Consider the following 144,179-nt stretch of genomic DNA (forward strand, 5'->3'; position numbering starts at 1 on the left):
AGGATATAAGCTTGGGTAAATCTGTTGGTCCATAAAATTATTAAGTTATAAAGAAAGATCACACATTGGGGTTCTGGATTCGCTACGAGGCCCGTTTTCATTTATTCCGTTTGATTTAAGGAGAAACGCGCATAATCTATTCAGATTGTCCAAGTTCCTCATAAAAAGGTTCGTTTTTTACTTAATTAATCCAAAAATATGATTTTTGATCACTCTTGGTGTTCTGATATTCCCTCAGGTTCGTTAATCACGAACTTGCCAGTTTTTATCAGAATTGAATTTGTTTAATTTTCAAATTAGCATAATTAATTAACCGTTATTCATTAAATTATGAAATTTAACAACTTATCAAATAAAATATGCATATTTTTATAAAAATATTTCTAGAATTATTTACTGGTTTATTAATTTATAAAAATTCATTTTACCTGCTATATTTAGCCTGAAAATCATCTGTTTATCCCAAACGATTTCCAAAAATTCCACAAAAATTCCTGGATGCCCAAATTATATCCCTAAACCATCTGTATCAATTCCAGAATGAAACAACCTTGTTCAATCTTCTTTTCGGGCCAAATTCGACTATAAAAACTCATATGAATGCAATTACACAAAACATACTTAGGCTTTTACAAATGTTTCCAAATTTCATATGTGATCAAAATATCCAAAATCTGAGTTCTCCACAAAATTTCATACTTGTTCAAGCATTTTAACTATTTTTCCTAATTAAACGTCCCAATTCGGTAATAAATTCGCCAAATATTCTCGGATGGTCAAAAAATTACCAAATTTGGACAGGGACTCAATGATATGGTCCATGATGTCCCTGAAAAATTTCAAGATATAACAATATGCACATCACAACCTTAACATAAACAACCCGTAAACGAGTGATTCGGCATTACCTTAGCGGTTTTGGTTCGTTTTCGCCTTTCTAATCAAGGTTTCAGGATCTTGTGCTCCTAAGCAGGCTAGATACAAGTCCTAGATCACAAAACAAGAATGTTCCATCAATATGGCAGCCTTGGAACTTAGGGTTTCGGCTATGGTATTAAACCGAACTTTTGAACCGTAAAAACATTGTTTAAACCCTCTAATCTGTGTTTATGGCCAAAAAAACTATCAAACTAGGTTCCTAACCATGTGTCTGATCAAAACATGTTTTTGGACCATTTTTAGGATTTTTACATAGTTAGGAATGATTTTTGGTAATCAAACTATGTTTTTACATAATCAAACATGATTAAACATGGTAAAATTGATTAAATGATATGCTTACTTAGGGTTAGGGTGGAAGAGAAGCAGCTATTTGATGAAGTACTTCTGGAAAATGAGTTCCAGAATATCCTAACTTGTTTATTTTATAAAGGAAACAAAGTAATAAATAATTATATTAAAGGTTTTCTTTTTTTTTTTTCAACTTTGGCGGGCTGGACTTTTTGGGCCCCCTTTTGGGCCCATTTGGCACATTTTTCTTGATTTACGTGACCAAACATGAAATTCCGAGTCCAAATTTATTTCGGGTTTGGTTTTTGGCGCGAACAATATATCGGGTACGACAAACAGTGTGAAAACGAGCGTTTTTTTGGCCATTTTTGTGTAAATTTATAAAAACATACCATTTGTTTGTAAAAATCAAAAATATTTTCAATGATCGCTTAAAACATCCCAAATAAGTGTTTTGTAAGTCTTTTTCGGCTTAACGGATGATACAATGCTTGTTTTGTAACTACCTTTCACTTTTAACGTCATAGCGGGTGGTTAAACGAGTATGTTTTTGTTTAACTGGTTTGCTATCGTACTATGGCCATAATACTAAATGTTGGCTTATATTCAATGTATATCACTTATAGATGTCCCCCCCCCCCCCGAGGTATCTGGGTCATAACCAGACCCGTTTGAGTATCCGTTCGTTCGATACGCAATAAGCGTTTAATCGTTAAATAGGTAACTATATATTAGGTGTACCTGGTTTTTGGCTCAAATGTCACATAATAATTGATAAATTGAGATAGCAAGTTTATAAGGATAACTTCATCATTGATATTCTTGACCTGAATAATTGGATTTTGGAAGGGAAAGCTAAGAGGGATGAAATATTTCATGAGCTGAGGAAACTTTTAGAATCTGATGTTCGTGATATTTCAGCATTTCTTTGTTTTGATTATGGAGTAGCTAATCTTGAGCTGATCAAGGCCATTACCAATGCAAGGCATTTAATGCAATCCTTTCGGGATTTTAAGACGGATTTCATAAAATCATTTGTAGAAAAATTATTTTATGTTTTCTTATACAAAGATCTGTCACACCATTGACTTGGGTGGCATATCTTGGTGCTAACTTATTAGATACAAAGATTTGTCACTTGACTGAATTCGGGAGGCACGCAAATCTATGTAATCCACCCTAATTGAGGTGGTATGCAGATATTTGTATCTTATGTATCTACCAGTTTATGCCATGCGTATGTAAAGGTTATCTACTAATTTATGGAATGCTTGTAATGGTTATCTACTAGTTTATGCAATGTTGTCATTAACTACCAATGTTTGTAATGTATAGCCATATTTATGTTATTTATGCATGTTTGTTTGTTTGTTGATTCAATCTAATGGCTCATTTGTCAACTACTAGCTAGCAATAACAACTAATAAATGTGTTAGTTGAGCTATAAGCAAAATAGCAATATGAATGTGATCCAATATTTCCACGTCCAAAATCATAACCATATACGTCATATTAATTCCAAAACCACCTGACGATTTATTTTTGAACTTTAAACATGTAGTACACTACTTGATCTGTTAGGCTAAAATCAATGTTTATTTAAAAAAAAGATCAATAAGCAATGGTGACTTAACCGGTGTTTTAACTTTTTTTTTTTTATATTTTAACTGTTGTTATAAAGATTGTTGTGATTTTCATTTTAACCGTTGTTTTAGTTTGTCAGTCATTTAGACCAACGGCTTATTTTTCGCCGGTGTATTTACTAATCTACACCAGTTATTTTCCTATTTTACAATGGTTTACACAGATAAAAAAAAGCCTATTTCACATTAGGCACGTATATTGTACAACAAAAATTATTTTGAATAAGCTCATTTCATAGCGACTTGAAAACGGTGCATCATTAATATCTAGATTGATAAACGGCGCACCATTGTTCTCATTAATAAGTAATTGAAGTAGTCTCATTTACTTCTTTGCGTCAGAAAGATATACCCATTTAATTTCTACATTTATTAGAGGATCTATTACAGATTTGATAAATTTATATGATTAGCAAAACATTGTTTTATTCGTTCATTTAGGATATAGATCGTTATCGTTAATATATTAGATTGAGTGATCTGATACAGATTGGATAAAATGTTGTTTAATTACGTAATCAAAAAGTCTTGTAATTTTCTTATCGATTACATATGGATTATTTGGATAAGGATCGTTATCGTTCAATGTTTGAAGTTGGGCTTCTTCATCCGGCCTTTATAAGTGTCATGAATAGTTTTATTAGGGTTTCTGAAGAGCGTCGAGTAAAAAATTCAAAGGAAACAATTACATGTCCTTGTATGAAATACAAAAATGTCAATGAATTAAATGAAAAACATGTCTGGTATCATTTGTTGTCAAAGGGTTATATGTTTAATTACACTTGTTGGTCAAGACATTGTGAATCATTTCCAAATCAAAGACCAACATCGACAAATATTACAGATGATGATAGCGATGACAACAATTTTACATTTCCTAATAATTTAAATCAAATGTTCAATGATATTGAAAATGCTATTGATGTCAATAATGATATTATTGGTGACAAATACCAAGAAAAACTAAAGCAAGTTTTTGTTGATTCGGAGAAACCGTTATCCGTTGGGTGTGTGAAATATTCTAAGCTTAGTGTTGCGTGGAAATTGTTTAACTTAAAGGCGAACTTCGAATGGAATGATAAGAGCTTTACAAGTCTATTAGTGTTTTTACATGATGCGCTCCCGAAAGTCAATTAGCTGTCGCCTGCCTGTAACAATATACCAAGCTAAAAAATTGACGTGTCTGATGGGATTGAAAGTCGAACGAATACATGTATATTAGAATAATTGTATTTGGTTTAGAAAGGAGTATGAAATATTCATAAATGTGTCATATGAGGTGCATCAATTCACAAGCGAGGAAATGAAACCAATGATGAATATGATGACAATGTAAAGAAAAATGGCCCATTGGCTAAATTAGTGTGGTATTTTCTCATAATACCAAGACTGAGACGTTTATTTTGCAACCCTGAAGAAGCAAAACTGATGCGTTAGCATTCCGAAGAGCGTAAAGAAGATGGAAAGTTAAGACATTTGGCCGACTCGCCTCAATTGAGAAATATTGATTACAAGTATAAAGATTTTAGTAAAGAGATTAGGAAGGTGCGATGTGGTCTATGTTCATATGGTATCAATCATTTTGGGAACATGAGTATTCGTCATAGTACTTGGCCGATTGTGCCATGCATGTACAATCTTCCTCCTTGGCTATGCATGAAAAGAAAATACATAATGATGTCATTGTTAATTCAGGGTCCCAAACAACCTGGTAATGACATTGATATTTATATGCAATCTCTTATTGATGATATGAAAACACTATGTAGTAAAGATGTGGATGTTTATGATGCTTATAAACGGGATTACTTTAACTTGAAAGCCATGTTCTTTTGCATAATAAATGACTTGTATACTATAAAAGGTAGAAAAGCCTGTCTTGTATGTAAAGAGAAAACATATTAGATATGGTTAAATAATTACAAAAAATGGTGTATATGGGATATTGAAAATTCTTGCCTAAAAAACACCGCTTTCGGACACAAACCAAGGAGTTTAACGGAAAGACCGGGCATGAGGACGTTAGGAAAGAATTTGATCCTTTTTCAATAGTTGCAAAAATAAAAATGGTGTTGGGAAAACGACCACGTGCCGAGAAGGTGGATGGCCCTTGGAAGAAGAGGTCATTTTTTCGGGATTTACCTTACTATAGATTTTTGAAGGTGAGGCATTGCTTAGATGCAATGCATATTTAATAAACATATGTGATAGTTTGTTGGGTCTCTTGTTAAACATTTCGGGGAAAACTAAAGATGGTATTAAGGTGCATAAAGACTTGCAAGAGATGAAAATTCGAATTTGGCTTCAACTTGTTGAGAGTGAGGACTCGTTTTATCTGCCACCAGCGTACTACACGATTTCAAAAAAGAAAAAAATAAGTTTTGTGAATTTTTACATGCTATTAAGGTTACATCATCATATTCTACAAACATTAAAAGCTGATGTCGTTGAAAGATTGTAAGCTGCTTGGCATGAAGTTTCATGACTGTCATGTTCGGATGATACATATGATTCCCATTGCAATTCGTGGTTTGTTACCACCAAACCTCTGACATACATTCACTAAACTTTGTTTTTTTTCTAACAATGTTCACTCAAAGGTCATTGATGCCGAACAATTCGATATATGGGAATAGGATGTTATTGTTACCCAATGTGAGCTAGAAATGTTTTTTCCATCGTTCTTTTTTGATATAACGGTTCACCTAGTGGTTCATATTGTACGGGAGATCAAGAGTTATGGCCTTGTATTTGTACGTTAGATGTACGCCTTTAAAAGGTATATGGTTTTCCTAAAAGGTCATGCAAGAAATCATAATCGACCTGAAGGTAGCATCGTTGAAGGTCATACAACTGAGGAGGTGACTAAGTTCTACACAAGTAATGATCGATATACCATTTTGATTAATTGCAATATATTATGTTTATGATATATTAAATAATTTATTCACATGTTAGTTGGAAGATGTAAAAAGTATTGGTGTTACGAAAACTCGTCATTCGAGGTGGCTTGCGGGCATGGGAGTAATCGGACCAAAAGTATCCAGTCCACATTTGGAGTTTCTACAACTTGCACATTTTGTTACTTTGGAGCATATGACATGTATGACTTCATATATTGAAGAACACATGAATGTATTATAGTCAACATATTTAGGGAAGACAGATAAAGAATATGAAAAGCAACACAACAAAGAGTTTTGTCAGTGGATAAAGGATATGCTAGTGGAAACTTATGGACAGCCAAATGTTGATGACATTTTTGAAAAGTTGGGGTTGGAGCCATATTTTAGAGTAAAATGTTACCAAGGGTGTGATATTAATGGCTTTATGTTTTACACAAGAAATCAAGATAGAAAAAGTGTAACGCAAAACAGTAGAGTGACACTACTGGCCTCAAGTACCGAATTCGATCGATTGAATAATAATTCAAGATTAAGATTAGCCACAAACTCATATTGTGGTGTCATAGAAGAAATTTGGGAGTTGAGCAATGGAGAACATGTAATCATAAGTTTGTTCAAATGTAAATGGGTCAATAATGGTACTGACATTAAATTTAACACAGATAGTTTTATGCCTGTTGACCTTAAAACAGACAAGTATAAATTGGAACCATTCATTCTGGCTACTCAAGCCACACAAGTGTTTTATGTCAAAGTTCGGAAGAGTATGACCAATTTGACGAAATCCCGCCATTTTATGTTAATTTTCAACCTAGAAAAGAGTTTGGAACCAAGGGAATATGTTTACGGTCCGACCACAATGAGGGTGAAGTAGTGGAAAAAATTAGCGTTGATCAACTGTTTAGTTTATTTATAAGGAGTGTTAAAATGTACTTTGCTAATCAAGATAACTATGGTAATTTGTCTTTGTACAAATGACGTGATATAATAAAATTATAAGGTGTCCATCTGCCAACTACTCCTCTGCTTATACATTAAATAAAAGACATAAAATGAGTTACTTGTGTCCTTGCAAAATCTTATCTATAAATACAACACATTTGCAAAGTCTTACCCCACTTGATGATTAAATGTATGTCACACAATGGTCCAACTGCTTCCTTTTCTAAAACTACCATATCCTTTTGTAGAAGTTACCTACGATGGAATTGGTTATCTCGGAAAAAGATGCCCTTCAAATGGCCACACAAGAACAGGTGGTGTTGTATCATGCAATGATGGAATTGGTGGTCTAAGAATAAAAAAAGAGATCCTTTTATTTAGGTTTCATCAATTCTCTAGTATCGTGTTTTCTCCAGGATAAAAGGATGGGACGTACATCCATCATGCACTCTGCACACAACATTCTTATGATGACAGCTTGGGGCTGAATTATTTTTTCGTAGTGTTATACTACATTACAAGCAATGCTATAAGCCAAAAATATAAAAAAACATAATAAAATAAACATATAAAGCTATACTTAAAAAAATTACCATATCTTTAATTATGACGGTCAATAAAACAAACCATTTAATATTTCTGAAATATAAAACTGTTTCAATCAAGCCATTATTTAATATAACTTATTTATACATTTACATCGGGTATGTACAATATAAAACAACGGTTTTAATTTTCACCGGCCTATAATATTTAATAATTGAACATCTTGCCAGTTAAATTAATTCCTTTTGCGTGTATGGGTTAATTTGAAATGTCACTTCCAATCAAACTTCATGTCTCGGTATACACGTGTATATACATACATACATACATACATACACGCATACACACACATACATATATACATACATACACGCAAACACACACACACACACACACACACATACATACATACATACATACACACACACACACATACATGCATACACACAAATACATGCATTCATGCATACATGCATACACGCATATACAAACATACATACGTACATACATACATACATACATACATGCATGCATGCATACAGACACACACACACATGCTTACATACACGCACACACATATACACACACACATAAACATACATACATACATACATACACACATAGATACACATACATATAACACGCATAGATAGATATAGATACAAATACATTGGTTAAATTATATGAAACTGTTGTTAAACCATCTTAAACTATGATTTTATTATATCCATTTAAAACGGTTATTTGTTATAAAGTTTTACACCGTTGTTATATTATTTTCAAAATATCTAAAACTGTTGCAAGCAATTACACCGGTGTTTTTTTAATAGTTATCATTGGAAACCATTGTTTAAAACACAATAAACATATTTAATACCCATTTTACACCGGTTAAACTTAATGCATGTGGTATAAACTTTGGGCACCACCGCCAATTACTTATTCCCCACCATACTTTTTACAATTTCATCAAAAGATTTGAATTCAGACAATCACCATCGCCTGCCTGCTCGTTGCTTTAAACCGTAAGCGGTACGTTTGTGATTAATTTGTTCGGGTTTTATGAAACAAACAATATGTTCCCGAGCTCAGATTCTCCTGCTAATAATTGGGATTCAATATTTGTACTGGTTTAGGAAACATATATGAATTTACTGGTTTAGGAAACATATATAAATATATTCTTATAGTCCACATCTCAGATTCTCATAGAAAGAATTGGGGAATCGAGATTTTGTACATGTAGATATAAAGTTAGGGCCTGTGATTTAATTTTGTATGTATACGCCTCTCAACGTAGTTGAAACCAATATTATTATTTTTTTTATTATTTTTACGTTTATTCCCTCTAAAAAGTGTTCACATCTGATAAGATAGAAGGTTTTTAGAAGTACGTATGTGGTCCCTATGTCAAGATTATGAATATGTATATCCATTGAATATTCCTGATGTGTTGTAAAACACACTTATTTTTCGCACCTTCTATCTACGTATTATATTATATTTTATGTGTTTTAACTCGTTTTAGATAGCTTTTACATATTAATCTTTATCTTGTAGGCTATGGGTGAAAGATTAAAGAAACCGAGCTTCTTGAGCAGTTTACGAGCCGTTTACGCATACGATTTCAAGAAACAACTCAAGGCCCGGCCCGATTACATGTTATACAAGCCCATGTCTTACACTAATCAAGATATAAAAAGAAAATAAAAACCCTAAGCCACCAGCTGGGTTCCGATCTCAGACAGCAGCCAAGGAACAAGAGAAAAAATCTTTTTTGTGCTAAGGTTGTGGACTTGTGGCGGCTGGGAAGGAAGAAGAAGGCAAGGACAAGTCTCGGGATCATTCACCATCAGTTGTTGCAGTCGAGAGCAGCCCCGGAACCTCGCATATCCTTTCATCTTTTTCATTGTTCATAAACTTTGATTTTCTTGTTCAATTGTTAGATTGTTTTGCAATTGCTTAAGATATTGACTTGTTTATGATTAGTATTGATCATTGAATGCTTGAATTGATGTTTGAGATGAGTTTATTAATGATTTTATTGAGTATTCATGGCTGTCCAAAAATGATTAGAGGCTAATCTTGTCGGTTCTATCTAGGAATGATGATTATTGCTAGGTTTTGATGAGTTTATTGGATTGTTTGATTGATAGATGTTAATTGTTATTGTAAAGTTTGATTTAGACATGAAATAGGTTGTGTTTAGTGGCTGGAAATTTTGGTTATTCATTGCTTAAACCCCTTGCATTGGTTGATTAGTTTTGTGTTGATTGATCGGTGCATTGTTTGATTCTAGACTTGTGTTTAGGGTTTGTTTGCGGTAGGTACAACCGTAGGGTTTTGTTGTGTGATTATTTGGTTAAAGTATAGCGGTTAGGCACCTTCTTAGAGACCGAGAGGTGATAAGAAGTTAGGGTTGTCTCATTACCTTTGTATGCTTGAATAAGAATTGCGCGAGAGCGAGTTCGTTTCTTGTCAGGATTAAGTGTTTTGAGCGACTAGTTGATCTATTTTGGTTTAAGTTGAATTGTTCCTCTATCCTTGGTTGTGTAGTATTCATTGCCATTAGTTTCTAGTGTTGGTGAGACTGAGAGGTGAGTCAACATTAGAACAAGTTAACAATTGTTTCCCGGTTTGGTCGTTTTAGTCGATTTTGAGTAGTTAGGGTTTATTGAGTGAGATCGAGAGGTGATCCAGTGAGCCCGAGCGATCCTTAGTCGTGTCATCTTTAGGGACTGGTGTCTAGATATCATCTAATCCATTAGCTTGTTAGGCCTACAATTTGATTCAGACCTAGGTAGACGTTTTTCTCCATCCGAAGTTAACACAGTTAGTTTTTCGTTAAGTTTTCTATTTTTGGTAGCTTTTGTCAATCAGTCTAGTTAGTTCAGTTATGTTAAAAGAAATCAAAAATCAATTAAATATTATTCTTAGGTAGGTCTTGTCTAGGGTTAGTGATCATTAGCGTTCTTACGTGTCCACGTGTTCGATACTCGGACTTCCTAGGTCTATACTACTTGCGATCGGTACACTTGCCGGTTGTGTATGGTTTAGGATTTTCGTTTTAATATTAAAGCTTAGTTGTGAGGGTCATTCTTTTAGGCATATCCGACGCACACCAAGTTTTTTGGCACCGTTGCCGGGGACACGGTTTTAGACGTTTTGAGAACAATCCGAGTTAGGACTTACCTTTTTGTGCTACTTGTAATTATTTTTGTTTTGTTTATTTATTAGGATAGTTTGGCTTCTTTTATTGATTTGTATAGTTGTATGCGACAGACTCGATCTTGTGGACCACCGACACTGAAGCATTTCCCGAGCCTGAGAGAGAGTTTCGTGAGAGACGTCGCACCGTTTCATCATCATCCACTTCATCATCTGTTGGCAGTTTATCCTCATCTCCTACATCTTCCGATTCGTCGATAGGGATAGGATCATAGGCGACAATCCACCACCGAGGAGGACATTTGCAGACCGGGCCCGTCCGGTCAATGCTGGCGCGAGATCCAGCATCACACCACCCGCCATTGGAGTTAACGTAAACTGGCAGATTCCGTTGAACATTCTGAATACCATTTCTCATACTGCTCAGTTCTACGAGTTACTTCACGAAAACCCACATCATCATCTCACTTGTATCGCGCGTATCTGCGACACTTTCCATCTTGCCGGCTTATCCGAAGACACCGTGAAACTCCGCATTTTTCCATTTTCGCTCATCGATAAAGCGAGTCTGTGGCTCGAGTCCCTCCCACAAGGCTCCATAGCTACTTGGGCTGCCATGCGGACCCAATTTCTTGAGAAATACGATCCTCCGGCTAGGGCCGCTCGTCTGCGTAATTAGATTCATTCTTTTTAGATGGAGGACACCAAAATTTTCAACGAGGCATGGGAGCGTTTTAAAAATCTATTAGCGTTGTGCCCGAACTACGGCTTGCAAGATTAGGCGCTTGTCGAGAAGTTTTATAATGGGGTGACGTACGCGATGCAGAACATGCTTGACATGGCGGCAGGAGGAAATCTGTTGACGACGACGGACCCGGATGGGTGCATAGCTTTGTTTAATGGGTTAGCTATGAGTGGATACCAGCGACCACCCACCAGAGGAGGTAAGACCGTCGATTCCATATTACACGACATGCATTCGGTGGACAAGAACACCGCACTTACGCCACAGGTTGAAGCGTTGGCGAAGATTGTGAAGAACTTGCAGATGAAGAGCAAGTTGTGCGAGATATGCAAAGGTGGGCATGATACCGTTCAGTGCCCGGTCAGTTCCCAGGAGGAGGCCGTAGACTTTATAAGAAATCCAAACCGAAATCCAAATTCTTTCAACTCTTATAATTCGGGATGGAGAGGCAACCAGAATTCCAATTGGAGGGGCGGTAATCAGTCTGGTTTTCAGCAGCGTCAGAGTCTATTCCAGGATGCCGGTGAGGGAGCGAGCAGTAGGGAGAAGAAGCCCACTTTGGAGGACATGATGGCGCAGCAGACGCAGATGTTGTCACAGCTTATGACGCGTGAGGATTCTCGACATATGGAGAAGTTTCGCGAGCACGAGCAGTTCATGAGGAATCAGGGAGCGTCGATTCAGAGTCTCGAGCGGCAAATGGGGGAGATAGCCAGTCGATTGAACGAGAGGCCGCAGGGTACGCTACCGAGTAACACCGAGCAGAACCTGAAGGGATTCGTGAAAGCTGTGACGACGAGAAGCGGTGCAGGGGCATGAGATGAGCCCGTGATTCAGGAGATGTCTAGAGGGAGAGTAGTCGAGGTACCTGTAGTAGTTGTAGAGGAGCAGGTGGATGAGGAGATTCAGATGGAGTCTCCGCCGGCCCAGGTGATCTTTTGAAGCAGCTTCACCTTAATATTCCATTCCTTGAGGCACTAACTCAGATGCCTAAACACGCGAAGTTCCTTAAGGATATTCTATCGAATAAGGAGAAGTTGGCTGAGGTAGCTTCCATCCCTTTGAGTGCTAGTTGTTCTGCTGTCTTACAGAGGAAGTTACCAGAGAAGATGGCCGATCCAGGGAGTTTCACGATTCTCTGCGTCTTGAGTGATGATACGGTTATTCATGCGCTGGCTGATCTTGGTGCCAGTATTAATCTCATGCCATATTCTGTGTATCGCAAGCTGGGTTTAGGCGAACCGAGGCCTACCAGGATGAGTATCTAGCTTGCTGATCATTTTGTGAAATACCCTCGAGGGGTGGTTGAGAACATGCTTGTTCGTGTCGACAAGTTCATTTTCCCGGTGGAATTTGTCATTTTGGACATGAACGATGATGATAGTGTACCGCTTATTCTTGGCCGACCATTCATTGCCACTGCACAGGCGTTGATCGACGTCTGTGAGGGTATGTTGATCTTGAGATTTGGGGATGAGAATGTCACCTTTGACGTTCGACAGTCACTTAAACACCCCAAGTCTGCTGATGACTTCTTATACTTTATTGATACCATCATGGAGCATGTTGGGGAGTTTTTCAGCGAGATATGTGGAGGATCTGCCTCCAACACTCAGATTCTCGATATGGACATTCCAGAGATTGAGATGGTTGCCATGACCGATCAGTCAACGGAAGATGACACCGAGTTACATACCCCTGAGTTTGAAGTGTCTGCTGGGATCGTACGAGATGACCCGATGGACCGACCTTTCGTCGGGAGCCCCCCTCCTTCCTTAGAGATTAAGGATTTGCCTGCCCATCTGGAGTACGCATTTTTGGACGAGGAGAGGAAGTTGCCGTTTATTATTGCATCTGCTTTGACGGAGGTCGAGAGAGAGAGATTGTTGGGGGTGCTTCGAGAGCACAAGGAGGCTATTGCATGGAAGATTATTGACATCAAGGGTATCAACCCTTCGTTTTGCACGCATAAAATCCTCATGGAGGATATTTTTAGGACTGTCGTTCAGCCGCAGTGGCGGCTTAATCTAAAGATGCAGGAGGTCGTGAAGAAGGAGATTATCAAACTCCTTGATGCGGGGATCATTTTCCCGATTTCTGATAGTTCGTGGGTTAGTCTAGTCCAAGTGGTTCCTAAAAAGGGGGGCATGATTGTCGTCACCAACAAGAGGAACGAGCTCATTCCTACTATGACTGTGACCGGTTGGAGAGTCTGCATTAACTACCGCAGACTGAATGATGCCACAAGGAAAGACCACTTTCCTTTACCTTTCATTGATCAGATGTTGGAGCGTTTGGCAGGTCAGCAGTACTACTGCATCTTAGATGGTTTCTCTGGGTATTTTCAGATTCCGATTGCTCCCGATGACCAGGAGAAAACCACATTTACCTACCCATACGGCACGTTTGCCCATAGACGTATGCCGTTCGGACTGTGTAATGCTTCAGCCACATTTCAGAGGTGCATGGTGGCTATATTTCATGACATGATCGAGGATTCCATGGAGGTGTTCATGGACGATTTTTCTGTGTTTGGGAGCTTATTTGATCATTGTCTCTCCAACCTTGAGAGGATGTTGGCCCGATGCGTTGACACCAACCTAGTCCTTAACTGGGAGAAGTGTCACTTCATGGTACGCGAGGGCATCGTTTTGGGGCATCATATTTCGAGTGCGGGGATAGAGGTCGACCGTGCGAAGGTCGAGACCATTTCTAATCTTCCCTCGCCCACTTCTGTGAGATCCATCCGGAGTTTCTTGGCTCACGCTGGGTTCTATCGACGGTTCATTAAAGACTTTTCTAAAATCGCGAGACCCATGATCAAACTTCTGAAGACAAACTCGTTAACGCCACGATCATGATTGCTCCCGACTGGTCGCTTCCTTTTAAGTTGATGTGTGATGCGAGCGACATCGCAGTCGGTGCGGTTCTTGGACAGAGGAAGGATAAACACTTCCATCCGATTTACTATGCTAGCCGGACCCTGAATGGCGCACAAGAGAGTTACACCACCGCCGGGAAAGAGCTTTTAGCTGTGGTGTTTGCATTTGATAAATTCAGGTCCTATCTTGTTCTGTCCAAGACGATTGTGTACACGGATCATTCTGCCATTCGTTATCTCTTTAGCAAACAGGATGCTAAGCCACGCCTTATCCGATGGATCCTGTTGCTTCAAGAGTTTGATATTGAAATCCGTGATAAAAAGGGGGCCGAGAATGTGGCGGCCGATCATCTTTCGCGTCTTGAGGGAGCTGAGTTAGGAGAGCCATGGATCAGGATTAATGACCACTTTCCGACAGAGAGTCTCATGTTTGTTTCAGATCAGGATGAGGGTTTTCCATGGTTTGCCGACTTCGCGAACTATCTTGCAGACGGGTACTAACCGAAGATGTCTTACCAGCAAAAGAAGAAATTCTTTGCTGATGTTAAGTTTTACCTGTGGGATGACTCGTATCTCTTTCGTATAGGTGCTGACCAGTTGATCAGGAGGTGTGTTGACGTTAAGGAGGGATGGCAGATTCTGAGCCATTGCCATGTTGGACCGACAGGAGGTCACCACGTTGCGAGTTTGACAGCGAAGAAGGTATTTGATTGTGGTTTTTATTGGCCTTTGATTTTTAAAGATGCGCACGCGTTTGTGAGGAGTTGTGATCTTTCCCAGCGTGTCGGCAACATCTCATCGCGAAATGAAATGCCCCAAAATGCTAATCAAGTTTATGAGGTTTTCGATGTATGGGGCATTGATTTCATGGGACCGTTTCCATCTTCGCGTGGGAACAAATACATACTTGTGGCTGTTGATTATGTCTCGAAGTGGGTTGAGGCCAAGGCCTTACCCATAAATGATGCCCGAGTTGTACTCCGTTTTCTCAAGAGCCTTTTTGCTTGTTTTGGTGTCCCAAAGGCGTTGATCAGTGAAAGAGGTACTCACTTCTGCAATGTGCAGATGGAGAAGGCGTTACGACGCTATGGGGTCACCCATTGGCTTGCAACCGCCTACCACCCACAGACTAGCGGGCAGGTAGAAGTGAGTAACTGGGGATCAAACGTATTCTTGAGAAAACGGTTGGTTCTAATCGTCGGGATTGGTCCCACAAGTTGGATGACGCGTTGTGGGCCTTCCGTACAGCCTACAAAACTCCGACCGGTTCCACACCGTTTCAGATGATTTATGGGAAGGCCTGCCTCCTGCCTGTTGAGTTAGAACACTGTGTGTCGTGGGCCCTACAGAGGGTCAATCTTGATATGTCCGCCGCGGAGGCCACTCGGTTCCACAAGTTGCACGAGTTAGAGGAGCTGAGAGATCACGCCTACGCCCAGTCGTTCAGGTATAAGGAGCGGACGAAGGAATTGCATGATAGAAAGTTGAAGGGTAACAAGCAGTTCAAGTGTGGGGATTTGGTCTTATTGTATAATTCCCGGTTGAGGTTATTCCCGGGAAAGTTGAGATCATGATGGTCGGGACCGTTCACGGTCACTGAGGTTTTCTCGTATGGCATGATTGAGATAGAAGATAAAGGCGGGAAGTTTAAGGTGAACGGTCATAGACTGATGCACTACATTGGCGAGCCGGTGACTGATCAGACGGTCGAGGTATTCTGCCTTGACTCGCTCCCCGAGACGTAGACGTGATGGATGCACCACTCGGGACACTGCCCGAGTTGTAGAGTTTGTATTTTTGTTATTTGTTTGTGCTATCTGCTTTGTATATTTTTGTCTATTTCAGGATGTTCAGAGATGAAACCTCTCGTACTCAATCTCCATTCGAGTCGGTCGATTTAAGTTGTGTTCTATTATTAACATGAAAAAGAAAAAAAAAATTTAAAAACCAAAATCACAAAAGTATGTTTATTTGTTTATGTTTTTGTTTTCCGTTTTGTACGCCGCTACATGCGAGCGATTTTGAGCTTTTGCAGGTTATATTATGCGCACGGTAGCTACGAGGGCGTCTTGAAACAGGTTCTCCCGAGGTTGCGGCCGCGAATGAAATGCTATACGGTCGCTTGTTTACTACTCAGCTATTGAAGATTCTGCACACAAACCAAGGGAGTAACCCGTTCTTTGTTTTAGTCTTGTATACTGTGTTTTTACTTTCTGTTTTATTTTTATTTTATTTTATTTTCTTTTCCTTGTTCTCATCAAGGACGATTTCGTTCTAGGTGTGGCGATGGGGTTTATTTTACTTAGTTGTAGAAAAATTTTGAAAAAAAAATTGAAAAATTAAAAAAAATAGTCCCTTGAAATTTGTTTTCTCTACGTTAAACAGGAAATGATATTATTACCGACTAGTGGTTATTTTATAAATTCTTGGTGTTTTCAAAATATATATATATAATAAATAAGAACAGTGCCTATTAGACCCGCACGTAATGTATGGCAACCGAACGGTTTAGACTCAGTAATCGATGTGTCGGTAGACTCAACCTTTGAGGATGAAAGGTCGGTTTGGTTGTTGACCTAATTGAACCTTTTAAATGGCCTGACTTTAGTGGGAAACATCTTAGGGGTTTTGTTTGTTTAACTAAACTCGTGACAGGACTTGAATGAAAAGCCGGGTCATACTCAAGCCTCGAGTCACATGATCGTCTGTATATTAGTTGTTTTATCTTTTGTATTTGTTTCTATTCATGCAAAGCTATGTACTATGAGTATCCAAATAAAAAAAAAAGAATGCATTTGTAATTGCGTGCACTTGAAAGAGAGCTAGAGTTTATAGTTTGTATATGAGTTGAAATGTTTTAATCATGTAGCAATAGGTTTAAGTCAAGTTGGGGTGACCCGGCCCGGTAAAACCATAATGGAATTGGTGAAGTGGCAGCAAGGCCTTTAGGTGTGGGTTCCACTTAGTCATACAAATGAATAGTATTGTCACGCCTTATTTGCCTCGGTAAGTATTAGGGGCATGGGTTTAAGTGGACATCAATACCGGCAATCGACTTGATCTAGCTTATTAGGTGAAAGTTGGATGAAATATTTGGGTAACGGGTCACTTGTTCTAATACTTTAAAAAGAAATATATATATATATATATATATATATATATATATATATATATATATATATATATATATATATATATATATATTAAAAATAATAAATAAATAAAACCAAGGGTTGTCGGTTGAACTCGGTTATGATCCTGTGTAGTATTCTTTTTCAGGGACGAAAAAGTCTTAAGTGTGGGAATATTTGATGTGTTGTAAAACACACTTATTTTCCGCACATTTTATCTACGTATTATATTATATTTTATGTGTTTTAACTCGTTTTAGATAGCTTTTACATATTAATCTTTATCTTGTAGGCTATGGGTGAAAGATTGAAGAAACCGAGCTTCTTGAGCAGTTTACGACCCTTTTACGCATACGATTTCAAGAAACAACTCAAGGCCCGGCCCGAGTACATGCTATAAAAGCCCATTTCTTACACTAATCAAGATATAAAAAAAATAAAAACCCTAAGCCACCAGCTGGGTTCCGATCGCAGACAGCAGCCAAGGAACAAGAGAAAAAATCTTTTTTGTGTTAAGGTTGTGGACTTGTGGCGGCTAGGGAAGGAAAAAGAAGGCAAGGACAAGTCTCGGGATCATTCACAATCAATTGTTGCAGCCTAGAGCAGCCCCGGAACCTCTCATATCCTATCATCTTTTTCATTGTTCGTAAACTTTGATTTTCTTGTTCAATTGTTAGATTGTTTTGCAATTGCTTGAGATATTGAATTGTTTATGATTAGTATTGATCATTGAATTCTTGAATTGATGTTTGAGATGAGTTTATTAATGATTTTATTGAGTATTCATGGCTGTCCAAAAATGATTAGAGGCTAATCTTGTCGGTTCTACCTAGGAATGATGATTATTGTCAGGTTTTAATGAGTTTATTGGATTGTTTGATTGATAGATGTTAATTGTTATTGTAAAGTTTGATTTAGACATGAAATAGGTTGTGCTTAGTGGCTGGAAATTTTGGTTATTCATTGCTTAAACCTCTTGCGTTGGTTGATTAGTTTTGTGTTGATTGATCGGTGCATTGTTTGATTCTAGACTTTGTGTTTAGGGTTTGTTTGCGGTAGGTACAACCGTAGGGTTTTGTTGCGTGATTATTTGGTTAAAGTACAGCGGTTAGGCACCTTCATAGAGACCGAGAGGTGATAAGAAGTTAGGGTCGTCTCATTACCTTTGCATGCTAGAATAAGAATTGTGCGAGAGCGAGTTCGTTTCTTGTCAGGATTAGGTGTTTTGAGCGACTAGTTGATCTATTTTGGTTTAAGTTGAATTGTTCCTCTATCCTTGGTTGTGTAGTATTCATTGCCATTAGGGTCGAGTGTTGGTGAGACCGAGAGGTGAGTCAACATTAGAACACGTTAACAATTGTTTCCCAATTTGGTCGTTTTAGCCGATTTTGAGTAGTTAGGGTTTATTGAGTGAGACCGAGTGGTGATTCAGTGAGCCCGAGCGATCCTTAGTCATGTCATCTTTAGGGACCGGTGTCTAGATATCATCCAATCCATTAGCTTGTTAGGCCTACAATTTGATTCAGACCTAGGTAGACGTTTTTATCCATCCGAAGTTAGCACAGTTAGTTTGTCGTTAAGTTTTCTATTTTAGGTAGCTTTTGTCAGTTAGTCTAGTTAGTTCAGTTAAGTTAAAAGAAATCAAAAATCAATTAAATATTATTCTTAGGTAGGTCTTGTCTAGGGTTAGTGATCATTAGCGTTCTTACGTGTCCACGTGTTCGATACTCGGACTTCCTAGGTCTATACTACTTGCGATCGGTACACTTGTCGGTTGTGTGTGGTTTAGGATTTTCGTTTTAATATTAAAGCTTAGTTGTGAGGGTCATTCTTTTAGGCATATCCGACGCACACCAATTCCCATTCTTGTTTTGTTTTTGTATGGCCATTATATTCTATGTATATATATATATCCACTAGGTTAGAACCCGTGTGATACATGGGTTGGTAGCAAAAATTAAACTAACATTTCAATTCACAAATTTTATAGCTTAGATAATAAGATACATAATGGGGATCATAACACAGAAACAAATAAACGATTATACAACCAAAAAATTTACACACTTTTTCCAACACCACATATCTATCTTGACCAACAATATAATTTGACTCATTTGTTGCGAGAATCTGCTGCCACTTGCTGCTTTTATTGCAACTCGTTGACCAGAAGATTTGACCTACACCACAAATTTCTAGTGTTGCTGTTTGTCCTCATGTCCAACAACTCTTATGATTTCCCTACAATAATTGTCTAATTTGCCCCTTGGATTCTTACCATTTTCTCTCATTCGCAGACCCGATTACCTGCCCCATGTTGTCGAGTTAAAAAACAAAAAAAAAACCATATCCGGCTTTATATAGCCAACTGAAACAGCTTCTCGGCTAATATGATAAATCCTATAGCACTATAACTATATAATATTACAAATTTACAACTATTTAGTATTAATATATAATCCAATGATGAGTTAAAATTTTGGTCTGTGTTTTGAGACTTTAGACGATTAGACACAAGTTTAGTAAACATCAGCGTTTACTAATAAATTGAAGTGCTTATTTTTTTATAAAATGAGATGTTTTTCCCACATAGCAGGCAACGGTTCAGAGAGCACCCTTACAAAAGAAGATGCCCGTCTTTATTTCTCAGCCCATTAGCTAAAATCAGAAATGTTTAAAGTCAAATAATATTAGTATTATCTTTTTTATGAATTATTCCGGTTAAACCAAAGTAACCAAACACAAAAACCGACCCATGTGTTGTTAACAAAAAACCGATAGTCGAATTACTGATATGTTCATACAAACTCATAACTGAAAACTTTGATTTTGGTTTTGGTTTTGGCGGGGGCTCAAAACTGAAACGAACAACCCTGTGCACAGGACATTAGCATCAGATTTGTGAGAAAAGGAATTTTAGCACATTAAATAAGTTTACCATTTTGGCATGTCAAAAGAAACAGCAATAGACATGCTTCGAAAAACATGTTCTAAACAAAACCATCTATTGAACGCATACTGAAATATACCAAGAAATAGTTGCTTGTAAGAAAACATAATATTTTTTTGAAAGACACTTAATCAACAATTTTTCTTTGAAAACATAATATTACTTGTTTAATGTTATGGTACAAAAAATTGCATGTAATTCTAATGCATTTTTGAGCTGCAAGTTTACTACAGCTTTTATTATTTTTTTTATTACGTTATAAAATATGTAGTCTTCACAACTTTACAAAACGTTATATTAAAGTTTAGGATGGTAAAATACAAACATAAATGCCTTTTTCTTTTATTTTTTTTAATCTTTTTGCAGAAAGATAGGAATATCACATAGTGATATGGCAAAAATATCACACCTTTATATTTAATGCTTCCTACGATATTTTTAAATCATTGACCTGAAGTTAAGAACTTCAATTTCACCTAAATAGCAAAATAAAAAACAAATTAATCAAAGCAATGAAATTAAAACCCTCAGACCCCGTTGGTTACAAAGAAATAATATTTCAAAACAAATCGAAGTTCTCAACTAAGCTTCTCCAATTAAATGATAACAAAACATATAGTAAAATACTTAGTTTGTGTGTGCGTACCTTCTCCTTCAGTGATTGATTTCAATAGTCTTATCCATCCACCTGCTCGACGCCACCATGCAAGAATATTATAAAACCATTAATCCAATCGATATAACACGGATATAGATTGATCAATCCTAATTATTAAGTTGAATGAAGAAGCTGTAAACAAACATGCAGAGAAAGTAAATCAAAGTGCGGAACTGATATGAATCAAAACATCTTAACGAACTAATTTTTCATCAATCAAACTCATAAACCTATAGATTATTATCGAATATAAGAGAAAACATATTATATAATCTATCAAATGATGGATTATGTTACATAAATCGACGAAAATATAGATTTAGGGTTTCAATCAAGGTTACAATCAAAGTAAAGATTGCCAGATTAGATGATATAAGATAATCTGACACATATATTCACATAATTTTATATATATTATGTGATCGATAAGCCCACCCGCGTCGAGACCAGATATGGCCGTGAAATCGGCTCAATGCGGCGTCATCAAGTAGATTTGATGGAAGGGAGATAAATTAGAAATTAAAGAATCCAACTTCTTCTATCTATTCGCCATCAAATCAATTTCAAGCTTTTGGACTACAACTGTAAATAAAATTAAGAAATGGTTATAAAAAAGTTATGGGTTAGGGTTTATAATTTTTGAAAAACTAATGAATGAATGTATGAGAACAAACCTTAAATATAATGAAAAAACCCTCAAATTAATCAAAAACTTGTTGTTTCATTCTGCAAGGTAATAACACAATATCCAAAAATAAACATGACCACAAGTTATCGTTTTGTCAATGATAACCTGTTGCAAATAAACTATATGTCTATATGAGCATTCAATTTCACAAAACGAAATCACTTACGAATCATAACAACATCAAAGAACTCAAAAACTGATCATAAGCCCTAAGGAAGAATAAGGCGTGATCCAATCATAAACTTGAAATAAAATTGCTAATCGATTCGTAGATCGCTGGTTCCTAATAGTTTCCGACTATTGATAATAAAATCGGACGAATCCAATAATTGATTTATGTTGATATATCAAAATTAGGGTTGATTTTGAAATTGAAGACAACAAAGCTCTAAACCAAAATAATTATTGTGTTACAGCTTTTAACAATTGAAGACCATTCATACCTGTGATGTTGAAGTAGATGCACAATGGATGATAGCATAAATTGGAGAGCGTTGAATAGGAGTGCTAGGGTTCATAAATTGATTATTGTGCCTAAATATAGGATATATAAAGGATCCGAATTTGAGTAGTTGGGTTATATGCTCCAGATCTGGTCAAAACCGGATCCCAAGTTTTGTGATACTAATCAAAATAAATAAAAATAAAAAAAATATTGAGAAAATTCCACGTGGACAAAGGAAGAGTTTTGGTTAAGAATCCACTCTTTTATTATATAGGGAGATGTGTATTGAATGTTTTTATACGTGTCAAGAATATTAATATGGCACCTAAAAGGCAAAAAAAGTCACAAAATAGCAATGATAAGAAAAAGAAAGGGCCTTGTAAACTCACTAAAATGATCAATGATCCAAGAAAGCATACAATGAATTTAATGATCTAGGGCAGCCCATAGGTGAAATCAATGTTACTTTTATGTCCATGGTTGGTATTGCTTTTAGAAAACGAGTTCCTTTTCATCTTATAAATAAGGATGTAGATCAAAAGTGCTTTGATATGGCATGTAATTACATTAAGGTACGCATTATATTTATTTTGTTTTCAAATATTTGTATATTTAGCTTATAATTAACTTTATACTTAGGAAACATTTAAAAATACCAATTAACAATGTGAAAGAACAGGTAATTAGACAATGGGCACAGATTATGAAATCATTCCATCAAAAACTTAAAGTCGATTATATTAATAAAGGTATTCACCTAATGGAGGACTATGATTATATAGAAGATTAGATTCATTGAGAAGATTTTAAGAAAAGAGTTAGATCCGATGAGTTTAAGATAATTATATATTGAATTCTTTTTTAGTCATTATATTTTTTTGTACATATTATACTAACAGCTTGATTCTTATTTTATAAAGGAAGAAAGTGAAAAACACAAGGCGTTAGCTAATCAAAACCACGAGCATCCCAGTGTAGGAAGTAAGGGAATGGCTAGATTGGATTGGAAACCAAAATGGAAGATTCTAATTTCAAAATACCTGACCTTACTGAATTGGAAGACGAACACTGCAAGAAATATGTTGCTACTAGATCACGAGTGCAAAAAGACACTAGAGAACTTATCTTTCTGATTGTAAATTGGAAGGTACCATTCCAAAATTGGTCAGTGTTTTAAATCATGTGATAAAATATATTAAAAATTATATCACATTTTACATGTAATGTTTTTATATAGATTGCAAAAGAGAAAGAGACGATAGCTGATGATACCTATTTCGAGGAAGGGGGATGGTACCTATTTCGAGGAAGGTTTCGATGTTGTAAATTAGGTAGTGAAGAATGGACATCCTCATGGGGGCTCACACTTTTAGTTTCAAAGGTGATTAGTTTTACAAAGGGTCTCCACGAAAGAAAGAATATGAAGACCAATGAGGCGGCAAAGAGGTTACGAGATGCGAATTATGCAGCGACAACATGCGAGAATCCGGTTAATTCGTTCATACTGGAAATCAAGGCACTTATAGACGAAATGGAATGATTAACTATAACCATCTTTGCAGACAATACAAAAATGTGAACTTTTATGGCCCTTTTGCAAAAGATTTCCCAGCATGGTCTTAGCCACAAGACATGTGCATCCTTGTCCTGATGGAATTATACATGCACAGTCGTTGCCCATTGTAGAGGCCACTTCAGTGATTAAAGTCTTTTGTATTTGTTAGCCTATTTAACGTTTGCAATTTACTTTGCTTTCGTTTTGTTTGATGTATGTTTAGGCCTAAGGCCATGTAAACAAAGCTCACTTCAAATGGAAATAAAGAAAGCATGGCTTGCTTCCTACTATAAATAGTAGAAGCATGCCCATCCAAACTAATTTTTTGAAAATTCTAACTCTCTTCTCTCCACCTTATCTCTTCACCCACTCCTTACTTACCATATTTAGCAAATAACAAAAACACTAACAAGATCCAAGATCTAGCTCGGTTGTAGGTGAGATCCGCTAGCCTACAACTAAGATTGATCCAAGAATAAGATCCGGTATAGAGACCTACAATTGGTATCAGAGCTTTCGACTCTACTAGTTGTGGTTCTTGGCTCACAACCTTGGACTTTGGTTTTGTTCTTGTTTTTGACGAGTGTGTGTAAATGTTTCACGTGTTACTTGGGTTGTTTGAGGCTTCATATTTATTAAAAAGAGGTGTTTGGGTGAAAATTCACGTTAAACAGCTTGTTGTGCAAACTTGAAGTATTAGATATATGATCGCCATCGCACCAGAATCGCCATCGCATTTGTAATTGCAATCGCATCTAAATTCGCAATCGCATTTGGAATCGCAATCATAGCCATATTTGAAATCGCATTTAGAATCGCAATCGCATCAGATTTCAAATCGCAATCGCATCTGGGACTTAATCGCAATCGCATACATGATTGCAATCGCACACACATTCGCAATCGCATCTGGAATCCCATCCTTGTCAAAAGCATAATCGCGTTAATTTTCATTGCAATTGCAAATCAAAATACTTAACTTTTCAGATTTTCTGCTGATTTCAAGACTATTTTGATTATGTGTTTTCTTGTCAATTTTGAAAGATGGCTTATCATCTTGATTTGTTGAAAACTACATGATGCTTGATAATGAAGCCGGAACTGCCAAAAAACCATCTAGGCTCTTAAATTTTGAAAGCAACTTTGAAGACTGGAAATGGAGGCTCAAAAAATTTATAAGAGCAAGTGACTTTTCAATGATAAGATCAATAGAAAATGGACCCCATAGAGCTGTAACAATGATTGATGACGGTCCATTTGATGTTCCACCCGAAATCCTCACCGCGATTGATCTACAAAGAATACTTGTAGATGAAATGGCATATGGCTATCATAATATGTGTTTATCCACTGAAATCACTTAGACCCTAAGAGAATGTACTATTGAAAAGCGCTTTGGATGCTTTGGTGGAGAAATATGAAGGGAACTTGGATATGAGGGAAAGCCGAAATGAAATATTGAACGGGGAATTTAACATGTTTAATCATATCCAAATGGAAAGAATTACATCACTCATTAGTAGATTTGAAGCCTTGAAAACTAAAATGAGAAGTGCTAGTATTTTTAGGGAAATGTCTGAAATCAATAAGAAGTTGTTGAATTCATTTCCTTACACGTGAACAACAATGTAACTACCATCCAAAGAACCACAAATCTTAACACATCAACTCTTATGATGTTAGTCTCCACCATCAAGTCATTAAATGTGGATGACAAGCTCCGAATGAACAACCATGTCAGTTCTCTAAATCATGCTGGCGTTGCCACCGGTTCAGGGGTTCTTAGTCTATCACATCCTACTGTTCATGCAATTAATGGGGTAAAGGGGGCTCAATTTACAGTTCAAGCTGCATAGAACAAAGATTTCATCTTATCCGTTGGTGCATCAATATTGTCAACATTAAACTCTGTTCAACATTTAGTCAACCAAGCTGTTAATCAAGCTTTAAAGAGTCATTGTATCAATCCGGCTTCAAACAGCAACTCAAGCAGTTCAATCCACTCCACCATGCAAATTGATGACTCCCACATATCACTATTCCATGCCTTTATGGGCAATCATGAAGAGTTGTTGAAGGGAAAACTACTGCCTCCATCTTTCAATCAAGGGGACATACCCGAAATTAATGAACAAGACATTGAGAAGATGGATATCAAGTATCAGATGCCCATGGCAGTTCACAGTGCCACAAACTTCATGAAAAAATATGGTAAGAACAATTTTTGGTATGCAGGAAGCAACAAAATTGGGTTTGACAAAGACAAACATCGTTGTTACAACTATTAAAAAAAAATGAGGCACTTCGCAAGAATATGCACAAACCCGAGAAAGCTTGCCGGGGATGTGAAGATTGTGGATGTGTCTGATGGAGAGAAGGGTAATGTTTTTAAAAATAGGGGAAAAGGAGTCAGGCAAAGCAGTTCATCAAGTCGAGGGATTCCAAGAATTGACTAAGGAAGCACAATAGAAGATGGTAAGGCTCTGCTAACTCAATCGGAGAAATCCTCTGATCCTGACTGGATGAATCAAATGGGTGAGCTGATGCTGCCAATGAATTTTGCTGGGATAGCATTTGTGAATGAGAATGAAGCCTCAACAAGTGTTGCAAGTGGAAACAATCAAGTAAGCCATGCCATTCCTGAGGTACACACACTTATGCTCATAATTATGTATTGATAAAGTAGAAAGCTGTAAAGCCCGTAATGCTAGGATGTCTAATGAACTTATTGATCTTGGATATCAAAATCAGGAATACAAAAAGGTTGAAAAGATTTTTACAACTATAATTAACACTCATCATGATGACATGGAAAACTTACATAGAAAGCTATTTGAAGCAAATTTACAAGTTGATTCTCACAAAAAATGAATAACTTGCTTAAATGCTAAAATTGAAGAACTTGAGTTTGATCTTTCCAAAAGGAAAATAACTTTAGAAAAGTTTGAAATAGAGTCTGATAAATTGAGTGGTATTATTGGTTCAAAAATGGGGGTTAAACAAAAGAGCAATATTGGATATGATTCCGTTTTCCACCACCTTTTAATGATAATTATACATCTCTACCCCACTTTAGATTCAACACCCCTCCAGAAGATGAAATGTTTTACGGAATTGGTCATGTACCAAAACCTAAGATATTCGTCCCCAAGGTACCTTTGATTTTTTTGATCCAATTAGTGAACCAGTAAATACTGGTGGTAATCTTGTTCAGCAGGTGGGTTAGAAGAAAAGAAATCTTTGGGGGATGGCATGAGTTGTGCTAAAAATGGCATTTTAAATTCACTTTTTGAGTGTGACGTGAATTCAAAACTATCTAATGTAAACCTTGTCTGTACTGATAATAATTCCGTTTCCATGTAAAATACATTCAATTCATCTATGGATGTAATGTTGATTGTGGCGATGTTGATGTTGGCATTATTCATTATATTTTGGATGAAAATATTGATATTATTTCAGATTATGATTGTGTTAATGTGTCAAATGATTCTTGTGTTGAAAACAGTATAAATTTGGGTGAGAATGTTGATATGAACATACCAAGTTGTTCACAGTCAAGTTCTTAGAATGAGGATAATTCATCTAAAAACAAAGTATTAAAGAATGCTAAATGTTCCAACAAACAAAAGATCATTTTCTCAAACAACTAAAAATATAAGAAATCCTCAATCTTATAAGTTTACTGATAACAACTACTGTAGTCACAGACAACAAGATTATGTTGTTGCACAAATGTGTTTGATGATCGTAGTTAGAAATCAGGAAGCAAATACAACCATGATCCATTCTTCCAAGGATCACTTTATCCGCACTATCACCAGCTTTGTAGTTCTGATGAGTATTATGGGGTTTATAGTAGGAAATATTGTTTTCTGTGTGGCAACCCATCTCACCTTGCAAGACATTGCAAGAACTTGCATAGGCAACAAAAGGATATGCAAAAGCAATTTAATCAGTCACGATCATCAGCTGCTAGCAGCTCCGGGTCAAGGATTGATCAAACTGAAAAGGAAGCCAATGAAGTGGGCGTGAGATCCAAGAAACATACAGTCAAGGAAAAGATAAAGCCTTTTTGGATAACCAAAAAGAAGAGAACATAAGAGGATCTAAAGATCGTAAAATCTGAGGATCCACAAAAAACCAGGTTTGAAAAAAAAGAAACGAAGTCCAAACCGGTTAAAGACAAGGAACATGTTTCAATTCCTAAAGACTGTTCTTCATGTGATAACTCACTAAGGAATAAAACATTTTCAGGAAATAAAATAAAAATTGGGAGACTTTATAGTTAACCTTCCCTAGACAACTTTGTCTCGGAAACCCAGGTCTAATTAATTGGTGATGTATGTAGGGTTAGTCAAGGAGGCCTGTCAATAGTATTTGGTACTTTGACAGTGGTGCACCTGATATATGACGGAAGATGAATCCTTACTTTTTGACGTTCAACCATTAGAAGGTGTATTCGTATCTTTCACATGTGTCATGGGAGTGAAAATAACTAAGAGAGGAAAGGTTTCTAATGACACTTTAACTTTTGAGGATGCCAATCTTGTCGAACAACTCAACCACAATCTACTCAGCATTTCCCAAATTTGTGATAAGAAATATGCTACCTTCTATACTAAAAACGAACGCTTCATCTTGAAACCAGGTTTTAAAGTTCTTGAGGAACGGATTCTGATGCATACTCCAAGGCATAATGATGTTTACATATTGGATATGAGAAGTTCGTATACACGAAAAACAGCCTCTTGTTTAATATCCAAGGCCTTGGAAAACGATTCATCATTTTGGTATCGATGTCTTGGGCATGTCAACTTTAAGAATTTGAACAGACTTATCAAAGGTGAGTACATGAGGGCTTTACCTATTAGGACCTTTTAAACTATTGAAAAATGTATTTCATGTTCCAAACGCAAATAACACAAACTCATTCAGAGGCACAAAACTGTTAATTCTATAGATTCCATTGTTTAGCTATTGACATGGACTTCTTTGGACCCATTCTATTTGGACCCATTCATCCTTTAGGAATAGGCTAAAAAGCCTATTATCTTGTTCTTACTAATGATTTTTCATGTTTTAGCTGGACTTTCCTTTTAAAATCAAAGGATGAAACATCTCAGTTTCTGATCAGATTCATGACTCCTGTTGAGAACCAGACCGGAAAGAAAATCTAGTGTATTCGAAGCGAAAATGGAACGGAATTCTGCAACCGAACAATGAATGAGTTCTGTCACTCCAAAGGGATAGATCGTCAATCAGTGCCCCGTACAAAGACGTAATAGAACATTGATTGAAGCTGTAAGAACAATGTTGCCAGACTCAAAGCTACCTCTGTTTTTCTGGGGTGAAGCAATTATTGCTGCGTGCTTTATCTAGATCCGTGTGTGGCTCAACAAGCGTCTAAAGAAGACTCTATGTGAATTCTTCTACAAAACCAAGCCTCAAGTAAACTATTTCAAGAGCTTTGGATATCCATGCACTCTGCTTCACATTGTTGCCAATTCAGGCCCAAAATTTGTTGAAAAGGCATATGAGTATTATTTTGTTGGATATGTTTATAACAAAATAGCTTATCGGGTTTATAACAATAAAGTGGGAGTAATTTTGGAATCTTTCAATGTTGACTGGCAAGAACTTAACTCGACAGATGCTTGCATTGGTCCAAACTGGATGTTTGATTATGATTACTTATTCAACCAGTTTCGTGTAATGTCTACCCGTCAAGTTGTAGTTGCTCCAGCCGTAACTAAATTAGTTTGTGTTAATTCAAGCTCTCATAGACAGTGTGGGTAATGTTAACGTATCAGGTGCTCCTCAAGATAGAAATGCATTACCTTTAAATCACCAACCGGCTGTAGTTAATCAAGATCCTCAAGCCGCATATCTGAATAATGTAGTTCTTAATGATGAAGGCTCTGATCCAGATTGTTCTTATATGTCAGCAGATGGTATGTGTCTAATAACCCTATAAATATGAACCTCCCAACTAAGCTTTAATATTAAAACGAAAATCCTAAAACCACACACAACCGGCAAGTGTACCGATCGCAAGTAGTATAGACTTAGGAAGTCCGAGTATCGAACACGTGGACACGTCAGAACGCTAAAGATCACTAACCCTAGACAAGACCTACCTTAGAATAATAATTATATTGATTTTTGATTTTTAAATACTTAACTGAACTAACTAGACTAACTGACAAAACTTACCAAAAATAGAAAACTTAAGGGGGAACTAACTGTGTTAACTTAGGATGGAGAAAAACGTCTACCTAGGTCTGAATCAAATTGTAGGCCTAACAAGCTAACGGATTGAATGATATATAGACACCGGTCCCTAAAGATGACACGACTAAGAATCTGTCGGGCTCACTGGATTACCTCTCGGTCTCACACAACAAACCCTAACTACTCAGAATCGGCTAAAACGACCAACCCGGGAAACAATTGCTAACGTGTTCTAATGAAGGATCACCTCTCGGTCTCACCAACACTCGACCCTAATGGCAATGAATACTACACAACCAAGGATAGAGGAACAATTCAACTTAAACCAAAATAGATCAACTAGTCGCTCAAAACACCTAATCCTGACAAGAAACGAACTCGCTCTCGCACAATTCTTATTCTAGCATGCAAAGGTAATGAGACGACCCTAACTTCTTATCACCTCTCGGTCTCTATGAAGGTGCCTAACCGCTGTACTTTAACCAAATAATCACGCAACAAAACCCTACGGTTGTACCTACCGCAAACAAACCCTAAACACAAAGTCTAGAATCAAACAATGCACCGATCAATCAACACAAAACTAATCAACCAACGCAAGAGGTTTAAGCAATGAATAACCAAAATTTCCAGCCACTAAGCACAACCTATTTCATGTCTAAATCAAACTTTACAATAACAATTAACATCTATCAATCAAACAATCCAATAAACTCATTAAAACCTGACAATAATCATCATTCCTAGGTAGAACCGACAAGATTAGCCTCTAATCATTTTTGGACAGCCATGAATACTCAATAAAATCATTAATAAACTCATCTCAAACATCAATTCAAGCATTCAATATTAAAACTTGGTGTGTGTCTAATAACCCTATAAATATGAACCTCACAACTAAGCTTTAATATTAAAACAAAAATCCTAAAACCACACACAACCGGCAAGTGTACCGATCGCAAGTAGTATAGACTTAGGAAGTCCGAGTATCAAACACGTGGACACGTCAGAACACTAAAGATCACTAACCCTAGACAAGACCTACCTTAGAATAATAATTATATTGATTTTTTGATTTTTAAATACTTAACTGAACTAACTAGACTGACTAACAAAACTTACCAAAAATAGAAAACTTAAGGGGGAACTAACTGTGTTAACTTAGGATGGAGAAAAACGTCTACCTAGGTCTGAATCAAATTGTAGGCCTAACAAGCTAACGGATTGAATGATATATAGACACCGGTCCCTAAAGATGACACGAATAAGGATCGCTCGGGCTCACTGGATTACCTCTCGGTCTCACACAACAAACCCTAACTACTCAGAATCGGCTAAAACGACCAACCCGGGAAACAATTGCTAACGTGTTCTAATGAAGGATCACCTCTCGGTCTCACCAACACTCGACCCTAATGGCAATGAATACTACACAACCAAGGATAGAGGAACAATTCAACTTAAACCAAAATAGATCAACTAGTCGCTCAAACACCTAAACCTGACAAGAAACGAACTCGCTCTCGCGCAATCCTTATTCTATCATGCAAAGGCAATGAGACAACCCTAACTTCCTATCACCTCTCGGTCTCAAGGAAGGTGTTTAACCGCTGTACTTAATCCAATAAATCATGCAACAAAACCCTACGGTTGTTCCTACCGCAAACAAACCCTAAACACAAAGTCTAGAATCAAACAATGCACCGATCAATCAACACAAAACTAATCAATCAACACACGGGGTTTATGCAATGAATCACCAAAATTTCCAGCCACTAAACACAACCTATATCATGTCTAAATCAAACTTTACAATAGCAATTCAAGTCTATCAATCAAACAATCCAAAAAGCTCATCAAACACTAACAAGAATCATCATTCCTAGGTAGAACTAACAAGTTTAGCCAATAATTATCTTTGGACAGCCATGAACATTAAATAAAAGCATCATTAAACTCATCTTAAACATCAATTCAAACATTCAATAACCAATACTAATCAATAACAAGTCAATATCCCAAGTAATTGCAAAACTACTAATCAATTGAACAAGTAAATCAAAGTATATGAACAATGAAAAAGATGTAAGGATATGAATGAATTCCGGGCTGTTCTTGGCTGCTACAACTGATGAAAAACCTTCCCGAGGCTTGGTTCTTGTGTCTTCTTCCTTCCCTAGCCGCTACACGATCAAACCCTAGCTCCAAAAAACTTTTTCTCTTTTTCTTTCTTTCCTACTGCTGCGATCGGAATCTTCCCAGCTGCTAGGGTTTTTATTTTTTTTATATAATATAATATAACATGGTCTTGGGCCTCCATGATGCATACGGGTCGGGCCTTGAGTTGTTTACTTGTAAACGTATGCGTAAAATGCTCGTAGAATGCTCGAAAAGTCCCGGTTTCTTCCTTTCTTTTACCCAAAACCTACAAGATTAATAAATGTATGTAAAACCTATCTAAAACGAGTTAAAACATATAAAATATAATATAATACGTAGATAAAACGTGCGGACAATACTAGTGTTTTACAACACATCAAATATCCCCACACTTAAGACTTTTTCGTCCCTGAAAAAGAATACTACACAGGATCATATCCGAGTTTTAACCGACAACTCTTGGTTTTATTTATTTATTATTATTAATATATTATTATTTTTTTTCTTCTTTTTAAAGTATTAGAAAAAGTGACCCGTTACCCCTTCCGACTTTCACCTAATAAGCTAGATCAGGTCGATTGCCGGTATTGCTGTCCACTTTAAACCCATGCCCCTAATACTTACCGAGGCAAATGAGGCGTGACAATTCTATTTATTTGTATGACTAAGTGGAACCCACACCTAAAAGCCTTGCTGCCACTTCACCAATTCCATTATGGTTTTACCGGGGCGAGCCACCACAACTTGACTTAAACCTTTTGCCACATGATTAAACATTTCGACTCATATACAAACTATAAACTCTAGCTCTCTTTCAAGTGAACGCAATTACAAATGCATTCTTTCTTTTATTTCTTTTTCTGCCTTTTGGCTTTTTGCAATATTTTTATTTTTATTTTTTATTTTTTTTAATACTCATATTATATGGCTTTTGCATGAACAAAAACAAATACAAAAGATAAAACAACTAATATATACTGACGATCATGTGACTCGAGGCTTGAGTATGACCCAGCTTTTCATTCCAGTCCTGTCACGAGCTTAGTTAAGAAACAAAACCCCTAAGATGTTTCTCGCTATAGTCAGGCCATTTAAGAGGTTCAATTAGGTCAACAACCAAACCGCCCTTTCATTCTCAAAGGCTGAGCCTACCGACACACGATTACTGAGTCTAAACCGTTCGGTTACCATACATTACGTGCGGGTCTAATGGGCACTGTTCTTATTTATTATATATATATATATTAAAAGACACCAAGAGATTATGAAACAAACACTACTCGGTAATAATATCATTTCCTGTTTAACGTAGAGAAAACATATTTCAAGGGACAATTTTCCAAATTTTTTTTTTCAAAAATTTTCCTACAACTAAGTAAAATAAACCCCATCCTCACACTTAGAACGAAATCGTCCTCGATGAGTATAAGGAAAAGAAATAAAATAAAATAAAAATATACCAGAAAATAAAAATAAAGTATACAAGAGTAAAAACAAAGAACGGGTTACTCCCCTGGTTTGTGTGTAGAATCTTCAATAGCTGAGTAGTGTCCAAACGACCGTATAGCATTTCATTCGCGGCCGCAACCTCGGGAGAACCTGTTCCAAAACGCCACCATAGCTACTATGCGCATAATGTAACCTGTAAAACTCAAACTCGCTCGCATGTAGCGGCGTACAATACGGAAAACAAAAACATAAAGGAAAAAAACATTTTTTATTTTTTTATTTTATATTTTTATATATAAATATAGGATACTCCTTAAATCAACCGACTCGAATGCAGATTGAGTACGAGCGATTTCATCTTGGAACAACCTGAAATAGAAAAAACAAAGAAAACAGATAACATCACACAAATACATAAATACAAACTCTACAACTCGGGCAGTCTCCCGAGTGTGCATCGATCGCGTCTAAGTCTCGGAGAGCACGTCAAGGTAGAATACCTCGACCGTCTGATCAGTCACCGGCTCTCCAATGTAGTGCTTCAGTCTGTGACCGTTCACCATAAACTTCCCGCCTTTATCCTCTATCTCGACAGTGCCGTACGGGAAGACCTCAGTGACCGTGAACGGTCCCGACCATCGGGATCTCAACTTTCTCGGGAATAACCTCAACCCGGAGTTATACAATAAAACCAAATCCCCACACTTGTACTGCTTGCTACCCTTCAACTTCCTATCGTGCAGTTCCTTCGTCCACTCCTTATACCTAAATGACTGCGCGTAAGCGTGATCTCTCAGCTCCTCTAACTCGTGCAACTGGTGGAAATGAGTGCTCTCTGCGGCAGACATATCGAAGTTGACCCTCTGTAGGGCCCAAGAAGCACGGTGCTCTAACTCAACAGGCAGGTGGCAGGCCTTCCCATAAATCATCCGAAACGGTGTGGAACCGGTCGGAGTCTTGTAGGCTGTACGGAAGGCCCACAACGCGTCATCCAACTTGTCGGACCAATCCCGACGATTCGAACCAACCGTTTTCTCAAGAATACGTTTGATCCCCCGGTTACTCACTTCTACCTGCCCACTAGTCTCTGGGTGGTAGGCGGTTGCAAGCCGATGGGTGACCCCATAGCGACGCAACGCCTTCTCCATCTTTCGCATTGCAGAAGTGAGTTCCTCTATTACTGATCAACGCCTTCGGGACGCCAAAACGAGCAAAAAGGCTCTTGAGAAAACGTAGTACAACTCGGGCATCATTAGTGGGTAAGGCCTTGGCCTCAACCCATTTCGAGACATAATCAACCGCCACGAGTATATACTTGTTCCCAAGCGAAGATGGAAACGGTCCCATGAAATCAATTCCCCACACATCAAAAACCTCACAAACCTGAATAGCATTCTGGGGCATTTTATTTCGCGAAGAAATGTTGCCGACCCGCTGGCAACGATCACAACTCCTCACAAACGCGTGCGCATCCTTAAAAATCGAATGCCAATAGAATCCACAATCAAACACCTTCTTTGCCATCAAACTCGCACCATGGTGACCTCCTATCGGTCCAACATGGCAATGGCTCAGAATCTGCCATCCCTCCTTAACGTCAACACACATCCTGATCAACTGGTCAGCACCTATACGAAAAAGATACGGGTCGTCCCACAGGTAAAACTTGACATCAGCAAAGAATTCCTTCTTTTGCTGGTAAGATATCTTCGGGTAGTACCCGTCAGCAAGATAGTTCGCAAAGTCGGTGAACCATGGGAAACCCTCATCCTGAGCCGAAACAAACATAAGACTCTCTGTCGGAAAGTGGTCATTAATCCTGACCCCCGGCTCTCCTAACTCAGCTCCCTCAAGACGCGAAAGAGATCGGCCGCCACATTCTCGGCCCCCTTCTTATCACGGATTTCAATATCAAACTCTTGAAGCAACAGGATCCATCGGATAAGGCGTGGTTTAGCATCTTGTTTGCTAAAGAGATAACGAATGGCAGAATGATCCGTGTACACAATCGTCTTGGACAGAACAAGATAGGACCTGAATTTGTCGAATGCAAACACCACAGCTAAAAGCTCTTTCTCGGTGGTGGTGTAACTCTCCTGTGCACCATTCAGGGTCCGGCTCGCATAGTAAATCGGATGGAAGTGTTTATCCTTCCGCTGTCCAAGAACCGCTCCGACTGCAAAATCGCTGGCATCACACATCAACTCAAAGGGAAGCGACCAGTCGGGAGCAATCATGATCGGGACGTTAACGAGTTTGTCTTTTAAAAGATCAAACGCCTCGATACACTGCTCAGAAAACACGAATGGGGCATCCTTCTCCAAGAGTTTGGTCATGGGTCTCGCAATCTTAGAAAAGTCTTTAATGAACCGGCGATAGAACCCAGCATGACCCAGAAAAGTCTGGATGGATCTCACGGAAGTGAGCGGGGGAAGATTAGAGATGGTATCGACCTTCGCTCGGTCGACCTCTATCCCCGCACTCGAAATACGATGCCCCAAAACGATGCCCTCGCGTACCATGAAGTGACATTTCTCCCATTTAAGAACTAGGTTGGTGTCAACGCATCGAGCCAACATCCTCTCAAGGTTGGAGAGACACTGATCGAAAGAACTCCCGAACACAGAAAAATCGTCCATGAACACCTCCATGGAGTCTTCAATCATGTCATGAAATATAGCCACCATGCACCTCTGAAATGTGGCTGGAGCATTAAACAGTCCGAACGACATACGTCGATAGGCAAACGTACCGTACGGGCAGGTGAACGTGGTTTTCTCCTGGTCATCGGGAGCAATAGGTCAACTACCAAACCGCCCATTCATTCTCAAAGGCTGAGCCTACCGACACACGATTACTGAGTCTAAACCGTTCGGTTACCATACATTACGTGCGGGTCTAATGGGCACTGTTCTTATTTATTATATATATATATATATATTAAAAGACACCAAGATTTTATGAAACAAACACTACTCGGTAATAATATCATTTCCTGTTTAACGTAGAGAAAACGTATTTCAAGGGACAATTTTTCAATTTTTTTTTTTTCAAAAATTTTCCTACAACTAAGTAAAATAAACCCCATCCCCACACTTAGAACGAAATCGTCCTCGATGAGTATAAGGAAAAGAAATAAAATAAAATAAAAATAAACCAGAAAATAAAAATAAAGTATACAAGAGTAAAAACAAAGAACGGGTTACTCCCCTGGTTTGTGTGCAGAATCTTCAATAGCTGAGTAGTGTCCAAACGACTGTATAGCATTTCATTCGCGGCCGCAACCTCGGGAGAACCTGTTCCAAAACGCCACCATAGCTACTATACGCATAATGTAACCTGTAAAACTCAAACTCGCTCGCATGTAGCGGCGTACAATACGGAAAACAAAAACATAAAGAAAAAAACATTTTTTTTATTTTTTATTTTATTTATTTTATATTTTTATATATAAATATAGGATACTCCTTAAATCAACCGACTCGAATGCAGATTGAGTACGAGTGATTTCATCTTGGAACAACCTGAAATAGAAAAAACAAAGAAAACAGATAACATCACACAAATACATAAATACAAACTCTACAACTCGGGCAGTCTCCCGAGTGTGCATCCATCGCGTCTAAGTCTCGGAGAGCGCGTCAAGGTAGAATACCTCGACCGTCTGATCAGTCACCGGCTCTCCAATGTAGTGCTTCAGTCTGTGACCGTTCACCTTAAACTTCCCGCCTTTATCCTCTATATCGACAGTGCCGTACGGGAAGACCTAAGTGACCGTGAACGGTCCCGACCATCGGGATCTCAACGGTCCCGACCATCAAGAAACGAACTCGCTTTCGCGCAATCCTTATTCTAGCATGCAAAGGCAATGAGACAACCCTAACTTCCTATCACCTCTCGGTCTCAAGGAAGGTGTTTAACCGCTGTACTTAATCCAATAAATCATGCAACAAAACCCTACGGTTGTTCCTACCGCAAACAAACCCTAAACACAAAGTCTGGAATCAAACAATGCACCGATCAATCAACACAAAACTAATCAAACAACACACGGGGTTTATGCAATGAATCACCAAAATTTCCAACCACTAAACACAACCTATATCATGTCTAAATCAAACTTTACAATAGCAATTCAAGTCTATCAATCAAACAATCCAAAAAGCTCATCAAACACTAACAAGAATCATCATTCCTAGGTAGAACTAACAAGTTTAGCCAATAATCATCTTTGGACAGCCATGAACATTAAATAACAGCATCATTAAACTCATCTTAAACATCAATTCAAACATTCAATAACCAATACTAATCAATAACAAGTCAATATCCTAAGTAATTGCAAAACTACTAATCAATTGAACAAGTAAATCAAAGTATATGAACAATGAAAAAGATGTAAGGATATGAATGAATTACGGGCTGTTCTTGGCTGCTACAACTGATGAAAAACCTTCCCGAGGCTTGGTTCTTGTGTCTTCTTCCTTCCCTAGCCGCTACACGATCAAACCCTAGTTTCAAAAAACTTTTTCTCTTTTTCTTTCTTTCCTACTGCTGCGATCGGAATCTTCCCAGCTGCTAGGGTTTTTATTTTTTTTATATAATATAATATAATATGGTCTTGGGCCTCCATGATGCATACGGGTCGGGCCTTGAGTTGTTTACTTGAAAACGTATGCGTAAAATGCTCGTCGAATGCTCGAAAAGTCCCGGTTTCTTCCTTTCTTTTACCAAAAACCTACAAGATTAATAAATGTATGTAAAACCTATCTAAAACGAGTTAAAACATATAAAATATAATATAATACATAGATAAAACGTGCGGAAAATACGAGTGTTTTACAACACATCAGCAGACAACATTGAAAACAACATTGATCCTACTCCCACAGATCCTGTAGTTGATCCTCAACCTACAACTGCTTGAGAGGCTATTGCAAATGAAGTTCTCTCTGATGCATTGAATACCATTGATTCTACTTTAATTCCGGCTATTTTTGTTTCATTCATAGAAAACCTTTGGGATAGCCCTATAGCTTCTGAACATGTGGTTCATCAACCAGAAAACATTTAACCAACCACTGACGTTCTAGCTAATGCCCCAAGGGTGTTTCATCCTATTGAGAATCTAACTATTGAATTTTAAGTGGATCTGATTCCCCATTTGGCCATTCACAAGACACATCCGACTAAGAACATCATCGGTTCTCCATCTGTCAGCATCCAGACAAGGAGCAGGTCTGGAACTATTAACAAATGTATTTTTGCTTGTTTTATTTCTCAGGTTGAACCTAACGATTATCGTATTATTCTCAATGATAACTTCTGGGTGGAAGCTATGCAGGAAGAATTGCTACAATTCAAGAAGCTCAATGTGTGGAGGCTAGTAAAGAAGCTAGAGAAGAGACCAATTGGTACCAAGTGGGTGTTCAAAAAAACAAGAAGGATGACAATGGTGTGATTATAAGAAATAAAGCAATGTTGGTTGTTCAAGGTTTTCACAGCATGAAGGTTTATATTATTATAAAGTCTATGCCCCTGTTGCTAGGCTTGAGGCTATTCGTATCTTATTAGCTTCAAAGTTTATCAAATGGATGTGAAGACCACTTTCTTTTATGGAGAGGTGAAGGATGAGATTTATGTTAAGCAACCACCAGGTTTTGAGGATCATGACCGTCCAGACTATGTTTACTCTCTTAACAAAGCTCTCTATGGTCTCTGCCAAGCACCACGTGGTTGGTATGCTACTTTGGCAGAACATTATTAGGAAATGACTGTAAGAGAGGTGTTATTAATCAAACACACTTTGTCTAGAAAGTTGGTAACGATCTGATCCTGGTCCAAGTGTATGTTAATGACATCATTTTCGGGTCAACGAATGATGATCTGTGTAGAGACTTCTCTAATGTCATGTAGAATCAGTTTGAAATGACTTCTTTAGGAGAGATGACATTCTTTTTAGGCCTAAATGTTGAACAGAAGAAAAAGGGAATTTTGATTCATTGAGAGAAACATGTTCATGAAATTGTTCAAAATTCTGTGTTTAAGGATGCTCCACCTTATAAGACCAATGTTAGCTCCCGATCCATCGGGAAAGTCAATCGATCAAAACCTTTATAGTTCCATAATTGGCTCCCTGATGTATCTCACTGCAAGCAGGCTAGACATCATGTTTCCTGTTTGTTAGCGTGCCAGATATCAGTCAAATCTGAAGGAGTCTTACTTAACCGCTACCAAGCATATCTTTTAGTATCTCAAAGGAAAGCCTCATTTAGGTCTTTGGTATCCAAAAGATTCTCCTTTGGTGCTGCATTCCTACACCGAAAGTGATTATGCGGGCTGCAACTTTGACAGAAAGTTAACTACAGGAGGATGTCAATTCTTAGGTGATTGCTTAAACTTTGGCAATGCAGGAAGCTGGACATAGTATCCACCTCCACCGCTGAAGCAGAATACATTGCCGCCTCCAGATGTTGTTCACAAGTGATATGGACCAGCATCAGCTGCTGGATTACGATTTGGATTTCTTTAACACCCCCAAGTGTGATAACGATGCAACGATTTATATTGTGAAAAACCTGGTCCAACACTCAAAGACAAAATATATTGGCATCCGAATTCATTTCATTCGTGACTGTTATGATCGTAAAGTTGTCAATATTGAACAGTCCCATACAGCTTACAACTTTGCAGAACTTTTCACAAAATCCTTTGATCGTGCCCGATTCAATGTCGAATCGCTTGCATGATTCATCTTGATTAAGCTTATCTGTCTATCTTTTTGTAGATAAATTTGTAAACAAATATGTCACAAATTTAGAGGGGAAAATGAGTTAAATGTAACTCACCAAAAAGATTATACCATTTCCTTTAAGAAAATTGGAAAATATCTCAAAAAGAAGGTTCTCCTGTTTAGAGGAAGCTAGTGAAAATTACAAAGATTTTCCATTTATCATTTTATGAAAAACAAAAATGGGTCTTTATCTCAACAAAAATATATTACCTTTTCCTTTAAGAAAATAAGAAAAATATCTCAAAAAGAAGGTTCTCCTGTTTAGAGGGAGCTAGTCAATATTAAAATTTGAAAAATTAATCCAACCTTTGGAAATTGATAAGAAATTGTCCCTAATGTTTCTAGCACATGAAAAAAGTAAATCAAAATCCAATAAGATCATTGCTTAGTATGTATATAGGCTTGAAAAATGAGTAAGTTTCAGTGATATATATTTACTAAAATATTAGCATGTGGTAGTGGTTATTCATTCATGAAGTAGTTGCATGTCACTAGTTAAAGTCATATCTAGGAAGGTAGAAATGTAAATAGCATGTCATACACAATCCTCTCTTTACCTAATCGATGTTGTCATATGTTGTCGTGTGCCTGTGCCATTTTTCAGACAAAGAGTCATAAAAGAAAAGGAAAAAGAACAAGAAAAGAAAATAAAATTATTAGGTTTTTAAATTTCAACTTATTTTTTTCCTTTTCTTTGATTCAAGCCTTAGACTTTCTATGCTTGTAGTCATACAAGATCTGATTGTTAAGACCCTAAGTCTTCTACTTTGTTTTATTTTCTTCCTTTTTGTTCAAGCTTTGCACTTTTTCTGCGCGATAATATGGTATTATCCGAACTGATTAAAATGGCCCCTCTGCGCGAGAATATGGTATTATCCGACCTGATTGTTATGGCCCTGAAATTCTGCTTTATTTTAATATTTTGAGATAAAATAAATTATCCAAAAAGTGTGTTTGTAAGCATAATATGATCAGATTAGACAGGCTTAAGTCAAGTTGAGGTGATATATGAAAGCAAATTAAGCCCGGGATTTGATGGAGTTTGTAATTTGCCAGATTAAATGGCGACCATATATGTACTGTTCTTAATTCATAACTTAACATATCACTACGACACCAAGATACTTGCTAAGTTTAAAGTAGACAAAATATATCTACAGTCAACTTGGGTTCTTGGCACAATAATATTGAAATAGCAGTGTGATCTAGGACATTAACGGTCAATGTGCTTTCATGTTGCGATCTTTCTAGGAAAATTATAAGTGTTTATTATATATTTTATATCAAATATATTTTAACTTTGTGTTAATTTCCAATTCTCTTACTTTGTTTGTTTATTTTTATTTTATTTTGTTTTCGTTTTTAATTTAAAATCTTATTTCAAATTATTTTAATTTTATTTTTATTTTCTTAACTTTATTTGTTTTATTTTTACCTTTTAAGTTTAATTGCTTTATGACAATGTCATTCGTGTAAATGTTGTCAAAAGAGTGGACAAACAATAAAATACTCTGTATTTTTTGAATGTTCTTAGATGTCTAATTTTTTTTTGGGTTTATAAGGGTAAATATTTTTTAGTGTAAAATACTTTAAAAACTCAAGAGGGCTTTATAAAGGGAACCTCAATTCCTCTTTCATTCTTATCACGCTCAAAACTTACAAACTCTCTCTCTCTCTCTCTAACCGTCTTTGAAATCCTAACTCAATCAGTTTTGCATCTGTTATCACACTAGATTCCACTTATTATCATCACCATCGATCTCGCACCAAAGGTAGTGCATTGGTTTCAAAGGAATCAATCTTGTTCTTGGTTGTCAGTTTAAAACCGAATCCTTCTAGATTCATAAGGGTTAACATATGATGTTAATTGTTGAAATAGATAATCAATACTGATTATCGACATCTTGAGAGACCTCTGTACTAATTTAATTAGGATTTTTTTAGATTTCATGAAACTTGGGGTTTTTCGGACATGCAACTGACAAATCTGGGCTGATTAGAATTTTTCTTTGTGAATATAGATTGTACAGAAGTGATATTCGGATTCAAGCGACTTTGGATCTACATGGAATTGCAGTTGCATTCTTATCAGAATCCAAATTGCATTCTGATAAGAATCGCAATCGCATTCTGTTAAGAATCACAATCGCAATCGCTTTCTTAATAGAATCGCTATCACATTGTGATAAGAACCGCAATCGCATTGTTGTCCAAATCCTATAACCATCTAAATCGCAATTGCATAACTGACTGAATTGCAATTGCATAATTGACTAAATTGCAACCGCGTTCTATATTGCCAATGCGAGTTGATTGATATGCGATTGCAATTGGGATCCTCATTCGATTGCGATTCCCATATTTCAGAAAATTTTACAAAAATTTCAAAATTTTAAATTTAATTTTTTATTTTAATTTTAATCTTATTTTTTCAGTACCATATCTTTTCTTGATGTTGTCTTACAGCAACACGACATGTTTGCTCCTTTGGAACTTCCCACTGACAAGAAGCATAAGCTTTTCATTTCCATGATCAAGGGGTTGAAGGAATCAGAATTGTCATATGCCATTACTGATGATCAAGAAATACACACATGTTGGATAGAAGAGTCCTGGAGAAATGCTAAAAAGACTAAGGACAAGAATGGGAAGTTGATTATTATTTCAAAGTGGTAGAAAAAAAGTTGATTATTGATGAGGATGATATTTGATAGGTATTGAACATCAAGGATTCACCTAATCACTTCTACAAGAAGTTCAAGAAAGAGGGTGTGTTGGAGACTCTGGAGAAGATAGGTTATGATACTGAGTTGAAAACATGTGACAAGAAGTATCTACCACCATACTAGAAGTGCCACTTTCACATTGTTATGCATTATCTATCCAACCTGAGAGAGGATTTTGATAGTTTAAGGATATACTGGGTTGGTTTAATGGTATGTTTGACTAACAAGGTCCAGCTCGACTACTCAAGATTCATATTTCTATGTATGCATGCCAATGTTGGTTTAGATAATCCTAGGATGCTTTATCCAAGGTTTGTGCAACTGTTCTTTGATGATAAGATGCCTGAAGTACCAAGGTTGGTCTATGAGTTAAAGTATGACGAGAATGGAGAAGAGTTATGACCATCTGAGCCTCATCATGCTAAGATGGTGAGGGAATCTGTTTTCGATTTTATGTTGAGCAAGCCATGAAGGAGAGGTTGTCAGTATTCAAGAAGGGTACAATGGCACAAGTTTGGGCTGTTTAAGGAAACTGAGCCATTTAATGAGAATGAAGGAGACAATGAACTTAGTGATGATCAGTCTTATGAGGAGACTGAGTCAGAGGTTGAGGTACAAAAGCCTATGACAAGGGTTGCAAAGGCTGAGAAAAAAAGGAGGAAGGCTGCTAGCGAACCTACTGCTAGTGAGCCTTCCCAGCAGGGGGAAGAAGAACAGCCTGAGACGCCGTTGAAAATAATAAGAAAGATTGGGGACTCCCATAGGACCCCAATAATGAGAATAAAAATGCCTAGGACAGAGACATCCACACCACCACCCAAGACAACCCACCAAGACCCAAATGTTGCCTCCCCACTACCCTAAAAAGAGAAATAGCAAAACTGAAGGGCAAACAAGTTCAAGTACCATCCAGACCCAAACCTTAACCTAAACCCTCTAAGTTTACCTTACACGATTCTCCCATACCTAGCCCCGAAACCTCTCCCAAACATCAAACCCCACCTTTCCACACCTCATTCTCACCCAACCAACCATAACCTCACCCATAGACTTTCCAACCTCACCCGATCATCCCGAGACCTCTCCATAACACACACCACCTAAACCCTCGCTAGTTAGGTTCCCACCCTTCTCAACCTAACCACTGACCAAAACCTTTTTGACCTCCACGTTCACAACCTCACTTATTACCCTACCACTTACCATACCTATCCCTACAACTCTCCAGCCTCAAACCCAAGCCTTACCATCAACCCAACTCACTTCCCACTAAGTCCAAACCTTAACCTGCCCATTCAACCAATCACTCAATCTACCCAATCAAGCAATCCACTCTTCACTCCCCAACTTAAAATCCATAAGCCCAACCCTCAGTCTATGGGTAAAACTTCTAAACCGCTGGTGTTCATGGATCCTATCCTAGAAAGGATTATGGCATTAGAAGAATAAAAAAGGAAGCGAGTAGAATGGGAGAAAGTTATGATTGAGTGTTGGTGAATTTTCCGTGTGACAGTAGCTTAATAGACAGGGCATGTTTGTAATAGAGCCTGTAATATGCTTGTGTTTGAATGTTATGTAAATGGGCTTGGAATGGCAGGGAACTTAACAAGTGAATTTGTTAAGTTTTCCTTTAATAGGCCAGCCGAACTTGTCTAATATATAAATCCATGTTCGGTTAAGGTTTAGGGTAAGACTTCCAGCCATTTAGCCGACTATAGGGATAGACGAACTGCGCGTTCATGAGCTTCAGTTCTAGTATTATTTGTAATCAGTTTACAATCAATAGAAGAATTGTTTAAAAGTGATCTTGCTATTGAAATACTCGCTTACATATTATTAGCATTACTCAGAGGGATTCTGCACTTCTAATAGTATGTATCAGTCATGAATCGATCCATTCAAAGGACTTACAATTGGTATCAAAGCTTTTGCTTGAAATTTGTGGTTCGGGGTTGATTGACGAGTGTTTACAAGTTGTTTTTAACAAGATTTCATGTCCAAACACCCTCACAAAACTCATCCTCACCTAAGTAACACCATACCAATCCATAACCATCTCTACAGCCATCACAAACCTAAAAAAATTAGATTTTGGGAAGTTACAGACGTCTAGGCAAAGTTGTCGCTAGGGTATTTCACAAACCAGGCGAAGTTATCTCAGGAAAAGTTAGGAGTTTGGCTAACTTGTAACCCAAGCAAAGTTAACTTAAAGTGAAGTTAACCATAGGTGAAGTTAACTTCAGGTGAAGTTAAGCATAGGCGAGGTTGATTAGGCGACGTTAAATAGGCAAACTTGCTTACGTTGGCTTTAAAAAGGTAGTTTCTGGAAATTTTCTTAAACAAAAATTTTCGTCGGTGTTTTGAATATAGAGAAAATCATCACGTAAAATTTTGGTGACGGTATTTTTCAGAAAATTTTGTTCGTTCGTTTTCGACGAGCTAGTTAATCAGTTTTGAGCATTCAAAAAGATTATAGACTTGATTATATTTCAGGTACACCAAAATCCATGTGAAACCTTCCAGCTACGTATAAATTGACTTCATAGCATACATTAACGACGTATTCAAATGAGCAATAAAACTGGAACACTAAATAAGCCTCCAAAAATGGTAAAAAGTGCAGATTTTGTAGCTTAGAGAGAAAGATTTAAAGGGTTTATTGATAGTCAAGATGCCAGAATGTCGAATTTCATGAAAAATGGATACATTTGTCATTCACTGAAACAAAAGGAAGACAAAGAGTGACAAAGTATGTTAACATGTTCAATGTCGACAAACGAATGTGTGATGCAGAGGAGAAAGCCATGGATGTAATTATGATGGCTTTACCGGATACGGTGATCCTTAATTTCAAAAGTATCGTACTTCAATGAATATGCAAGCAGAAGTCGAGAAACGGTTTGATGTGAGGTCTTCGTCAAAATCTTAGGGACAAGGTACAAGTAATAGAACTACTGGGAGCAGTGAAGTTAATAAGGCATTGGTGTCTCAGAGGAATGACATGTATGAATGGAATATCCAAGTTGAAAAAATAGGAAATCAAGTTCATATAACTCAGATAGTGGAGGAAACTAAGGAATCTGTACTAAGTGAAGATGAATTTATAACAGAGGATGAAGCTAATATGGCAAAGGAAGTAGAACATAAAGTCTACATTGCAGTGGTAAATGATCTGCTATCAAAGGTAAGTTCAGAAACTTCATGCTCTAGTTGTGAAGGGTTGTCTGATTAGATTAAACTGTTGACTGAACAAAAATGAAATTAATAAGTGAAATATATGAACTAAAAGAAACAAATCATCATGTAAAACAAAAAGAATGAGCTTATATGAAAACCATTAAAATGTATGAAAAAGATATCAGGAGAATAAAAGATACGTTTAGGTGAAAAGTCTCAAGTAATTGATTTAGTCTATGAGGTAGTAGAGGAGAAAACTAAGTCCTTGTCTGAAAAGGATAAGGAAATAGCTGATTTTCAGGTTAAAATAATTGAACTAAATAGAAAACTTGAACAATTTAGAAACTCCTCTCTAGTTTTAAATCAAATGATTATCTCACAAAGATCAAACAAATATAAAGAGGGACCAGGATTTCATTAAGACCCACCTCCCTATAATGATAACTATACAAGCAAACCAAGTGAGGAGTTGCCTAAAAATGAATCTCCATTTTGTGTAAAATTAACAGTTGACAAGTCAACTAGTAGTGACGTCGTTGATATAGAGGAGGAGAACCTTTCTGAGATCGCTACCCCTGCTTCAGCAAAGTTAACAACTGAGGAGAATTTGCCCTACTTCGCCAAAACCAGTCAATATAATTTAAGCAACTTCGCCACACCTGCTGGTGATACCTCAAACTCCTCTAAGATCAACATGTTAACTCCAGTTAAATTCATTAGAGGAGGTGAAATAAAGGATGAGGTTGTGAATTGAACGAAAGAATTAAATGTTAAATTTGTCAATAGTAAAAAATGTTTTAATTCTAAAAATAACAAATTAATAAAATAATGATGTGTGGGTGAAATATCGTGTATTAAATGAGTCATATCACATGTTTTACGAGTTTATATGCCGGAAACACGATTACTTTGTTTGAGTTTATGATTATAGGTGTGCGGAGCTTAAAGGAGCTAAATTGGAGCATAGGAGATGGAATGGAAATAAAGATTTTATTACATGAAATGATAGAGAATTTGAAGACGAAGACGTGGCCAAAAACAGGGCATAGATCGGAGTTCAAACGAAGAAGTTACAGGTGAAACACCATGGTGGGTGACAGGCCCACCATAGCCTACGGTGACCCACCATAGCCTACGGTGAGGCTGCCACCATAGCCTACGGTGACCCACCATAGCTTACGGTGGGACTGCCACCGTAAGGCAGAAGATGAAGACCGTAGGCTACGGTCTCCACCATAGCTTACGGCCGCCTGGGCAGAAAAACGTGATTTTTAGGTTTTTACTTCCTTATTTAAGCCCGGTTCAACCCTATGCCGCCTATGCTTCATACCCTAACATATTTGGGTGATTTTGGGGCCATTCTTCACCATTCTAACACCTCTCAATCATCATAATCATCCATGGTTTCATCCTTCAAATCGATAAGCAAGCTAATAATGATGAAGAGGCAAGGCTAAACCACTCGTGACCACTTCAGGTGTAGGGTTTGCATATGAACTGATTATTTTTATGAATATTACATGTATTGGGATTTAGTTTTGATTAATCTTTTGGTTGATTAAATCTACTTGTTTATTGGACCCGATTAACAGTTGTTTTTCTGACTTCCATTTATCATCAATTATTTAGTTTGTGTTCATCAACATTTAGGATTAAGTTCTTATCTACATTGAACCATTTGCCATTAATCTTTGATAGATGTTTAGTTTTGTATTAGTGAACTGGTGATTAGGTAGACCGTGTTCAGTTGTGTCAATTCTTCGGATTAAGTTCTGTGAATCATCATAACCGAACTATTGTGTCTAATAATCATTTATCTATTCTAATAACCGAATAATGTCTATGTGATTTCCCAATTGGTATAAATTATCATCTATCAGTTTATTGCATTACCTGAACCTGAAGTGTGTCACTGTTTTCTCTAACTATTTTACAAACAAATTAATATTCAAACTTACTTTACATTGTTTGTCCACCCTAGTATAATTAATTAAAAACCATTAAACTTGATTAGCACCTTCCACTGATTCCCTGTGGATTCGACACCTTACTTGCTCTAGCTAGTAGAGGTAATTTATAAATGTTTTTGATTGACCTTTCGACATCGATCAAAATGGCGCCGTTGCCGGGGAATCAACGCGCAAAGTGCTAGTTTAGTTAGTTAGTCTAGTTAAGTTTAATTTTAATTTCTATTTTTATTTCTTCTTCTTCGTTTAATTTTACGCAAGGTTTGGTGTTTTAGTGTGTGCAGAGAGTTCTCCGGGTTAATGCAAACAAGATATTCCCGTGAGAAGGAACCGCTTCAGTTTGATCCTGAGATTGAAAAGATAGCAAAGAGGAATCGAGCATCTCAGAAACAACTCTTAACAGAAAACCGAAAGAGGAGAACATGAGTACACAAAACAACCAAGAACCATTGGTACACCCACCCGAACCTCAAAACCAACCATTTAACCAAGATCAACCAATCCCACAAAACGAGCCCATTTTCAACCAGAATCCGAATTTGAACCGTAACAGACATCAAGTGAACTGTGGGGGTGGTAACTGGAATCGAAGACCGCAAAACCTTGACGATAATCAATCAATTCATTCGGCACCAAGGAACCGTCAAGGGCCGTTTCAATTTGCGGAAGATGATATCGGATTCGATTTGGGTGACGAAAGGGCTGAAAATGAGGATGAGATAGAAGAGTGGGATCCCGAGCAGGAAGATGAAGAAGAATATGAGGATTACAACGAGGATCGGTACTACGAGAGGCATCAGCAACAATTCCCTCAAGATGGTCGGGTACCTAACAGAAATCCTCAACCAAACCAGCAACCGAGGTATCGCCAAGCACAGAGACGTCCAGTTGTTAGAGAACTACAGGTTCCTGTCTATGAGTTTGATGACGGGGTCCCGAGAGTTTTCATTCCACCACCCGTCTGAGGGGTTCAGAGCCATTTTATTCCACAGGTGGCTACAAATTCTTTGCCAATCATTATTCCGGTGAGAAATGGAAGAACATTTTCAGTTAGGCAGAGCAGTCTAACCAGGATACCTACATTTCATGGAAAGGCAACAGAAGAACCGTATTTACACTTGGGCGATTTTAACTCAATATGTGCAACAATCTCCAGTCAAGGATTCACTGCAGAGAAGGTAAAGATGGTAGTTTTTCAATTCAGTCTGAAAGATATAGCAAAGTAGTGGTTTCTCTAATTACCGTCATCTAGTATTTATATGTAACAAGATTTGGCACAACAGTTCTTAGATGAGTATTATACGCCACAAAGAACCTCAAAAGCTAGAACATCCATCAGAAATTATCAGCATCGTATAAGAGAAACTTTCTATGAAGCTTTTCAGCTGTTCAAGTTGTTGTTGAGGACTTGCCCTCACCATGGCATAGCTCTGTGGGAGTTAATAAAGGCATTCCATGATGGTTTATCGACTGACGATGTGCGAGACCTCCAATCTACCACTAATGGATCTTTTCTAACGAATGATAAACATGTGGATTAGGGGAATCTGGAGAGACATGCTTTGATTCTAAGAGACAGGGCCAGTCGAACAGGATGATAAAGAGATCAGTGGTGAAAGCAGTAGACAGTGGAAGTTCAGATGATCGGATGGCACGATTAGAAAAGAAGCCAGATCACTTAATGGTTGCTGGTACGAAAGAAAAAGGGAAATCGGGAAAGGCATATCCAGTTTGTGAACAATCTGGTGAATTGGGGCACGAGGTAGCGAGTTGTGAAGTTATGGAAGAGTTGGAGGATGAAGAGGAAGAAGAGGTGAATTTTGTACAAGGAGAGAAAAGGTAAAATAATAATTGTAATATGAAATCTAACACATACCACCCGGGCTTAAAAAACCACCCTAATTTCAGCTATGGAAACCCGAATACCCAACAAAACCCAAATTTCCAGGGCACTAATCAGAGAACCAGTTATCAATCAAATCAAAGACAGTATGGGAACAGTGCAGGTAATGGTCAGAGCGGGTATAATCAAAGAGACTTTTGGGAGTATAATCAACAAGGCCAAGGAGCTTCTATGGGTAATAAAGAAGAGTCACTCAAGGATGTCATGGATTTTCTGAAGCAAAAATGAAGGCGGATCAGGAGGCTCGAAATAAAAGTGTGAGTAAGAGATTAGAGCTCCAAGAAAAAGAGAATGCCTCGAGGGATAAACAGGTGAGTCAACTCGCGGAAGAAGTGGCGAGTTTGAAAAGAAATCCGTCAAAGCTACCGAGTGATACCTTGAAGAACCCAAGTCATCAAAGAAGCAGTTCATTCAACTCCAAAAATGCACACGTTAGTGTCGTAACCATTGAAGATAATGTGGAGAATAACACGGTTGAAGAATTTGAAACAGGGGCACCACTCATCCCCACTTAGATTGGGGAATTCAAGACTACCAAGGCACTTATTGATTATGGTGTGAGTGTAAGTGTTCTACCAGGGAGTGTGTATGACCAGTTTGAGTTTGGACCTTTACAAGAAGTTGACACCACCTTGGTGTTAGCTGATTTCACTCGAAGACAGCCCCAAGGGAAGTTGGTTGGTATCGCGGTAAAGGTTGGTGATTTTTACTATCCTGAAGACTTTCTTGTTCTTGATTATGCACTAGCAAGGAATGAAGAAGAACCTCGAGTGATATTGGGGAGACCGTTTTTGGCAACATCAAATGCTCAAATCAATTGCCGAGACAGAACAGTGCGCATGACCTTTGTTAACCGTAAGTTTGTTCTAAATATATTTTCAAATTCATTTGATTATTCTGTTGAAAATAAATATTCTAGGTCAGGTGCTACTAACAAGTGTCTTCCTCATGTAAGCAAGGGTGACACCAAAGACGAGGGTTTTGTGTTTGATAGGTCGAAGCAGGAGAGAGAGAAAGAGGACCTGAATGCGGTAGAGATTCAGAGTGGGGAGTTGGCTACTTCATGTGACGATATCAAGACTGCAAGGAAAAAGGTGGGAAATAATGAGACGGGTGGAAAGAGTAAGAAGAAACCGCCAAAGAAGGAGAAGGCAAAAAAGCCACCGGGGTTTGAGAATGAACAAAGAAGGGTCGCATGTTTTGGGCCAAGGTGGAATACTATGGATAATTTATCACTCTGTTGGATAAGTAAGAAGAATGAAGCGGAGGAAGGTAAGCACTCCATTAGACCACAATAATCACCAAATGAGGTAACGGTCTGGCTGAAGACCTTAACAAAAACTTAGCGCTGACCGGGAGGCAACCCGACCTTTTATTTTTTATTTTAATTTTTGTTTTTCTTTTTGCATTTTACTTTTTGCTTGTGTTTTGCAGTCATACTAAACCCTAAGTGTGGGAAGTTCATGGTGGTCTAGTCAAGATTCGGTGGAGCATATAGTGTAACATCAAAGTTCAAGGAGTTTGGGTCAAGTATGCAACAGTACTTATGAGCAGGACCTGTTTGACAAGAGAGATTCGAATCAGATGCATATCTCTTTCCTTTACCTTGGTTGTTAAAGTTTTTAAGTTCTCGTGTACTACACTCAATTTTTAATAGTAAATTACATTGGGGACAATGTAAAGTTTAAGTGTTGGGATGCGGGATTGGAGTTGAAAAAGTGAAAATGTAAAAAATGTCCCGAATTTAAAATTTTTTGCAAAAACAATGGAAAGTGATAGAAAAACTGGAACTGTTAAAAAAATAATAAAAAATTAAAAATAAATAAAATATAAAATAATAATAATAAAAATAAATAATAATAATAATAATAATAATAATAATAACAATAATAATAATAATAATAATAATAATAATAGAACAATCACACACTTAATTTGGGATGTGTCGGTAGGCTCAGCCTTAAGAATGAAAGGGCAGTTTGGTTGTTGACATAATTGAACCTCTAATTGCTTGATTTTTTAGGAAACAATTTCGGGTTTTGTTTGTTTAGCTAAGCCTATGTAAGGACTGGGATGAAAGGTCGGGCCATACTCAAGCCTTTTTGTTAGATTTGATCACCAAAAGAAAATTTTAAAATATGAATAGACTACTGAACGATGCTTGGATAGGCTTAACGTTAGAGTATGCTAGCTGGCTTGTGATATAAACATAATGAAAATACTTCTAGTTTAAGTGGTTAACGCTTCATAGGTGTATGGTTATATAACCTTAAATACTGTATTGATGGGAAGCTCTAGGGTTCGGACACCAGGGGTCTTTATGCGGTATATCATCTGGGTATTCACATCTCCTAAGTGGATTTATGAATATTAAAGGAGCTCAAAGAGCAAACCCGCAGTTTATCTGCCAACTATAAGTCATTAAACATGATCATTACGTGCTTTTAAAGTACAATTACACTACTGACTTGATCATCCACGCTGTTAGTCATGTGGGGTCCCCGTGCTCGCGTCTCATTACCATTAAGAAACGAACCACACGGGACACGTCACATGTAAGCCCTACAGATGAATTCATGCATACTCACCCCTGGAGATGGACTTGGGGGTGTTGCTTGATAATGGGGGTATACCGTGTAGTGGGGGCTATTTGCTAGTTAGTAACATAATTGTACCTTAATCGTATCTAATGGCCATTCTGGTAGGCTTTGATGCTTAAGTTTAGGTTTGGGTCGGTAAAATATCCTTGATTGTTTTAGCTATTACATATGGGCTTAAAATGGTACACATGGTTGTGCATAGTTTTGATCATCTAACTCTAAGGTTTAAGTCAAGTTGGGGTGGTCTGGCTTGGTAAAACCATAATGAAGCATGGTAAGGCGGCTTCAGGGCTTTGATGTGTGGGTCCCATTTAATCATATAAACTAATAAAATTGTCACGCCTTATTTGTCTCGGTAAGTATTAGGGCATGGGTTTAAGTGGATAGCAATATCGGCAATCGCGATTTTTGTGTTATTTGTTGATACTTAAAATAAGTTGATTATTTAATAAAAACAGTTTCCGATTCTGATTTCATTGTACATCTTTTTCGGGACGAAAAATGATAAGTGTGGGAATGTGACGTGTGAGTGAAATATCGTGTATTAAATGAGTCATATCACATGTTTTACGAGTTTATATGCCAGAAACATGATTACTTTGTTTGAGTTTATGATTACAGGTGTGTGGAGCTTAAAGGAGCTAAATTGGAGCATAGGAGATGGAATGGAAATGAAGGTTTTATTGCATGAAATGAAAGAGAATTTGAAGACGAAGACGTGGCTGAAACGGGGCATAAATCGGAGTTCAAACGAAGAAGTTACAGGCGAAACACCATGGTGGGTGACAGGCCCACCATAGCCTACGGGGACCCACCATAGCCTACGGTGGGGCTGCCACCGTAGCCTACGGTAACCCACCATCGCTTACGGTGGGACTGCCATCGTAAGGCAGAAGATGAAGATCATAGGCTACGGTCTCCACCATTGCCTACGGTGGTGTGACCGTAGCTTACGGCCGCCTGGGCAGAAAAACGTGATTTTTAGGTTTTTACTTCCTTATTTAAGCCTGGTTCAACCCTATGCCGCCTATGCTTCATACCCTAACATATTTGGGTGATTTTGGGGCCATTCTTCACCATTCTAACACCTCTCAATCATCATAATCATCCATGGTTTCATCCTTCAAATCGATAAGCAAGCTAATAATGATGAAGAGGCAAGGCTAAACCACTCGTGACCACTTCAGGTGTAGGGTTTGCATATGAACTGATTATTTTTATGAATATTACATGTATTGGGATTTAGTTTTGATTAATCTTTTGGTTGATTAAATCTACTTGTTTATTGGACCCGATTAACAGTTGTTTTTCTGACTTCCATTTATCATCAATTATTTGGTTTTTGTTCATCAACATTTAGGATTAAGTTCTTATCGTCATTGAACCGTTTGCCATTAATCTTTGATAGATGCTTAGTTTTGTATTAGTGAACTGGTGATTAGGTAGACTGTGTTCAGTTGTGTCAATTCTTCGGATTAAGTTCTGTGAATCATCATAACCAAACTATTGTGTCTATTAATCATTTATCTATTCTAATAACCGAATCATGTCTATGTGATTCCCAATTGGTATAAATTATCATCTATCAGTTTATTGCATTACCTGAACCAGAAGTGTGTCACTGTTTTCTCTAACTATTTTACAAACAAATCAATATTCAAACTGCTTTACATCGTTTGTCCACCCTAGTATAATTAATTAAAAACCATTAAACTTGATTAGCAGTTTCCACTGATTCCCTGTGGATTCGACACCTTACTTGCCCCAGCTAGTAAAGGTAATTTATAAATGTTTTTGATTGACCTTTCATGAAACCATGGATGATTATGATGATTGAGAGGTGTTAGAATGGTGAAGAATGGCCCCAGAATCGTCCAAATATATTAGGGTATAAAGCATAGGCGGCATAGGGTTGAACCGGGCTTAAATATGGAATAAAAAACCTAAAAATCGCGTTTTTCCGCCAGGCGGCCGTAAGCTATGGTCACACCACCGTAGGCTACGGTGGAGACCGTAGCCTACGGTCTTCATCTTCTGCCTTACGGTGGCAGTCCCACCGTAAGCTATGGTGGGTCACCGTAGGCTACGGTAGCAGCCCCACCGTAGGCTATGGTGGGTCACCGTAGGCTATGGTGGGCCTGTCACCCACCATGGTGTTTCGCCTGTAACTTCTTCGTTTGAACTCTGATTTATGCCCAGTTTTCGGCCTCGTCTTCGTCTTCAAATTCTCTATCATTTCATTCAATAAGACCTTCATTTACATTCCATCTCCTATGCTCCAATTTAGCTCCGCACACCTGTAATCATAAACTCAAACAAAGTAATCGTGTTTCCGGCATATAAACTCGTAAAACATGTGATATGACTCATTTAATACACGATATTTCACCCACACATCAAAAAACTTCATCTTCAAATCAAGAAGTGAATGTAAGTCCTAGGACTGGTAAGTCAAAGGCTTTGGAAGCCGTTCATGTTTCCATCATCGAAACAAGGGTCATGTGGTAAGCATTTTTCCATTCAAGAATGGAGATAAACTAAGTGATGGGGTTAAGTGTGTTAAATCACCTAGTAAAAGTAGTAAACAAAAAGTCAAAGAGGAAACAAGAGTAAATTAGGGTAATGAGTTTACTCCTCGCTTTCAAAAAAACAAAGCTAGCTATACTTATGAGTCCTTAGATTGTAAACATTTTAATAGACCTCGAAGTGCTTCACAATTTACAATAAATATAAAGGTCAACCTAATTTGTTTCGATCAATGAATTTTGAGCAACCAAGACGATTTCAGAGTTATGGTAATCGTCAGTTTTTAAATAATAAGAATTATAATAAAAGGTTTGGGAATCGGGGTATTTACAACTCGAATTCGCAATTCAAGTTTTCAAAATGATTATAGAAGGCGCAAACAGATCAACAATTAATTTAACCAAGACACAATATAAATGTGATGGTTATTTGAAGGAGTGTTCACATGTTGATGAGTTTGGACAATCCAAGACCGTAATGGCTTGGATCCCTCATTCAAACTAAATTGTTTAGTGAATGCTAGGGTAGTAGAGATGGACTGCCAACAAAAAATAGGTCGTAGATAGTAGCTACTTCTCGCACAGATTTAAGGGAGTATGTTAGGTTTTAAGAGTTGGCTTTCGTAAACTGTTTTATGAGCTTTAAATTGTTCATGTCTGTCGTGTTTAACGGGAAGTGGGTTGATAAGAAGTAAATTAGGCTTTTGGGGTATGTAAATCTAATTATCCTGTATTTGAAACATTATTCTCCCTTAATCCAAATTAAGTGGCATAAGAAACTCCGAATAACTGTTTTTCATTAAAAAAACAAAAAAAAATTAAAATGTTTTGTTTATCTTTTATATTCTTAAAAAACAAAAATACAAAAGAAAAAAAAGAGTATAAAATCAGAAAAATTACAAAAAGTTTTTTTAAAAGTATGTGAGAAATGATATGAATCTTCGTGTGAACAGTAAGATCGACACACATAAGGTACTGTAGCAGAAACATATAGAATCTGTAATCTATGTGTCAGTAGACTCAGCCCTTGCGAATGAACTGTCAGTTTGACCATTGACTTGTTTGAAATTAATGAACTTGTTTTATGTGGGAGACATCTTAGGGTCTTGTAAATTTAACTAAGTCATGCGTAAGGACCAGGATGAAAGTTCGGTCATACATAAGCCAGTGTCACTTGATTACAACTTAAAAACCTACTTTTTGTGTACGTACTTATTATATATATCTTATGTATTTGTATTTAGTCCCATGAAGCTTCGTACTATGTTACTTGGTGGCGCAGACCTTAGTCATAAAGCAGCCTGTAAATTGTCCAACATGGTGGATTTTTAAAGAGTCAAAGTATCAAAATCAAAGGCTCAAGCCTAAGTGTTTCAAGCAAAATGCCCAATCAAATAAAAGCCAAAAGCCAAAAGGCAAACAGCATAAGCAAAAATTTAAATAAATTCTCTAGTTAAACCACCATAAAAGAAACTATCGTCAGTCAATCTTGCTTGCAAGGATGACTTTAGAGTTAGTAGGTTGTATATTGAGTCAATACTAAATTTGATCATGTTGCAAAAGGTTTAAGTCAAGTTGGGGTGATTTCGTCTGGTAAAACCGTAATGAAACTCGGCGAAGTGGTTTCCAGGATTTTGAGTGTGGGTCCCACTAGCTCTTACAAACCTAAATTGTGTCCAGTCTTATCCCTCTAAGTAAGTATTACGGACATGAGTTTAATCGGAAAAAAATACCAACAATGGACAAGATCTAACAAAGTATGTGTGTGCTGATAAGTGTTCTTTGACCAGCCTAAGAACAATTTCATCCCAATAAAACTACTTGCGTATATATTTAGCATTGTTTATATTTAGTTCTTTATTATTATATTATTTTATTTTAAACTTAATGGTTATTCACAAGTTTCTCAAAAGATTACTTAAATGACAATGGACAAGATGTTATGGTTTCTAAAAATGTAATTGTTGACTTTTTTAAAAAGTTCAAACTTTTACAAATTTTTGGATATTGTTACTTGTTTGTGTATGAGAAGTAGGTAGTTCGTGTTGAAGAAACTTGCATCTAAAGGGGTAGAAGATAGAGAAATTTAGAGATATGGAGAGATCAAAGATATGGAGAAATGATTTGCAAATTTAAAGACTTTTGAAGTGGTGAGCTAAAGTCAAGACTGATGATAAATTAAAGTTGGTGAGCTGCCAAGTTCTTCAACAATATTACTTGGTAGTAAGTTACACTTTAGGAGGGAGTCAGAGGTTCTTCAACAGCATTCGGATGCTATCTACACTTCAAGTGGAGCAAAATTAGCTGATCATTGAAGATGATTACGTCAGAGACTGAAGATTATTGAAGACCAGAACATGACAGAAATAGATAAAGTTTTTAAAGAATCTGAATCCTAGCGGGGAGGAGGATAATGATTATGATGCGGATATTGAAGATTCGTAGGGACTCCAGAAATAAGATATATCGAGGGAAGCCACAGAAGATTAAAGGTTGAAGACCGAAGAGTGAAGACAAACAAGAATCTATGAAGCTGATGTCAAGGGGGTGTCTATTGGTGCATTTTCGGTGTGACAACAGCTTAATTGATAGGACATGTTTGTAATCTAGTCCGTAATATGTTTTTATTTGAATATTATGTAAACGGGATTGTAATGGCAGCGAACTTGTTAAGTTCGCCTCTAATGGGCCAGGATAACTTGTCTAGTATATAAAGACATGTTCGGTTTAGGTTTAGGGTAAGATTTCCAGCCATTCAGCCGTCAATAGGGATAGACGAACTGTGTGTTCGTAAGTTTTGGTTCTAGTATTGTTTGTAATCAGTTTACAATTAATAGAAGAATCGTTTAAAAGTGATATTGTTTTTGATATACTTGTTTACATCTCATTGGCATTAATCAAAGGGATTCGGCACATTTGATAGTGCGTATCAATCCTTCATCGATCCATTACAGGGACCTACATTGAGTTTGGGAAGAAACTGAAGGCTTTGATGGAGAAGTTTCAAAAGGAGAGGGCAGAGAATAGAGTGAAGTTGGAAAGCCTGGAGAAAGAAAAGGTTGATGATAAAGAGAAGATCGCAAGGCATGAGATCTTAATTGCCACCCTCCAGTCACGAGTGGACAATCAACAAACATTGTTGAACAATCAATCGTTGTCCTTCGAGGAACGATTGGCTAAAATTAAAAGACTAGAGTTCTTGGTTGTTTCGTTAGAGAACGATCTCAAGTCCACGAACAACATCGAAGACAAGTTAAGGAGTGAGATCGCCTAGCTAAGGTCTAAGATCGAACGCTTAAAAGTTGAAAATGAGAAGCATCTGAAGATGAATGAACTACAAATCAAGATCAATAAAGACCATTCCAAAAAGCATAAAGCAGCTTCTGAGCTCATAACCTTATTAGATCAAGAAACTACTGATATGAAAAGGTGAGTAAAGAATGTCTTCAAAGGCTAGTAAGACTCTGATGATGATGATGAAGGAAAGAAGAAGAATGGCTGGTCTTATTGTTAGTGGTGTTGATGGTGGTGCTGTTGGAAGTGGTGCTAATATTGTTGGTGAAGAGGTTTTGGTGGTGGTGAGAATATTGCTGTAATTGGTGGTTTTGTTGGTGCTGAGAATATTGTTGGTCATGATGATGATGATGATGATGAAGAGGAGGAGGAGGAGGAGGACGAGTAAGAGGAAGGAGAAATAAATGATGATGATGATGATGATGATGATGGCGGTAATGGTGGTGGTGGTGGTAATGGATTAGGAAACCAGTCTGCTCCACATGATGATGTCGACGATTCTGCTCGTGATGATCCGTCTGCTGGAGATGCTGCCAAGGAATAAGAGATCCAAGATGTTCAGTTGGATGATGACTTTAGTTTTGTTTTTGGTCCCAATGTTATCGTAGGTACTGAATCACTTGTCAAGGAAATGGGGTTGGATTATGACTATGAGGTTGACTACCTCAATGATACATCTGATATGGATGCAAGTGATCTTACTCCAACCACAGCTGATGATCCAGTCTCGTCTACTGCTGTTACTGGTGCTGTTTCTACTGCTGGTGCTGCTGCAGAACCAATACCTCAAGTTGCTGCTGATATGCCAAACCCAAAACAAAAGAAAAAAGTTGCATTATGTCAACAAGTACTACAACACCGATGCCGAAATGATGCTTACCATGATGAATCTCTTATCATGTACTATCAGTGGCACAAAGACAACGAGTGCTGGGCTATTAGACGTGAGAATGGAGACCTCACCTACTTGCATTACACTGAAATGCATACACTGCCTTATCTTGATATGAATTTTTCCAAAGAGTAGCTGGTGATGGTATTGGTGAGAAAGGGTTAGAAGGTTGGTTTAAGCAACATATTCATATACAAGCAAAGGATGACTACCCCGACTTCAGGTTAAACATGGGAAAGAAATGCAAGCATCCTACCAAGCTTGATGCTTTGATAGGTAGGAAATGATAGGCTTGTAGATTTCCAATGCCAAAGGATGGGCTTGATATTTTTCATAGAGATTCTATCGAGCTCGACACCCTTAAAGACTTTACTTCATGGCCTCTCGATAGTGAGACTGGTGAAGCAGTGATCTGCTACAAAGGAAGCAAAGGGTATCAATCATACCGCTTCTTTGACGAGAATGAATTGATGTGGTTTAGAATAGAGGACATCATGAAGCTTTACAAGACGCCTCTGCTCGCACTCATTGATCTAGCTAAGGTAAACATCGAACAAATAGTTGAGAAGTTCAACAAGTTTATTTGCTACCTTGTTGAAAATCAACTGATTGATCACCCAGACTGCTTCGAGTACGAGACGGACTGGGGAAGAAATTCGCAACAAATACTAAAGATTATAGGATGATTGTAGAGCCCACGTCAGTGATTAAAGTCATTTGTATTTGTTAGCCTATTTAACGTTTGTAATTTACTATGATTTTGTTTCGGTTGATGTATGTTTGGGCCTAAGGCATGTAAACAAAGCCCACTTGGGTCCAAATGAAAATAAATAAAGCATCAAATGCTTCCTACTATAAATAGTAGAAACATGCCCATGCAAACTAATTTTTGAAAAATTCAAACTCTCTCTCTCTCTCTCTCTCTCGACCTTATCTTAAGCTGATTCAAGATAACTGCCAGAAAAGTTCCCTCGAGCGATGAACGGATGAATTGGAGGACACCCTGTGGATCCGACCCTATATCGAGCGATGATCGGATCTCTTATGTATTTAACTGCATCTCAACCTAACATAATGTTTACTGCTTGTTTATGTGCCAGGTATCAGTTGAGTCCCCGAGTGAGTCATTTGGCGGCTATTTAGCATATCATGCATTATCTAAGGAGTAATCCTAAGACCGGGTTATGGTATCCCAACGACGTTAGTTTAGAATTGACTGCTTGCACCGATTCAGACTATGGAGGATGTAAGATCAACTTCAAATCGACAATAGCAGGATGTCAATTCTCAGGAAACCGGCTTGTTTCCTGGTGGTGTAAAAAGCAGACAACGGTCTCTACTTCAACAGCTGAAGCAAAATATGTGGTAACCTCAAGTTGCTGCTCACAGATTTTGTGGATCTATTGAGTCATATTTTCATAAAGGAAGATTCGAATCTTCTCAACCTCTTGAAATAAACAGCTAAGTATGGACTACGAGCAAGCTTGGACCATCGAGCATGGTTTTACTACCTCGAGCATGGTTTCTCATGAACATATGACTTACTTCAGTGAATTCTTCTAAGTATTGAAGGCTTCAAGCAAGCTACACTTCCTCGAGCAAGAGTGTTCTTCATCGAGTATGGATTGCCAATCGAGCAAACAACTTGATCTATCCAGCTTAAACCAAGTGTTCCGAGCACATTGGTGGGTCGAGCATGGATGCAATAAACAAAGATATCAAACGCTCTAAGTATAGACTTCGAGCATGGTTCAGTTCCGAGCAAGCTTTGCATCCAAGTATGCTGAAGATTGTTCCAATAAGTCACTAAGGCAGAATTGAAGATATCTAGAAGAACAAGCTTGATCGAGGGACTCATTCGAGCAAAGCCAGGATTAGTCAAGAAGATTGAAGTGTGCTAGAGGAGAATATTTTCTATCTGAAAATATTCTAAGTAAAGTCTGCTCGAAGACTTGCATCGAGCATGCTGTGCCTATCAAATCTGCTCAATCAAAAACTTATCATACTCGAAGACTTGTCTACACTTGTATTTATTTTGTCATTCATTATGTAATGATTAGGGTATTCTAAAAGGAATGCCAGGGCCTATAACTAGTGTCCTAAGTTTCCATTTATTGTAAGTGTGGACAAGGCACTGAATACGAGAGCACAAACATTCCAGTGAATATTCCTTTTGTGTTTTTCTCGTACCGCCGCCACCGCCTTCATGAAACCCTAGACATTCCTTTCACTGTTACATTAATGATACATTCAATATAGTGAATCTTTTTCTTTGATTTCTGTTCTTACTTATTATCTATTATGTTGGGTCGGATTTATGATAAGGAAGATTGGAATCTTCTCAACCTCCTCTGGAAACAGCTAAGTATGGACTTCGAGCAAGCTTAGACGATCGAGCATGGTTTTGTTGGTGCATTTTGTGACCGTCGCTATGCAATTCAGAACAGCGGAACGTCACAGGCGAAGTTAGCACAACTTCGTCTTAGGCGAAGTTAGAACAACTTCGCCAACGGCGAAGTTGTAACAACTTCTGCCTTAGGCGAAGTTATCACAACTTCGCCATAGGCGAAGTTATGAACAACTTCGCCTACTGGCCCAAGCCCAAGCCCGAGAAGATGTTTTGTCTATATATATGTGTGTCTTGTTTAGGTTTTGAATCCAGAAATTAAGAGTAATTGTGTTATAGTTCATTTGTCTAAAGAGTAAAAGAGAGGAAGTGTCGTGAGGGACGACCCGAGGTAGAGCTCACCTCGGGTCGGACGTGTTTCTGTTTATGTTACGGTATGTAACGTGTTTGATTATTATATTATAAAGATCTGCAGATGTGTTTTATCCCGTTCGTGTGTTTGTTCTTGTGTTTGTGTACGTGTTTGTGTTCTTCATCTTTACACCAATAAACGAGTCTAGGAGGATTCCGCACTCCTAGACCTCGTGCGGATCTCGTATCGATCGGCGACGTCCCCGGGGGAACCTACAAGTGGTATCAGAGCCTTAGGCTCTTATGCTATGGTTCGAGATCTGCGTTTTGGTGTTTCTGGTACGTTTCTGTGCGTTTCTGGCCGAACAGCGCCGCAGGCGAAGTTATTGTTCATCAGGCGAAGTTGCCGTCACTGTTCGTAGGGTTTCAGCGAAGATATAAGGTCTGGCGAAGTTATGAACAGGCGAAGTTGACTTTAGGCGAAGTTGACTTTAGGCGAAGTTGACTTCTCGGCGAAGTTATGAACAGGCGAAGTTACCAGCCAGGAGAAGTTATGGTCAGGCGAAGTTATAGCCAGGCGAAGTTAGCAGCCAGGCGAAGTTAGTAGCCAGGTGAAGTTATGGCCAGGTGAAGTTAGCAGCCAGGTGAAGTTAGCAGCCAGGTGAAGTTATGGCCAGGTGAAGTTAGCAGCCAGGTGAAGTTAAAAAAAAAAAAAATTGTTTGGAGTTTTCGTCTGTATGGCCAGGTGTACACGATTATTGTGAGACCGAAGATGTTGTTCCGTCAACGAGTGAAACTTGTTATCTCTTGGTCTTACGTGTGAACAAATACATGTTAACTCTGGATTTGGAGTTGAGGTTGTGAATGGGATATTGATTGAAACTGGATATTGACACATATTTGGGTGTTTGTGGGCAATGAAATTGTTGTTGTTCGAGGTGACCAATTGAAGAAAGTCAAATTGAACTGAAGGTTTTTGTCAATACTGGATTGCGGTCAGAGCATATTATTTATGTTACTTTCAAGGCGTTCGAGAATTGGATCCTGAAACGTGATGCTTATTTATTAGAGTGAAAATTCTGGAACAAGTTGGATTTAATCGGGAACTAAAGTGTTTATGTTCTTGATCGTTATCCCTGGTGATTGAAGATGCTTCGGATTAATTAATGGTCATGTGTTAGATTCTGTCAAGGTGGTTTTGTGATGAAATTGATCACTTGATGTTGAGTAGTTGAAGATTAAACCTTATCGTATGCCGACGAGTTGGTGAAGTTGTGGAGGAAGCCCAACTTCACATATTGGTGAAGTCAGATGGACTCACGTGATTGGTTGAGATGATCTATTGGCACGAGGATGCATGCATTTCAAAGACCTCAATCGTTATAGTCGGAGAAGCTTACACTGAAGGGGAGATCTGATATGGAAGACGCTGGGTGACTGGTAGATTTGTGAAGCTATAGGACAGTTTCAGACACGGCTGGTTGATGAGCAAACAGAAGATCATCAGTTAAGAGGGAGTCTGTTGGTGCATGTTTTGTAACAGATGATCTTTTGTGTTTGTTAGAATTGAGAGCAACGGTCAAAGGGGAGACTGTTGGTGCATTTTGTGACCGTCGCTATGCAATTCAGAACAGCGGAACGCCACAGGCGAAGTTAGCACAACTTCGTCTTAGGCGAAGTTAGAACAACTTTGCCAACGGCGAAGTTGTAACAACTTCTGCCTTAAGCGAAGTTATCACAACTTCGCCATAGGCGAAGTTATGAACAACTTCACCTACTGGCCCAAGCCCAAGCCCGAGAAAATGATTTGTCTATATATATGTGTGTCTTGTTTAGGTTTTGAATCCAGAAATTAAGAGTAATTGTGTTATAGTTCATTTGTCTAGAGAGTAAAAGAGAGGAAGTGTCGTGAGGGACGACCCGAGGTAGAGCTCACCTCGGGTCGGACGTGTTTCTGTTTATGTTACGGTATGTAACGTGTTTGATTATTATATTATAAAGATCTGCAGATGTGTTTTATCCCGTTCGTGTGTTTGTTCTTGTGTTTGTGTTCTTCATCTTTACACCAATAAACGAGTCTAGGAGGATTCCGCACTCCTAGACCTCGTGCGGATCTCGTATCGATCGGCGACGTCCCCGGGGGAACCTACAGGTTTTACTACTTCGAGCAAGGTCTTCAGAACCATAAATAGTTAATTCTTATAAGTGTTAAGGCTTCGAGCAAGCTACACTTCAATGAGCAAGAGTGTTCTTCTATTAAGCATGGATTGCCAATCGAGCAAACAGCTTGATCATACAAGTTTTAACCAAGTGTTACGAACACAGGATGATCGAGCACATGGGGACAAGCATGGATGAAATAAGAAGATGTCACGTGATCAAAGCAAGGACTTCGAGCACAGTTCAGTTCACGAGCAAGATTTACATCCAAGCATGCTAAAGATTGCTGAATAAGAAAAGCTGAAGACATCAAGAAGAATGAGCTTGCTCGATGGACTAGTTCGAGCAAAGCATGGAAAAGTCAAGAGGAATGAAGTCTGCTGGAAGGGAATATCTTCACTGAAGATATTCTAAGTAAAGTATACTCGAGGAGTGTCAATGAGCATACCTAGCATAGTGAGTTTGCTCAAGCAAGATTGTTACCTTGCTCGAGGACTCAACACTTGTATTATTTTGTATTTCATTATGTAATGATTAGGAACTTCTAGAAGGAATGTCAGGGTCTATAAATAGGGTCCTAGGTTTCCATTTAGGGCACAGAATTCCACACGGATAACGGCGCACAATACGAGAAACATTCTAAAAGGAATATTCTATTTGTTTCCTCGTACAGCCGCCGCCGCCGTCACACGAAACCCTAGACATTCCTTTCACTGTTCCATTAATGATATATTAAATACAGTGAATCTTTGTCTTTGAATGCGTTCTTAATGATTATTATTTATCATTTCGTATTTTTCATTTTTCACTCCTTCATTCCCACTTGTTGGATATCCTGATTCCGCCGGGATATTCAATAGGCCTTTGGGTAAATAGAGTCGGTGTGTTCTTGTCAATCTTTTGAGGTTTCACCTGATTCACGGTCCTGACAAGTGGTATCAGAGCTTGAGTAAGCTTGCTGAAGGCCAAGGGACAGAAGGTTTGTGAAAAGCTTGAAGCTTTACTCCATTTTTACTACTGCAAATTCCAGATATGCTGAAATGAAAGACCAAGAAGTCTCCACCAACAAGATTCCAAGACTGCTAGGACAAGAAAACTTCATCAAATGGAAAGTGATCTTCGAAGCGGCTGTGAACTACAACGACCCAGAGCTCTGGACTTCCATCACTGAAGGAAACTATGTTCCTTCAACAGCTGCAAACAACACTACCACCGTTGAGCTAAAAAATGAAGAAACAGGATGATAAAGCTTTATCTATGTTGAAGTTAGGGCTTTCTTGCGATATTTTCAGAACTGTAAATCATCACAAGACTGCAAAGAGTATGTATGATGCAGTTATCAAAATGTTTGAAGGGAATACTGAATTAAGGGACATCAAGAAAGACAAACTGAAGCAACAACTAGACAGGTTCAAGTTTAAGGAACGGGAAAAATTGAAATCAGTGTTGCAGAGGTTTATGACTATTGTGAACAACATAAGAATGACTGATTTGCAGATCTCTGACTTTGAGCTGAACAAAAAGCTTTTATCATCTTTGTCCGGTGAATGGTATACTGCTAGCAAGTTTATCAAAGAAAAGGCTAGTTTTCCCAATTTTAAGTTGGATGATGTGATTGCCTTTCTCAAGGCTACGGAACATGAGATGATTGAAAATCATATGATTCGAGAGGACAAGCCAAGTTTTCAAGTGAACAATGCTCTTGTAGCACCAATGGGCAACCTCTCAATCAAGAACCAGTAGCCTATTATTGAGGAACCATCAGAAACAAGTTCAATTTTCAGTGGCCAATCAAGATTCAATGTTCAGCTGATTGAAGATGACACCCCCTCTATAGCAAATGGGCAGCCAACATTCATACAGCACAACCCAAATCAAGGAACAGACTATCAAGCCTTGTTCTCCATGTTTACTGAGTCATATCATGCCTTTGTGGCCAAGAATCTGATAAACACAAGCATTGTGCAAGAAGATCTAGAACAAATAAATGCTGATGATTTAGCGGACGTGGATATAAAGTGGCAAGCAACTATGCTAGCTGTGAGAAGCAAAAGGTTGAATCACAGGACTGGAAGAACAAGCTTCAGTGGACCAAATGAAAGAATCGGCTTTGACAAATCAAAGGCCATCTGTTATAATTGTCAACAACCTGGACATTTCGCCAGAGAGTGTAACATGCCAAAGCAGGTTGGAAATTAGGTGAACCAGAATCAATTCTACCAGAGCCATAATTAGAATTTCTAGCAATAAAGAAATCAGATCACCAACCAAAACCCCTATCAAAATCCGAACAGACTCCCTCAACAAACATTTCAACCTCAAAGAAACAATCAAATGCAGGTTCACACAAATCAAAACAGAAGTAATCAGAACAATGTGAATCAGCAGAAAGACCAGGGAAATGTTGCTGTAACCAGGGTGCCACAGGATGGGGAATTTGATAGGAGCAATCATGCAGCTGAAATGGAGAAGGCAAATGTTTCATTTATGGCCAAAGTGCATGACAAGGCTGAATCCTCAAATGCTCAGGTACAATCAGATATCTCAATATCTGATCTTATTATTACCGTTGATAAATTAAATTAGGAGATTGGAAAGTGGAAAACTAAGTGTGGGAGAAAGGAAATCTTCTTGAATGTCTATGAAGCAAGTGAAGCAACTTATGAAAGTCAAATCAAGGGGCTTGAAGAGGATTGTATGATGGCATACCAAACCCAATCAAGAATGACAATTGAAATTGAAGGGTTAAAGAAGATGTATGCAGAAGAGAAAATGAAGAATGCTGAATTACTGATTCAAATGGAATTCTTGAAGAACCTTGTTTCTACAGGAAATTTAGTGGGTTATGTTGATAAAATGACTGAGGAAGAGAAGTATAAAAAGGCGCCATCACCTTTTAAGATAGCTACCCATTGAAAGTAGACAAGGAGAGCAGAAATGAATACCTTAAACAATTCAAGAATGTTTTTGATGATAAGACTGAGTTTGTGAAGCAATATGCTAGTGTGTTTGTGGACAAGAACGGAGAGTTTGCAGTGAAGCAGAGTGACGAACTGGAGACTGAGAAGAATGAAAAATTGGAAGGACAGAAAAAGAAGTGGAGTGAGTACTCCAGTGAAGACAGCAACTGCAGCCGTGGAAGCTCTAAGTCATCAAAGGGCAAGAAGAAGAAAGGATCAAGCAAAAAGAAAAGTGATAAGATTCCACTTCTACCAAAGATGACTCCAAAGTTGAAAAAGCACTATGAGAAGATGAGAAGAGAACATGTAGTGTTTGATATCTGTGCAAGACCATAGCCTGATATCAAGAAAAGAACAGAAGAAACCGTGAAATCTTCTTATGATCAGTCACATCCACCAATTTATCCAGTTTTCTCTAACCATGAGTTATTTGATACTGGGGATGTTGATTATGTGCCAATGAGAAGACACTCAAGAGAAGAAGAAGGAAGCTCATCAAGAACTCCATCCAAGCTGAAGAAAATTGTTTTTGTCAAAGAAAAGTATCCACAAACAATTGACATCAGTGAGCCAATCAAGATGGATTTTTCCAACACTTTGTGTCCAAAGACCTCTTTAGGCTTTGACTTTCCCAAACCCAGTGACAAAATTAAAGACCAGCAATTGCTTGAGGATATGAGAAGTTTTGCCAAGGTCTGGTGCAAGAAATGTGATGCCTATGGACATCACACTGATTCTTGCTGGATTCTTGAGGACACCTTTGAAATTCCTGATGTGGTGAGTGGATTTGATAGGAAGAGTTACAAAGAAATGTATAAGAAATACTTGAGTGGAAATAGAAGTCCATCTGGTAGTGAGGAACAAATGCAGATCCTTGAAAAGAAACTCAAGACCATTTTGAAAATCAAGGAAATGAGAAAGTGTCACATAAAGCTGAGAAGAACGAAAGGTCAACGGATAAGGGAAAAAAAAGATAAGACCAGGAGTCCTTAATGGTGATGAAAAGTTTCTGTTGAAACAGGGGTATGAACCAAAAGGGTTCCAATGGAAGACAAAGAAGGAGGTGACTGAAAAGAAGATCTATGTTATTGAGCAAACTGAAAATTTAATCAAGTCACAAGTTATGAAGGATGGGTCAGATTCATAATCAGAAGAAGAATGTGAAGTTGTGTATGAAGACCCACTTCCAGTTCCAGCTTCAACTCCTGAAAAATCTTCAAATGACACTGAATTGCAAACTGATGAAGTTTGTAACTCAGAATCAAACTAATTCTATTTTTTTGTATGTGCAGGAACATTCCTTGAACAGAAATGACTTATGGTATATGGACAGTGGATGTTACAGGCACATGACCTGTGATAAAAGTGCTCTAATCAACTATGAAAGAAAATATGAACAGTCAGTTGCTTTTGGGAGTGATGAAAATGGAGGGAAGATTGTTGGAACAGGAACACTCACAAATGGCAAAGTATCCTTTGAGAATGTGCTGCATGTTGAAGGACTACAATACAACCTACTCAGCATTTCTCAAGTGTGTGATAAAGGGTACAAGGTAGCCTTCAATGATGAACACTGCTTGATTTTGAAGCCTGAGTTTGTGATTCCAACTGAAATGATCATGATGATGGCTCCAAGAAATGGCAACCTCTATGAGCTAAGAATGAATACTGCTACATCTAGAGGTGGTTCATGCTTTGTTTCCAAAGCCACTGAAAATGAGACCAAACTGTGGCATAGGAAGATGTGTCATGTAAATCTGAAGAACATGAACAAGCTAGTGAAAGGTGAACATGTTGTCGGCCTTCCCACTAGAAAGTTCAAGCTAGAAGAAAAATGCACATCTTGCCTAAAAGGGAAACAACAAAAATCCTCACACAAGAGCAGATGATAAACACCATTGATGAGGTCTTAGAACTGTTACACATGGATCTATTTGGCCCTGTAAGTGTTCCAAGTATTGGAAAGAAAAGATACTGCCTGGTGATCACTGATGATTATTCAAAGTTTACTTGGGTATACTTTATGGGCAGCAAAGATGAAACCTCATATTTGATCAGATCCTATGTGCTCAAAGTGGAAAATCAGCTTGAAAGGAAAGTAAAGGTCATTAGAAGTGACAATGGGACAGAATTCAAGATGGAAGTATGGATGAATTCTGCACTTCTAAGGGAATCTTTCAACAATACAGTACACCCAGAACTCCTGAACAAAATGTTGTTGTAGAAAGAAGAAACAGAACAATGATTGAAGCTGCAAGGACCATGATTGTTGATGCAAATCTGCCAGTCACTTTTTGGGCAGAAGCAATCAACACTGCATGTTATGTGCAGAACAGGGTTCTACTGAACAAGGCTCAAAACAAGACTCCATACGATGTGATCTTCAAAAGAAAGCCTTATGTGAAGTTCTTGAAGCCGTTTGGATGCAGATGCTCACCGTTGAATACAAAGGACTATTTAAACAAATTCCAGTCAAAATCACTGGAATCTTTCTTTGTGGGTTACTCATCTCATTCAAAGGCTTATAGAGTCTATGTGAAGGAGCACATGGTGGTCATTGAATCTTCAGATGTAATATTCAATGAAAACCATTTTAACAATGTTGAAGGACCCAAGTAGCTGTTTGACTTGGAAAAGATGATCAAATCTTTCAAAATCTACAATGAAGATATGGATGATAGCATGTACAGAACCAGCTTTGAAGATAAAGGAAAACAAAGACAAGTTGATCTGGACAAGCTATGGTCATCTGTGGCTCCTGAATCTCATGGATTTAACTTTGAAAAAGACAACCATCAAGCTGCTGAAGTTGATATGAATGGACAAGATGATGCAGTGGAAGTCTCTAATGAAGGACCAAGTGAAGTAGAAAGTGAACCCATTCGAAGTCAGCAACCTGTTCAGACTGAAGGAATAGATCAATTTGAAGATAGGTTCCAGTCTTTGTTTGACTCTCTACAATTTGGGTCAAACGAAGCATCATCATCAGAGATCAATCAAGTTCAAGCAAATGAAGAATCTCAAGTGAGAACTGAAGATGAATCTGCTGAGTTAAACATGACAAATCTAGAGACAGAAGTGTCTGCACAACAAGTTGTGCAGACCACATCTGTTGAAAGAAACCACCCTGCAGAAAACATAATAGGAGACTTGCATGAAAGAGTGACAAGAAGTTCTTCTGAAAAGGCAAACGTCTGCCTGTATGCCTGCTTCTTATCCCAAGTTGAACCAAAGAACATTAACCAAGCTTTGAAAGACAACAGCTGGGTAGAAGCTATGCAGGAGGAATTAGCCCAATTCAGAGACTTACATGTATGGGACTTGGTTGACAAGCCCAGAGGCAAGTATACTATTGGTACAAAATGGGTTTTCAGAAACAAGAAGGATTAAAGAGGAATTGTAATAAAAAACAACGCAAGATTGGTGGCCCTAGGATGCTTACAGGAAAAAGGAGTGGACTTTGAAGAAGTTTTTGCTCCAGTTGCACGACTAGAGGCTATCATAATCTTTCTTGCATATGCAGCATCAATGAACATTAAAGTCTATCAACTTGATGTAAAATCTGCATTTTTAAATGGAAAAATTGATGAAGAAGTCGATTTGAAGATCCAATGCATCCCAACAAAGTTTACAAGCTCAGCAAAGCATTGTATGGACTACATCAAGCGCCAAGAGCTTGGTATGATGAGCCGTCAAATCATTTGTTGGAAAATGGTTTCTGCAGAGGAGCAATTGACAAGACTCTATTCTACAAAAAAAGAAACAAGGATATGCTGCTGCTGCAAGTGTATGCGGATGACATTATCTTTGGCTCCACAAATGAACAGGTGTGCAAAGAGTTTGAGCAGGTAATGAAATCCAAGTACAAGATGAGCTCAATGGGAGAAATGAATTTCTTCCTTGCAATTCAAGTGCAACAAAAAGCTGATAGAATTTTCATAAATCAATCAAAGTATGTACAAGAGATTCTTAGCAAATTCAAATGCCAAGACTTCAAGACAGTTTCCACACCAATGGACACACATGAGAAAATAGTACCTGATGAAAAGGGGGAGCCAGTGGACCAGCATGAATATAGGGCCAAGATAGGATCATTGATGTATCTAACAACATCTAGGCCAGATATTATGTTTGCTGTGTGTGTCTGTGCTAGATTTCAAGCTAACCTCAAGGTTTCACATATGCTAGCAGTTAAGTGGATCTTCAGATATCTAAAGGGAAAACCAGATTTAGGGATTTGGTATCCAAAGAACCCTTCCTTTGATTTGATGGCCTACACAGACAGTGACTATGATGGTTGCAACATGAGTAGAAAATCAACCTCTGGAGGATGCCAGTTTCTGGGGAACAGGCTGGTGTCTTGGTAATGCAAGAAGCAAACTACAGTGTCAATCTCTACTGCTGAAGCTGAGTATATTGCTACTTCTGCTTGCTGTGCACAGGTAATGTGGATTCAAAATCAACTGCTGGACTATGGTCTGAATTTCTTACTTACACCTATTTTAATTGATAATACTGCTGCTATGTTTATTGTTAAGAATCCATTCCAACATTCTAAGACTAAGCATATTGAAATTAGACATCATTTCATTGGGACTGTCAGGAAAAAGGTTTAATAGAAATGAAAAGGGTAGACACGTCTGATAATTTGGCTGATTTGTTCACCAAACCTTTACGTTAAAATGCCTAGGAATGATAAATGCTGATGAAGTTTAATTTAGGATGTGTGCTTAAGTGAGGTGCTTACTGATTACCTGTGTCACTCACTTTGAATGTTTGCAGGATGAATTGCTATGCTTGAATGATTATTCTAATTGCATGAATCATGTATATAACTGTTCTTGTGTGAATTTTTTTTAACAATTTGCTAATTACAGCTTGTAGTACTTTGATCTGTGCTTGCATGAGGTATTTCTGTGATTCTAAATACATCGAGCATGAATTTGTGCTTGAGATTGTGCTTGTTGCTCTTCGAGCACAAGCAAAAGCTCCTGTAAGACTATTCTAAGTCATTCGAGCACAGATGTCATAGCTCAACTGCTCGAGCATGGGAGTTTGTCTTGAAAACCTTTTTCAAGTATTTCGAGCATACTTCTGTGTGGCAAGGTGTGTTTAATGCTCTTCGAGCACAAACAACCGTTGAGGTTTCTAAGTAAATCAAGCACATATGATGTGTTACTTATGATCGAGCATAGACATGTGATGTGGAAAACTTTAGGTATTTCAAGCACAAGTTTACTGCTCGAGCACGCAGCTAAGTCTTTCGAGCACAAGCATTGAAATGATTTACTTCGAAGGTTGCTCGGTAGACTTTCGGGCATGCTCGATGAATTTCTGAGCATGCTCGACAGACCTATGTGTTGATTTGTCGGTTCTATGCTATCTGAATGAATGTGTTTTGATACTGTGTAGTGTGTGCATGTTAAAAATGCTTAAATGATAACACTATTTTAAAATCATTGTTCTTCAATTGAGCTTACAAAAGGAAATGGTTCTAACATAGTAAAAGTTTTTGACTAATCAACACTGTTTTTGGTGATATCTAATAAGAGACATGATAATATTATCCAAGTTCCCAGCTCCAAAGAAGCTAGAAAACTGTTTTTCTGTGGAAATTGAAAGCATCTAAAATGGGAAATGATAGTATATTGTCTAATCTCCTAACCCATAGATTAAAAGCTGAAAGGATTTCTGTTCAGCAAATTGACAAATTGTGTGGTATCTTCCCATGAGTGTAGTGACTGATGTGATACAAACCTAAAAATTGCGCTAAGTTTGATGTGATGATTCATCCAAAGATCAAGGTATGTTTCCTTACACATCTCTCCAAATGATAGGCAGAAAGGTGATTACCCGATCATACACGAGCCCGTTGCTGTCTTGGTCTATTAAAAATCAAAATTTTATAAAATAAAATATGAGCATTAAAAAAAAGTTATATATATATACTGCTTCAAAAAATATTATTAAGTATAAATAAAATATCTTGACTTTAAGGGGTACCAAGGGAGCTACAGGATTGGGGCATTCAAATAAGTCCTAAACACTTTGAATGTAAGGCATATAAGTCCGGATGGCTTGTAAGTCCAACGTTCAACCTTGAAGTCGGATATCTATATAAATATACATATATATATATATAAAAAAATATACATATATATATATATATATGACTGCTCAAATAAATAAATATTTTGATCAAGGCAACAGGGGGTTGTAGTCAAATTGGATTGATTGGGAAAAGCTAAATAAGCTTTGAGAAGAGATTAGGAACAACCTGAAGTACAAAGTGTAACCATTCCAACTCAAGCTCTTAATTGAATCTTAAGCATATCACGAAAGTTATAAGAATCATGTTAAGTGCTTCCACCTAGTGTCAACCTGATTTAAGTCATAATAAGGCTGGAAAAGAAATGGTGTGACGGTAATTAGATAATCTGATCCCATGTTAAGATCTTTCCAAATAACTTAAAATGAATTACCATTTGAACTGGATTTTGATCTCTTATTTCACCTTAAACTAATTGCTCAATTTAACTTACTGTTCTACAATGATGATTCTTAGTGAAAAGTTGAAATTTTGGGCACAAGACATGATTGACCATGTCTTGGATTAATGGAATAACAGTTGTAACTCTCAAACTGAATTGAAATTTCAGTTAAGTGTTTCAAGCATAGAGACCGTGCTTGCTTATATATCGCTGCTTCGATCATAACATGTGACGTGTGAATTGACTATCTGCTTCGAGCATAAATTGACTACATGTTTCAAGCATGACCTGACTATCTGTTTCGAGCATGAATTGACTCTATTTCGAGCATGACCTAAAAATTTGCTGTTAAGTGTTCCGAGCATGCATCTTATTTTCGAGCATCTGCTATGACATGAAAATCATTGTGTTTCGAGCTTGTTTGTATGATAGGAACCATTTAAGTGTCTCAAGCATAGAAGTGTTCAGAAGGTGTTGGCATGAGAGTTCGGGCTTAAGCAACTGGATTATTTTGTTAAGTAGTTCGAGCAAACTGGTGAGCTAGACACTTAGGTTGTAAGTTCAAGTACAGGCATAGGAATGATTTATTATGCTAAGGCTTTCGAGCATAAAGGTACAACGAGCACAATGAGCATTAGCATTCTAAGTAAGTCGAGCAAAGGCTCTAACACGTAAGAATGCTTCTCGAGCATAGGGTATTGACATGATACATTTCTAAGTATCTCGAGCATGATGCATAGTCGAGTAAGGTTAGATTACTAGTGTATCTCAGGAACTTTTATTGAATAAATCTTGGTAAGTACATTCGAGCACACTACACCTCGAGTATGACTCAATACTCAATCAAGTAATTTGATGATCATTAAACATTTGTCTAAGGCAATTGAGTACAAGTCTAGTCAAGCACTCTGTCTTAAGTATACTAGTATTCAAGGAAAGAATATTCCAAGTACATCGAGCAAGGTTTGTACCATGTACTCGTGTACAGGGGGAGCCAGCTTTTACTTTGGCTATATGCTCGAGCAAGGGGGTACTTTAAATTTGAAATTAACATGACAACCGTCATGGGCTAGACAACAAAAGGAGGTACTGTATCACCCAAACGTTAGGTATAAAAGGGGGACTTAGAAACTTTTTCACTCATTTCTCTCTTTAAACCTACATGCAAAACCCCTTTTGCTCGCGCTATCTTCCTCTTGCTCGATTGCTCTAATACTTGCTTGATTTTACTTCGATTACAGCCATGAGCTCTGTTTCGACTTCGGTAAGACATCGTAATTCGATAATTGTCAGACCGATTTCGGAATTAGGGTTTCTAATTGAACTATTGACTAACTGTTTACTTGTTCTTGCATGTACGCATATTACTACGGAACAGGTTAATTGAAGACGCCATTAATCATCTATCTATTCTCATATATTAGTTCTGCAACTTTGTGTACTAACAACTCTTCTTGTTTTTGCAGAACTGATGGCTTTCAAATTAGAAAAGCGGCATAATATGTGTGCTCAGTTGGAGATAGACGATGACAACCAAGAGTTGGAGCCAATGATAAATTTTTTGAGTAACTCCAATCTGAGGGTGGCTTTAACTAACGACCCCACAATATACAGAAATCATATTTTGGATTTTTGGGGGTCTGCAACATATGTCAATGGGGAAAGAATTGAGGCGTCGATTCTAAATCATGACATTGAGATAACAGAAGCCTCAATCAGAGCTGCACTGGACCTTAATGACAATTTTGAGGCTCAGCCGTCCTACTCAGTCCCAAGGTTACTAAGAGTCTTTCAAGAGACTATGGGCTTTCAGGGAGGAGTTAAGGAGGGACAGTTTCAAAAGGGAAGTTTTCCTTTAATCTCCTAGGTTCCTGATTCATCACGTGATCCAGTCCTTATCTCCTCGGAGAGGGACTTGGACTTTATTGAGCAGAGAGCTTGGGACTCTCACAGTAGCGATACTCTATCAGCAACCCTTTAACATTTCAAGACTTATCTTTCAAGGGTTGGTGTCTAATGCAGAGAAAGTAGAGGGTCAAAGATTCCTCATGTATCCGAGGTTTCTACAGATCTTGATAGATAGAGTTTTGCATGATCTTCAACGAACTGGTGAAGTGTTGATGTTGCAGAATACAAACATCTGCAAAAGAATGAAAGATGCTCAAAGCAAATTTGTTGATAATGATGAATGGGATGTACTCCCATGGTTGCTTGTACTAGCACTAGGAGCTATTAATGTGCCTAGAACTCCAGGGAACAGTGATACTGAAGAAGATGATGGTACAGATGATAATGATCAAAGTGATGATGGGGACAATGGTCCGGAGGGTGGACATGATATGGTTGTTGGTGATTATGATGATGCACAAGAGGTTGTTGAGGGACATATGCCTTTGATTGGACAAGTTGCACATAAGGCAGATACTGCAGAAGTAGAAGAGCATGAGGAGACAGAAGAACAGGGTGAGGATGTAGTCGACCAAGCTGTAGAGCCAATGGATGATGATGTTTTCGTAGCACAAGTTTTAACAAATGTTGCGGAAACAATCAACAAAATAACTCCACCAGACTCACCACCACCTACAGTTTACAATGATGACACGGATTCTATTGAGATAGAGGATGAACATGATGATATTCCTTCCTCACCGGCCCCAACTGAACCTGCTTTATCTGATAATGAACCAACTGATGACATTCCTGTCCTTACACCACCTAAATCTCCACTACAAGATCCATTTCATTCCTCTCCAACTCAACCATCCTAACCCATTCAAACACCACCATCTTCCCAAATCCAACATCAACCTGTTATTGACATTACCCCACCATCTCAATCAATCCCATCTCCTGAACCATATAGAGTTCCATCTCCTGAAACTGCTGAGTCGGAACCATTTTCTGAACCAGCCTCAAAGCCAAATCCAGAAACTCCACCATCAAGCCCTAATCTTTATGATGTTGTTTGTGAAAATGCTAGACTTGAGTTTGAGAACATCCAGTTGAGGGAACAAAATGCCATTTTAGCTACAAGGAACTCGGCATTAGAGGCTGCTTTAGATGAAGCTTTATTGAAGATTCAAACCCTAGAGGGGCAGTCTGAGGTTGAGAAGACCTCAGATGCACCAAAACAGGGGGAGAAACCTGAAGGTGCAGAAAGTCAAAAGGTGATTGGAGAGCTATATGAAAGCTCGGATGAGGAAGTTGTGGAAGTTGGACCATCAAATGCTTTAAACATGATCAATCAAGCATATGATGATGGAGATTCGGATGATGAGGGGAGGATAAAAAAGAAGAAGAAGAAATGTTAAAGAGAAAAGAAAAGGGAAAGGGGATTGCACTTACTGATGATGATTTACATCACCTACCCCAACATAAAGTTCAATCAGATGATATACTGCATAAAGGAAATGTATTGATCCAGATGTTGTAGAAGTTGAATCTGTCAAGACTGCAATAAATTTAATGAATGAAGATTTGGAGGCTTTGGAGAGAGAAGAGGAGGATGAAATGCCTCAAGAAGTACTTGAAGCACTAATAAACTTGAAGGAAAAAGAAAAGGAGGATAAGAGGATGAGGAAAGAGGCAGATGAGGCCATTAAGGCTACAATTGAAGCTCTCAAAGCAAATATGAATATTGATGAACAAGAGCACACAGTAACTGAAGAACCTGTGACAACTGAACATGAAGTGCCAATAAGAAATGAACCAGAACAATTTGAATCTGAACCTGCCAATCCTTAAAAGTAACTAGAACGTGGATTGGGACCGGTCATTTGTGAAGAAGATGAAACCATTGAAGTCTCAGCAAGTACAATGGTAAAATTGGTCATAATGAAGGATCTTACACACATTCTGAATGACCCAGAAAGGCATCATCCGGAGATTGTAACAACAGCAAGAAAGGCACGACAAGACTTCATAGATATGATTAAAGAAAGAGAACCAAGAGTTGAAGAGCCTGTTGCCAATAAACCCATTATTCAAGAAGTAACTGAAGAAAATGAATCCAAGTCCTCTGAGTCAGTTGACGGGGAAATCATAATTGAAGAGCCAGAGGTTGAAGTAAATCAATACAATACTCCCACTCAATCTCAATCATCCATAAAACGAAAGGCTACAGCTGAAACTGAGCACCCAAATCTAAAAGAAAAAATTCGTTAAGAAAATGGTGTACAAATTACGATTGGAAAAATTGGAAGAAATAAGGAGAGCTCAATCTGAAAGAAGTGAAGAACCAATGATTGAGGCTCTCCTTGATGTTGAAGAAAAAATTGATTTGGAAGATGTGAAAGAAGATAATGAGGGATCAGAGAATGATGAAATGAAGAATGAAGACAGAGATTATCTAATCAGTTTAAAATATGACATTAAGCACCTTCAAAGACTGACAAAAGAACAAATGGCCAAAGAAGCAGAAGGTTGGAGACAAAGGGATATACGAAGAGAATTTCTGATAAAGGTTGGGTATAAGCCTGCATTTTTAAATTTACAATCCTGACTCCATTGATAAAATGTACAAAAAGGCTCTGGTTGATGACATGGCAAACATGGTTGAGAAAGTGAACAAAAGAAGAAAGACAAATGAGGACAAGGAATATGAATCCATGAAAAAGAAACATAAAGATATTCAATTCCTTAAAATTCATGGTTTTGAATATGAGTCATTAATCAAACTCACTCTGGAGGATTTGAAGAAGAAAGTGCAAAATGTGAAAGACTCTCATGTGAGAAAACAGACATCTGCAAATATTGAAAGAGAGAAAAAGCAAAATGAGCAGAAAGAAAAGGAAAGAATTGAGAATGAAAAGAGAGAAGCTGAGGCAAAAGATTGGTTTCAAGACCCTCAGAGAGTTCAAACCTTAAGGAATCTTGTAATGAACAAGGGTATGACTGAAGAGGAATTTCGTAAAATGCCCCATGCTCAACTACTAGAGATATACAAAAGGGAGCAAAGAATGTATATGGAGACAGAAAGAAAGTTGCACGAAGAAAGAAGGAAAATGGATGATTTGGTCAGAGCAGAAATGATGGCTGCTTTACACAGGAAGGTTGTCAGTATGGGTAGACTAATAAATCAATCTGATGAAACCTTGAAGAGATGGTATAAGGAAGAAGGGCTGGAAAAAGTAAAGAAAACTCAACAAGGAAGCACCAGCCGTACACCATTAAGATCTGAGAGTGTGAGGCATGAGCAACCAAGAAATTTGAATCTGCCCACACATCTCTTTTTTGATAAAAGGTCAAAGACATTGAGAGTTATAACAGAAGATAAAGAGGAAACTCTCATCATATTAAGAGATGACTTGAGGAAGTTTACAAAAGAACAATTAACCAAGATGGCTAAACTTACACTGTATGATAATCAAATCAAAAGTCAGCCATCTGGTCAGCAAAGAAATGATCTCTCAAGATTTATAAAAGAAAAACAGAAAGGGGGTTCCCATTCTTGCAAAAAAAGAGAAGAGAAATAAGAAGCCAGGCAGAGAGGGACAAAAGAAACAAGAGGATTAGTGAAGTGCACATTTCAGAACTCTCCCTCTTTGATACCAAGAAACGAAAGTCTCAAGCAAGCAGCTCACACTATAAAAGGAAGACCTTGAAGGAGTGCTTGACTATGAGAGAAGTTATGCAGGAACCAAACTCATTAGTGCAACAAAATGGGAGAATCACATACATAACATACAATCAGCACAACGATTCAATTTCACTGAGAAATGAGTCCGGCATGCCAATTATTGTGATAAGACATGATGAAGATCTCAAATTCATGCATCCTCAAGACTTACAAGACTTAATTGATGCCAAGTTTCCATATGACTCCTCAGATGCTGTGGAACTGGATATGATCAAACAAAGAGCAGCCCTTGTCAAGCAATGGAAGGAAGAATTTGACATAGGAAGGAGGAGGAGGTAGCAGAAAGGAGCTTAACAATGATTGTTTTGTTTCTGTTTATCTTTGTATTTTTTTTTATTTTGTATTTGATGTAAAACCTTTGAAGTGTAATGCCCAAGAGGTGAAATTCCTACTTATGTAATGAAATGACATGCTTTTGAATGATAAATTTATGATGTCTGATACATGTGTAACTCTATGCAGGTACGTTTTGGTGCATCTGAGCTTGTTCCAATCTAGGGGAGATTGTTGGGTCAGATTTATGATAAGGAAGATTGGAATCTTCTCAACCTCCTCTAGAAACAGCTAAGTATGGACTTCGAGCAAGCTTAGATGATCGAGCATGGTTTTACTACTTCGAGCAAGGTCTTTCAGAACCATAATGGTTAATTCTTATAAGTGTTAAGGCTTCGAGCAAGCTACACTTCAATGAGCAAGAGTGTTCTTCTATCAAGCATGGATTGCCAATCGAGCAAACAGCTTGATCATATAAGTTTTAACCAAGTGTTACGAGCACAGGATGATCAAGTACATGGGGACAAGCATGGATGCAATAAGAAGATGTCACATGATCAAAGCATGGACTTTGAGCATAGTTCAGTTCACGAGCAAGTTTTACATCCGAGCATGCTAAAGATTATTGAATAAGAAGAGGTGAAGACATCAAGAAGAATGAGCTTGCTCGATGGACTAGTTCTAGCAAAGCATGGACAAGTCAAGAGGAATGAAGTCTGCTGGAAGGGAATATCTTCACTGAAGATATTAAGTAAAGTATGCTCGAGGAGTGTCAACGAGCATACCTAGCATAGTGAGTTTGCTCGAGCAAGATTGTTACCTTGCTCGAGGACTCAACACTTGTATTATTTTGTATTTCATTATGTAATGACTAGGAACTTCTAGAAGGAATGTCAGGGTCTATAAATAGGGTCCTAGGTTTCCATTTAGGGCACGGAATTCCACACGGATAACGGCGCACAATACGAGAAACATTCTAAAAGGAATATTCTATTTGTTTCCTCGTACAGCCGCCGCCACCGTCACACGAAACCCTAGACATTGCTTTCACTGTTCCATTAATGATATATTAAATACAGTGAATCTTTGTCTTTGAATGCATTCCTACTGATTATTATTTATCATTTCGTGTTTGTCATTTTTCACTCATTCATTCCCACTTGTTGGATATCCTGATTCCGTCGGGATATTCAATAGGCCTTTGGGTAAACAGAGTCGGTGTGTTCTTGTCAACCTTCTGAGGTTTCACCCGATTCACGGTCCTGACATATTACTATCTCATCCTTTCACTCCCATCCCCTGAATCTACTGATTCCGCCGGGATATTCAGGAGACCTTTGGGTTTATTAGATCTGTGTGTTCTTGTCAACCTACTAAGGTTTGCACCAGGTCCAATCCTAACAAGTGGTATCAGAGCTTTGGAAGCTCTCTAAAGGCCACAGGACTGAAGGTTTTGAGATAAAGGTTGAAGCTTTAAAGGGTTGAAGTGTTGCTGAGTCCAGATCTGAAGAAATGGATGATCAAGAAGTATCTACAAACAAAATACCAAGGATGCTTGGTCAAGAAAACTTCATACAATGGAAAGTGTTATTTGAAGTCGCTGTCAAATACAATGAACCTAAGCTATGGAACTCAATCAAAGATGGACAATATATTTCTCCTAAGTAGCAAACAACAATGCCGCTATTGAAAGATAAATGAAGAAACGAGATGACAAGGCATTGTCAATGCTGAAACTGGGTCTCTCATGGGAAATATTGACCACTGTGAATCACCACAAGACTGCAAAAGAGATGTATGATGTAGTTATAGAAATGTTTGAAGGAAAGGTTGAACGAAAGACAGACTGAAACAGCAACTTGACCGATTCAAGTTCAAAGAAGGTGAAAGATTAAAATCAGTTTTCAAAGATTTATGACTATTGTCAATGAAATCAGAACCACTGATTTACAAATCTCTGACTTTGAACTGAACAAGAAATTATTGTCTTCTTTACCTAGTGAATGGTATACTGCAAGCATATTCATAAAGGAAAAGGTGACTATGTAAGACCCCGAATCCCGGGAATCCTACAATTGGTAATCATATCCGAAATTCACAAAACTTTGAAACCAAAGCAAGTCGTTTTATTAAAATCAGTCAGAGTAATAAACAGCGGAAATTAATAAGTATCAAAAACCCCAAAACCGGGGACATATGCCCAAAATCAAATACAAAATAAAAATGTTCGTTTTATTTGGAAGTCCTTGACTAGGAATGCCTTCAACCGTTCGAGTAATCTCCAGCACGTCCAAGCTATGAAATCTAATCCTTAACCTGAAAAATCAAACTAACATACACACAAAGTCAGCTTGAGCTGAGTGAGTTCAAGTTTTAAATAAGCAATATTCATAAATCAATATAATTTCATAAATATATAAATGTAGGAGAGAATCATGGGTGATTAAATAAATTTTTTTTCCTTGGTCAAACATACGACACGGGCCTCCTCACCCTGGGTTATCCCAAGTAATATATTTAACACGACCGCAGTTTAACAAAAATCAAAATCACGCAACACGAGCCTCCACACCTTGGGTCATCCCCAAGTAATATATTTGACTCGGTCACGGTTTAACTGTAACATTTTGGATTTTCCAAACCCGTATTCGTTACGTATGACCAGACCGGAAATATTTTAGATCTTTAATGATTAATCAAAAACAAACATTTATAAGTTATTAAGTTCTCTTTGTGTTCCCTTTAGGTCCTTGCACTTTAATTTATGTTCAATTCCTATTTATAACAAAACTAGTTCATGAAATGATTAATTAATAAATAAAAAGATCAATTTTGACAAACTATGAAAAACACCATCTCCGGTGGAAGGAGCGCCACATTACGGCGGGCTCCAAGGCCGCCGCGCGGCGTGGTGTGGTAGCTGCACACAAAACTCAACTTTATTTTGTTTTCTAACTCGTTTAAGGTATAAAATCGTTTATTTTAGGCATGTTTGAGAGAATTAAGGACCAAGTAAACATATTTTAACTAAGATACAAGTTCTAATTCGTTTTCCCTTGCCCAAGATCAAATCTTTATGTTTATTTCATTGATTTTGTCATTAAAAACATATTTACTTGCTTAAACGAGTAAAAAGCCCATAATTAGTTCGTTTTTGCTATTCCTATATAAACAAGACTCATAATCTCTGTCATAAACCTTCCTCATACTCTAATATACTAACCCTAGCCTTCCAACCTCTGATCATCATCAAACTTGTCGGTTTTTGCTTATTTGGTTGAAGACACAAGCTTGTTCGTTTGACTTTGCATGCGTGTGGACCGTTGACTCGTCATATCTCCTTTTCTTTCACTTTCTGAGTAAGTTGTAAATTGTAAAATCATTCATAAACATTCCTTATTCAATAACCTTCAATCAATTTCTAAGATTGAAGGGTGTTGAATGGTCAATCGCTTTAAAACTCAATAAAAAGCAAAATAGTCAACTAGCTTTACTTAACGTTTTCTCATACTTCTGGTCGGATTCAACGTTTGGTCCATAAGACTTTTATTCTCATAACAAAATTTTTAGGCTACTGACCAAAACTCGACTTCCGACTCACTGTTCAGATTCTGGTCAGTACTAGCTCACTTAAATCTTAAAACAAACATAAGTCGAGTTCTAAACGTCCGTTTGGATTGATTCTAGTGGCCACGAGTTCGTTTTTAATTGTATTATCATATATCAAAGATTCTGATTCTGATTGCTTATAACATTTTACATGTAGTGGACGACTCGCTTATTCGTTAGCTCGTTTAATTGCATTTAGTAATCGCTTAAGGTGAGTTCGATCATTCCCCTTTTTATCTACTGTTTTCAAACGTTTTTGGGACATATGCGTACTTACTCATATTTTCTATCATATATTATATACAAACTCACAAACATAATCATTGTGTGAACATCAATTAAATGTTATTTGCTAATTGCTATTTGCTTATGTGTATATTCTATCATTGTCGGAGAGGTCCAACATATCCCCTTGTATAAGGTTCTCATTAGTATGATCATACGACCGTCTTAGTATCCGGAGCCCGACTTGCTTGTCGAAGGTAAAACGACAACCTTAGTCATCGTAATCAATAACTGATTTGTTTGGCAACGATTCATTGGCACACTAGCTAGTCTTGGGTTAGTCTTTGGTTGTGTTATGGTTGATATATGTTTTGTTATGATTTGATTAATTACTATCACATGTGTTGTTTGCTTATTTAATATTTATCATTTATTATTTATTTATTAAATAATTATTTGCTGTGTTAAAATTGGTAATCATCTCACTCAACTTTATGTTGACAAACTCCATTTTCTACGCATATGCATGATGCTATGCATGATGCTTTGTATTGAAGATTGAAGTTGGACACTTAGACAAGACCTTAGGATATAAATAAGATAATCATTATTTGAGCTTACATTCATGTATTTAAATTGTTTGTTATATTTGGATATTGTGTATATTCTTTTAATAAAATAATTAATTAGATATTATCACCTTTTAAGTATGATAGTATATTCGAGCTGTGAGCAATCGGATCACACCCCGGAATTTCCGCCTTAGGTTGGGGTGTGACAGATTGGTATCAGAGCCGAAGGTTATAAGATAAGTCGTTAGAAATTGTCCTAGTCATATGTTAGGACCCTATACGTGCTTTTCTGAACTGCCTTATGTACTATTTAATTGTTGCAGCTTGCTTACATTAATTATTTTATTATATTCATCTTATTTATTGATTGCACGCACACACAACTTCCGAGGATATGCCTCACATTCAAAATATTTTTCTAAATCTTTTATTTTAGTAGGTTATCTTTTTATTTTGGGAAATTCTTTAAGAATTCCCTAGTTTTGTTTTTACTCCCTCTCCTTAGGGGATGGAAGTAGGGCATGTTCGGTTAGTAGCCGTAGGGGACAAGGGAACTGTGAGTTGGGCCTTGGCAAAACGGTTCCAAGAACCCAAGGTAAGACGCTATTCCTTACCTGGAGGATAACCTGACCACAGTACTTGAGTCTCTAGGCCAAAGCAAGACAAGATGTCATACGATCGGACCTTAAGTGATCAAACATAACCGGCTAACGGTTACACTACTTTTAAAAATTGAATTCACGGTGGTTCGTGGCTAAATTCGGGAAAAACTTCCAAATTGTATTTTTAAATCATTTTAAATGCTTAGTTGGGTGAAAAATCTATGGAAATCCGTGGGCACTCCAACTACCCATTTCTTAAACCAATTTTCAATCTGATTTTTGGTTGGAACATATCGTCTGGGGTGGTTCCCGAGACACACCAACTACTCATATTTGATTCGTTGATTCGATATTTTGTTGGGTCGGTTAAATGCCATGTAACGCTCATGGTCCGACGAACTCTATTGATTTGATAATTCGTTAATTAGTTGGGTCAGTTAAATGCCATGTAACGCTCATGGGCTGACCAACTCAATTGTTTATTACTCGTTATTTGAATTGGGCCAACAAATTGCCGTGGAACGCTCATGGGAGGCCAATTCACAAACTTTATGTTGCTTATTTAGTTGGGCCATTCAAATTGCCATAGAAAGCTCATAGGAGGTCAACACGTTTGATATGTTTGGTTATTTTATTCTTGGAAAATTTATAAACATTGTTTACTTAAATGCCTCAAACTTATACACATTATTTTAAATCTCGACTCGTCCTTGAGTCTTCACTAGCACTAATTCATATACATGCATATATATACGCATCTCTATATTTTCACATCAACTCATTCCCACATCTTACCCGTCATCTTACACCTTTTCATTATTGATCTTCGTAGAATGTCTTCTCAATCTAATCGTCGTAATCACCGTCGTTCGTCGACCCCCTACTACTCGTGCTTGTTACAATTGTGGAGATCCCAGACATCTTCGCAATGCGTGCCCTCAACTTATCTATTCACATCAAGCTCAAGCTATGCCTGCACCCTACTACACCACCAATGCTCCTCAAGTCCCAACCCATCTACCATATCCTCTGCAAGCTCCTCTCGTCAACCAAGGTTCCCCATACATGACTCAACCATATCAAACTCCATACCCACAAGCTCAAGTTCACCCAACTCACTTCAATCAAGCCCCACTGATGCAAGCTGTTCAATTTCAACCTATCCAACCTATCCCAAATCCATCTACCACTACTGCTCAAGTCTCCTAGATCCAAGAACCTCAAGTGCTCCAAGTCAAGGGAATCAAGTCAATCATAACTGAAGATCTTTGAAGACTTTGAAGATTTAATTGCTTTCTTGTAAGGCCCCGAACCCCGGGAACCCCACAGTTGGTAATCATTGAAAACACTTGTGAAAATATTTAAACTTAAAAATGATTCATTTCATTAAAATAAGCAATTCAGAGTATAATTCAGCGGAAAACATAAATAATAAAATAAGTTCCCAAAACCCGGGAATTTTGCCCAAAATCAACATAGTTATCTTTAAATAAAAAAAAACTTTTAAAAATAAATGTTTAATAGTAAAACTTCAATTCACGTATGCCCTTCACCGTCCAAGTAGCTTCGTGCACGTCCAAGCGATAAAACATCCTCTTCCTAACCTGAAACTCACACTAACATGCACACAAAGTCAGCTTGAGCTGAGTGAGTTCAAGTTTTAAGTATATAATATCAGTAAATAATAGTTATGATAGTCATACCAAAAGTTTTAAAAAGTAAAAGAGTGCATCCATAAAATCATCATTACCGAAAACTAAACATCCTCATACATACATATACAAAATATATACGTAAACATCCTTTCAATTACATCTCTATATATATCACAGTATATATATATATAACATCCACGTATAACATCAGGGTCGAGCAAACGTACAACCCAAACACGTAACATCAATGCATGCAAACACAAAGTAGGCATACACAACATCAGTAGTCGAAACGACTACAATATCGCCAGATATAGGCCAAACAATAATGTATATATATGTGTATATATTTAACATCCCAAGGCCTACCATATACTAGCAAGCCTATATAAAATTGTTTAAAACATTTCATCATGTAAGAAAACACTTAGGTGTGCATGCTAGCCCAAAACTTAAAAAGAGTTAAAAAGGGCATAATGAACTCACCTGAAATCAATCAAACACCTGCAACGAGCTAGGAAATCCCTAAGTGCACAATCACAAGCGAGGGCCTGTAAATTATACACAACACGTTACTAAACTAGACCGTAAGAACACTCTTGCCTAATGTGCCGTTCAAGCCCAACGCTTTGGCCCAAGGCCCAACACTTGGCCCAAGGCACAACAACTTGGCCCAAAGCCCAACAACTTGGCCCAAGGCCCAACCCTTGGCCCAAGGCCCAACAACTTGGCCCAAGGCCCAAGGATAATCAAATCGGGTCGAATGCGCGTGCAATAAACCTTAAAACCATTTGTTAAACGAATCAGCCCCGAATGGACCAAATTCCATTTTAAATCTTTTAAATCATCATTATTATGTCACCCGAGTTGATAGGGTTGACGGTTCCTTTTTACAACTCTTACTTTAACGTTTAAACGAAAATTCGCGCACCGCCGACTCGATTGACGAAGCACTAACCACAACTGCCCCGAGCATCAAAAAAAATAATTTTTCCACAGCCCTTAAACGCCCCTAGGGCTGTACAAACTGATTCGGTCGGTCACCCGATCAATTAATGCATCAAACCCAACAATTTGCAATTCCACACCCGATAAACCCTAGTTTTCGAACTAAAATCGATTGACCGACCTAAACACCTCCAATGACCACGAAATTTTAATATGATGTAAATGCCATACCTGGGGATCTTTCTACATTGGAAACTCTAATTTTTATCCACGGGAAGTGGGTCCGTTACACCTTGGCCGAAAATCTGTCCAACGAAAAGTTTCGGCAAAATTGAGCATCAAAACGATTAGGGGTGAGCAAAAAGAGTGTTGGGGATTGTAGTACATACCTTGAACTACTTCTAGGAGCTTGGAATCGATCAAAAAGTCAAAGCAAGGAAGGGAGGGGGGCTGTTTCTTGCGCCGATCGGACCTGCTGCAATGGTTTAGGGTTTTTTTTTTTATTTTGTTTAATGTTATATCATAAAACATTTTCATTCTCGCCCACGGAATTTAATAATAATGCAACTAGGAAGAAATGTTAAGCGATTAGACGTACCGGGGTGACGTAAAGGCCTCCGAGAAACGTTGGATAAATCCCGAGAATTATACACACTCTACAAGCTTTAATTCTTGAACCCCGAATTAACGGGCGTTACAAGTCCACCCCCCTTACAATGGGATTCGTCCCTGAATCCCGATGCGACAGGAACAACTGCGGATAATGCTTCATCATTTCGTCTTCGGACTCCCAAGTGGCCTCGGAACCCCTACGGTGTTTCCACTGCACCTTCACCTGTCTAACCACCTTATTTCTCAAATGCATTCCCTGACGGTCAAGAATAGCAATCGGTTTTTCAACGTAGTTCAGCTTACTATTGAGTTCAATATCATCGAGAGGCACATGGGCCTCTTCGTCCGCTAGGCATTTCCTCAAATGGGACACGTGAAAAGTAGGATGAATCCCCGCGAGCTCTTCGGGCAATTCCAGCCTATAAGCTACCTCACCGACTTGGGCCAATATACGGAACGGGCCAATAAACCTCGGACTGAGCTTCCCCCTCTTATGAAAATGAATAATGCCCTTCCAGGGAGAAACTTTTAACAAAACCCGATCCCCAGCCTCAAACACAATAGGCCTTCACCTTTTATCTGCATAAGACTTCTGACGATCCTGCGCGGCTTTCAAAAATGCTTTAATCTTGTCGAGCTTCTCAGTCGTAGCCTCGACCACCTCTAAACTACCCAACTGCTTTTGACCAATGGAACCCCAACAGACTGGAGTCCTACACCTCCTACCATACAACATCTCAAACGGTGGCATCCCAATCGTGGCATGATAACTGTTATTATAGGAAAACTCCACCAACGGTATGTGACAGTCCCAACTACCACCAAAGTCGATAACACAAGCCCGCAACATATCCTCGAGAGTCTGAATGGTCCTCTCGGACTGACCATCCATCTGCGGGTGATAAGCAGTACTAATGAGGAGTTTGGTGCCCATCTCCTCGTGAAACCTTTTCCAAAACTTGGATGTGAAACGCGTATCCCTATCCGAAACAATAGATACCGGCACCCCGTGCCTAGAGACGATCTCACAAATAAACACATCGGCAAGCTGCTCAGAATTAAAAGTCTCTCAAAAAGGCAAGAAATGGGCGCTCTTGGTCAATCTATCCACGATTACCCAAATGGTGTCATAATTACCCCTAGGAGTACGAGGTAGTTTAGTCACGAAATCCATAGTAAGATGCTCCCATTTCCACTCAGGTATTTCCAACGGCTGAAGCTTCCGAAATGGCTTCTGATGCTCGGCCTTAACTTGTAGACACGTCAAACACTTACTCACGTACTGAGCCACCCCAAAATTCATCGCAGGCCACCAATAATTCTTTTTCAAGTCTTGGTACATCTTGGTCGCGCCCGGATGAATGCAATAGCGCGACTTGTGCGCCTCATCCAAAATTTTATCTCTAAATCCCCCATACCTCGGTACTCATAAATGACCATCCTTACATTTCACCCTGTCACCGACGTCTTCCAACAATTTCTCCTGACCCCAAACACGTTCTGACATAATCCATTCAACCTGCAACGCTTCATTCTGGACGTCGGCTATTTGTTTCAAAACGTCGGGTTTGAGAATAAGCTGGTAGGATTTCACACGAATAGGTTTTGGTCTCTCCTTCTGGCTTAACGCGTCGGCCACTACGTTAGCCTTACCTGGATGGTACATGATCTCCAGGTCGTAGTCCTTAATCAACTCCAACCATCGACGCTGCCTGCATATTCAGTTCCTTTTGCTCGAAGAAATACTTTAAGCTCTTATGATCGGTATAAATAACGAACGGAACACCATACAAATAGTACCTCCACAACTTAAGCGCAAACACAACCGCTGCCGGTTCTAAATCGTGGGTAGGATAATTCTCCTCGTGAGGCATAAGCGATGACTCGACCTCGTTGCATCAAAACACACCCAAGCCCCTTATAAGAGGCATCAGAATACACCACCAAATCATCAGTGCCATCAGGTAAAGCAAAGATCAGGGCATGCGTCAATCTGTTCTTCAACTCGAGAAAAGCCTCCTTCTGTTCCGTATCCCAAACGAACTTAACACTCTTCTTAGTCAGCTTGGTCAGAGAAGAAGCAATTTTCGAAAAATCGGGAATAAAGCGGCGGTAATACCCCGCCAAACCCAGAAAACTACGGATTTCAGTTGGAGACTTAGGAGACTCTCATTCATTCACGGCTTCCACCTTTGCAGGGTCAACCAGAATACCACTCGGGTTAATAACATGGCCCAAGAATTGAACCTCACGTAACCAGAAGGAACACTTAAAAAATTTCGCTTACAATTTGTTCTTCCGCAGAGCCTCCAACACTACCCAGAGATGACCGGCGTGATCGGATTCACTTTTAGAGTACACAAGAATGTCGTCGATGAACACAATAACCGAACGATCGAGCATCGGTCTACATACCCGGTTCATAAAATCCATGAACGCAGCCGGCGCGTTGGTCAAACCAAAAGACATCACCAGAAATTCGTAATGTCCATAACGAGTGTAGAAGGCAGTCTTAGGAATATCTTCCTCCCGAATCTTCAGCTAATGGTACCCGGACCTAAGGTCGATCTTCGAGAACCAATTGGCCACTTGGAGTTGATCAAATAAGTCGTAGATCCTCGGGAGAGGGTATCGCTTTTTAACAGTGAGCTTATTCAACTCACGGTAGTCAATGCACATTCGCAAGCTACTGTCCTTATTCTTAACGAACAAGACCGGGGAACCCCAAGGCGAGATACTCGATCGAATAAAACCCTTATCGAGCAAATCTTCCAACTGAGCCATAAGTTCCTTCATTTCATTCGGCTCTAGGCGGTAGGGAGCTCGGGCAACGGGCTTGGCGCCCGGTACAAGGTCTATCTGGAACTCGACCTCGCGATCCGGCGGCACATCTGACAAATCATCTGGAAATACGTCCGGGAATTCCCGAACAATAGGAACATCACCGACGGTAGCCACCTCGGTATTCACATTCATAGCATACGCCATATACGCCCCGCACCCCCGCTGCATCATCTTTCCCGCCTTAAGCATGGATATAATATGTGGCGTCGCAACCTTCCGATCACCTAAGACCGTAATTCGAGTCCCATCCGGGGCCCTTAGACGAACGAGTTTCTGACCACAAATCATCTGAGCATCAACATTCGCGAGCCAATCCATCCCGAGCACCACATCGAAACAACCAAGCGGCATCAAATACAATCGTACCGGAAATCTATAACCAGACAACACGATGGAACAACCCTGAATAGCCCTAGACATGGACACGGATTTTCCTACGGCGACCTCAACCTCAAACCCATCGACTACGCGCTCGGGTGATTTATTCAACAAGGAATAGAAAGCGGTAGACACAAAACACCTACTGGCGCCCGAATCAAATAAAACTGACGCCTGTAACTCATCAAGTAGGAAAGTACCTGGGACGATATTATACTACTGCTTAGCTACACGGTCAACACATACAATTTCAAAGGAACAAGAAATTATAACGGTGGAATGAAAGCTAAATAAGGAAAAAAAATACCTAAAACGACATCCGCATCCTCTTTCGCTTCCTTCTTGGAGATGTTGAAGGCCCTCGCCCTGGCCTTCGGCTTCTCATCCATCTTCCCCCTCGAAGAAGTCCCCTGCCCGGACCCCCCCCCCCCCCCACCCCCGCGCCTTACTGGAAGGACAGTTTGATGCCAAGTGACCCGAACCTTTACAGCAGAAACAGGTCAATGTCGGGCACTCGAAATGAGGGTGCCCTACCTTATCACAACGAAAACAAGTGCCATACCCAAACCTACATTCCCCCTTGTGCGGCTTCCCGCACATCTTGCAATTACCGAACGCCGCACCCCTTTTAAACTCAGAAGTCTCGGTCTTTACCCTTTTCTCAGACAGATTAAAATTGCTTCCCCCGGGCCGCTTGCCATCCGAATTTGGGTTCCATGCGTTCCTATTCTCGGGCGGCGGTAACTTCTCCCTCTGATCATACAGCGTACCTGCTAGAGTGACAACCAAGTGAAAAGAGTTCATGTCGGTAGTCAACAAACCCCTACGAATATCCACCTAAAGCCCCTTCACGTACTTCTTAATCCTCTTGGCTTCGGGAGTAACCAAATCGGGACATAAACGAGCCATCTTGTAAAACTTGGTGGTATACTCCCGATGCGACATAGTACCAGCCTCCAAGGTCAAGAATTCCTGCTCTATCTTATCCAATTCATGCGGAGGACAAAACTGATCAAGAACCAATTTCTTCAACTCATCCCACGTCATCCTCCTAATCGAACGATCACCCATAGCTTGCGCCAAGTTATCCCACCAACATAGTTTGCCTCGGAACGAAACGAGGCAGTAGCATAAGTCACCATATCATCCCCCTTACACTTACTAACCCTCAGAACAGCCTCCATCTCTCTCACCCACTGATGTGCTGCCAATGCATCTTTAGTACCATCGAAAGAAGGGGATCACACTTCTTAAAGTCACCATACGAGCAACCCCGAGTCGATACACTAACTGTCCGCACCTTATCTTCATCCCCACTCGTTACATACACTTCCTCTTCCTCTTCGACCTGTACCTCCGTACTCTTCCTTCCCCTATCCGAACCCTTACCAACCAGTGACTCCTTTATGGCCCTGACGGCCTCAGCAACGATCTCAGGAATGGCACTATGGAGCACCTGGTAAACCTCATCCGCGATAGCCACGCGCATAGCAGGATCTAAGGCGGGGTTATCCCCCTCCTCATGAATCGGAGTGTCCTGCTGGGAAGTAGGAATCTCTCTCTCGGCTTCGGCACGTGGCCTATGACCACCGCCGCGAACACTAGGACCACCTCTCTTAGCAGCTCGAGTATTAACCATGACTTATCCCTACAAAGACAGAATTTTAACACGGTCAAGTACAAGTGGTAATTAAAACATGTAAGGTAAGGGTAAACTGCTAATGACGTTGATCAAGTGTAATTAGTCGTTTACTTTATCCGCCCGTCCTAACCACCCCCTGCCCCTATCCACATTAGCCTTCTATCTAACACTTAAACAATTAATCACATACTGGAAACTTTTAAACTTAAAGGAATGACTAATAATCTAAAGTTACCTCTTGGCGTGCAGCTACTCGCGGTGGGCATACTTGTCTCTTTTCTTACAATTAGAGTCCAAGCATTCAGGGATGCTCGGATCTCTCGAACCAAGGCTCTGATACCAACTTGTAAGGCCCCGAACCTCGAGAACCCCACAGTTGGTAATCATTGAAAACACTTGTGAAAATATTTAAACTTAAAAATGATTCATTTCATTAAAATAAGCAATTCAGAGAATAATTCAGCGGAAAACATAAATAATAAAATAAGTTCCCAAATCCCGGAAATTTTGCCCAAAATCAACATAGTTATCTTTAAATAAAAAAAAAACTTTTAAAAATAAATGTTTAATAGTAAAACTTCAATTCCCGTATGCCCTTCACCATCCAAGTAGCTTCGTGCACGCCTAAGCGATAAGACATCCTCTTCCTAACCTGAAACTCACACTAACATGCACACAAAGTCAGCTTGAGCTGAGTGAGTTCAAGTTTTAAGTAAATAATATCAGTGAATAATAGTTATGATAGTCATACCAAAAGTTTTAAAAAGTAAAAGAGTGCATCCATAAAATCATCATTACCGAAAACTAAACATCCTCATACATACAAATACAAAATATATACGTAAACATCCTTTCAATTACATCTCTATATATATCATTGTATATATATATATATATAACATCCACGTATAACATCAGGGTCGAGCAAACGTACAACCCAAACACGTAACATCAGTGCATGCAAACACAAAGTAGGCGTACACAACATCAGTAGTCGAAACGACTACAACATCGCCAGATATAGGCCAAGCAATAATGTATATATTTAACATCCCAAGGCCTACCATATACTAGCAAGCCTATATAAAATCGTTTAAAACATTTCATCATGTAAGAAAACACTTAGGTGTGCATGCTAGCCCAAAACTTAAAAAGAGTTAAAAAGGGCATAATGAACTCACCTGAAATCAATCGAACACCTGCAACGAGCTAAGAAATCCCTAAGTGCACAATCATAAGCGAGGGCCTGTAAATTATACACAACACGTTACTAAACTAGACCGTAAGAACACTCTTGCCTAATGGGCCGTTCAAGCCCAACGCTTTGGCCCAAGGCCCAAAAACTTGGCCCAAGGCCCAACCCTTGGCCCAAGGCCCAACAACTTGGCCTTGGGCCCATCCCTTGGCCCAAGGCCCAACAACTTGGCCCAAGGCCCAAGGATAATCAAATAGGGTCGAATGTGCGTGCAATAAACCTTAAAACCATTTGTTAAACGAATCAGCCCCGAATGGAAAAAATTCCATTTTAAATCTTTTCATTCATCAAGATTATGTCACCCGAGTTGATAGGGTTGACGGTTCCTTTTTACAACTCTTACTTTAACGTTTAAACGAAAATTCACGCACCGCTTACTCAATTGACGAAGCACTAACCACAACAACCCCGAGCATCAAAAAAAATAATTTTTCCATAGCCCTTAAACCCCCCTAGGGCTGTACAAACTGATTCGGTCGGTCACCCGATCAATTAACGCATCAAACCCAACAATTTGCAATTCTACACCCGATAAACCCTAGTTTTCGAACTAAAATCGATTGACCGACCTAAACACCTCCAATGACCACGAAATTTTAATATGATGTAAATGCCATACCTGGGGATCTTTTTACACCGGAAACTCTAATTTTTATCCACAAGAAGTGGGTCCATTACACCTTGGCCGAAAATCTGTCCAACGAAAAGTTTCGGCAAAATTGAGCATCAAAACGATTAGGGGTGAGCAAAAAGAGTGTTGGGGATTGTAGTACATACCTTGAACTACTTCTAGGAGCTTGGAATCGATCAAAAAGTCGAAGCAAGGAAGGGAGGGGGCTGTCTCTTGCACCGATCGGACCTGCTGCAATGCTTTAGGGTTTTTTTTTTTTTTTGTTTAATGTTATATCATAAAACATTTTCATTCTAGCCCCCGGAATTTAATAATAATGCAACTAGGAAGAAATGTTAAGCGATTAGACATACCGGGATGACGTAAAGGCCTCCGAGAAACGTCGGATAAATCCCGAGAATTATACACACTCTACAAGCTTTAATTCTTGAACCCGGAATTAACGGGCGTTACATTTCTTTATTTCCATTTTAAGTCTGTCTTATCGTTTTCTTTTATGCATCGTATCGACTCTTTAGTTATTTGTGACGTTTTGTGATTTCAAGTTGAACAATGTTGCACGTTTCATCTTATGAATGACGTTTCCTTTTATACTTTGTTAGGCTTTTGTACTCTTACCTTATTATCTTATTCTTATCCATCATAATACATCATAGTGTCTGTTTCAAGAAATCCATTTTTCTTTCGATCTTCCAAATCTTACCTTGAATAATTATAAGATATAATAGGAACTACACTGTTATAATAATTCAACTCACACATTTATTTTCTCTTAAACGTATATTTAAAATTGTCAAAACGATTGTTTCTTTCAAAATGATGGTTTTAAAATGTTTTATAACCCACATGATGAAACGAGTTATGTGGACCATCCAGCGATAAGAGTAATTATGGTCCAGAACATAATTATTCAAGTCCTCGCATGGGAATCACAATACGTACAATTATGTGTCATGATTTAGAACCTAAGGTAGCTTGGGTAATGGTACGGATGATGAGATGATAAGGACATGGTGGATACGCCGCTGGTACATCCTATATATAAGTGCTATTATCGGATTGTCATTTGATGCATTGCTTCGGTTATTGTAAGTTCTATGTTATGATATTTTCCTTAAAAGTTTAAATTATTTTCGAAACGATGATGTTAAAGTTTTCCTTAATTTCGAGACGAAATTCCCTAAAGTAGGGGAGATTGTAACATTTCAGATTTTCCAAACTCGTATTCGTTACGTATAACCCGACCGGAAATATTTTAGATCTTTAATGATTAATAAAAAAAAAACATTTATAAGTTATTAAGTTCTCTTTATGTTCCCTTTAGGTCCTTGCACTTTAATTTATGTTCAATTTCTATTTATAACAAAACTAGTTCATGAAATGTCAATTAATAAACTAAAAAGACCAATTTTGACAAACTATGAAAAACACAATCTCCGGTAGCTGAAGAGCCACACGACGGCGGGCTCCAAGGGTGTCGTGCGGCATGGTGTGGTAGCTGCACACAAAACTCAACTTTATTTTGTTTTCTAGCTCGTTTAAGGTATAAAATCGTTTATTTTAGGCATGTTTGAGAGAATTAAGGACCAAGTAAACATATTTTAACTAGGATACAAGTTCTAATTCGTTTTCCCCTGCCCTAGATCAAATCTTTATGTTTATTTCATTGATTTTGTCATTAAAACATATTTACTTACTTAAACGAGTAAAAAGCCCATAATAAGTTCATTTTTGCTATTCCTATATAAACAAGCCTCATAATATCTGTCATAAACCTTCCTCACAGTTTAATATACTAACCCTAGCTCGATTCGCTTATGTGTATATTCTATCATTGTCGGAGAGGTCCAATATATCCCCTTGTATAGGGTTCTCATTAGTATGATCATACAACTGTCTTAGTAGCCGAAGCCCGATTCGCTTGGCGAAGGTAAAACGACAACCTTAGTCATCGTAATCAATGCCCGATTCACTTGGCAACAATTCATTGGCACACTAGCTAGTCTTGGGTTAGTCTTTGGTTGTGTTTAAGGTTGATATATGATTTGTTATTATTTGATTAATTACTATCACATGTGTTGTTTGCGTATTTAATATTTATCATTTATTATTTATTTATTAAATAATTATTTGATGTGTCAAAATTGGTGGTCATGTCACTCAACTTTATGTTGACAAACTACATTTTCTACGCATATGCAGGATGCTTTGTATTAAAGATTGAAGTTGCACACTTAGACAAGACCTTAGGATATAAATAAGATAATCATTATTTGAGCTTACATTCATGTATTTAAATTGTTTGTTATATTTGGATATTGTGTGTATTCTTTCAATAAAATAATTAATTAGATATTGTCACCTTTTACGTATGATAGTATCTTCGAGCTATGAGCAATCGGATCATGCCCCGGCATTTCCGCCTTAGGTTGGGGTGTGACATTAACAAAAACAAAAAATCACGCAACACGAGCCTCCTCACCCTAGGTCATCCCCAAGTAATATATTCGACTCCTTCACGTTTTAAGAAACCTAAACACTTGATGCGGGCCTCCTCACCCCGGGTCTTCCTGAAGTAATATATTTGACCCGACCACGGTTTTGCAGAAGGGCGGGCCTCCTCACCCCAAGTCACGAGTCACAAAGTCAAGGACTCAAGCAATATATTTGACCCGCCGGGACATAAATGTGCAACACGGGCCTCCTCACCCCGGGTCTTCCCCAAGTAATATATTTGACCCGGTCACAGTTTACCAACACATACACATCCACATACACACTTACAAACATCTAAATCAATTAACCAACAAAGCAATATCATCATGTATAATCCATAAATAATGGATAACCAAGGAATTACTATTTGGCCTAATAGCATCCTCAAGCCTAGACCATAAGTAATATGTATAACCTTAAGAAATATGACCATAAATGAGTCTAAATATCCTAAGGCATAGAATACAATTCACACATAGTTTCATAAATGCACAAATACGAATTAGGCTATGTAATACCATCCAAATAGTTTAAACGAGTAAAATCGGGTAAAATTGTAATAGGATGTGTAAGCTAGCCCAAAACGTAAAAAGGTAAAACAGGGCGTCATGAACTCAACTTACATGAGGCACACAAATAGCAACAGGCTAGAGAACCCCTAAGTACTCCCACAATTCAAACGCCTATCGGATTTCACAAAATGATTACAAATGGAACCATACCGACTCGCTTAGCCTACGAGGCGTTCTAACATGGTTTGATTGACCTAAAGCCTCAAACTTACCAAATTCAATTACATCAGCCCTCGAGGCCATGTATTTACCAAAACCACCCTTTGTTAATTCCGGGGACAAATGATTTCCAAACTACACCCGAAAGTTGTTAATTGTATCGAATGTGCACGTTAACGAGCTGTTTATGTACTTAGCAACCCACTCAGCCCCGTGTGGACCAAATTTAGTATAATTACAGCCGACAAGTCCACACGACACGAGTTGAATGGGTCGGCAATTCACTTGAACAACGCATAAACTACCCATTAAACGCGAATTTGCGTTGTACCGACCCGTTTGAGTAACCGACAACCAATTCAGTCCCATTAACATAAAATTTAAGTTTTTCACAGCCCGTATAACATACCAAGGCTACACGATCTGAATTGGTTGTTAGGTCCCTCAAACAGCACGCTAAACGCAACAATCAACAATCTAGACAACTGAATCCTAGTTTTCAATCTATCGACAATTAACAAACCAAACGAGTTTCAATGCTCATTTAAATTATGACATATATGACATACCTAGAAAGATGAGGGAGCAAAAACCTCAATTGATACAGCCCCAAAACAACCTTAAATGGTACAGCCACCGGTTAAGTCTAAAACGAATGAATTGATCAATAACGAGTATAAGGAGCAGATTTTAGCATGCAAAGATGTATTTTATTACATAGGAAAATCATAGGAATAAATTATGAAATTTTTACCAGAGTTGCATAAATGTCTTAGGTTTCTGAAAATATTTTTATTATATTTTTCCAATGCACACAAAAATTATAAAAATTCCTCCAACACAGAAAGGTACGTGCAGCTATTTCAGTGCGTAGTAAAATTGTTTTATTTGTTTAAAAATCATTACCAAACCAAATTAAACGATTCCAATTGGGTTGTAATCCTAACTCAAAATATGAAGTTCCAGAAGTGGAACAAACCAATTTGGACATGTCAAAAAAATAGTTATGATGTCGGGAAGACAGACCAGAATCCGACTCCCCGCATCAGCTTTGACACACATTTTTATAAAATCATAAAAACCATTCGAATCTCGTCCAAAAATTATAAATTATACCTTTCTGGAAATTAGAATAAAAGTAGAACATCATGGAAACAAGAATTGATCAAAAACTATCAATTGTTATCGCGTTATAGACCAAACAATAAACGAGTATGAATCTGTCAGCAACTGTTTTAATCAAAACTCAAACCCAAACATGATTATGACATCTCTAGGGTTTAATTAAAGGTTTTAAGGGTGAAAAAGAGTTGTATTAGGGTAGGACCGACCTTGAATTAGGCGAGGGATGGCTGGAACTTGGCTGAAGCTGCACAAACTTCAAGATGGGGGCTGTGGGTGGGACACCGATCAGACAAGAGAACAAGGAGGGAGTTTTAGGGTTTATTAATATAAAATATTACATCTAGGCCCCCAGGCTTGTAAAATGTAATAAATTGGACCAAGAGTTAAATAAATAGACTTAGAAGAATGGCTAGGAGGTCCCTGAAGATGTCAGACGGGTCTCGGATAAAGATACAAACTAAGGCTTGATTCTTTTTAATGAAAGTTAACGAAATTTTACAGGCGTTACATCCTAAATTCAAGTTGGATGATGTCATATCATTTCTACAAGCTGCTGAGCATGAGATGATTGAGAACAAACATGATTAGAGAAGAGAAACCTAGTTTTCTAGTGACAAATGCACTAGTTGCATCAATGGGCAATCTCTCTATCAAACCTCAGCAATAGCCAATTGTGAAAAAGCCAACTGAAACAGGCTCAATGCATGGAGGAAGCCAGTCAACATTCAATATTCAAATAATTGAAGAGAATGATTGTGCATCAACAGAAAGTGGACATCCTCCATATGCTTAGAATTCAGGACAAGGAACTGACTATCAGGCATTGTTCTCCATGTTCACAGACTCTTATAATGCATTTGTGGCAAAGAATCTGATTCATACAAGTGTGGTGCATGAAGACTTAGAATAAATTAATGTAGATGATCTTGAAGACATGGATCTTAAGTGGCAGGCTGCCATGTTGGCCGTGAGAAGCAAGAGTCTATACAATAGGACTGGGAGATCAACCTTCTTAGTACCTAATGAAAGAATTGGATTTGACAAGTCAAAAGCCATCTGCTACAATTGCCAACAGCCAGAACACTTTGCAAGAGAGTGCAATCAACCTAACCAGTTTGGAAACCAAATGAACCAGAATCAATTTTACCAGAACCAACATCAGAATTACCAAGGGGTTCAACAGAGAAATCAGCCCATGAACCATAATCCCTATCAACATCAAAACAGGCCCCAACAACAACCCCAGCCTCAGCAAAGAAACAACCAGCTGCAGATACAGGGGAACCAGAACAGGGGAACTGCTAATGCTATAAACCAGATCAGGGATCAGGAGAATGTTGCTGTAACAATGGTGCCACAAGATGGTAATTTTGATTGGAGCAATCATGCTGCAGAAATTGAAAAGGCTAACATATCATACATGGCTAAAGTGCATGAAAAGGGAGAATCTTCAAACTCACAGGTACACACTGAACCATCTATTTCTGAACTTCTTTTGATAATTGATGATCTCAACAAGGCGGTTGGAAAATGGAAAACTGAGTGTGCAAGCTTATATGACTCAATCAAAGATGAATGTTGAAATTGAGGGCCTGAAGAAAATGTATACTGAAGACAAGCTCAAGAACTCAGAACTGTTGATTCAAATGGAATTCTTAAAGAATCTTGTGTCAACAGGAAACATAGTGGGAATTTGGAAAAGGTGAGTCCTGAAGAGAAGTACAAAAAGGTTCCACCACCATTTTGTGACAAGTATCCTCTTAAAGTTGACAAAGAACAAAGGGAGGAATAGTTGAAACAATTCAAGAGTGTTTTTGAAGATAAGAAAGACTTTGTAAAGATGTATGAAGATGTGATTGTTGATAAAAAATTTGAGTTTGTGATGAAGGAAAGTGGTGCTACAGAAAAGAAAGAAATGAAACATGCTGAATGTAAGAAGAAATGGAGTGAATATTCAAGTGAAGGAAGCACTTGCCGTTGCAGAAGTGATAAATCATCTGATGACAAGAAAAGGAAGAAGCCTAAGAAGAAGAAAGTTGAAAAACAAATACCAATGGTTCCCAAGGCAAATTAGAAAATGAAGAAACATTATGAACAAATGAGAAGGGAACACAAAGTATTTGACATATGTGAGAGATCTCAATCAAGAAACAATAATGATCAATCAGGAAGCTACACAAATGGTCAGTTTTATGCACCAATATATCATGTATTCTCCAATCATGAGCTTTTTGATATAGGAGATATTGAAGATGTTCTAAGGAGAAGGTTTGTGAATGAAGAAAAAGGAAGTTCATCATACACCTCTACAAAATTGAAGATGATCAAGTTTGTAAAGGAGAAGTATTCACAAAAGCTTGAACTGAATAAGCCAATCAAGATGAATTTTAGTGGATCCTTATATGCAAAAACCTCTTTAGGTTTTGATTTCCAAGACCTAGTGACAGAGTTAAAGACTAACAATTACTAGAAGATCTTGGAAGTTTTGCTAAAGTATGGTGCAAGAAGTGTGATTCCTATGGACATCACACTGATTCATGTTGGGTAGAAGAAGAAAAGGAATATGAAATTCCTGATACTTTCTGTGGTCTAGACATGAAGGCATACAAGTAGATGTATGAAAGATACTTGAATGGAGAAAAGAATTCATCAGATGATGAAGATCACAGACTCAAGTTAGAGAAGAGATTGAAGACAGTCCTGAAATTGAATGAAGGATCAAGTGAATCAGACAAGACTATTAAGAGTAAGAGACCAAGCATGAAACCAAAAGGTAAAGCAAGACCTGGAATACTGAATGAAGATGAAAATTTTCTCTTGAAGCAAGGTTTTGAACCTAGAGGTTTTCAACGGAAAACAAAAGAGAAAGTGGTAGAAAAGAAGAAGACTATGATTGAACAAATTGAAATGAAAGATGTTGAAGCTACTATTGAGTATGAATATGAATCTGATGATTCATGAATCTGATGATTCATGTGAATTAGTACATGAAGATCCAGTTCCAACCTCTGTTGAAGTCTCAAATGATTCTGATTTACAAACTGATGAAGTTTGTAATTCAGAAAGTAACTGATCTTCTTCTATTTGTATGTGCAGGAACAGTCCTCAAATGAAAGTGATATATGGTATATGGGTAGTGGGTGTTCCAGGCACATGACTTGTGATAGAGAAGCACTAGTGAATTATGAAAAAAAGTTTGAAGGACCAGTTGCCTTTGGGAGTGAGGAAAATGGAGGGAAAATTGTTTGAAGAGGTACTCCTTACAAATGGTAAAGTATCCTTTGAAATTGTGCTGCATGTTGAAGGACTACAATACAATCTGCTCAGCATTTCTCAAGTGTGTGATAAAGGATACAAAGGTGGTTTTGATGATGCACATTGTTTCATTTTGAAACCTGAGTTTGTCATCCCACCAGAAATGATAATGAGGATGGCACCTAGGAATGGAAACCTCTATGAACTTAGAATGAAGAATACAATCTCTAAAGGTGGTTCATGCTTTGTGTCCAAGGCTACTGAAAATGAAACAAAGATGTGGCATAGAAATATTTGTCATGTAAATCTCAAAAACATGAACAAGATTGTGAAAGGGTAGCATGTTGTAAGACTTCCTATAAAAGTGTTCAAGTTAGAAGAAAAATGCTCTTCTTGTCTCAAAGGAAAACAACTCAATCCACACATAAGAGCAAACTGATTAACTCAATTGATGAGGTGCTAGAACTACTTCACATGGAACTGTTTGGTCCTGTAAGTGTTCCAAGCATTGAAGGGAAAAATTTTGTCTTGTAATAACCGATGATTTTTCAAGATTTACATAGGTCTTCTTCATGGGAAACAAAGATGAGACTCCTAAACTGATCAAGAATTATGTACTGAGAATGGAGAACCAACTTGATAAGAAAGTGAAAGTGATTAGAAGTGACAATGGGACAGAGTTCAAGAATGGAATTATGAAAGAATTCTGCACTTCTAAAGGGATCTTTCAACAGTACAGTGCTCCAAGGAATCCTGAACAAAATGGTGTTGCAGAAAGAAGAAACAGAACATTAGTTGAAGCTTCAAGAACCATGATAGCACATAAATTCTTACTTGTGACATTTTAGACAGAAGCTATCAATACTGAATGCCATGTGCAGAACAGGGTGCTTCTAAACAAGGCTCATGAGAAGACTCCATATGAGATAATCTTCAAAAGAAAACCTTATGTGATGTTCTTGAAGCCCTTTGGATGTAAATGCTCACTTTTGAACATAAAAGACTATCTCAATAAATTCCATAAAAATCTTTGCAATGTTTCTTTGTGGGCTATTCATCTCAATCAAAGGCTTACAGAGTCTATGTCAAAGAGCACGTGGTTGTCATTGAGTCCTCAAACATCTTATTTAATGAAAATCACTTCAATGATGTGGAAGGAACAAAATGGCTGTTTGATTTGGAGAAAATGATTAAGTCATTCAAGATTTATACTAAAGATATGGATGACAGCATGTTCAGAACAAGCAATGAAGAAAAGGGGAAGCACAAGAAGATTGATCTGGACAAGCTGTGGTCAACTATTGCATCAGAAAGGAAGAATTTAATTTTGAGAGAAATAACAGAAGACCGGATGAGAGTGAGTCAAATGAACAAGAAACAACAGTTGAAATCTCACATGATGGTCTAAGTGGAGTTGAGAGTGAACCCATGCAAAGTCAACTTGAAGATACATATAGAAATGAAGACAGGTTTCAATCATTGTTTGACTCTTTTTAAATTGGAAACAATGAGGCATCCATATTAGGAAATGCTCTCAATCCAGAATCTCATGAAAATGAAGAAGGGCCTCAAAATGAGGCATCTGATACAAACATGACAAATCTAGATGCTGAGTAATTGCAGATCAGATTGTTCAGCCTTCCTTAGTTGAAAGAAACCATCCTACTAAAAACATTATTGGTGACCTGCATGAAAGAGTGACAAGAAGTGCATCTGAAAGGGCAAAACATCTATCTTTATGCTTGCTTTCTCTCCCAAGTGGAACCAAAGAACATCAATCAAGCCTTGAAAGATAATAGTTGGGTAGAAGCAATGCAGGAAGAGTTGGCTCAATTCAGGGACTTAAAGGTTTGGTAATTAGTTGACAAACCTAGAGGAAAATATGCAATAGGCACCAAATGGGTGTTCAGGAACAAAAAGAATGAAATAGGGATAGTCATAAAGAACAAGGCAAGACTAGTGGCTTTAAGGTGCTTACAAGAAGAAGGGATAGACTTTGAAGAAGTCTTTGCCCCGATTGAAAGATTAGAAGCCATTAGAATCTTCTTAGAATATGCAACATCCATGAACATCAAAGTCTATCAACTGGAGGTCAAGTCTGCCTTCTTGAATGGGAAAATAGATGAAGAAGTCTATGTTAGTCAGCCTCCAGGATTTGAAGATCCAAATCATCCATACAAGGTGTACAAGTTGAGCAAGCATTGCATAGACTACATCAAGCTCCTAGAGCTTGGTATGATGAGCTCTCAAATCATCTTCTGGATAATGGATTCTGTAGAGGAGCAATTGACAAGACTCTATTCTACAAGAGAATGAAAAAGGACTTGCCGCTTGTTCAAGAATGTATTTTGATGACATCATCTTTGGCTCTACCAATGAACAGATGTGGAAAGATTTTGAAAATGTGATGAAGTCAAAGTACAAGATGAGCTCAATGGGAGAAATGAATTTCTTCCTTGGACTGCAAGTGCAGCAAAAGACTGATGGTATCTTCATAAATCAATCCAAATATGTGCAAGAAATTCTGACCAAATTCAAGTGTCAAGACTACAAGACAGTGTCCACTCCAATGGACACACATGAGAAGATGGTACCTGATGAAAAGGGGGAGACAGTGGACCAGCATGAATATAGGGCCAAGATAGGATCACTAATGTATCTAACAGCATCTAGGCCAGATATTATGTTTGATGTGTATGTATGTGCCAAATTCCAAGCAAACCCCAAGGTCTCCCATATGCTAGTAGTGAAAAGAATACTCATATAATTGAAAGGAAAACCAGATTTGGGTATCTAGTATCCAAAGAACCCCTCATTTGACTTGATGGTCTACACTGACAGTGACTATGATGGTTGCAACATGAGCAGGAAGTCTACATCAGGAGGATGCCAATTTCTAGGAAATAGGCTGGTGTCTTGGCAGTGCAAGAAATAAACAACAGTGTCCATCTCAACTGCTGAAGCTGAGTACATTGCTGCATCTGCCTGTTGTGCACAGGTTCTCTGGATCCAAAACCAACTACTGGATTATGGTCTGAACTTCTTACTTACTCCTATTTTAATTGATAATACTGCTGCTATGTTCATTGTGAAAAATCCTCTTCATCATTCTATAACCAAGCACATAGAATTAGGCTTCATTTTATTAGGGACTATAGTGAAAAGGGCTTAATAGAAATGAAAAGTGTAGAAACAACTGGCAATCTGACTGATTTATTCACCAAACCATTAGACAAATCCAGGTTTCATTTTCTATTAAAATTCCTAGAAATGATCAATGCTGATAAAGTCTGATTGATGGTGTGTGCTTGAAGTGAGATACTTGATTGACTATCTGTTTGTTACTCACTGTTTTGAACGCATAATTGGGAGATATATGCTTAATTGACTATCTTATTGCATAAATTCTGTCTGCTGAACTGGTTGTGTGTATTGTGCTGATCATGTTTTGACAATCAATTGATTACTTGCATGTTTGCTATGATTGATCTACATGAACTGCTTTGTATCTGAAATCTAACTTAATCAATGCTTTGAAAGGATATACATTTGTGATTATTTGATTCTTAGGTTGCATGATTCATATGTGCTTGAATGAATTTGTTCTTGTTTGCATGAATCATGTTGTGCTGTTTTGAGAACTTTGTAAGTCAAATACTCCTTAAAGATGTGACATTCGTGACAAAAATCGAGTATGCCTTAGTAATTGTTTATCGAATAAGTGATTAACCGCTTGTTGCGTATTGAACAAACGAATAACCGAACGGGTCTAGTTATGACCCGGATATCCCGGGGGGGGGGGCATCTATAAGTGATATACGTTGAATATAAGCCAACATATTAGTATTATGTCCTTAGTTCGATAGAAAACCAGTTAAACAAAAAATGCTCGTTTAACTTCCCGCTATGGATTTAAACGCGAAAGATAGTTCCGAAACAAGTATTGTATCATCCGTTAAGCCGAAAAGATCTACCAAAAACTTGTTGGGGATGTTTTAAGCGATATGTGAAAATATTTTCGATTTTTACAAAGAAATACTATGTTTTTCTAAATTTACACAGAAATTGCCGAAAAACACTCATTTTCGCACTGTTTGTCATACCCGACATATTTTTCTTGCCAAAAACCGAACCTAAAATAAACTTGCACTCGGGATTTCACGTTCTGGCACACAAAACGAGGCAAATGGGCCAAAGTGGGACCCAAAGGGGGCCCAAAAAGGATTCAGCAGCCAACTTGGACTTTCCACCCTTTTAGCCTATCTTGTTATATAAGATAAGTCCATGAGATATTTTGCACAAAAATTCCGGAATAGAACCAGTTCCTGCTGCTCTTCAACAATATCACCCAAAAACTCAAGGTAAACTACATGATTTTGGCAAAAATTAACTTGTTTAAACATGGTTTTTACATGGATATGGAACTTTGATTACCAAAAATTGTATCTAACCATGTAAAAACACCAAAAATGATCCATAAACATATTTTGATCATACATATGGTTATACACCTGGTTTGAAAGTTTTTTTTGGCCATAAACACGAATTAAGGGGTTTGAACGACATTTTTGCGGTTCAAAAGTTCGGTTTAGAACCCTAACTTTCATGGCTGGTTAATTGATGACACTTGCTTGGTTTTTGATATAGGACCTGTAATTAGCTTATATAGAAGCACGAGAACCCGTAAATTCGATTAACAGAGCAAAAACGGGCAAAAACCGCAAAGGTAATGCCGAAACATTCGATTACGGGCTATTTAGGTTAAGGTTGTGATGTGCATCTTTTTAGGTCATAAAAATTTTCAGGGGAATCAGGGGCAATATGATTTGGTCCCTGTCCAAATTTGATAATTTTTCGACCATCCGAGAATATTTGGCGAATTTATTACCGAATTGGGACGTTTATTTGGGAAAAATCGTTAAAATGCTTGAAAAATTTTGAAATTTTGTGGGGAACTCGTAATTGATATATTATGATCACATATGAAATTTGGGGTCATTTGGAAAACCCTAGGTATGTTTTGTGCATTTGCGTTTATCCGGATTTTCATAGTCATTTAAGTCTTGAAAATGATATTTGGCAAGATTGTTAGCTTCTAGAATTACTACAGGTTATTTTGAGAAGTCTTTTGGTCACTCAGGAATTTTTGTGGAATTTTCAGAAATCATTTGATATAAACGGGCAATTTTTAGGCTAATTATAGCACATAAAATGATTTTTTATAAATTTATAAATCAGTAAATAATTCCAGAAATACTTTTATAAAAATCTACATATTTTTTTTGATAAGTTTCTAAATTTTCATGATCTAATGATTAATGGATAATTAATTGTGCTAATTTAAAGATTAAACAAATTTAATTCTGACGTAAACCGGCAAGTTCGTGATTAACGAACTTGTTAGAATATCAGAACATCAAGAGTGATCAAAAAGCATATTTTCATATTAATTATGTAAAAGAAACTTTTTGTGAGAATCCGGACAATTTGAATAGATTGTGCGCGTTTTTCTCCAAATAAACTAAATAAAGGGAAACGAACCCCGTAACGAATCCAGACCCTTAATACGTGATCTTTTTTTATAACTTAATCATTTTATCAACCAACACGTTTACCCAAGTTTACTTTCCCATAACGGTTTTCCAAACGCATAAACGAGCAACTTGGCCCAGCTGGTGAAACGGGGAAACTGAGCCAAGTTCGATTTTAAACATCAGACATTGAACAACATCACAATCTAAACCTACTGACACTTTCTGGGTGTTACAGCCACACCCAGACTAGCTATATAGCCCAGCTTAGTACAAAGATTATAATAATATTAAAATACTAATATTATTATAATATTAGCTATAGGGACTAAGTGATAGCAAGGGAAACACCCCGAGCTAACCTCACATTGAGTGCCTACAAAACCGTGAGTTTCATGACCCCACCCTTTAAACTGTTTTACGAACTTTTGGGGTGAAAATGATGTTTATATGCATTATATATCTGAAAACGGTTCGGAACGTAAAATACCTTAACCTTCATATATGAAAAGTCCCTACAAACATAATGATAAACTGCGTGCTGATGCTAGGTGATTATTATCGTGATTGATATATTAAATGGAAATACTACGAATGCTAAAACATAATGAAATCATACGTGACAGCCTGTTTATACAAATACGCTATATAATGCTAAACACAACAGGTTGGGGAAATTGCGTGATCTATGATAACCATGGGGATAACGTGGTCTATAATGGCCATAGGGATAACGTGGTCTGTGATGATCGTGGGACTATAGTGGACGAAAGGGGAGCCACAATAGTAATAAACCAAAGCTGAGTATGGCATATGAGCCAAGTTCTGCTGCAACTTATAAACTAAAGTTGAGTATGGCCTATGAGCCAGGTTCTGCTGCAACTTATAAACTAAAGTTGAGTATGGCCTATGACCCAAGTTCTGCTGTAACTTATAAACCAAAGTTGAGTATGGCCTATGAGCCAAGTTCTGCTGCAACTTATTAATCGAACTAACTTGATTATGACATGAGTGTCGAGAAAACATTGTGATTATATATGTTGTTGTGGGCAGAAAGGGGGCCATGGTGATTGGTGATACATGATAAATACTACATTTGTGTACATATATAAATATCTGTGTATACACATTATGTGAATAGATATAGGAAATACTGTGTGTATAAAATACTAATTATTTGTGTATATACTGTGTAATGTTTAAGTTTACGTGGAACTATTGTGGGCGGAAGGGGGCCATAGTGGTTGAGTTTACGAGGAACCATTGTGGGCGGAAGGGGGGGCCACAATGGTTGATATTGCGCGGAAAATGAAGGCACGTATTATGAACGAACAGTCACGATTTTATCGTAATTTCAAATTTTATTATAAACTTATACACATATATATGTGCATACAAAGATACAGATATACATATATAAATGTAATTATATTTTCTTACATACGCACGTACCTACAAGCTATGACTGTGTGATACGCAGAACTGATTTCGTTTAAACTTATGAAACTCACCAACTATTTGTAGTTGACCTATTTTAACGTGCTTTTCAGGCATTTAAAAACATGAATTAAATTGTTTATGTGCTATCTGTTTGAGTTGTGACCGATGCTATGTAATCTGGTACAAGCATTCAAGTTAAAAGTGAAGCAGTAGATGGACTAGTTTGGATTGTGACACCTAGTTTATAAAAGAAGTTAGAACAATGTAATCTATTGTAAATTAGTTATTAATGTTTATTTATGAACAATGCATTTGATACCAGTTGTATCTGTTACATTACCGTTTTACGACTCCGCAAACCGCTTAACGGGGTGTGACAAAAGACAAGGTTGTTTTCAAAAATCAAATGCTAAATGATTTTTCAAATGTGAGTTTTTGAAACAATAAATGATTTTTGATTAAGCAAAATGCTTTTGGTGATCTCATTAAGAGAAATGATAAGAATATTCAGTTCAAGGCTTTGTACAAGCTTAAAATATGTTAAAATAGAGCTTGTATCCAACCTTTAGAGAAATGATATAAAATTGTCTAATCAAACTAACACATGGATTATAGACTTAAAAGACCTAACTCAGTCATTGATTGTATGGTAGCTTTTCATGGTGTGTATTTGATTAAGTGATATAAACATAATGATTTTGCTAAGACTGATGTGGTGAAACATTTGAAGATCAAGGTATGTTTCCTTACACATCTCTCCAAATGATAGGCAGAAAGGTAATTATCCAGTCATACACAAGCCTGTTGATGGCATGGTCAAACTCATTTTTCTTTAAATATCTGAGCAGTTATATATATATATATATATATATATATATATATATATATATACATATATATATAATACCTAAGTAGCATATAAAAAAAGGGTTAGAAATGCTTATAATAATATTTATATTCTCTATAAAATAATCAGACTTAAAGGGGCATCAAGGGAACTACAGGGGTAGGGCATACAAGTAAGTCCTAAACACCCTGAATGTAAGGCATGTAAGTCCGGATGGTATGTAAGTCCAACTTTCAACCTTAAAGTCTGATCTTTGTAAACTCTGCTCTAAATAATCAAAACAATTTTGATCATATATCAGGGGGTTGAAGTCAAGTTGGGGTGACTTAGAGAAAGCTGAATAAGCTTTGAGAAGAGATAGGGACCAACCAAAGTCCAAAGTGTTGACCATTCACACCTTATGCATCTAATTGAACCTTAATAATAACACTGAAATCAATGATAATCATGCTAAGTTTATACCTGCTGTCAACCTGTGTTGTGTCCTAATAATGTCAACTATGAACTGTTGTGAATGTGGTTAGACAGTATGATCCCATGTTGAGATCTCTCTATAAATGTTTTGAAAGGACCATTAACTGAATTCTGATCTCTTATTCACCTTAACCTTATGCTTAAGTCAATGCAATGTTTGAAAATGATAAAATTGATGATTTAAGTAAAGGTTTATGTGTGAACATGTCTAAAGTATTAAACAAATGTTTTTGTGTTTCAAATATGTGATCTGAAATGGTCGAAGTGCTTTCGAGCATGACTCTATGATTGAAAATGTTTTTGTTGCTTTTCGAGCACAATGATATTCTTTGAAAACTTTTCTAAGTGTTTTGAGCATAGATGTCTTATTTCTGCTCTTCAAGCACAATGATATGCTTTGAAAACTTTTCTAAGTGTTTCGAGCATAGATGTCTTGTTTCTGCTCTTCGAGCACGAGTTTTGTCATGATATATTTTTCTAAGTGTTTTCTAGCATGAATATACTCTACGAGCTCAAGTTTAGTCATGATAGATTTTTCTAAGTGTCGTCGAGCATACGGATACTCTACTAGCATAGATGATCAAAGAGTAAATTGTTTAAGTATGTTCTAGTAGAGTTGATGATTTAAGTGTGTTTCGAGTATGCTTACTTGACTGAAAATTTCTCTAAGTATTTCAAGCACATAAGTTCCAGAGTACATGTGATGAACTCTCGAGCACATTGACTATATTGTTTGAACTGAATGTGTTAAGTGATTGCTGAATAACACTCTCGAGTATGAATGTGTTATCAAGCATAAGTGATTATTTGTGTGTGAATTGAAATCTAAGAGTATGGCTAAGTAACAGCATCGAGCATGGGTATACTTGAGCATAGTCTCGAAATATCTCAAAAGCACTTAGGAAATTCTTAAATTCTTCTCCCGAGTATACTCAGCATTGAGCAAACTTCTAAATGAACATTTTGAAAATTACTTAACCATTTCATTTAAAACCTCGTCGAGCACGGTGTGAGATAAGTATTCGAGTACATTGGGAGACAGCTACTTCCTTGGCTGTATGCTCGAGCAAGGGAGGTACATTTAATTCAAATTAAATGACAACTGTAGTGCACTAGACGAAAATTTACATGTACTGACCAAACTTTAGGTATAAAAGGGAGACTTAGAAACTTTTCCAAACATTTCATTTTCCCTCTTTCAAACAAAAACGAAAACCCTTTGCTCGTAACTCCCCTGCTTGCTCAAAATTCTCTCTTATGCTCAATACTTTTTCGAATACAGCCATTAGCTCTGTTTCGACCTTGCTAAGATATTGATTATCGATTATCATATCCATGAGTTTTGAATTAGGGTTTCTATTATTCTTGTACTAACTGTTTAATTGATTTTTGCAGGTTCGCAAACTATTACGGAAAAGGTTACTGAAGGTGCTTTTCTTCTCTAACCACAAACTTCTATTATTCTGGTATTATGAGTACTGACTATTTCTTTGTTCTGCTGAACTGCTGGCCTTGAGATTCGAACCTAAGCACAACATGTGCGCCTGTTTAGAGGTGGATGAAGAAAACAGAGAGTTGGAGTTCATAATAAACTTCCTCAATAACTCCAACATCCGGGTGGCGCTTACAGAGAACCCAATCATTTACAGAAATCACATCACCGATTTCTGGGTTCTTCTGAATACAGAGATGATATAAACGGAAAAAGAATCGAAGCATCTGTTTTGGGACAAGACATTGAAGTTACTGAAGCCTCCATAAGAGCAGCTCTGGAATTAAACGATAATCATGAAGTGCAACCTTTATACTCAACCCAGAGACTTCTAAGAATATTCCAAGAGATGCTGGGCTATCAGGGAGTTGTACATGAAGGTCAATTCCCGAAGGGGAGCTTTCCTTTGATGTATAGGTTTTTGATACATCATGTGATTCAATCCTTATCACCACGAAGGGGGACATGGACTCTTTTGAGTAGGGAGATGGCTATAATGACAGTAGCTGGCTACAATGACAGTAGCAATCTTGTTTTACCAACCATTCAACTTCTCAAAATTCATATTCAATGGTTTGGTTAGCAATGCTGAGAAGGAAGGGAATCAGAAATTCCTGATGTATCCTAGGTTCTTGTAGATCATAATCAGTTGATCTTTGCAAGGTCTGAACTTGGCAGGTGAACCTTTAAGGTTGCAAGATCCGAATACATATAAGAGAACAGTTTGATGAAAACGCTGAATGGGATATTCTTCCATGGTTACTAAATGCAAATATTGAAGTAATTGGAAGTTCCTCCGTCCCTTGAACAGAGTGATGATGAAGATGAGGAGGATGAGAGTGATGAAGACTCAGATGATGATTATCAGAATGATGGAAATGATGGTGCTGACAATGAGATTGTGGTTGTTGAGCCACAAGATGTTCAAGGAGTGATGGAAACAGAAGTTGAACAAATTGCTCAAACAGTGAATGCAAATGTTGGTCATGATGGTGAAGTTAATTAACCAGTTGTTGAACCGGTTAGAAGTGAGATGGTTATGTTTGTTGGTCAAGAATCGGATGTATACATGGAAAATCTTGAGGTTAATGTTGAACCATCTGAAAGGGTTGAAGAGCCAGCTGAGGAACCAACACATGACTCGGTGCTTTCATCCCCTACTTCTCCTGAACCAATTCAGGATACATTAATCCCAACACCACCCATATCACCACCCAAAGATTCTACACAAGAAGCATCTATTCTTACACCACCAGTTTCACCCTCAAATGAACCTATTCAAACTGAACTTATTCCCATACCCCCAAGAAATACAAGACACAACAGAAACCTATACAGTTCCATCACCTGAAACTTCTTCCAGTGAACCTTATTCTGAGCCTACTTTCAAGCCTACCCAAGAGACACCAAGTTACATCGCCAAATTTCGACTAACGGAGTTTTACCGTGAGGCGTGTGACAAACCAGGATCTAGCTCATTCATTATGCCAAACAACCAAATTAAAATATTTAAAACATTTAATTAAGTCTCATTCAAACATGGGAACACAAATCCAATCCAAACAATTTAAAGTTTTGCGGAAGCGTAAAAGTAAATGGTTTAAAAACAATGAACCATGTTTTCAAACATGCACAACCCATCAAATGTAAATAATGTGAAATAAAAAGTTCATGCAACAAGTGTGACTCTAGATGTATGCAATGCAATCCACTCCTTAGTACATCTAGCAACCGGGGCAAATATAAATACTCAAGGGTCAACATGAGGTTGCTGAGTTCATAAGTTGTAGTATATATAGTATAGATAGTATACGAAGCATATGTAGTGTATATGGATTAAGCACTTTTCAAATATACCAGGTTAGCTGACCCATTTACAAGCTACTAGACGTTTGAACCGAAGCTGACTGTCTGTATGCCTTCTTACCAGGTCTATCACAAAACACTGGCGATGCATGTTAGGACAATTTACACCCGTTCGACCTCTAGTCGAGTTATAGCTGGTGGGGTTTGTCAAACCCATTAGTACTACTTAAATTTCCCCGCGATCCCATCCTAACGGTTCAAGGTAGGTAAGAACTTTAAGCGATATAAAGGCAACTAGTATACAATTGTGATATATAAGAAACTACATAAATCCAAAGTAAGTCGTTGCATTTTCATCCAGAAAACCAGTATGTAAATATGTTCGTGTTTTCAATCCAGAAAACAAGTATAGGCAAATGTTGTGTGTTTTCAAAATAGAAAACAAGTAAGGAAAATATTTTGTTGTTTTCAATCCAGAAAACAAGTGAGGAAAGTGTTTTGTTGTTTTCAATCCAGAAAACCAAGTATACGAAATTAGCTTTGTTGTTTTCAATCCAGAAAACAAGTAAGGAAAATGCTTTGTTGTTTTCAATCCAGAAAACAAGTATACAAAAATAGTTTTGTTGTTTTCAATCCTGAAAACAATTAGCAAAAAGCATGAACTCACCTGGTCATGCTTGTAATTGACTTTTCTCAAACCAAATGAATGCACTTGACTCATTAACTGTTACCTATTACAAGTGTTTACGTTATGAGAGTGTGTTCAATAACACAAGACTCTAAGACTCGCGTATGGACTCACACACAAACACAAACATGACCCAAAGACTCGTTGGTGATAATAAGTAATGTCAACTGTACCAAAACATACTAACATGTATCCACACATCATATCATGGCAAAGTAATCAAATATTCGTCATACAACTTAACTTATGATCATTCAGTTCACGAAACAGATTTTAGCATGTACAAACGGATTTTATTCACTATGAAGAAACAAAGATAAATTCTACAAAATTTATCACAGTAGAATATAAGGATTAGGTTTCTCAAACAATTTTTATTATATAATTCAATCATTGCATATAGGTACAAACAGTTCAGCAGATTGCACAACAAAAAGTATTTTCATGGTTCTCTCAACTCATTTATCCAAATTATGCAAGGCCAATTGGGTTGTCTCCTAAACTCATAATACTAAGTTCCAGAAGTGAAACCAACCCGTTTGGGTTTGTCATTTGGGAGTAATGTTGTCGGAAAGATAGACCGGAATATAACTCCCCGAATCAGCTTTGACCTATGTTTTTATAAAATCATAAAAACCATTCAAATGTTGTCCAAAAATAACAAATCATACCTTTCTGGAAACTAGACTCAAAGTATAACTTCATGGAAGAAGAATCGATCAAAAAGGATTAAGTATGATCGTGTTATAGATCAAACAATAAACAAGTATGAATCTGTCAGCAAACTGTTATCATCAAAACTCAAACCCTAACATGTTTACAACATCTCTAAGTTTCTAATTCATCTATTAATCATTATAATCATCAATATTACAGACATTTAACATCTAGGGTTTCACAATAACTTATCAAAACATTAAATTGACGCATAAGACTTACCAATTAATGTTAGGAATGACGAAAATCACTCAAAAACACCACCAATTGCAAGAAACAAGATCGAATTGAAGGTGAATTAGGGTAGGGATGTTTGAAAACGTGAGAGAGGAAGAGAAGGGGCTGTAGTCGATAGTTTTGGGTGGATTAGGGTTGGGTAATTTTGTTATAATCTGATTATAAATCATACTTACAATAATAGTCCTTGTTGAAACAACTTTTGACATAAACGAATGTTTTTAATTTCAAACCGGATTATAACGAGCCATTATGATGAAAATATTAGCCCATATTTATATAAATAAGGCATCGTTGTTATTCCATAAACTATTATTTTGGTAAAAGCCGAAAGTGTATAAGTTGCGCTCAATACGCGCAATCGATCGCATTTCCATGAAACAAACTACGAACTGCACGTTATCATTTAGCATGTAATTTCACAAAGATAATATTATAAACATATGCTTGAGGTATTATTTTTATATAATAACTAATAACATGTTAAGCGAGCATAATGTACTAAATCGTATAACACATATAATCATCTAGCACATAACAATTATATCCAAATTATTAAATATACCTGATTCGACATTAATCACCAACACGTACTGACTGACTCATGTGTGTGACTCGTTATTGACTCGTGTAAATGTTGTGCATGACGTGTGCGTAAACGGAGTTGGGTTAACGGTGTTAACGTGAAAGTGTGGGGTGTCACATTATCCCCTTGTTGAAAGAATTTTCGTCCCGAAAATTTAAAGGTGCCGCTAAGTAAATAAATAGACTCACAGTCTATAAGTACGAACAACATGAGTTTGGTAAACATTCCGTCTATTGAAAGATCGAAATTAGTTAAGTAGACATCCCATCTATTTTTTACTATCATAATTGTTTCGAAAGTGTTGCAATGTTTAACAAAAAATTTTTCGGTTGTCACACACCACCCTCAAGTCCTAATATCTAAGACCTCATATCTGAAAATGTAGAATTGGAGTTTGAGAATATCATGCTTAAATATAAAAATGCATTTCTAGAGAGAAAGAACATGGACGTGGAACAAGCTCTGCAACATGCCCTACAAAGAATTCAATCCCTAGAGCAGGCTGAGATTGAGAAGACCTCATATGCACCAAAACAGGGGGAGAATGATCAAGAAGTAGATGCTCTAAAGCTAATCAATGAAAATTATAATGAGGCCAGTGATGAAGATGCTGAAGTGGGAACCTCAAATGCTCTAAATATGATAAATGAAGAATATGATGAGGACTTGGAAGTTGGGGATGCGATAAAAGAGGGGGAGATTGAAGATGAAGAAGAAACCCCAGAGCAAATCGAAAAGAGAAAACAAAAAGGGAAAGGGGTTGCTCTCTCAGAAGAAGATCTTCACCCAAAAGCTACTTCAAGAGTAGTTTCTGGAGATGAAATACTGGAAAGAAATGAAGTCAATGACCTGGATGTAGCTGAAGGGGAATCAGTAAAGACAGTAATGGGAATTATAAGTGAAGAAATGGCCACAATTGCTACTATTGAAGAAATAGAAGAGGAGATTCCTCAAGAAGTGCTTGAGGCTCTTATTAATTTGAAGAAGAAGGGAGAAGAGGATGAAAGACTGAGAAGAATGGCTGATGAAAGTATAAGGGATCCAATGGAAAAATTAAAGAAAAGCCAAACTGAACAACCTCAATCTGAATCAGCTCCAGCCACTCAACCTGAAGAACCAACTCCAGTGGCACCAATTGAAAATGAGCTTAAAACCGACTTTGGTCTGGGAGTCAGAAATGAACCACAAAGAAGTGAGGGACCAAATATGCCATGGGATACATATGTAAAGTTTATATCTCAACTGGTGATGCTTAAGACACACTATGACATTCTTCTTAATCCTGATGAGCATTCACCAGAAACTGTGGCTGCTGCTAGAAGGGCTCAGGCTGTTGAAAGAGAATAACATTGGAAAGCCAGTCAACTACTGCTCAAAAACATTCCAGAACCCAGAATTGAAGAGATTGTAAACAAAGGTGAAAGGAATGATGTAAGTGACCTCAAGCTGAAGCTATACCTGAACCAAGAATTGAAGAGATATTTGATGATGAGCCGGTTGAAGAGGTTATTGAACAAATGCTGACTGAACCAGATATGGTTGAGAAGCCAGAGCCTGAGGCTAAGGAGTCTGTGAAAAGAAAAGAAATTTCAGAGATAGAGACTCCTAAGGCCAAAAGACAAAAGTCACTCAGGAAAGTCTATACAACGAGGGAAAAGCTGATCCAAGTTATTGATGAGCCAATAGTCACTCAAACTGAAGAACCAATGATAGAGGCTCTACATAACTTGGATGAACAAATGGAAGTTGAGGAAGATGAAGAAAGGCTAAAGACTGATCCAAATATCATCTTCCTCATGCAATGTGGACTGAAGTTTGAAGATCTCAAGAGAATGGCTGAAAATGAAGTTGAGCAGATGGCAGAACTGAAGGCCAAGGAAAGGAAAGAAAGACTAAAAAAGGCAGAAGAAAAAGAAAAAGAAGATAAAGCCTATCTATTAAGCCTTGAATATGAACAAAAACATATAGAAAATATGACCAGGGAAGGTATTGCAGAGGCGGCTGAAGGATGGAAAGGCAGAGAAACACGAAGAGCCTTCATACTGCAAGCTAGACATCCTCCCTCTTATCTTAATCGCCAAACTTTTGAAACTCTTGACAGAATGTACAAGAATGCACTGGTTGATGACACAGCGAATTATGTGCAGAAAATGACTGATAAGGAAGCACGTGACAAAAGGGAATATGAAGAGTTGAAGAAGAAACACAAAGGTGTCAAATTCCTGCAACTGCATGGATACAATTATAACTCTCTCATAGACCTGACCTTGGAAGAACTGAAAAGGAAAGTGAAAATGATAAAGGACTCACATACAGATGCAAAATGTACAGCTAATTGTGAAAGAGAAAGGAGATTGAAAATGAAACAAGATAAAGAAAGAGAGGAGTCAGAGAAGAAGAAGAAGAAGAAGAAGAAGAAGAAGAAGGCAGAAGTTGTAGAGTGGTTTAATGATCCTTAGAGAGTGAAAACCTTGAAAGATATATTATTACAGAAAGGGATGGCAGAAGCTAAATTCAACAGCATGCCTCATGAGTAGTTAATTGAAATATATCATAGAGAGTAGAGGCTGTTTTTAGAAGTACAAAGGAAAGTTTTGGCAGATAGATTGAGAAGCGAAGAGGAGGAAAGGGGTGAAATGATTAGCACATTATGAAAAAAAGGAGCAAGAATGATAGAGTTGGTAGTGAAAGATGGAGAAGAAATCAAAATATTGTTTGAAGAATCAGAATGGAAATTTGGGAAGCAAGTATCTTCAACAAGGTCTGGTGGACTTGTTGTTAGATCTTAGATTGTAAGGCCTAAAGCTTCACAGAGAAATTTAAATCTACCTACACATCTCTATTTTGACAAAATATCAAGAACTCTGAGAGTCATCACTGAAGATGGTAAAGAGACACAGATAATATTCAGGGATGACTTCTGAAGCTTCTCAAAAGAAAAATTAGAAAAGATGGCTCAGATGGACTTCAATGACAACCAACAAAGGAACATGATGGCTGGCCAACAAAGAAATGATCTGTCTAAATTCTTAAAGGAATAATTTGAAAAAGGATTTTCATTCCTTAAACAAAGACAATGAATGTCTTACACAGAAGCAAAGAGGGAGAGAAAGAGGAAAAGAGTCAGTGATGTAAGATTATCTGAGTTCTCCCTTTGGGAATAAAAGAAAGAAGGGACACTCAAAGCCAGCAGCTCAAGCTCTAAAAGACAAACATTGAGAGAGTGTTTGGCTATGAGAAGAGAGGTGAATAAGCCAAATTCACAAGTCCAACAAGAAGAAAAATTACTCATCTCACTTAAAACAAGAAAAGTGATTCTGTCACTCTCAGAAACCCTTCAGGAAGAACCATTGCAGTTGTTGAACATGATGAGGAATTACAATTCATACACATCCAAGATCTTCAGGACATCATCAATGTAGATGTTCCTTTAGACTCTGATGATGGTGTAGAACTGGAAATGTTTTAGCAAAGGGCTGCAGCTGTAAGACTCAGAAAGATAAAAGAACCTGAAAGGAGCCAAGGCAGAAGATAGCAGGGATGGAGCAAATGAATGATATAATTACCCTTGTCTATCTTTTGAATTTTACTTTTGTGTGTATTTTAATTTTGATTTGATTCTGAATGATATGTAAATTTGATGTGTAATGCCCAAGTGGTAGAATTCCCTTTATGTAATGTAATAACTTTTACTTAAATTGATTATATTTAGAAAATTGATACATTTGTAACTATATGCAGGTATGTTTTGGTGCATCTGAGCTTGTTCCAATCTAGGGGAGATTGTTAAGTCAGATTTTCACAAAGGAAAATTAGAATCTTCTAAACCTCTTGGAAGAAACAGCTAAGTATGGGCTACGAGAAAGCTTGGACCATCGAGCATAGTTTTACTACCTTGAGCATGGTGTCTCATGAAGATATAACTTACTTCAGTGAATTCTTTTAAGTGATGAAGGCTTCGAGCAAGCTACACTCCTCGAGCAAGAGTGTTCTTCATAGAGTATGGATTGCCAATCGAGCAAACAACTTGATCTATCCAGCTTAAACCAAGTGTTCTGAGCACATTGATGGGTCGAGCATGGATGCAATAAACAAAGATATCAAATACTCTAAGTATAAACTTCGAGCATGGTTCAGTTCCGAGCAAGCTTTGCATCCGAGTATGCTGAAGATTGTTCCAATAAGTCACTAAGGCAGAATTGAAGATATCTAGAAGAACAAGCTTGCTCGAGGGACTCATTCGAGCAAAGCCAGAATTAGTCAACAAGATTAAAGTGTGCTGGAGGAGAATATTTTCTATCTGAAAATATTCTAAGTAAAGTCTGCTTGAAGACTTGCATCGAGCATGCTGTGCATATCAAGTCTGCTCAACCAAAAACTTATCATACTCAAAGACTTGTCTACAGTTGTATTTATTTTTTCATTCACTATGTAATGATTAGGATATTCTAGAAGGAATGTCAGGGCCTATAAATAGTGTCATGGGTTACCATTTATTGTAAACGTGGATAAGGCACTGAATACGAGAGCACAAACATTCCAGCGAATATTCCTTTTGTGTTTTTCTCGAACTGCTGCCGCCTCCTTCATGAAACCCTAGACATTCCTTTCACTGTTACATTAATGATACATTCAATACAGTGAATTTTTGTCTTTGATTTCTGTTCTTGCTGATTATCTATTACTATCTCATCCCTTCACTCCCATCCCCTGAATATACTGATTCCGCTGGGATATTCAGGAGGCCTTTGGGTTTATTAAATCTGAGTATTCTTGTCAACCTACTAAGGTTTGCACCAGGTCCGGTCCTGACAGGATCCAGCAACACTTGGGGGATTACGGTTTGAATTTTCTTACTACTCCTATTTATATTGATAATTCTGCTACAATAAGTATCACCAAAAATCCCGTTCAACATTCTAAAATGAAACACATTTAGATATGATACCATTTTATACGTGACTTTTTTGAAAAGAAACTTATTAGTATTGATAAGATACATACAGATTTTCAGAAAGCTGACCTTTATACCAAAGCCTTTGACAAAACACGTTTTCAATATTTTCTTGGTATAAATGGTTTAAAAACTTTAAAAGAAATTCAATCGCTTGGTTAATCAAATTTATTTTGTACAGTTTTTCATTTGTTTTTATTTTCTTTATGTTTTTTGTTTTAAGGGGTGAAATTCCAGAAAAATACAAAAACATTGTGTTTTCAGTTTGTACATATAAAACCCAGAAACATTCAAATATTAAAAAATCCAAAAACATTAAAAATTGCTTCTCAAAATAAGTTCTCGAAGCATAAAGGGAAGATGATAGTACATTGACCTGAAGAACCTAGCATATGAATAAACTAGACTGAAAATTTTCGTAATATCAGCAATATGATATGTAAGATAGGCTTGACAGACCATATAGGTACTAATAAGAAATAAACATAAAGAATGTCAAATCTAGTGGTACAACATCTAGAAGCATGATTCTATATCTGATTTGAAATTGAAAAGGCTTAAACGATTATTTTGTGTTCATGCATTCATTTTGCTAAGAAATTCTGCTTATTTTCTTTCTATTTTTCAAAGAAATTTAGCTTTATTTTTTCTTTATTTTTTTTCAAATCTTGGATTCTCTATTTTGTGATAGTCATATCCGACCTGAGAGTTAAGATTTGAATATTCTGCTTTATTTCCTTGGTTTTTCGTATAAAGCCTTAGACTTTCTTCGCGTGATAATACGGGATTATCCGAATTGATTGTTAAGGCCTTATACAACTTCAACTTATTTTTATTTTCTTATTTTGTCAAAATGGAGCCTTAGGCCTTCTGCTTTATTTTTATTTTATTATTTTGCATGAGCCATAGTTAATCAATTTCTATAATAAAGAGAAAAACGTGCACGTGACAATTCACTGTCCAATAGATAGAAAAATTGTGTATAATAGGTGGGGTCCACATATGATTCGTGCTTAATTGAACCTTGATTATATCGTAAAGTTACTGAAAAGTCTGTGTAAATTTTAAGAGGACAATTATATCTGCAATCATCGTTGGATTATGTGCATAATGGGTCAAAATTGAAGTGTTACTTAGGACGTTAGAAGTCAATATGATTCCTTACTCGAACTCACAAAAATATGTACTGCTTTACTGTCTTTAGTTTTATTGCATTTACGTTTTATATTTCGTTTTTATTTTTTGATTGAAAAATTAAAAATACAAAAAGATTTTGATTCTTCTTTATTTTCGATTACCGAGCGTGCGAATTATTCAAATAGAAAAGAAAAATATTTTTTCCACATTTTAAGTTAAATCGTGCTAAAGTATTCTTTTTTAAAGTATATCTGCTTAATTTAAGTTTGGACGATCAACGGTTGATCATTAAGGTAAATATATATTAAAGTAATGTCATTGAAACCCTAGGTTTTAAATGATTATTAAATTCACCTTGAATGGAATTAGTCCCATTGGCTAAAGTAATTTAGACATTCGTTATTACAGTGTAACGAATGGGTGGGCATTCGTTCAAGAACATAAAGAATGTGTTATTCATTATGAGAACTCATTCACTTCCGCTACATGTTAACGAATGAACAACTCATTCGTTCATTTGGTAACGAATGACAATGAAGTATTTAATCTATTCATTAAAACTAGCGAATGACTAGGTTATTCGTATGAGATTAACGAATAACAATTTAAAGTAACGAATGAAGGACTCATTCGTTAGTTTAAGCACACGAATGACTTAGTAATTTGTGTAATCATTGTAGAGGGTTATAAACCCTAGGAGACGAATGACTCTTCATTCGTCTTCACTATTTCATTCATTTTCCAAAAAGAAACTCTGCCAATATTTTCCAGAATCTTCAAGCATCCACATTTCAAGTTCTAATTGTGTGTGTCTGATTCCACAGGTAGAGACGAACACATTGATATGATTCTAGAAGGATTGAACTAGTTTATCATGTTTAATCGGTGTTTGTTTAAAACTGAACCGACTTAATAATAAATCTGCCTATTAAACTGATTAAAAACTGAATTGAGTTTATTTAGTGTTCATGATCATTGACGATTCATTAATACACGTATTAACAAGTTTTGATGAAAATGAATGTGATTCGTATGTTAATTGAATCATCTTTGACTTTATCAATCACATGTTTAATTTTTACCTCGACTGAGTTAGTCAAACAGTCATATAAAGTATCATTCGTTAAGGTATAATGAATGGTAAGCCATTCATTAAAGGGTTGGTAACGAATGTTACAATCTTATAGCGAATAAGCTTATTCATTATCTTCTTAACTAATGTATGTTTAAAGTATAACGAATGAAGTTACTTATTTGTTAATGCATTTAATGAATGACCCTTACTCGTTAATAAAATAAAAAATGAATGAGGTAGCTATTAGTTAAAAGTAAAGGGAATTTTGGAATTTTTTTTAACTTATTTATTTCTAAACAGAATGGCAGAAAACGTTCAAAATATTCCAGATCATGTACCCGAGCAACAACCCAAGCAAGCTGATCAAGGTGTTGAAGCCATTGCTGAATCCGAACCTGAAGTTGCATTATTAGACTGGGATAGCAAGCACAACATTTATGCTTTTCTTGATGATAATTTTTTTGGCATAGCTATGTTTGGGGGTATAATCAATTTTCTGAAGCGATCAAGAATCTATGTTGCTATCTCCACAGACACATACGTACATCAAAGTATTATTTGAGCTTTTTGGGACACAGCGAAGTATGTTGAGGAGGAGAACTAGATTGAAGCTGAGATTCAGGGTAAACCGGTTGTTATCAATGTGCCGGTTATACGTGATGTGTTGGGATTTAGGGATATAGTGGACGATAGGTGTGAGTTCGATAGATCGTTGATACGCGGGTTGCTTGGTCGGATAAGGTACAAAGGGGATTTAGATAAGTCGATATATAACAAGGCTCATCTTTGTGAACAGTATAAGTATTTGTTGCGTGTACTGATTCATTGCCTTGGTGGGTGTAAAGGCGGGTATGATTAGCGTAGGGTGATACTGCAGTCTGTATTCGTTGCATTATTTTTGAACAAGCCATTCAATTTTTCTGAGATGGTCTTCTATCATCTTAAAGAGAACTGCACGATCAGACGTCACAAGTTCCTGATGTATCACGTTTCTTGCAGCTTATCATTAATCACCTACAGCGTGAGTTATTTAAAGATCCGGAGAACAGAGCTGATCTTACGCTCCTCGAGCATATGAATGAAGATACCACGAGGAGGGTCAGGACATACCGAGGACAGTCATTACATAATCGACCACGTTACAAGAGGTTGATTGGTCATCTAGTCAACATTGACTATGAAGCTCCACCTAATGATCGCTGGATACACAAAGATTCTGATTCAAAACGTGAAGGTGCTGATGGTGGTGATGTAACATTCGTCACTTTACAAACTCGAAAACCCGACCCGTTTCGAATTTTTCGGTTTTGGTTTATTATATAAATAATAACATTATTTAATAATTTGTTTTTGTTGCATATATTTACATGACAGTTGTAAATTTTGATTCATATTTGAATGTGAATTTATATTCGTTAACCCGATCCGTTTGGTCATTTCAATCTATTTTATTACTTTTCATTAATAAGTTATTTCCAACTATTAAAGTTCATCGTTTGTCGTTTTATAATAGTATTGTTCAAATACTTAAACTCCGAGAAATTTAAGTTTAAGCATTTGTTAAATGTTCGGGTATAATACGAAAAATATCAAAGGTATCACTTATTACTACATTAATATGTATTTCCAAAAGTTCAGGGTTTGAATGGCAAATTTAACATTATTCTAGTTTTAAATAAACTTTAATGTGAGACCCCGAATCCCGGGAATCCTACAGTTGGTAATCACATCCATAAATTCACAAAAATTTAAAACCAAACGTTTTGTTTTATTTAAAACAAGTTCAGAATAAATAACAGCGGAAAAAGTGTAAGTATTTGAGAATCCCAAATACGGGTACAGGTGTCCAAAAATCAAATTTAACTAAAATATCTGTTTTATTTGAAATTCTCGACTAGAAATGCCTTCAACCTCCCGAGTAGCATCCAGCACGTCCAAGCGGTAGCATCCATTTCTTAACCTGAAAGTCAATCTAACATACACACAAAGTCAGCTTGACTGAGTGAGTTCAAGTTTTCATAAATGACATTCATTAAAAATTTAAATTCCATGAGTATGGAATGCAGTGGAAAATCATGAGACCATAAAATCATAAATAGCTTGTCTTAACCAAATCATACGAGAATAAAACATTAAACATCTTTTCACGCAGCATGGGCCTCCTCACCCCGGGCTTCTCCGAGTAATATATTTGACCCAGCCACGGTTTAACAAAACCGTTAAAATCATGCAACATGAGCCTCCTCACCCCGGGTCATCCCCAAGTAATATATTTGACTCGGTCACAGTTTAATAAAACAAAATCACGCAACACGAGCCTCCTCACCCCGGGTCATCCCCAAGTAATATATTTGACTCGGTCGCGGTTTAACATCCAAACACGTGATACGAGCCTCCTCACCTCGGGTCTTCCCCAAGTAATATATTTGACCCGACCACGGTTCATAGAACGGCGGGCCTCCTCACCCCAGGTCTTCCCCAAGTAATATATTTGACCCAGCCGCGTCACAAACATGCAACACGGGCCTCCTCACCTCGGGTCCTCCCCGAGTGATATATTTGACCCGTTCACAGTTTACCATCACATACACATTCACTTACACACATACAAACATCAAATTCAAACATTCAACCAAACCATATCATCACATTCAATCCATAAATAATGGATAATCTAGAAATTAATACTAGGCTTAATAGTATCCTCGAGCCTAGACCATAAATAATATATGTAACCTTAAGGAATATAAGACTATAAACAAGTCTAAAATATCCTACGGCATAGAAATAATTCAAACATAGCTTTCAAAATGCTCAATCATGAATAAGACCATGTAATACCATCCAATAGTTTAAGCGATTAAAATCGGATAAAATTTGTAATAGGGTGTGTATGCTAGCCCAAAAACGTAAAAAGATTAAAAAGGGCATCATGAACTCACCTGGAACCAATCGAACACCTACAACGAGCTAGGAAATCCCTAAGTGCACAATCACAAGCACGGGCCTGTAAATTATACACAACACGTTACTAAACTAGTCCGTAAGAATACTCTTGCCTAATAGGCCGTTCAAGCCCAACACTTTGGCCCAAGCCCCAACAAATTGACCTAAGGCCCAACAACTTAGCCCATGGCCCGACACTTGGCCCAAGGCCCGATACTTTAGCCCAAGGCCCAATACTTTAGCCCAGGGCCCAATCCTTGGCCCAAGGCCCAACGACTTGGCCCAAGGCCCAACACTTGGCCCAAGGCCCAAGGATAATCAAATCAGGTCGAATGCACGTGTAATAAACCTTAAAACCGTTTGTTAAACGAATCAGCCCCGAATGGACCAAATTCCATTTTAAATCTTTTCATTCATCAAGATTATGTCACCCGAGTTGATAGGATTGACATTCCTTTTTACAACTCTTACTTTAACGTTTAAACAAAAATTCGCGCACCGCCAACTCGATTGACGAAGCACTAACCACAACAGCCTCGCGCCTCAAAAAAAATAATTTTTCCACAGCCCTTAAACCCCCCTAGGGCTGTACAAACTGATTCGGTCAGTCACCCGATCAATTAACGCATCAAACTCAACAATTTGCAATTCTACACCCGATAAACCCTAGTTTTCGAACTAAAATCGATTGACCGACCTAAACACCTCCATTGGCCATGGAATTGTACGATGCAAGTGACATACCTAGTAATATTTTGATGCAAAAACCCTAATCAAAACAGCCCCGGAATTCCTCAATTGGATAGCCACCATACAAGCCTACAACAAGTCGTTTAACGATCAATACGCGATGTATAAGGATGGTTTAAGGTGCAAAAGACTAGAGGGGAGATGGAATTGTACGATGTATAAGGACATACCTAGTAATATTTTGATGCAAAAACCCTAATCAAAACAGCCCCGGAATTCCTCAATTGGATAGCCACCATACAAGCCTACAACAAGTCGTTTAACGATCAATACGCGATGTATAAGGATGGTTTAAGGTGCAAAAGACTAGAGGGGAGATGGGACTAACCTTGAATTAGATTTTTATGCCTTAATGTTTGCTAGAAAAAGAAAATCGAAGGCCTAATCCCAGCTGCTTGTTGCGATCGGCCAGGCAAGGAGGAAAAGAAAGCTAGGGTTTGTTTTATGTTATAAAATAATAATTTACACTCTAGTCCCTCCAGTATTAAGTGTGTAGCAACTTGGGTGGAAAGTTAAGTGAGAAACGTTTACGAGGGTGGCCAGGAGCTCTCGGGAGAATGCCGGGTCAAGCCCGAAGGTGTACGCAATCACTACAAGGCTAAATCTTTTATCGGAAATTTTCGGACGTTACATTTAAAGTCCAGGGGCTGTTTTGAAAGTTTATTTAAATTATAATATTAAATTAATAACCCAACCCCCACGGTATTCCGGCGAGAAACCCGGCTATGTCCGGCGACGGCTCCATAGTTCCGGTGAGCATCAAAACCAACCAAAAACGTGTATTGTAAACAAATAAATGATTCCAACGTTCATCTCCACTATCGGCTAGTTATAATCATCACTAATAACATGTAATAACACCCTTAAATGACAGAATTAAAGCCTTAAGCAGCCGGATTTTTATTAAAAACTCATTAACGATTATTAATCAACCAACAGGCAAAATTAGGCTATAAATAGGACAAGAATTATCATCCAAACTCGCTCATACACACTATTCCCACTAAATCACCCTCTGAATACCGTATCCCGTCGTAAATAACAATTTTTTCGGCGAATCTTCGTTAACCATCAAGCAACAACCATTACAGGTAATTAAGTTAGGGTTTTAGTTCGATTATGTTCATATAACAAAACCCCTAACTCATTTCTAACGAACATATATCCAATAAAGAGAATCAAATGGCTAGCATTTGTAAGCAAGAAGATGATATGAAATATCTAATATATATATATATATGATGGTTTCCATCGGTTAAACGAATGAAAGGCTAGAGAAACTGATTAAGCTAGGTGTGTTGTATATGAGGTACCCGGGTTCGATATGGATATTCTTCTTATATACATTTTTCAATCTTTATTTATTATGTAAAATTAAATAATATCAAATAAATTCAATTAAAAATCATAATAAATTAAATAAAATTCTTTATAAATTAAATAAAATTTTTATAAAATACATTAAATAAAAACTCACCATTTCCCTTAATAAAACTATTTTCTAATCTCGTTCAACCACGAATAATAAACTTCGATTCATTAATATTAATTTGTTAATAGTAACTATTAAAAATTCGTTAAGATCATCAAAACTTGTAATCTTAAATCCACAACATATAATTCATCATATTTCTCGTGTTATGTAAAATTATTAAATTATATTAAAATATTATAAAAACATAAAATATTATTAAAAGACGTTAAAAATATTAAAAATTATAGTAAAATAATAATTAATTCCCAATAAATTTATACAATAATTAACCTTATTAATTACATTAAATCTTCGTTAAATGCTCGTTTTATTTTACTTATAGCTAGTGAGGTTCAACCGATTCGATTCATTTGACGCTTTTCGGCTTTTACTTACTTTTTACTCCATATCAAATGTGAGTTTTCATAACCCCTTTTTACTTTTACACGTTTTAGGGTGTAGCATGTCCAAACTTACTTTTCTGGTGTCAAACTAAAATTCACATGCGTGTCTTGTATGTATTTGTTTTGTATCATATTACTTGTAAAATGTGTGATTATGCGCTAGTTGTTTACTGTTTTTGTTGGTGGATACACATAATCATAGCGGGAGGGTCCGACGGGACGTACCTGCGCCGTCCATTTATTAATGGCGATATCATACACATGACTCCTCAAGGCCAAATGTTCTAGCTTCTGAAATTGATTCATTTACAACAAAATCAGATGGCTATAGACCGTGCGTTTCAAGAGCATGTGAGGGTCAAGCAGCGGAATATGTTCAAACATATCTAGTGCGTTCAACTGAGAAAACAGGGAATTAAAAGCCCTTGTTGCTGCTCAGTGGGAGAGAATAGATAAACAAGATGAGATCTTTCTCCAGCTCACATGCAAAGAAGATGAACTGAGGAAGCTGAAAGGATATGACCGTGATCAGGATCTAGATGTGGGTGGTAGTAGAGGTGAACAGCAACCGGGTGGTGGTGCGTCGTCGTCAGGTAAAACTGCTGAGGCTGGTGGGAGTGGAAGTAATTTACAGATCATCCCGTACAAAGACTATACGAGTGTGAAGCCGATGAACATGATAGCGGCTAACATGATTATTTTTTTTGATGTGGATGGGATAGTTAAAAGTATGGTAAATGCTAACGAGATCGAAGAAGGCGATTTTGTTAATCATTCTTTAACCAAAGAACAGATCTCCTTGCTTCTGGGTCAAATGAGAACGAGGTGAAGGAATTGGGAAAGACAGTGGACGAGGAAATTGACTTTGAGCCTAACGTAAATACGGGTATTCCAACTGGGAATAGGCCAGTTAATTGTGAAGACGTTGAGGTTGAGGACGTGACAACAGAGGAATATCCAGATATGTATACGAGTAACAATTCTAATGATGGAATTCCGTTTTTCACAACCAAGCATTTTGAAGCTCCTGAAGAACGTCTGAGACAAAATAAGGGTAAAGGTAAACAGAAAGAAGTCGAGAAAAGAAACAGCGTACTTCAGATGGTATGTTTGGGCACAACGTTTGTAAAAGGAACACGATGATCGAGGCTTTACGCTACAACGAACGTGAAGAATACAAGCAAGCAAAAGTTCGAGCATCTTCATACCAAATGAAGAAGTATGTGAGTCCAAGATTTGTGAAAGGTAACATTATCTCTTGGTTAATTGATTCAGAGCTTAATGTATGTGTGGTCAAATGGTAACACGGGATTCAATACATTCGACGTATAATTGACGTGTTGTCCCTACCGCGTTGGGATGTGAGAACGATGGTGAATCGACCATTTATCAATTGTGGTAACAATCAATGGGAGAATTGGTTCTATCAGCATTTGTTACACGAAGCTTGTTGTGGATTCAAGTTTTTCAAGCCTCAGGTGCCGACTCACAAATATATTGATGAGATCGATCCCCGCACCAGTTGGAGGAAAATGATTCTACAAGTCACACTGCCAAAGACGATGAAGAAAGTGTCAGTGAAGATCTTTCCTCAAATTTTGTTCACAACTTTCAACAGGTGGTACTATGATAATCGTACTAGAGAAGCGGTTATTGTGTTAGGATCGGGGCTAAAGACGGAGTTTATATGAGTTGTCGATCCTATGTGGCTTGTTAGTTTATCTAAGTCCGACAATGATGCACTTTATCACAACCAGATCAAATGGGCTGAGAATAAAAATATGATCTGGCGATGCAGTTCCAGCGTGTAGTTTAGGTGTGTAATGCTTTAAAGATTAATAGCTGCAACGACTAGAAGACTCGCAGATTTATTAGATAAAGTATTTAGAAGACACAAAGGGCACGGGACGAGGGGTAGTTTGTTAGTACACGGTTTTCCGTCTCGGTCTTTGTTAAAGTATTATTATATTAGAATTAATTGTATAGAGGTATTTTGGTAAATGTATTAGTGTTTATGACTCATTCGTTAACTAATGTAAGACACATTCGTTAAGAGTCTTAATGAATGTGTCCACGCTAAATGTATCCTCATTCATTAAGGGTCTTAACGAATGAGATGAACGAATGAGGTCATTCGTATCATTTAAAGTATTATGTAACGAATGAGAGTTCATTTATTAAATCTGTTTACGAATGAACCTCATCCCTATAAATATCACGTAATCGTATTCTTATTTAAAAAGAAATTAGTTATTTTGAGATCTGTGAGTCGTTACTCTGCCGAATTCTCTCCGTACATCTACATCTTCGTGCATAATCGTATTATATGTAACGAATCACTCAGCATATCATCGAACAAGATCCATAACATGAACACAGTGGTTCCTCATTTAGAAATGATAATGGTAGTGAATTTGTAAATGGTCAAATGAATGATTTTATTATAAACAATGGTATTAATCATCAAACTTTATGTCCGTATACCCCACAACAAAATGGAATTGTTGGAAGAATACATAGACAACTCTTGAATATCGTCAGGTCTCGTTTATTCCAAGGAGAGATTCCTCTTTGTTTTTGGTCTGAATGCATCCTAACTGCCTCTTATCTTGTTAACAGGACACCATCTTCTATTCTAAATAGCAAGTCTCCATATGAACCGGTTCATGGTTTTAAACCCTCCCTTAAACATCTTCGTAACTTCGGTTGTCTTTGTTTAGCACTGTTTTAAATAACTTGGATAAATTTTGGAGTCGTGCAGAAAAGTGTGCCTTCATAGGTTATTCAAATAAAAAAGGGATAAAAAAATATGGAGTTTTAACAATAAAACAAGTCATTTTTTCTAGAGATATAGGAGTTTATGAAAATGTTTTCCTTTTAAATACAGCAAAAATTTAAATGAATCTGATCCAAAACTTAACAACTATATAAATAATTCAAATTCCTTTGATTTTTTTGATGAAACCGAAACTTATGAAGATGATAATATTCCCAATGATGATGGAGAAGTACAAAATAACTCTACTAGTAGTAATCAGCAGTTGAATATTACCACTAAAAATATAGGCGAGGCTAATGAACAGCAGCCTAGCGAAAGTGGCAATACCGGTGATGCTGAAACTACAGGTAGGAATCTTAATGAAGCAAGACCTCCTGAGGGAACTAGTGAACCTCCTTTTATAAGGAAATTTACTAGAAACGTCAAACTTTCAAAAATCCTTCAAGATTTCATAATAGAAGGAAAAGTTAAATATGTTCTTGAAAAAGTTGTAAACTACTCAAACTTGCCTCCTAAAAATATGTGCTTTACTACCATGTTAAATGAAAGTGTTGAACCCAGTTCATATAAAGAGGCTGCCTCTGATCCCAATTGGGTTCGGGCTATGGATGAGGAGATGGAGGCCCTTCATAGACACAATACATAGCAGTTGGTTGCTTTACCTACAGGAAGGAAAACTATAGGATGTAAATGGATTTTTAAAATCAAATATAGGGCTAATGGTGAAATCAAAAGGTATAAAGCTAGACTTGTCGCGAAAGGCTATAGTCAAAATGAAGAAATCGATTTTGAAGAAATGTTTTCCCCTGCGGCAAAAATGGTCACGATAAGATGTGTTATAAGCTTTGGCCATAGAAGAAAATTGGTCACTTTATCAATTAGACATCAATAATGCTTTTATGTATGGTGACATAAAAGAGCAAGTTTATATGGATCTACCGGAAGGTTTTTTTCTCAAAAAACAAGCCTAAAGTTTGCAAACTAGTTAAATCCTTATATAGTCTAAAACAGACTCCGCGTATCTAGAATGAGAAACTGTTAAGTACCCTCCTTGACTTTGGCTTTATACAAAGTAAGTGTGACTACTTCTTATTCATTAAATCTACAAATTCTTCATTTCTTGTGCTTTTAGTTTATGTCGATGGTATAGTCTTGACGGGTAGTGACTTGTCCGAAATAAATAAGGTAAAAAAACTGTTATAATCAAAATTCTTAATCAAAGATTTGGGTCTATTAAAATATTTTCTTGGAATTGAAGTTATCATATCAACACAAGGTATATGTTTGTCCCAACGAAAGTATTGTTTGGATTTGTTAGCTAAATTTGGTCTTACTGCTTGCAAACCAGTCAACACCCCTATTGACAACACCATTCAATCATGTCATTTTGTAAACAAAACAATGATTATCTGTTTGATATAACTGTTTATCAAAAACTTATAGGAAAACTCATTAATTTGTCACACACTAGACCAGATATATCCTACTCTGTCTAGTTTTTGGGTCAATTCATGCATAAGCCTGCTAAATCGCATCTCCATCTTGCCTTGCAACTCCTGTGATACGTAAAGAAATCTCCAAGTAAAGGAATCATGTTTGAGAAAGGCACTTCTTTTAACTTGACTGCATATACGGATTCAGACTAAGGAAAGTGTTTAAACACAAGAAAGTCAGTAACTGGCTTTTGCATTTTTCTAGGTAAGTCGTTAATATCATGGAAAAGCAAGAAGCAAAGTACCGTTTCACGGTCTTCTTCTGAAGCTAAGTATCGTGCTATGTGCTCTGCTGAGTCCTGTGCTATGTGCTCTGCTACTGATGAAGTTATATGGTTGATAAATATACTTAGGGAATTGAGTGTAAAAATAAAATTACTAGCCTCTTTGTTTTGTGACAACTCTGCTGCCATATCCATAACAGCAAATCCTGTTTTTCATGATAGAACTAAACATTTTGAAATGGACTTGTTTACTCTAAGATAAGGAATTGCTTCTGCCTTTATTAAAGTTATAAAAACTGAATCAAAAGATCAGTTAACAGACATGTTTGCCAAAGGACTTATAGTGAAACATCATGAAAGCATGTGCAAGCTCCTTAATATGTTTGACATGTTTGCATATTAAGTTGGGGGGGGGGGGGGTTTAAAAATAGGAAAATTGGTTTTAAATAATCCCAACTATCAATGATTGGCAAATAGCAGTCCCAGCTTTGCACTTGGCTGGTGGCGGTCCTAACTAAAGGGGTATTTGTTCTTAACGGGCCGCGACTAACGGATGTTAACCTTGTTAGTGATTTGCTGATGTTGGCCTTCTTCACCAGCCGGAAACCTGCTGGAAACCTGCAACTCGCCTCCATTCTCCCTAATATCATTACACTGTCTCTCCCTCTATCTTTCCCCTCATACGAAACCTAACCGACGTGTCGCCGTTGTTGTCTCCGGCAAAGTCCACCCTCGTCAATCGTGCGTCATTCGAGGTAATTGACACTTCATTCGACTCGCTTTGACCCCCTTAACAAAAGCCCTATGCTTATTTTGTAGATCGTGTAACATTGATTTCGAATTTTTGAAAATAAGATCGGATTTGGTATCTAGGGATTGGCCATGGAAGAAGATGTAATGTACTTAATTTTCAAATTTCCGATGTGTTTTGAAGAGGGAAGGAGACGGTGTGATGATATTAGGGAGAATGGAGACGAGTTGCAGGTTTCCGGCCTGAGAAAAAGGTCAACGTCAACAAATCACTAACGGGGTTAACATCCGTTAGTCGCGGCCCGTTAAGAACAAATACCCCTTTAGTTAGGACCGCCACCAGCCAAGTGCAATGTTAGGCCTGTTATTTGCCAATAGGTGATAGTTGGGATTATTTAATACCAATTTTTCTGAAAAATATATTCTCGTTTCAATTTTATTTCAAGCATATTATTTATATAATTTTGTGTTTGTTTGGTTTCATTTTTCTCGCTTTGGGCTTCTCTTTGGCTCAATGGAGTATCGAGATCTTGTCTTGTTCAAAGCCTATTTTATGTTTGTCCACGCTCTTAGCCCAGTCTTCTCTCAATCTCCTATCTTCTAGAAGTTGTCAGTTATGTTAGTGCTATTCCAAGACTTGCTCTCAAATTCACAGGCTGTCAAGATTGGTGATTCCCTTGATTAAGGGTGATTGATCTCTTTCCTTATTCGCTTCTTTTAAACGACTATATAAACAAGTCTTGGTTGCTACTCCTATAATTAGAACATACAATAGTTCACTTTATTATATCTTGTATTTCAAATCATTGGGTTATTGTTCTTACCAATCATTCGATCGGTTATTCTTGTATGCTTTTTAATCATTCAATAAAAGTATCTTGTTGTTTTGATAAAATTGTTGTGTATATGCTATTTAACTGTTTTAAAATAGTCATTTTCTGTACTAGCGTCAACTAATCATGCTCTACGACACATAATCTAATTAATTAGTTGATAACTTTAGTACATTTATTAAGTTCAATATAACCAACTAAAACTGTAAGAATATAATAATTGGAACTAAATCAAATAAAATCAAATCAATTTATAATGATCGTATACGGTTCCTTAAAGTAATTATACGGATATGATCCTTTATTAGATGCGATCCATGTGACCACTTTTTTGGACAATTGTTTGTTTACTACAAACAATCTATGAATCATTATTTAAATTAAGGAATGATATATATTTTAACACGTACACGTAACCCACTACAGAAATAATATTTTATCTTAGCAAAAATGATATATCCCTAGGTTAGGTATCGTTTATATTGGTTTAACAAATTTAATTTTGTAACTCCACATCTGAAATAACAATAATGAAAAGTCATGATAAATAAATTTGCTTATTAAACCAAAAAAAAATTATACAAACAAACAGTACAATTAAATATATAAATTAATTTTGTGACTAATACATTGATCATAAATTGGCAAGTCATTGATGTTTTCAACAAAAAGTTATTTTCTAGGTATTATACACATGCTTGACTTTTAATAAATTTTCAGCAAGCGTAGGCCTATTAGAAAAGACTTAAGATCCTCATACACCATTTTAGATCATCACACAATATTTTTTTTGCCTATATGGCTCATATAAGGCTATACGGGTCGTATAGCACCTGAGTCGTGTCGGACGTTGTCGGTCATTATTTGTAGTGCCTCGTATAGGCTTATACGGGCCGTATAGACAACTTTTGTACACAAATTTTTTATGACCATGTATTTATGTGATTTATGACTTTAAGATCCTATATTTATGAAGCCATCATCCGGACTTGCACCATATTTTTTTAGCAATTTTAGCCGCTCTTTTTTTCGACCCTTTCATGTTTTGTTTCACTTATATAGAATTATGTTTTATACTGAAAGGTTGAATAACATAATAGAATCAATTATCTATTAAAATTTATATAACATGCTTGGCTAAGTAATTTGTAGTTGTGTCCCGAGAACCTTCGTTCAAGATTATATTATGTTACACCTTACAATAGTCCATACACAATAATCAATCAATGATTAAGCAAACAACAAAACATTTAGCCAAAACAACCTATTAATAAACATCTGGTCTACATACATAAAAATAAGTTTTCTATACAATGGTATAGCCATATACGGCCAATATAGATGTTTTATGGTGTACCAGGTGCTATGCGGACAATTAAATGCATATATAACTCGTATAGGTCTATACGGTCGTATAGGCTAAAAAAGTTGGGTTTTTTTTGTCTCCTCCGTACACTTTCAGCCATGCGTAGCCTATACGGCTGGCTCATATAGGCCTATACGAGCTGTATAGACATGCCCAATCAGCCTAAGGGTGGTGTATGAGAATCACATCCCTTAGAAAAATACTAATTCTCTCTTGGTGTTTTTCAAACTTAGGAAAGCAAGTTTTAAACTCGACTTGCTTGCATCTTCATCCCCTGAAAATTTAATCTAATTGTGATTGATGAATATAAAAAAATAAAAATGATGTTGAAAATTTACCTTCTCATCCATTATAATCATTTCAGTCGAAAAATATTCAGCATGGTTGATTATAAATTTTCTTATAGTCTAAACACACTAACATTAGTTATATATTTTGTTTTAGTAGCATCAAGGTCTTCGAATTTAATCAGATTTTTTGCCTCAATTATTCTGTGTGTAAGAGATATTAATAAAAGAAGTATCTGATTGGTCAGCCATAACAATTTAGGGTTTGTGAATCAGCTGTGGATAGTATCACCAATCTATTAGTTTGTTGGATTATAACGTACGTAAAAAATTGGGGCGGGTAAAGGATCCGAGTCTGCTTGTAAAAGGGCTGTGGTTATAGGTGGGATTTTGAGAGGGAGGGTGGACTAATATAAGGACACGTAAAAAAGGACAGCATTTATTTATTAAGTAGTACAGATATAGATTCTGCATTTTAGCGTCGCTCAACAAATACTACGCCATTCACCCTCGTCATTCAATCTGTATTATACCCACAAGGCCACAACAATCTTCATTTCTTATTTTTTATATAAATAAAAAATTAAAACCATAGGAAAAAAAAAGATTCAAAGAGAGAGAAAGTTGTGGAATTGGCTAGTGGCTTGCTTGAAATGAACCATGCGCGCCATACCACTGGCTAGTGGAATGGACATGGGAGTGTGGTATTCCCCTAGACCATTCTAGTGCAACATCGCACCACTAGCACTAGTGATCATGTAATGACCATATCTAATGAACTTAGAGTTTAGAAGTGTCATGAACCTAATATATGACTTTAAATCTTTTGTTGTTTATTCAACTAGTATCTTATGCATGTTATTAGATGATACTCCAAATATATAATTCAAACTTAAGAGTAGTATTTATTCTAAAATATTTAAACTATTTTAAGAGTAATGATTATTAGGTATATCTAGTGCAATATTGTTACGAGTAAGATTTTAATGATGGCGGTTGTTTGTTTAGAACACTCTAAATGCATCGCAAATTCACACCTATCCAACAATAACGGAAAATACTGTAGCGAGATCTTGTTTGAAATCTAATTCTTATAATTAATCAGTAGTCCCTATGGTACTACCAAATTTATAAATTTTCTTCAATGTTAGTATTTTTATACTTTCATTGAAAATGCGTCGATAATATGAAAAATTTAGAAAAAAATGTAATTTTCTTTCTGTTGGTCAAGTAATTCGGTCAACTCTCAAGGTAATTTGTTAGTGATTTATTGATGGATCAACATCCACTATTGAGTTTTAGTTTTTTAATCGATCGGCAGTCGTTTTCCGTCGATTAAAACACATTATTAATAAACTTTTCTATGGAAATGTTTTCTTTTTATAAAGTATTTAGGGATTTAAACCATTTAGTTTTAATATAAGAGCCTGATTGTAGAATTTACCATCTACCTATATAATAAAAGAGTGAGTTGAAACTTTCTTTTTTTCATAATTAATAAGGAGTTTTCAAAGTGTCACATGGCAATTCTTATTATTTTTTAATTATTTAAAATTCAAAACTCAAAATCTTTTCTTTTAAATTCACATAGAGTCTTCAAAGTGGCATATGATAAGTGGGTTTTTCACTAAATTCTCCTTTTATTTTTCATCAAATTTCTTCAAAGTGTCATATAGCATTTCTTAATTATTTTTAATTACTTTAATTCAATTTCAAAATTAAACTTGCGATGCCTATCATATTCAGAATTTTTTTCATCCTAATTCACATGTTCTAACCTTAGCAATCATTATCTACCTATTACATTGAAATTCATCAGTATTCAAGGTAACTATCAAACCTTTGTAATCAGATTCACATATTCAATTATTTCACATTCACAAATTCAATCGGGTTAGCATCCTCCATCGGAGTCAATCGATTCACCTACACATATTCAATTGGATTCAATCGATTCACAGGTTTAATCGATCAATCTTTTTAATGCGATTCATTTAATCTGAATCATGTAATCTAATTCACGTAGTTGATTTATATGTAATCCGTTGTCTTTCAATTGAAACCCTAATTCTATGATCATTATGTAACACCAATTTTTTACTTAGATATATATTACAAACAAAATAAAGTATGTCATCAATTATCGATAAGTATTATTTAAGTAAAGATATAATATCTTTAAAAATACACATTAAAATATCCAAAAAGCAAGTTGATATAGTACAAGATTTAATGTTTAATAGATTAATGAGTAAATGTCTTCGAATATACAATGTTTGAATTACTTTTATTCTTAGTTGATTGTTTTTGAAGAACTATGGACTTTTTATTGTTTTTAAGGAGATGACGTGTTCTACATTTAGCAATACTACCTTACGAATATCTCTATCTATATTACTGATGGTATATTCCCCTAAACTCTTATTCTTATTATTGATTACCTAATAGTTATTTATTTAGTAAAATTATCATCTTTAATATTTTATTTCTTTATATAAGTATCACCAATGAGAATTTAGTCTCTACATAACAAATAACACAACTAAGATTGACCACAAATTGTAAGTTTCAATTATATTATATTATATTATATTATATTATATTATATTATATTATATTATATTTTTTAAAGCTTAGTTATCTTCAAGGAAAACCGAACGATAAGAAAAATGGTTTGTGATAACAAAAAGAAGAACCCCTCTCAAATATCTTACCAGTCTGCACATCATAATGCAACTTTATATAACTTTTATCATACAGTTAATTGTAAGTAAATTTAAATGACCGGCTTGGGTTAATGTTTAGTTCAAAATAATTGTAAGTAGTTTTATTGAATTTAATTGACATACATTAAAATTTTCCGATACAAATGTTGCGATGACTGTAAACCAAAGTCAAGGAAATATTTAGAGAATTGTAATTTATATGTTTACTTAAAGTAGTATAATTGTGTATGTAATATGAACCCATTATCTATCTTATTATGTATATATATATATATATATGTTTTTTTTATTTTGTTTTATTATATTTTTGACCAACCCATATGTCACACGGGTTCTAACCTAGTATATGATATGAAATAAGGGAATAAATTTATTTAATACTTAATAAATAAGTAAATGATTGCATCATATATCACAATTCTATTGGCTCAATATTATTTTTCCAACTAACATATTAAAGGTATGTTTGGGATTGTTTATTTAAGTCAAAAAGGATTTTTTTTGTTAAAAATGATATAATAAGTTATGACTGTTTTAAATTGAGTTTTTAAAAATATGTTTGAATTAACTACGTGGTGGGGAAACCAAAAGGACACTCTTATGTAAAATGATTGTAATGGGTTGTGGGGTTTTGAAGGGTGTAATAGGTAAATAGAACACAATAAATTAATAACTTCCACAACTTATCAAAATCTTCTTATTTTGTATAGTTTGTTAAAATCCATAAATACTTTTTGTTTGCAAAACAACTTATATAACTTATTACCATTTGAAAAGTTAATAAGTTATAAAGAGACTCAAATAAGCACGCAATCCCAAACAACACCTAATTAAATTTAAATTCAATAACATAGTATACTATCTATTTTGGTCAAAGTTTAACAAAGGTGATTTCGTAACCAAATTAGTGAGTGAGACGTGGTGCTTGGTTGAAATGAATGCAAAAAATGCTAGAGCACAAGAATTTGTTGCGAGTAAAAAACCCGTTATCTTGAGGATAACAAGAAAAAAACCTCTAGTCGTGAAAACTATCACCACCAGTTTATTAATAACAAATATCGGTTACAAGTGGTGGAGCTCAAACTGGATCGTGATTAGAGAGTGCGAGTACTACTAAGTCTCGAGTGATAATGTGTGTGTTCAATGATCCAAGTGAGCTCTATTTATACACAAATTCAGCTAACAATAATGTCTAAAAATCAGGAAATGGAAGACTAAATCAAATATTAGCCGTTTACTCCCCATTAAGCACGTTTTTGAAGTTGTTGGCGAGTAGCCCGATTCTTCAGGAGGTCGTGGAGCCATTATAAGACATGGTAAACAACAAATAACAGCCATTGAATTGTTAGTTATATAATATATTAAGGATATCTGTTTCTTCGGAGGATATTGTATCCTTGAGTCATCCTGAATATATCGCTTGCTGAGGATACTGAAAATTCGAGCCCCAACAATTGTCCCCAAAATTGACGATTGTAATAGTGCTTTACAGCTGTTAATTTTTTGAAATTTGAATTCTGCATGTTAGATAGATCAGCTGCACGTGTCGAACATCCGTGAAACCTACCAAACCCTTGATTATCCTTATATTTACCCGGATAAAAACTCAATTCTTCATCTGTTCATCTATCCAGGTAAATTTCCTTGATTTCTTTAACTTTCATCTTTTATAGTCATGAGTCCAAAGCTTCATGCTTCAGGCATTGAGGATTTTATCTCACAAAATCTTCTTGCGAACCCCATAAACGAAATATGCACCTTTAACAACACTGATATCATGAACCTGCAATCAAAAGGGTGTTTTCCTATGGGAACAGCCTTCAGACCTTTCGATCCTTCAGTTTTGTCCGATCTTGTTTCCAAGACTTGGATCTGCTTCCCATACTTGCCCTTCAAAATCAGCTTTTCTTACCCATTCCGGCCTTTACCACCAAGTTTTTCAATAAGATTGGTCACAGTTTCATTCAAACCATGCCCATTGTTTGGGGAACCCTATTCGTGCTGGAGAAATTGATTGCTGGCCACGCCCTAGACTTCACCCTATCTGAGCTTGCCTTTGTCTATGATCTCCGCAGCCATGGTTCCTCACGATACCTCCTTAAGACCAAGTCTGACCGAACCCTGCTTGTTTTGAGAAACACTCAAAACAACGATCAATGGAAGAAACAATTCTTTTTCGTCAGGAGGGATTCTCTTCCCGAGTCTAAAAATCTTCCGATATCTTTGGGTTACCAAATGTAGGATATGTTATCTGAGGTAGTATGCTGATATGTGTTGAACTAATATATCTTGTCTTGTTTTCTTGCAACTTTGAAGTTCTTTGAAATTGCTCCCCCAAGCAGAGAAACCGAGAGCAGACTGAACTCGTTCTATCTCATAGACAAAGAAGAGAGAACCTTTCACCTTCAATCAAACTTTCAAAAGCCTCTCCCTTCGGAAGAACATGATATGTCTGGTAAGAAGTAACAGTATGTTAGTAATAATGGTTAAGAATTAGAGACACTAACCTGTGTTTTTATAGGCAAATCTGATGTAGTTTTCGTTGTTGACGATATTGATAGTATGGTGTCCACTCAAAGTTCCAAGAAGAAGGAAGTCACTCCCAGTATCCCGCCAAAGGTTGAAAGTAGCCGAGCCAAGGGTTCTAAAAAGAGAAAGACCCAAAAGATCTTCAACTCCTCTCCGGTTTGCGACCTTGAGTTCAATCAGGTATAAATTTCTTTATCATACCCTAGAATCTTGAAGATAACGTATGCTGAGAATAAATTATCCTGGCAGGGTCCTGAGCTATTATCTTCCAAGTTTAATGCTGTGAGCCAATAGCTTTTGGACTCCACTACTCGCAATGCCGAATTGCTAAAGATTGGGACCGCTAATACCAATCTCTTTGAGAAGTAGACCAAGGAGAATGAAGACTTGAAGCAGGAGCTTGCGCTAGCCAGAAAAGAGTTGATCCATCAAGAAGAGAATGCTCTAACGAAGATCCAGGAAGTTACTGAGGGAGCCAAGAAAGCAGCAGCAATCTCCATCTTCCAATCTCGTCTTCATATGGCAAAGGAGGCCAAGGATGCTGGCATTGACACCCCTTTCTGGGATGTGGCTGCGTGGATGAAGGTTCTAGCGGAACTGAATGGAGAAAGTACGGAGGAACCGGGGCCGAGTGAAGTGGAGAAGGTGGTTGAGGAAGCTGTGGAGGTGGCGATTGGTGATACGGTGAAGGCGGCGGGTGACCAATTGTCGATGAAGGTAATAAAGACAAGGCCTGAGCCCAATTTTTAAGGATGTTTGTTTATGGTTAATGATGGTTTGTGTTGGTCTGTGAACAATTTCAATTTCTTGTCTTTAAACAGTTTATGCCTAGTATAATAGGATACATGGGTGGAGGAATCTTGCTTTTAAAGACAAACCCCGTGTTATCCTGGCTTTTGGACATCTGGTAGTGCCTGGGTGGAAGGGTCTTTTGTTTGTTAAGAACGAAGCCCGTGCATTGCCTTTTATTTTCCTGCACTTAATGTTAGTAATGACATAATCTTTCGGCTTTATCAATGTGTTTTAATTTATATGTCGTTTTAGATAACTCATTTGAATACGTTTTAATTAGAACATGTCCGGCAAATATTTCTAAGTTTTTAAAATAGAATATCTTGAGAATATCGTATCCTAAACATATTCCTTAAGCTCATCATAGTTCAGAACAAAATATCTTAAGGATTATATCCCTAGAAAATATGTTTTTAATTCTTAGTATGTATAAAGATAAACTATCTTAAGGATAATATATCCTTAAGTCTTGAGTGTTGATATATATTTTTAAGAGAAATCAACTTGATATGTTTCTAACATAACGCATTCAAAATGGTCTTTAAACATTTTATATTTTTAAAGTAAGATATGTTAAGGATAATATATCCAGGGAATATATCTTCCAAACTTATGATATTTAAAAGTACAATATCTTAGGTTTGTATGTGTAGAAAACATGCCCTTAATATACTTTGAAAAATATCTTAAGGATAACATATCTCGAGGATAGGCGTATCAAATTTCTACAAATGAGAGTTAACACAATTAAGCCGAAAGATCATACTTCAAAGAAAATAAAATTTAAGGCAAAATTAAATGTAAATGTGCACCTCTGTAGTAGACAATAAGTCAACTAGCTTACATATGATGTCCCCAACTGTTGAATCTTCATACATTATTCTTTCGAAATTTGAAGTATCCGAGCTTAGATTAACTAAGTATTTTTTGCACTTTAATGACTCAGCCAACTTTCGATCTGTCAAAACCAAGTTATATAATTCTGGTGATTAAGCTCGGTTACTTGCAATAGAGCCTGTTTATTGGTGATAGAGCCTTTTTACTGGCGATGAAGCCTTTACTTGAGAGACATGAAAATGTCTAAACCTTAGATAAAACTGGGGAAAATCCTAAATGTGAGCGACATGAAAATGCCAAAACCTTAGATAACATGAAAATGTTATAAACCTTAGCTAACATGAAAATGTTATAAACCGTATGGGTGACACGTCTCTGACTTATCTTGAGGATCCAATCTATAGCCGACAACAACCGGATTATCAGCTGGTTTGGTCTGGCTGCCTCGAACTATAGTCGAACATCGTGCGCTCCAGGCGGGGTGTTACCCAATTCATTATAAAGGTGAAGACCTTTAAACCTTTGAAGATATCAAGGATATCTTATTCGTGTGGGAGGTGATGAGCCTCTAACGGTTGTCAAGATAACGTATCCTTAGGATAAAGAGACAACAAAGTTTAAATACGTAATAATATAGAAATAGATTAGGGAACATACATTTATCCTAAGATGTTGAGGATATGAACATACCAGTTAAAGGTACTAACAAAAATATGCCTTAAGATGGATAGCATTCCAAGATCTTGGTATAGAAACACCTTCCATAGTGATCAATCTGTAGGCCCCTTTGCTTGCTTCTAAATTGATTAAATAAGGGTCTTCCCACTTTGGAGCTAGCTTCCCATTTGCTGGTGTTTTGGTCAAAAATTAACAAATGTGATTTCGTAAACAAATTAGTAAATGGGACTTGGTGCTTGCTTTGAAATGAATGTAAAAATGCTAGAACACGAAGATTTGTTGCGAGAAAAAAACCCGTTATCCAGAGGATAACAAGAAA

This window comes from Bidens hawaiensis, unplaced genomic scaffold (assembly GCF_021521415.1).
Source record: "Bidens hawaiensis isolate Kalapana, Puna unplaced genomic scaffold, B.hawaiensis_p1.1 tig00007783_1, whole genome shotgun sequence".
Classification (NCBI taxonomy): Eukaryota; Viridiplantae; Streptophyta; class Magnoliopsida; order Asterales; family Asteraceae; genus Bidens; species Bidens hawaiensis.